This window comes from Sander lucioperca, chromosome 5, assembly GCF_008315115.2.
Source record: "Sander lucioperca isolate FBNREF2018 chromosome 5, SLUC_FBN_1.2, whole genome shotgun sequence".
NCBI classification, from domain to species: domain Eukaryota; kingdom Metazoa; phylum Chordata; class Actinopteri; order Perciformes; family Percidae; genus Sander; species Sander lucioperca.
In genome coordinates, this window is record NC_050177.1 from 16299279 (window position 1) to 16435425 (window position 136147).

Consider the following 136147-nt stretch of genomic DNA (forward strand, 5'->3'; position numbering starts at 1 on the left):
GCTAACTGTCTGGATTTACCCTGCAGAGATCTGAGGAGCAGTTAACCATAGTCCTCAGAAATCCACAAGAGTTTAGAACGTCAACACAAAGAAAGCCCAAGGCTTGGATATCCGGCCTAAATTAGTGAAATCCGGCAGAATTTCCGTCGGCAACGGAGCAATCCCGGAAGTGGAACGTCGATGATATAGACTAACTATTCATTTATACTATTTAACTATGCAAATGCATTGAAACAGCACTGTAACAAATCATGTAGGATAGTCTATGAAAAACAACAATATAAGGTTTACAGCAGGAATATAGAACCCCAAACATACAGAAACCAAAAAATGTAAACGCAATATGTTGTTGCTAGTCAGGGTCGTAGCAAGGATTTAGAGATGCTGAGGTCATAAATCCAACAAAGATTATTTTTTTGTCATTTAAAATCAGTTCTATGTTTCCAATAGTGTTCTCTTCTCTGCCAGGGACACATTCTGATGGGGAAATATGTTTGAAATTGTTGAATTTATTCATTTAGCATAGGTACTGTTAGGCCTTTATCTTATCTTTAATTTTAAATTTCAAATTTAAAGACACTAAGTCTAAATGACATTGGTATCCAGCTTTTAAAACACATTATCTATAACGTTAAATTATACACTGTAGTTTAGCTATCCTAATTATCGGACAAAAGAGGCAGAGGACATTAAAACCGTTACAGTACTGCAATCTGAACAGTATGAGCTTTTATTTTGAAAGACCGATGGCAGCGTTATCTTGTTTGTCACTACCTCCGCTGAGCAGTGAGCACGGGACGTGGTCGGATTGGAGGTGAAAGAAGATTGCAACATAGCAGTTAATAAGGGGAGGATCTGTGCACCGAGCGGCACAGTGAAAGCGCAACAACATTAGCAGTGGAAAGTTCACTGGGACTCAGTTCAGCGGAAGTGGAGCTCGAGCAAAGTCAGTTTGCACAACAGGTGTCAGTAGTTGTGTTGGCTCCCTGTTTCCACCCTCTGAAGTGGTTCAGAAAAGTGAGTAGAAAAGTTTTCGTCGGTTAGAAGGGTAACAACATGTCAAACCTCCGACCCAGACTGTGTGTGCTGGAGAAAGGATCCAGCGGCTACGGGTTCCACCTGCACGGGGAGAAGGGCAAGACCGGGCAGTTTATCAGGCTCGTGGAGCCCGACACTCCTGCCTCCGCGGCCGGGCTTCTGGCTGGCGACCGCCTGGTGTTCGTGAATGGAGAGAGCGTGGAGGGCGAGAGCCATCAGCAAGTGGTCGCCAGGATACGGTCCACAACGGGGGCTCTGGAGATTATCGTGGTGGACGACGAGACGGCTGAGCTGCTGAAGAAACACAACCTGCAGTGCCGGAAAGACTTCGTCACGGAGGGGATTCCCCTGCCCGGGGGGGACAGCGACTCTGACCGCGGGGACTCACAGAGCAACGGTACCCCGAGGGAGTCCAGCCCTGCCCCGCCTGAGAACGGGGATGCTTCCTCGGAGAGCTCGGACAGGTCGGGGAGGCTGAGTGTCAGCTCCAGCACCAAGGTACAGCAAAACACAGCTACTTACTACACACTTAACATAGTGAATCATGGACATATCATTCAATTCAATTACATTCTATTCTATTATTACATTGCTGACCAAACATACAAAGCACCAGACATTATGAGGCAAACGCCCATGCTGACAAAATGGGTGTCATCCTGAATTAGTTTCTGCTTTTAGACTTTGATGAATCGTTTCTAAGACCTTGAGAACAGTCAGTTGAAAGGTTGTCTGTTAACCAGCTGCTAACCCCTTGACCTGTGAATAGGAGTGGGCCTCATGGATAAAATCTTCTATCATGTAATCTTGTATCAGCACATCACTATGCAGTAGCCACGCAGTATCATAATGTTGTAACATTTCTGAAAATCAGACATTTTTGGCCTTTGGATTAGTGTGTGTTAGAGTACAAAACACCCTCGGCCTCAACTCAAGGTCCACTTACTTTTGTGTTGCATCACTTTCAAAATTAATCCACAATCAGTTTCTTAATTGTGGAACAGTTTGTTGAAAAACTATCCAGACAGAAATGTCCATTTTTGGCTAATAAAATAATTTCTCACATTCATGCAAAAATCCTAAAAAAAGAAAAAGAAATTGCCAAATCATCAGCCAAACTGCAAGTGCCCCTGATTTATATCTTCTTATCTGATCTGAGGCCAGCCCTGCCTCTGAGCTGCAAAGGTTATGTGAAATAGATTCCCTATCAAGTAGAGTTTTTCCGATTCCGATACAGCCTAAAACTCTGGATCAGGGATCGCAGAGTACGCGAGTCTATGCACCAATTCGATATTGCTTAATTTATTAGCCCCCATTGATTTCCGGTAATTTATCATGTGATGATACACGGGCAAACAAGTGTCAGAAATCAGAAATCAGAAAAGGGTTTATTGCCACAGTAAGATACACCTACGTGGAATCTGCCTGAATGGTGCATACACACACAAACAAACATTAAACATTAATATGACATAAACAATAGCTACAGAAATAGAAACAAATATATAAAATGTGTATGTGCGGTGCTAGCAGAGATCATTCCATTAGTCAGAGCTTTATTTCTAGATTTATTTCTTTTACATCATTACATTACATGTCATTTAGCTGACTCTTTTATCCAAAGCGACTTACAATTGCTATATATCAGAGGTCGCACGCCTCTGGAGCAACTATGGGTTAAGTGTCTTGCTCAGGGACACATTGGTTGATGTATCACAGTGGGAATCGAACCTGGATCTCCCACACCAAAGGTTATGTGTCACATCCACTGCGCCATCACCACCATTTCTTATTTTTTTTTTTGTTATTTTTTATATTTGTTTTTCTGTATGTATTTGTTCATGTTTTACAAAGGGTTTAACCTGAGCCAGGCCATACAACAATGATAGCAATCATGTCACATCCATACAGCGTTAGTCATATACAGCTGTATATCTTTTAACACGCTGGTATCAGATCAGTACTCGCTATCGGCCGATTCGCAAATTCAGGGATAGGAATCTGTATCAGAAAAGGAAAAAATGGAACATCTCTACTATTAAGTATTCACTCACTGTGCCAGTGAGGCTATAAGCTAAGACGGAGAGGTGACGCTGCACGGTGAAATGTGCCAGGCCTGTACTCATTCCTGTTGAACAGAGTCTTTGTCATATTAATGCCTGTCAGTCTCTCCGCTTCAGGTTTGGCTTGTCAGACCAGAGGCTTAGTCACATTGATGCCTGTCAGCCAGACGGGGCATACTTTTTTTACGCTCCTATTATTATTGGACAGGCTGTTGGGAGATAAGAATTGACATAATAGGATAAAAATAGTGCAGGTCTAGGTGCACCACAATTTCAGATTTTCTGAATGAGCTTTGTTGATGGTACTCACACAAAGAGCTCAATTAGCAACAATACTAGTCATCTGACGCCCTGACTGGGACTGAGACCTTCCACTACATCACCACTTGAATTACTTTGACATGTGTTTCTTTCCTTGGATTACCATAATCCCAACCCTTTGAAAGAACAGGCTCTTGTTGTCTGTTATAAAAAAATACTTTTGTAAGGGTTTTCATGGCAAAAAGCATGGCAAGATGTTGTAGGCTATGTAACTGTTTTAGCCAGTGCAAAGTCTGTGCCCTGATTTTAAAAATCGCCTAATTGTGGAGGTGTTTATGTGTGTGGAGCTCTGAGAATAGGAAGTGGTTTTTATTCGGGGCTTATAAAAATAATAGGATACTTGGTTATTTTTAGACTTGGCCCCCACAGTAAGTAAGAAACAAGGGTCAGCAACAAAACAACATGACTGGTAGTGATTTGGTGTTTTTCATGGATAAGCCTACATTGTAAAGTCATACTTAAATATATATATATGTAAATTGATACATCACTATAGGTTTAAAAGGGACATGGACAGTTAGGCCTGTCACGATAACAACTTTTGCGATAAATTGCCCCAGAAATGATTGCGATAAACGATAATATTGTCGTTCTGAGACCATTTTCATCTAAATATAATGATAATGGCATAATAATGCAGGGACACCTTTTCAAAGATCATTACACTTTTATTTCTAAAGAATATTTAAACACTGGAACTGGAAGACATTTTAAATATATGATAACAATAAATGAACAAAACAACCTCTCAGTCCCTGGAATAAAAACCAAACACAATCAAAAACAATAAATACAATGGAAATTTTTGAATTCTTGAAATGATCAAGCTCATTTTTATTTATCATGCGATTAATTGATTTATTGCATATTGCGACAGGCCTAGGGACAGTGTGTTCTTCTGTTACTACTGTACGATGCCAAATTAGAAACAGGCAGATGTGTTCAGACTCAGTGTTTCTCCTGTAATAGTACAGGCCTACCGGGCACCCAGGCCAACAGGAACCCCCGCCAGGCCAGAAAAAAATCTTTTTTTAATGCCAAAAACAAAGCCAAATATCTATTGTGTTTCCCCTATATTCATTCTGCAGCGACGCACCGCCTCGAGTCAATGAACAACGCAACCGTCTGTGGTTAGTTTACGCCTGTAACAGCAGGACAGTCGAGTGTGTTGAACAGGTGTGAAATATAAATAATGTTGTTGGTAGCTGAGCCGGTTACAAACTGGTAGTGTTACGGTTACACGCTGACGTGCTGACGGATATTGTTTTTAGCTGACCAGATAATATTCAGTTAAAACAGATTGGATGACGCTGTTTTGCCCTCATTGTTCTACGTCAGGTTTGCTGGAAGTGATGCACTGCACCTTTTTAAATGTTACATTGCTTGTAAGGAAATAACGGGTTCAACAGGCGAACCGGCTTTAAAACAGTCAACCTAGGGCATTCCCTGAGACTTGTGTGTTTGGCTTGTACAGTCTCATGGTGATAAATGCAGAGCCTCACAAAAATGGGCAGATGGCCAAATGCACGTCACACTATGTGGAAAGATTGTGAAGCAGCTCAAGTAGTTAAAAAACAGAAATTGAATAAATAGAAATTATGTGATTTAAAAGCTGTAACACCTGAAGACTACATGTCGCAATTATGTAAGAGTGTGTGCTAGAACAAATAAATGGTAGAAATAGATAGATAAAAGGAATGACTAATGACAAAGCGGATGGTAACCACTTCCTTAAGTTAGCAGCTAACACTAGCGCTACTACTGTACTGTACTGACTAACGACTATGGCTAAGGATATATGAAGCGACGTCATGATACAGAAACCTACGTCAGGTCACGTGGGAAAAAGTTTTAAGAAGGGCTTGGGAACTTGGGATTGGGTCCCGCCGGGTCCCGCGGGACCCAACGCAAATCTCGCGGGAGCGGGCGGTTTTAACTTTGCTGCGGGCGGCTAAAAAAAACACTGCGGGATCGGGATGTAGCCTGGAACCCCCCCACGCCAGCAGAAACCATAGATATACATATATACTGACTGAGTATATACTGTATAGGCCATCTATGAGTAGACACCAGCGTGTCTGAGCCTCCCAGGACGGGGGAGCTCCGAGCCAAGGCTCCGTCCACCCTCATCCTCGGCTCCTTCCTCCCCCTCTCTCCCTCTCCTTCTGCTCCTTCCTCCCCCTCTCTCCCTCTCCTTCTGCTCCTTCCTCCCCGTCTAACAGCAGCAAGCACCTGCCTTCTTTGCCTTCATCTTCTCCCTATTAACCTATAAAATGACGTGTTTTCTCATGCGGGACGGGAGAAGACATAACATCAATGCATCTCTATTATTGTGCGGGCATAAATTCTCAGAGTTTTGCGGGTGCGGGCGGGTGCGGGCGGGAGTGGACGTACACATTGCGGGTGCGGGCGGTAATGGTCAGAAATTCGCCGGGAGCGGGATGAAGAAAACAGTCCCGCGCAGGGCTCTACTGCATTTTGACGCTAAAACATACTTTGACCAAAATGGGAATATTTAGATTTGAATACACAAGGAACACTACTGGGAAGCTACAGAATGATATAAAAACCTCATTATCAAAAAAACAAACCAAAATTAATAAGGCCAGCTCTGAGTTAACATTAGGCTGAGCTAGCTAATGCTGCCTCAAATGTCGATGAAAGTTGGCAGTATATCTTACTCTGCCTATTCTGTACCCAGTGTATTTCAAGCCTGGTGGCCCACTGGGCATAAGTTGCCCCCCCACCCAGGCCTAAATCACTGGGAATTATTTTTGAATATATTTTAAGACGTTTTTCAAACGGTTGGAAACGTAGAAGTAATCATATTCTCAAATTTCCAGTCTGCTTTTAGCACTGACTTAATGTAGGGCCCTATGGAATCTGTCTAAATTCTCAATTTCACGATTCAGTCCATGATTCTGTGATCACAGAAACTGTTGCGCTCTACATTAATGTTGCAGTCAGTCTGTGACTGGCTCCAGCCTGGCCCTCGTAAAAAAAAAAAAAACTAAACAAAATACAAAATAACAAAATAACTTTTTTTTTTCTCCTACATTATGCCCCTTTTCCAGTGTTATACATTGGGATGTCTAGATCGCTGTCTCGTTCTGTGTAGGTGGCTCATGCCCCGTCACTAATACTCTGACCTCCAGTAAGTGAAAAAGCCAGGCTGGCTGACTGGGATGCTGCAACCCTCCAGCTACATTCCTCACTGATGGGAAACTTGGCAGAGCCTGACTGATGGTCTTGTACTGGCCTCTGATAGCTGCCTCTCAGTGGGATACACTTGTGGGCTGGCCAATGATGACATGAAAGTAGCCCTGCTGAGCACAACCATGGTTACGCTTCAAACAGTTAGGACTGGGTATCGTTTTTTTTTTTTATACAATTTTTATAAGACAAAAATAAATTACAGCATTACACATTATGGCAAAAATCTTTGTATTTATGTTCCAGCTCCTACTACGTGAGCCGTGAGTTTTTCCTGTGTCTCTACGACGTGTAACGTTAGACAGCCAATCACAGACATTATTAGAGCTTGGTAGAAGGGTGCTGCATGCTGATTGGCTCTCTGACGCTGATGCGATTTGCTCCTTAGGTATTGAAATTGGGTATTAAATGACGAGGCATTTTTCGATACTCGATACTTTAGAGGCAATTCGGTCGGTGCCTAAAAAGTATTGAATTCTGTATCTAACCCTACACACAATAGCTCCTTTCAAGCGATTGTTTTTGGTTAGACTTGGTATTGCTCTCCAGGGCTCAGTCACCAAACTTTTTCACACTAAATTAAACAAATAATAATAATAATAATAATAATAATAATAGTCTTGGCAAAAACTTGGATATCTAATACTTTAGAGATCGCTTTTTCCTGGAAGACGAAAGCATGAACTGAATGAGCATGTCATCATATTATGGTAACATCCTGGCCTCCGGCGACTCAGCGCTCCACCACACCGAGGGCCTTCTTTTGGTCACCATAGAGATCCCCAGCAGCAGAAAGAGGCTTTGTCCACAGTGTTTGCATGAGGAGAAAGGCTTGTGGGCCAGGGAGGAAAGGAGAGAGGACTCTCACGCCTCAACAAGGAGGCCATGCTGACCCTGAAATACCTACACCCTCACTTAACACACTGTCAGTAGGGCTGGGGGGGAGAGAGTGTGGGGGTGGGCCAGAGTGGGCTGGCCACAGGATGAAAAAGCAATTTGTTCTGTACAAAATGTCAAACACATGATGAAATAATAGGAGCCTAAATGAATGTGTGTTAAATAGCGCTGGGTACCGAATTCGATACTTTTTAGGCACCGACAGAATTGCCTCTGAAGTATCGAGTATCCAAAAATGCCTCGTCATTCAATACCCAATTTCAATCTCTCACGTAGTAGGAGCTGGAACATATAGAAAAAGATTTGTGCAGTAACGTGAAATGTTGTGTAAAATTAGTATCGTAAAAAGTTTAATTCAGGGACCGGTATCGAAGTCACGGTATTGGTATCGGTACCGGTACCGGTATCGGAAGTTTTTGAGCGATGCCCAGCCCTAGCGTTAAAAGTGGTGACGCAAGGTTTTAAGGAGGTTCTTGACCAAAATAAAAAAGGTTGATGCTAGGGCTGCACGATATTTTGTTTCGTCTACATCGCGATGTGCGCATGAGCGATAGTCACATCGACATCGCAGGACGTGCGATGTTAACGCTACAACTTTTTTGCTGCTTGATAGAAAAGTATACTGTCACCGTTCTCCTTTTACATGATTGTTACCGGCCGAGCCTTCCCCTTTAAGACCGGTGGCTATGTGGGCAACGTGTGGATGTGACGTAACGTTAGTCCGATGGCGTTTGTTATGGGAAGTAAGTGAGGCCCTCCCGTGTGTAGAAAAGTACCGTAAGCAGCAGCTGCCACGGACACAGTGACTTCTCCCGGCCATTTTTCCCCGCAGAGTTGCCAGAAAGCTGCTTCCAGCCAGGCTAAAGCTAATATAGTTAGCCTTCAGAATCAAGGCGTCTGTCCCAACCAAGGGACCTCCAGCATCCGGAAAGCGTACCTCCTATGGGGAGATTCTGAGGCTAACAAGCCTCAGAATCTCCCCACTGACTCCCATTCATTTTGGCGGCATTTTGACAGCGAATAACTTTACATCTGAAGCGTTTAAAGACTATTTGTCCACTGTTTATTTCTAAAGAAACACGACAATGTATAAAAGTCTCCATTACCTTGTATCTCACGTTATGGCCCCGTAGCAGATGTTTTTGTAAAAATAGGCTAACGATTGTGTCATAACCACGCGACGTTCTGTCGCACAGTAGAGGAATTACCGTATAGTACAGGAGAAGCTTGCAGGCAATCGGGGGGACGTGGAGGCATACAGTCAAGGGAGAAGCAGAGAGTCTGTGCTTATGTTATCTCCTTGCATATACCTATTGGGTATGAATTCATATCACAAGTTCTTGAATATTATTTTACATAACTTCTTAATATTATGCATTAACTTAATATGGCGTACTGGCGTTATATTTTTAAATAAATAAATATTATGCAAAATGACAAAATAATAAATTAGAATACTTGCTCCTACGCTCATGGACAGCTCCTACTCACGCTCTCCGTCTCTGCTAGATTGGGAATGATTGAGATTTCTCTTGGCACAGCTACCAGAAGACTTCCAACTTTCAGACAGGTTGCTGACATCACATCTACGTCGCTCAGCCGTCACCGGAAAAGTGCTTCTAATAGACTTCACTGGTCTCCGTCGAAGCCTATGGCGTCGCTGTGTCCACTTTTACTGTCTATGGTCCAAACTAACGTTACGGTTCGGAGCCGTGAAGCTGGAAACGTAACCCTAATCTACAACAGATGTCTGTGTCTGATATAACGTCATTTACACTGATTTAAGTCTTCTTGGATACACAGAGTTTGTTGCTAGTGCGTGACATGCAGACTCTGCATGCACAGCCAACCACCAATCACAATCTATGATGATGATCAATTTATCAAACAAACAAAGCTAGGCCCCCGCTAGTCGACCACAACCTTTAATTTAGCGGAAGCAACGTGCATACATTATTAATATCATTGACTTTATCCTGGATTGATAGTATTATATGAACACAATGGTGTCATGTCAGTCAACCAGTGTAATTAAATACCTCATTTCCCTCTCTAAAATCACTTCAGAAGAGTAGTCACTCTCACAGGCTTACTTGCGTTGGTGTTTGTTAAGCATTAAAGTTTTTTCTATGTAGATGCACTCCCCTACAAAATCACCGCAGTAGTCAAGAATGATTTATTATTTCCAAATAGAGCTATTTATGTCATCTTGTAAAAATGTCTTTTTTTTTATGTTGCAATAATATATCATGGTGGGAAAAAATGATCGCAATGTCAGCTTTTTCCAATGTCGTGCAGCCCTAGTTGATGCCATTTAAACTCCATTGGTTTCTCATTTGGCGAGGATACAGACTCTTTATGTTTGCCTTTTTCCACCCTGAATGCTTCGTGCTTCCACTCCCTGTTTGCAGGTACAGAACATCCCAAGACTTTGAACCTCCGACTCAAAATTACTTCTTCAGTGTTTTACAGCATCTCTTATCGCTCAGTTATAAGCCTGGGAAAGAACAATTATTCTGGCACTTTATTGATTTTAGAGAAGTGAACGCTATAAATCAAGATTACAGTCATGTTACCCAATATACCCGCAGTTACTAACATTTATTCCATTGGCAGAATGTCTGTAGGTTTAATATGACCGCAATAGATTCGAGACAGGTTTGGTTCTGCACCTGCATGACTTGTTTAGTTCAGTACAGAAGTTGCAACCAATCGGTATAATATTTTGTCTCAGTGTAATATTGAAGCATTTTGCAGTTTTTATAGTGCTGAAACGGCGTATGTGCACATAATACCCGATACAGATTGATGTGCAATAGCTAATATCAGCCTATATCAGCCCAGTCCACAGTTAATTGCCTGTTTTGATAATTGATTAACCGTTTAAGTGACGTTTCAAGCCAAAATGCCAAACATATGCTGGTTCCAGCCTTTATTATTATGGTGAATTGAAGATCTTGTTTTGGACTGTAAGTTGGACAACTCAAGACCATGCTTTTTTTAGGGTTAATGAAACCTTTATTACGGAATTATTAAGAGGGGCAGACATGCAGTAAATCGCCCGACTCCTATGGTGCGCACGCTCTAAAGGGTGAGCTAAGGTGAGCAGGTGGAATGAGGACTGCATGTGGTCAATGTTGATAAAATGGAGATGAAAAATGACGGATAAATACAGTATTTTAGCGGTGACGCACGCAACACGTTTAAGACCACTCTTCTTTTTTATTTTTAACTTCATCACTTGCACATCAATGCCGGTAAACACCGTGTAACGCTAAACGGCCAATCACAAACATTATTAGATCTTGGTAGAAGCATGCTGCATGCTGATTGGCTCACTGACGCTGATGAGATTTGCTCCTTTGGTATTGAAATTGGGCATTGAGTGACGAGGCATTTTTCAATACTCGATACAATGCGGTCGGTGCCTAAAAAGTATTAAATAGGGTACCCAGCCCTAAGGTGGACTATTGCAGTGTTTCTGTAAGTTATTGATAACTTGTGGGTTGAATTGTACATCACTACTGTGTAGCCCACCCCCCACCCCACCCCTGCCACTGATTCGCTTCTTCTACCCGTAAAAAAGTCTTTGTTAGTCCATAACTGACTGACAGCTATGTACTTATTATCCACTTGTATTTATTCATTTCTGTATTTAAGCAACCTTTGGGTGTCGTGCCTCTGGTGTTTCCTCACTTATGATGGCTGCTCAGTTCCTGTTTTTAACAAATACATTTTTGTCGATTTAGGGGTGGTGTGTGTGTGTGTGTGTGTGTGTGTGTGTGTGTGTGTGTACATTTAACTTACAGTAACTAACATTTGCAGTGTGTGTGTGTATATGTTATACGTAGTATATGTAGTAGTTTTTAACTGTGGAGTTTCTTATGAACAATAGTGAGAAAAACAATGTGTTTATTTTTCACTCAGACCAAATCTTGATGCCATTGCCTGCGGGAGCAACTTTCCATCAGATGGTTTTGTATTTGGGCTGCCATCCAAACCACACTGAAATCCTCACTGCTCCACTGTTTTCTTAGTGACATAGTCTAAATAAACACACACACACACACACACACACAGCTACAAAATAGCCTGTTGATTGCATAAGCTTCCCTTACAGTCCTTTTATGCTGAGTAATAGAGAACATGTATTAATTCATTCAGCTTTCAGCATTTTCCACTTAAAGTTAACCAAGGACAGGCTTGTGACACTGAGATGACAGGAGACTTTGACATCACTGCTGTGATCATGTTGACCGTGAAGTTAAGCTGTCCAATGACAGCCTGCAGATCCGTCAAGATTAAACGGGGATTATAATTACATTTGGTGCAGGCAAAGTCTCTCCTCCTCTCAAACTCCGAATGCATTTATGCTAAAGTTCCATATACGTCAAGCTTTGGGCTCAGCTTGCTTTCAGTCAGCAGTTGCTAAATTAAGAATGCAGCACAACCAAACAGATTGAGATGATTATGTGCATAGAGACGAGGGGGAGGTGCGTGGGGAAATAATAATAATACAGATAATCTTTGTCAAACATCTTGTCAAATTTCGTTAGTTTGGTGTCTGATTAAACCTTGTGAAGCTAAATAAATAAACATACTGTAAGTTAAAAGCAGATAAGTAAGACCCCTCTGAGGTCATCCTAGTCTGACTAAAGACGCACTGGATGTCGGGCAATCTCCTCCTGGTTGGGAGCCTTAGATATGTGAAAACTCTACCTATCCTAACCTTAACCATTCGAGGTCAATGCCTAACCTCAACCATCTCGCGAGACTTCCGCAAACCTTGGGTTCCCATCTACCCACAACACCCTTCCGCTGTCTCCGCTATCTATTTGGCAAGGGCACCGTCGCTGTGTCCGGAGCTCGGCGCCGCCCAAGACGACTGTGATTGGTTTCAAGAAATCCAAAACAGCCCTGAGTGTATTTCCTCTCCTATCCCAGAATGTTAACTTGTGCAGCCAGACCACTGAAATAGCGAGACTGAAGCCGCCTACACATCATAAGCGATTTACTTTCTCTGTAGGCGGCTTAAGGGCATCCTAATTCTTCCAAAACATTCCGGGTCTGCCCCCGGGGGTCTAACCCAGAAGAATGGGTCTGGAAAACTTGCAGAAAAACTGCTAGAGGTGTAAGAAAAAATCAATACACTTGAGTATTGCAATATTTTATTTAGCAATACTATATCTATTTTCAAAAACACTATCGGTTTTTTTTTATTTATTTTTTTTTAGTTTAGTTTACTAGATGGCTACGCTGAGACGCACCACTAGTGTCCCTGCCTAACAGTGCCTAGCAGTGCCTGACTTAAACTAACAATGTAGCTATGGCTGAACTTTGGCCTACTTTAGCATATAAACATTAGCTCACTAAAAACCTGTGAACCACAATCCCAAACTGGCAGTTTTCTGTGTACTGAATTGTTTACCTAAAGTAAACTCCTTAGACTTTTATGCACATCATGTCTTTTTTAATATATTAGTTTTTCTAAAATTACACTTTCAAAGATCCCAATATATCGCCTTATGCATGGTATCGAAATATATTGCAATATATTGAATGGTGACCCATGTATCGTGATACGTATCGTATCGCCAGATTCTTGCCAATACACAGCCCTAAATACTGCAGTATATTTCATAAAAGCGTTAAATGTGAACAATTCTTCACTATCTTTTATGAAGCTGGGTGCCTTTTTACCTCCGGCACTCCACTGAGCTTGATTTGACATCAATACATTCTGCTTTGTTTCTCTGTGGACAAGATCATTTCTGTGGTTTAGTGCTAACTCACATCTCTGTTGCACTCATTATAAATACATCCATGATCCGAGGCCTGAGTGGTAGATGGAACTCATTTCACAGATTGTGTTGGTAGAGGCCACTTCTACGCACACGCACACGCACACGCACACGCACACAGACACGCTGCAGCAGCAGCAGGTTCCTTTGTCAGCAGACGAGTTGTTAGCTGTTGGGGCGGAACCAATGAGAAAACCACTTCCTGTCCTTGTGGGAGTTGCTATAGTGCTGAAGCGACATTGTTTGTTTTTCTCTCAGCCAGTTAATGATAAGCATAATGCTACATGTTCTGTGTAGTTTGTGTTGATTATGTAAGCTAATAACTTCCTCCAGCAATAAATACAAAGATAAATGTTACCATGTTTACGAGGCGAGCACACAGTCAGTGTATGGTTCAACAGTATGAGCGTCACACATCAAAACACAACTGACTGCTTTACTCAGCATGATTTATTTACTACAGCAACTTCTAGCTGCAACACACAGGTAAAGACTATATATAAAATACTGTCATACAGTGTACTATACACAGGTTTTCCCCCAGTGTATTGTAAGCCTGGTGGCCCACCGGGCCTATCCACTGGGAATTAGTATTAAATGTATGTTTAAGACGTTTTTTTTAAACTACAGTTACAGTGGGACGGCTAGATTGGAAAGTTAGACGTAGTCATATTTTCAAATCTTTGGTTAGCTTTTCCCCCAGCACTGACTTAATGTGTAGGGCCCTGTGGAATCTGTCTTATAGCTTTTTTTTTTTTTTATTCTCAATTTCGCGATTCTGCCATCAGTCTGGGACTGGCCCCAGCCGGGCCCTCGTCGAAAATAAAGACACTTGCCACCGGGCTAAACTATTTTTCTGAGGGGAAACACTGATACATAATAAAAAGTTTATGAAGTAATCAATGATTTGGCTGCTCCTCCATAAAATGAGTTCATATCACTGCAGTACAGCACAGATCTGCTGATTTTGGCAGATCAGTCTTCTCCGTTAGAGCCACAAAGTATTGGAACTCCGTACCAAGCGAGATCAGAGAATGGAACAGCTTTGCTGTTTTTTTTTTACAGTATATTCAAGATGAAACATAATTAATGTGACTTGAAGTGTTGGTGTTTATTTGTTTTAGAAGACCATAATTCTTTGTAAAATCATACAAAAAAACGTATTAAAAAATATTAAATGATACAAATACTATTTCAGTTTAAATCCTATAATAGCATACAACTGTAGAGTGAAGAAAGCCCAAGAACCAGTTATTTTGCACAAACATCTGCAGTCAAGTGTGTTCTCTTGAGTGTGCGTACACTCTGTTCTTACCAAAGAACAAATCCTAAATAAAAAAACTGAGGAATGTGAAAACTGCACCAGTGGCCAATTTAGATGATAAATGTAGTACAAGGTCTTTGTCTTCACAAAATAAAGTGACAAATTGAAATCCCAAACCTAGTGATCAGAGAAAATGTAATGCCAACTTTCAGCACCTGGCAGCACTCAGCGCTACGAGCACACATCGCTCAGTACCCAGAAAACTAACTATGCTTCAATAACCAGCTCCAACTCTGTGATGTTAAAGTCAGCGACGAACCGTTCATCTCATGCAAGTTCATTGCACAACTTCTTGCCATTGAGGTGGACTGTAGCAACCCCCCGGACTCTTTTCGACTTGATGGTTTCAGGAGGCTGATGTGAGAGGTGCTGCAAGGTTCAAGAGTGTCACAGCACATGGCTCAATTTCATCCTCCCACACTATAAATGTACAACGTGTTTTGAGATATAGCTGTTTCTCTCTGTGGAATTATGCTCAGCGATGGCCATAAAGGTTTCACATCACACACTGTTTGGTGTTTCACCCTCGGTCCAAGGTCCCCCAGGTTAGAGCACAGGATCTGATGTTTAACTACAGCATGCTGTAAAGCCATTAACCTCTGATATTCAACAGGCTTAGGGAATGTTTACAATGGCTGCCTGCTGCCTCTTGTACCATCCCTCTTAAACTGGGCTAATCCTGCATTCACACCGTGGCACATCGTAAACAGATGTTATTTCTATGCTGGCCCAAAGCGCGGTCCACTGTGCCTGCAGCCAAAATGGCACTTTCTGGTTCGGTTGTGCTGAATCCCCACCAGGCTGCAGGTGCTACACTGTGGTTGACCTTTAACCTCTCTGCAGAGCAAGTCTTGAAAATTGCACATTATAAGGGAAAATGGCTCGATTTGTGTGGCACAAGGATGTTAATAACTAACCGTTAACCGACAATATGGAATTCTAAACGATTAATGCTATACGTTAAATAGTTAAAAAATATATTATTATAACAAAAATAAAAAGGTAATTAAAAGAGTTTTGCATCGTAAAACAAAAAGACTATACAATATCTATTTCTTAACTGCTAGATAAGTTAAGTTCGCACCAGCAAGTGTGTTTTAAGCTCTTTTTCCTGCTAAGTTCATGGCTCTCTGTTGCACCGTGTTCACAGCCAAGAGATACGTGACACATGCCACTAAATGGATGAGGACTGGAGGGTTAAATCGTTCGTCCTACACAACAGAGTGTGCCAAGCAGACACACAGCTGACAGCCTTGCAGGTGGATGCGCTGGAGACTGGCTCGGACAGCTGTGGACTGGCTCGGACAGCTGTGGACTGGCTCGGACAGCTGTGGACTTATGTCAGTCGCAAGGACACGTCAGAACAGTGGCTGCATGTGTGCACCACAATGCACGAAACTGATCTTTGTGGTAGTCAAGCTAGTTGGGCTAACTACAGTTAGGTATCAGCCCTGTACAGCTAGCGGAGTGAGCAGAGCCTGTTATTCCCGGGCAAAGGTTAAAGGAAAAGGCTGGTATTGTTCTAAAGTTTTCTTATTAACAAATGCCACAAAAGACCTAAACCAACAATGTGTTTCTCCATCTCTCAATACCTTTAGACTTCCCTGCCCTGTCTGTGGCACTCAGACCCAAGCTCATTGGTTCCTACTGAAGACTTAAATCTTGGGAAAGGATTCACAATAGTTTCTTTTTTCCAAAAAGGCTGATCCCTGTTGCTTTTAGCAACTGTTGCTCAAACAGGAAGAAATAGTGCATTTGCTGGGGAGTATTTTCAGATTAATCCCCATTTGGCGCACTTGTGTAGTGGTACCAAACTTTTTGTAGTACAGTGGCACTACGGCTGGGCAATATATCGATTTTAGATATTGTGATGACACAAGTGTTGTCTATTCCTGGTTTTGAAGGCTGCATTACAGTAAAGTGATGTCATTTTCTGAGCTTTCCAGACTGTCCTAGCTGTTCTATTATTTGCCTTTACCCACGTAGTCAATGTATCCACATTACTGATGACCATTTATCACAAATCTCATTGTGTTAATATTTTGAGAAAGCACCAATAGTCAACCCTACAATATCGCCACAATATCAACATCGAGGTATTTGGCCAAAATACTTTCTCCATATTACCCAGCTCTACACGGCACCCATTCAAAGGGATTTTATTGTCACGTTACCCCGAGGCCACCCAACCCCCAATATAACATGCATACTGTTCGTTCGCTAAAGGATGGACGGAAAGCTGGATGGATGGATAGTTAGTTTGGTATTGGTTGACACATAGATATGGTACGTTCCACTAGATAACACTTCCCAACAGTATGTGTTTGAGAAGGCACAGCATACCTCTAAGAATTGGTATGTGCGACTGCTACAACTGTCACTGCAGGGATCATTAGGGTATCATATTATTATAGTTGGCCTGCCTCCATACTGCACTGTTTTGCTGTGCGTGGCTCTGCTGACACTGTGGTTTTCCTGTTCATGCTTTGAAACGGACAGTGAAAATCAAATCAGAAAGTGATACTCAAATGTCACTTTGACTATGACAAGTGATGCTGGTGATGTGAAGAGGAGACTTATGGAGATAGTAAAAGATGTAGACGTGCCTTGTGCCTCTTTGCTACACACTCCGAGGATCTTCTTCTTAGTGCCACTGGTATTGCCAGAGATACAAAGCCAAAGTATGAGTGAAAGACCGAAAGGTGGCAGTCTATCTCTGGTCACCTCCTGTGTAGTCGATGACGTTTCATTTCCCGGATTGTTGTCGTTGATGTTCCTCATTTCGGCCAGATGTCCGTTACCTTCCTCTTTCTTTGTGTAGGTGTTCTAAACTCTGGTGGATTTCTGAGGACTATGGTTAACTGCTCCTCAGATCTCTGCAGGGTAAATCCAGACAGCTAGCTAGACTATCTGTCCAATCTGAGTTTTCTGTTGCACGACTAAAACAACCTTTGAACGTACACACGTTCCACCAAAACAAGTTCCTTCCAGAGGCTATTTTGCAGAGGCACCGTGGCTCCGTTCGGTGCTTAGACGATTGTGATTGGTTTAAAGAAATGCCATAAACCAGAGCACGTTTTTCTCCCATCCCAGAATGTTGTGTGGACTAGCCAGACTACCTCCTGTGCCACAGGCAGATTCCCGCCCCCCCTATGGTGCAGTAAATGGATTATACAAAGCTTGCTTACTTTACATGACTGGTTCACTTACCCATCAGTAGCCGAGCTTTAAACTGAACTCCTCTTTTCGATGTTGGAATTGGTGGAAGTACTGGCTTACGTGTTAAAAGAGCTTGAAATCAGGATAGATAGATAGATAGATAGATAGATAGAACAGTGGTCTAAGTGGCATTGACGACAAACACTTGTGAACCCATGCAGTGCTGCGGCAGCGAGTGTAAAGTTGTAAATAATGTTGCGTCCGTCTAATTGTCTCTTCCTGGAGATTCTTCTTTCTCTTTGCCAAGAAGACTCATTGGTGTCTTGTAATCACATTGTCAGATTTTTTGGGACACCGCAGGTAGTTGGTCAGCACACAGTTTGAGGACCTGCCCTCTGATACTGTCAGGTCCTGCTGCTTTCTTACTGTTAACATGCTTTAGGGCTTCCTGACCTCGTGCTCAGAAAGGGAGATGGGTCTGCTTGTTGGCTGCTGATGGACTCAGAGCGAGCATTAGAGCCCCAATAATAGCTCCGCTTCATATTTGAAGACCTACACTCTAGAGTCATTTAATTGACTTTTGATGTGAAAATATTGATTATTGCTGCTTCATTGGTTACATATCTGGGTGGAACCTGCCATAAAGGTCATGGAAAAACAAAAGTCTTCTGCACAGTAAATGCCACAGATTACATGAAAACATGATTGGCTGCAGCCTTGCCTTGCAAGACAATGCATACCCCTATCCCCTGGCCCAGAACTAGGTGTACGACTCTGCTTTCAGCATGAGATAATTGCGGTGTACAGCATTCCAGTATTCCAGTGTACTATGCACCTCACCTGTTCATCCATATCATCTTCATTAACAGCCGATGGTTATGTGGGCTGTGTCATAAATGTGATTACATCCAAAGGTTTGACTTGACTATCGCCTCACCTTACGTCCTTCCAACAGCACGCTGACTCACCCTGAATGTTTCAGCAATCATCAACCAGCCTGTCTTTGTACAAACCCCTTGGATCAATGCATAATCCACATCGTGAGTGGAGAAGAGGGTGCGTCTGTCTTAGGTGAATGCTGAGGTTGCAGTAATTGATTCCAAATGGTCACTTGGCAGAGAATAACTTACAGATAGCGGCTGATAGCTGATGATGTTGTAGATAGATGTGGTTTTATCAGACGATGGAAGTGCAACAGGTGGGTGGGGAACATTGAGTGTCAGATGTTCACGCCTGTTGCTGCATAATGCACATGCAAGCTGTAAAAGGGTTCGGCGGCTGTTTTTTCTTCACATGGATATGGAAGCCTATTTACACCAAGTAGAGAAGTAAAAATAAATGAAATGTTAGTGAGGACAAAAATTTAATCAAAATTGAGACTGAATCATGAGACAATTTTTACCTGGACCATATTTAAAATGTTCACAGTTAAATTAGGGACAGAATTGTGAAACTGACTAATTATCTTGATTGTGCATGTTCACAGTACAGTTGGCAGCAACAACACTAGGACAAGTCTTGATATTGACATATATATTGATATATTGGGAAATGACTATATCTTTTTATGGAGCTGACACCTTTTGTGTTCAACAATGATTTCCAGGAGTCCAGTAATAAAGACGTAGCCCATGATGACGTCCGTGCTCTAATGTTAAACGGTTAAATGAATACAGAGGTCCTTCCCCCCCGCACATGGGATTAGACACTTAACCAGGCATAGGCCACAGCAGGATTAGCCTCTGCAACAAAGCAGAGACCTGCTACTGTTTCAGTCCGTTAGGAGAGGAAGTCAGCTGTAGTATACTATATAATCTGTCTTATTAGCATCTGTCAGCATCTGTCCAAGGCAGTGATCTTCAACAAAAAAATGACAACATTATTTATAATAAGTTTATTTGATTCACAGCTGCTACATATAGTGTTCTGACCTCGACAACCCAACTGCATTTTATCGCAAACTTGCGACTAGTTAACTTTCTAAAGAAGGCGCAATCGCTTGTTTGCTAAGAGTCGGGTCGGGACTCCACCATTAACACACTGACAACATTGTGTTCAGAATATAAAATATTTTTTATTGCACTTTTTAATGTGTGATTGTGTAAAGGTGTTCACGAGATACCAACCTTTCGTGAACTTGTGAATGACTATTGTGTTGATTCTGTGGCGCACCGCCACGAATTAGTCTATTTGTGGGAAACACTGTGTTTGTAAAAAAACAGCCTCAACAACATTGATGATACGCTTACTGGCCTGTAAAGTAGCCACTACGGTGGCCATCAGATAAGCTTATTGTTATTTGCAGTCTTTTCTAAAAAGCATCATATCTTACAATTACATTCCAGGATATGTCCTTTCTCTCACAGAAAGTCTTTGGATCAGAATAAAATCAGTTTGACCACTGTGATTCTGTTCAGCTCTACATATATCATGCATACATAGATAATCAGATCACATGTGACTCACTATGACCACTACTGCTGTCATTACTAAACATTGTGCCAAAATATGAACATTATAACGTTGCCTGGAACAGGTTAACGTCAACCGCTCATTTTACACACAGCAACAAAACAAAATGCTGAGGGGACATCACTACACTTTTTCATGGTGGTTTTGAGCTCTATGCACAGGGGCGATTTGTATGTATATAGCGGAAACACGGCGCAATGTGCAACATAATCGTTTTTCTCGATTACTCTGTTTTTGTGATCGTTGGGAGCCGAAATTGCAATTAAAAATGTGATTCATTTCACAGCCCTATCCTGACGAAAGACTGTTCTGACTGCTTGTTTATGACCTCATTTAAGTGTCCTGCTGTAGGTCTGACTTAATGTTAATTTGGCCAAAGAAGCGCCATGGGTGCAGTATGTAAATAGGGAAGTTACATGACGTACATACCTTGTCATTCAGAACAAACGGGTAATGATTGTATTGATGTGGACTCTCAGATTGACGTAAGACGCATGGAAGTGGACTGCATTGGATTAATTGCACTGAAAGTGATTGTTTGCACTAGCTGAGCGCAGCCATTACGTGTCCCATCCTGACATGGTTATTGATCTCTCTCCCGGAGTATCTGAGATTTGCATATGACAGCTATCAGCTGTTATATTTATAAATGTCCAAGTCAGCGTTCATAGCATTATCAACCTTTTCTTCGTAATGTAATTTCCATATCAACTGATAAAGCCGAACTGAATGTTTATAAGATGTTAGAATGGGAAGATGTACACATGTGGCCAGCTAGAGTTTCCTGTAAGACTTAAAGGGAAATAACACCAGGAAAAGAGACAAATGGAATAAAGGTTAGGAATGATAAAAAATAAAAAAAAAAATAGTCATGGTAAATCAAAACACAATGTTATACAATTGTGAGACACTTTGTCCACACTTTGACTTGAAGTAAGTTATGAGACTGTAAATCCAAATTCTAACTTCTCAAGGCTCAAAGTTATAACATACTAAGTCTTATGACTTATGTATGATCTACTTACTATGTCTACTTACTATGTCCAAATTTGTAATATTTCATCACTCTGATTTAGTATGTCTAATATTGACTTGTGACTGTCTCATGACTATGCTCTCTTCTAAGCCACCAGACTCCTTTGACAAAAACAGCAATTTTAGCTCGCGGAGCACAGAAGACGGGAGATAATGTCACCTGCGCTGCGTTCCATAGTAACCAGCTTGTTATGTGCACCCAATAAGGGCCTATTTGATTGTGAATATGATTATTCATTAATAAAAATCGATTTTCGCTTCGCGTCGGGGGCCGAACAACGCTCCTTAGCTGTGATATAATCACGATAATTGGGGTTTTCTTTCATTCCTAACATTTCATATATATTTTTTTATTTCCCTGGTGGAGATGGGTTTCCAAAGATATCTCAGGGGCTCTTGGAGTGATGATTCATTCCCAGGAAATACACAGAGCCAGACCCACTAAAGGGCTTTTTGGAAAGTCAGAAATCTCAGCAGCCGTTGGGACACAGGTAGGACTGGGTATCGTTCAAAATTTTCGATAACAATAACAATACTGTGATTTCGATACCGGTTCCTAAACGATACTTCTTTTGATACCAATTTATGTATTTTCCAGCTCCTACTACGTGAGCCGTCCTGCGTGTCAATCACAGACATTATTAGATCTTGGTAGAAGCATGCTGCATGCTGATTGGCTCACTAACCCTGATGAGATCTACTCCTTAGGTATTGAAATTGGGTATTGAATGACGAGGCATTTTTCGATACTCGATACTTCAGGCAATTCGGTCCGTGCCTAAAAAGTATTGAATTATTGAATTCGAAGTCCAGATGATACTGTGTATTATTGACACATTGTATACGGAGAGAGACAGTAAAATATTACTGATTACACCTTTTGAATGACCCGTTGGTTTCCTCCCGTGTGTGTGTGTGTGTGTGTGTGTATGCAGGAGGAGAGAGGCGGGCTGCGGCCGCGGCTCTGCCACATGAAGAAGGGAACCAGCGGCTACGGCTTCAACCTGCACAGCGAGAAGTCCAAACCGGGCCAGTTCATCCGAGCTGTGGACGAAGACTCTCCGGCACAGAGAGCAGGCCTCCGACCACAGGACAAGATCATCCAGGTACACAACACCCTCGCTCACATTGTTCTGAAACTGAAATCCCAAAAGATTAGATTGTTATTGGATGGAGAATGTATGTAGCTCTGATGGGCACAATTGCATGTGAAGTGTGTTTATCTACAGGCTCGTGTGTGTGTGTGTGTGTTCTTGTTTAACTATATTTGTGGGGTCCAAACACCAGGAATACAGTATACTTGTAGGGCCAAAATGCTGGACCCCACAACTTTAAAGGGCTGTTTGAGGGTTAAGACTTGGTTGTAGGATTAGGGTTAGAATTAGGTTATGGTTAGGGTGAGGGTAAGGGTTAAGGTTAGGCATTTAGTGGTGATGGTTAAGGTTAGGGTAAGGGGCTAGGGAATGCATTATGTCAATGACAGGTCCCCACAAAGATAGTGCCACGCACTATGTGTGTGTGTGTGTGTGTGTGTGTGTGGTGTGTAAAGAGTGTTTAAAGAGTGCAGAAATCAGCCTCGCTGTGCGGGATGACCAGGCCTTCTGGCCATGCTGAACATGGCAAGGGGCAGAGTTAATCCACTTACTGCATCTGTGGGCCGAATTACAGCCTGCTCAAACCATCTGCAGGGCCTCTCACATGCAGGAGCAAAACGCAAACAAATTAGACATATCTTCCCCAAATGTAAAGGTCAGTGTAAAGAATTCCAGACACTTTCAGACGGGGACAAACTGAAATGTGTTTTAGGCGAAAATTTCAAACCGCTGCATCCTTGCGACAGATGATGACCTGACCACAGAAACGGCACACTGGAGGAAACCACCACCATCCTAACAGCCAAACACCCACCTGGACCAATAGCTTCCTGTAAATATGTAAATATGTTGAGAGTTAATTTGGTTGTAACAACAAGTTGTAACTAGGGGTGTCACGATAGCAAAAATTCAGTAGTCGATGCCAATACCAGTAAAATAACACGATTCCCGATGCCGATTTCGATACCACGGTAAAAAAAAAAAAAAAGATTCCATGTACTTTAACTTGAAACATGAACTTCTTTATTAAAATATTAGAAAAATATCAAAATGTCATAACAAGACATACAAAACCTGTGCAATAGAGCATAGAACAACATAATAAAGTGCAATGAATGGTCATAGTGCAACAACTAGTGTCTCCAGACACATTCCAGACTTCCAGGCATCTTTTCAAAAGGTACTGTGCAAAAACAACAACAGTGTTTCTAACAGTTGCGTGACCAGAGATGTTGGCTAATTTTCTCCTGAACAGGTAGCTAGCTAAGCATTAGCTTCAGGCTAATTTATCACGGCTACAAGGGACGGGCTTTTTATGTCATTTCAACATTTGTGTACTCACATTGAATTATATAGCTACCCGAGTAGGTTACTCGCAAAAACAATTGAGACACTGCCAGTAAAGTGATCCCGACGGGTCCTGGCTAACCGTGGCTAACGCAGCCATGCTAACCCTGCTAACGGTTAACCTTACCGGATGAGCAGGCAAGCGGGCCACGGCTGTTTACAACGTGTAGCCTGTATAGCGGCCGTAAAGGGGAGAAGGGGGGCTGTAAATTGGTAAGAGAGGACCACGGCCACTTCTTCGTGACCTCCTTCTTCTGAATGTATCGACTGGAACACTCTGAAACGTATACTGCCCCCATCAGTTCCGGAAGATGCGCAGCACCGATGTTGCTAACACTGGCTTCGTCGCTAACGGTGCCTACGGTGCTTCAGAAAAATGGGCATTGTCAGTGTTTTGTAATTTTAGAACTGGAAGGTATCGGTAGTAACGGTTCTCGTGACATCCCTAGTTGTAACAATGTGAGAAGTTGTGTAATGATTTTGCCTTTATACCTTTTATGTTTAAGTTATTGTTAATTTCCTTTTATTTATACATTATCTGCTTTAGCAATATAAGCAATGTCTTCTCATGATATAACGCTCTTCAAATTGAATTGAGTAGGTGTGGGGGGGGGGGGGGGGGGTCAGAGATGATGAAGTAATACCACAACTCTTCACAACCACATACAAGTTTTAAACAGGACAGGGTGGAGGTTTTGGAGGTGGATTTTTGTTCTGTGGAGGTCACATACCACCAGTTGATGCCTCTGTGGGAGTTGGTGAGACTGAGAGATTGCATTCCCCCCCCCTCGGATCTTCCTCCCACAGAAATTCCTCAGTGACTTATCTCCCTGGATGCTTGATTAGTTCCAACTGTGGGAGTGTGTTTGTACACCACGCCCTGTAATACCACCGTACCAAACAGCTTCCCTCACTGGTACCATCACTCTTGTCTGGACTCGTTCATGCCCTTATTCTACAGATCTGCTTCATCTCTCCTTACCTTACAGACACGTCATCATTCACTTTGTGTGAATAATCAGGGATACCTTAGACTAAAACCTGTTAAAAGAACCAAAATGTCAAACATTCTCTGGCTGTGAGGATTTGCTTTAGCCTGCTCCTACCAGACTCTGGTACATTTCATTTGTACAGAGTCTGGCCACTCTCCATTGACAAGTGTTAACTTCTGAAGGCGGGTACTCTGTTGAAGTTTAAAACTATTGGATCTGCCCAGAGCCACTCTGGATCTGCCATAACCAATCGCTAACGTTTGGTCGTGACGTCGGCTTAGCATCGCTAGTATTCGCCTTTAGCCGACTCCTTCACCACTAACGGAGCGAGCTGGAAAATCTAACTGTTGAACATCATGGCCACCAACACAACTCGGCAAAGATTGTTCTTGGTCGGGATTTAACTTCTGGATATTCGGCAGCGTTGCCACAACGGACCGAATGGCTTCGCTCGCATCTTTCTCCGCCGCCATTACGGAACTCACCGAAGGTTACCGAACCTCAACGCCATCGTTCTCAGCCACTCCCTCTGTACGCTGATTGGACTGCCAAACATTTGGCTGGAGAAGACCCGAGACTATACCCGCAAACCCAGACGGAGTACTGAAGGGAAATGAAAATTGAGCGGAAGTACGTAGGAGGGCGGAGCCAGGCTAGATTTGCTTCACTTCTCTGGTAAATCAGTGTGAATTGAATCTTTGGGTTTCGGACAAAACAAGACATTTAACGACGTCACTTCAAACTAGGGGAACATACAGTATACTCATTTTTGGCAAATCCTATGATGACAGACAGTGGTCCGACTCTGCTTTCCTTTCTGTGTAGTTTGGATCTACCATTTGTAAGGTCATGTGATGTGAGCATGTTGCTGCGGTCTTTAGAATCTAAGCTCAGATAAGACGATGGTTTGTTCTTTTAGCTCTATGGTTAACCATGTCGGCTGTCAGCTAACCATACTGTCAATGTCAAGTAAAGTCAATGTGTTCTGGTTAGAGGACCACGCTGCATGTTTGGCATGTGTTAAACCCATTTACTACAAATCACTCTCACTGACTACAACCTCTTCTCATTTCTCCTCTCCCCTCTTGTCTTCCCCCCCCCCCTCAGGTGAATGGCCTGTCAGTGATTGGCCTGCAGCACTCTGAGGTGGTCGCAGCCATCAAAGCAGGAGGAGACTCTACCTCGCTGCTGGTGGTGGATGCAGAGTCTGAGGAGTTCTTTAAGAGATGCGGAGTCCTGCCCACTGAGGCACACGTCACCGGTGGGACGGACACACACACACACACACACACACACACACACACACACACACACACACCTATACAATGTGAAAAGATCAAGACCAAAGATGTAGTTTGAACTGACTGTATGATAAATGGAGATGAAGTGAGGCCTTTGTGTCTTCTTTCCCCTGTAGGACCTCTTCCTGAGCCAGCATCAGAAAAGGAGGTGAGGACCCCTACACACACACACACACACACACACACGCACACACACACACGCACATGTGCACACACACTTAAAAACACAGACAACATGGGAAAAGTGGATTGGCCCCTCTGGTGACATTGTGGCTGACCCTTTACCACGGCAACAAGAGCGCAGCAGTGTGTTTCCCCCTCTCTGTCTCTCTCTCTTCGGTGTCCTGGAGGATCATGGGATTGAAGTGGCTTTGACTCTCAGGGCGAGTTGGGGATTATGCTAATGAGATGGCTAACGAGCGCTGCTCACACACTCACACATGCAGCAGATTCTACTCGGCCGCAGCGACACAATCACTCATTCACAGCAGTTACATAACACCTCTGACCTAAAATGTGTGTGTGTGCGTGCGTGCTTTATCAGTTGACCATATACAGTATTTACTTGATTTACTCACATTTACAGAGCAGAGAGTTTGGTGAGTTTGTACAGAGATCTAGAATAGCAGCTCAGGTCCAACCATTTACATAAAACACAAATCGGGTCAATATCTATAAGAGGTTTTTAAGTTACATTAGTGTAAATAATGGACATTTGTCTAGATGAAAATGCAGCTGTTGTGGTTTAGTATGTGCATGTGTTCAAAGGCTCTCAGAGCAGTGAGAAACTGTTGTTATGCAGCATATTGCAGCATCTGTCCAAAGCCACTTACAGAGCCTGAGTTTATTTTTAGAAGAGCAGCTGCTTAACAATTAGATGCCAATTTCATACATGCATGAAGTGAGTCAGACAGCATTAACGTGCTGCAGATCAGGTCACACAGTGCAGCTGAAGAATGTGGACGTGTTAATATTTCAACCAGCGTTGAGATCCGTGCTGACACTGAGCCTCGGCTTTAATAAGTGAGCGATGAGAATATGATGGAGGCATGCTGCATGTCAGCGAGGGGGGGTATTTCCCCCTGCTGGACAATCATCCACATCACAAAACCAGTTCTCTTACCTGCAGCCACGCACACTCGTAGTTTTGTCATTGCCTTCACCTAAATAGATTGATCTGATTAATCTAACTGCACAGTATTCTAAACATATAGCAGCCACAGCAGTATGATGCAGAGAGAGAGAGAGAGAGAGAGAGACTTGTCATGTGACCCAGATAATGTAATAACACAGGTACACAGTCTATGAAGTAAACCACGCCTCTTTATTATCATAAAACATTTTTTTTTTTTTTTTTTTTTGCAAAACTTTACAAACATGTAGTATAGTGTTGGAACAATTTGGCATCATACACAAAAATAATCATTTCCACCAGGGAACATTACAACCTTACTTAATAAAATATATATAATATGAATGAATAAGTTGACAATTCTATGTATTGTTTTGTTTTTGTTATGGTAATTAAGAATAACATCTTTTGCTTCCAATTTAATTTCATGGTTCTTTTGAATATTTCAATAATTTTCTATTTTTTTCCAGAACACCACAGAATACTGACACTCCCAGAATAGATGTATAATAGTTTCTTCTTCAATCTTACAAAATTCACATTTATTATCCACAGCCGCAAATCTTGAAGCGAATTTGTTAGTAGGATAAATTATCATAAAACCTTGTTTCTAACTGACCCGTTAATCTCAGTCGCTGTGATGCGTTTCCTGTGTGCAGGCGGCCGCCCAGGTGAAGCCCAAGGTGTCGGTGAGCTCGTCAGCCTCCAGTGCGTCCTCCACCGCCTCGCTGCCAGCAGAGGTACAGCAGCAGATACGTGGAAACATCTCAGACATGCACTGACACATGACAATATACCTTCATTTTTTAAGTTTCTTTATTTTTAGATCAAAAACCTGCAAAAGTATACAGAAATACAATCCACTGAATTTTGACAATTTTGCATTTTTTAAGGGTGCCCTGCCACACAAAACCGTTTTTACTTGCATTTTTTTTTAATGTTAGGTCCATATGTGTTTGTGTTATGTCGTGAATGTGAAAATGAACTGTTTCCTCTGTCAGCTCTAGCCACTGAAAAGAAATAAGCGGAGAAATCAGGCCAATTCCAAAAGATGGTCAGTCTGACGTGGGCCCTGAGCTCATTACTATTCATAAGCTCGCCCAGTTGCGCTGGGTAAAGGATGCTGATAGCCAGGCTCTCATTGGCTAGCTGTTAGCCAATCAGCGTCAAGCAGCTTAGCTCGTTGAATATTAATGAGAACTTGCACAAATCGAGCGGAGTCTTCCTGCAGGCTTTCTATACCACGCTCAAATGGCTTGAAACAAGGGAACCAAGGCATTTTTTCCACAAAAAAATGTTACAGAGTCCATGTGAGAACTTCAGACATTACCACAAAGTCATGAAATACGTGTGGCAGGGCACCTTTAAATCTTATTTTAAAGTGTTTAAATGGGCTGGCCCCGGGCACGGGGTGTAAACTCATTACACAGAGAAATAATGGTGACCACAGCTAACCAGAACGGTAGAGTAACAATGGGCACAACACATTTTGGTCCATCCTCCCAGTCAGGAAAAGGTGCACGCTTATGGAACTCTTTATCCACGGAACTTAAATCCCAAACAGAACTGAAAGTGTTTAACACAAGCCAAATTATGGCAAAAAAAAACGACTCACACTGATCGTTCACGTTAGTTAGCAAAGTGATGAACCTGAAAATCTCGAGAGGGTTGAATGAGGGAGGGTGGATTCTGTTGACGGATGATTAAAGTTGGCAAAGAAACTGTCTGAAAATCCTAAAAAATACGACATGCCTGGTTCTCTCCAAAGAGGGAATCTTAGAAACACTCACATCTAATTTCTGTCTGTCTGTCTGTGTCTGTCTGTCTGTCTGTCTCTCTGTGTGTGTGTCTGTCTGTCTGTGTCTCTCTCTCTCTCTCACTCACTCACTCACTCACTCACTCACTCAGGTGGAGCGGGCCCCGAGGACGGCCCCAGCAGCTGACAGCCTGGGTCTGAGCATGTCGCTGGCCGAGGCCAAAGAGAAAGCCCGGCAGAAACGAGCTGCCAAGAAAGCCCCGACCATGGACTGGAGCAAGAGGAACGAACTGTTCAGCAACCTATAATCATCATAATCATCATCATCATCATCATCATCTTCAGGTCCACCCTGACCGTCTTACCGCCCTGTGTTCGCTCGCTGGATTTGGTTTTAACTTTGACCAACACAATGTTCATTTAGAACATTTTGAACTCATCTTAAACAGTATTATTTGATGATTTTATTTGTTTTAATTTAGTTTTGCCACTTTTTCTTTCACGTTTTAATAATTGTTGACGTCACACACACAGGAATGAATTTTAATATATTAAGAATGTTTTAAAGAGTGAATAAATTGTAATGGACAGTTTGTCAAATGAAAAGGACCATTTAAGGAATAATGGGGCATAGGGAAAAATGTATTCTTGGCAGATTTTGAGTGTAAATGTTAAATCTACAGTTGGAACAAATGTCAGATTTTGATGTCTGCAATCAGCAACTAGAATGAAAGAATCTCCATTATCTCTGCTCAGTATCTGTGAGTGATCAACTCTGAATAACTCTCCCGAGCCCTTGTTGTCAGCAGTGTGTTAAAAGTCTTCAGATGGTTGAAGGGACTGTGTAGTTTGTAGAACCATTAAAGCTCCGGTAGCCTTAAGCCTGATTTATACTTCTATGTAAAATCTACGCCCCTACGCCGTAGCCTGACGCGCAGCTCTTGGAAAATGTAACTACACGTCGCGGCGACTCACGTCGTGGCTTGATAGCGTTGCATTTCCACCCGACTCATTTCCTGCTTCTCCTTCTCCATAAACAACATGAAATCAAGGAGAGGGTTAACTTTTCCTGCTCCAGATTTCCCACCGTGGTCAGAAAGAACAGGGGAGACACTTTGTTCCTCTCACTATGATGCTACTGCGCACCGTCTCTCTCTCCCTCGCTCTCACACACTCCCCACACACACGCCGGCCCTGCTATTCTCTTAAAGAGATCGACACACACACCAACGTACAAGTATAAACTTCAGGCCACTTACGTAGGCTACGGTGAAAGATCTGCGTGGAGCCTCCACACAACCATAAATCACGCTTTACTGCAAACAACTTGTCACGTCTGTCCAGTTATCTTTCTCTCTGTCATCTTATGACTCTTGGACATTACAGATTATTTTTTCATGTTGCTCTTGATAGATGAATGTACATACATAAATAAAAATGATTTAAGAGAACATGTTATGAGAGAAATTAAGCTTCTTACTAAGTGGTGTTGATTCTGCTGAAAGCTGCATCAGAATGGGAGACTGTGTGCAGGGGAACTGATGCTGCAGAATGAACTGATGAGCATTCACAATTATAACCTTTTGGATCAAATGGAAATGTAGTCTGGTTTGTAATGCAGTCAGTTCTTTCATTTGACAAAAAAAAAACATCTTAAAGCTGCATCAGTAGTTTCATATTAAAGTTCATAATATGCTCATTTTCAGGTTCATAGTTGTATTGAGGTTATATCAGAATATGTTTACATGGTTTAATTTTCAAAAAACATTTTTGTTGCACTGCACATTGCTGCAGCTCCTCTTTTCACCCTGTGTGTTGAGCTCTCTGTTTTAGCTACAGAGGGAGGATATCTCACTTCTATTCCATCTTTGTTGGGAGTCGCACATGCTCAGTAGCTAGGTAAGGACTACTAGCCAGTCAGAAGCAGAGTATGAGGGAGTGCCACGCTAGCAGCTAGGTGAGCATTATGACGTGTGTTACAAAGTGACGAGCGTTTGTCACCGAAGTAAAGGCTGGACTACAACAGAGCTGTTTGGAGCAGTTTGTGAACAGTGTTTTCTGTTGGAGATGGTAAGTCCCTTTGGGGTGGACTTTGGGCTTTTTCATTTTGTAAACCTATAAGAAACACCAAAAATGAATATATAACCCAATAAAGGAAAGGGAAAAAGCCAAAAAGCATAATATGAGCACTTTTAAAGCTGAGTGCAGATCTTTGGTCTCCCCCTCTGGCAGTCAGAGTAATTACACCAACACTGGACGTGCTGAAGAGAAGCAGTGGGATTCCTGTTTTCTCCCCACTTCCTGCCTGTCAAGGTATTGGATATGGATAATACAGGTAGACTTGACATACTGTGTAACCAATCAGAGCCAGGTTAGCAGCTATGCTGTGAACCAGTGAGCAGGTTGGTTGACTGCGCTTTGTGTACTGCTCATGTAGCAGCGTTGAGTTAATAAACTACTCGTTCTGAGTACAATCAGCTGTATCGACTTCCTCCCGTCTCCAGTCTCAGAGACAGGCTGAATCAGCACTGTGTGACATCCGTTCTGCACTCTAGCTTTAACAATTTGCGTCACCAAGGGTGAAATGGGAATGGGTATGGAATGATATGGGAAGCCAGAGAGGCCAAAAACTCTCACCCACTCCCGTCTGTCCATTTGGCTGCAGTAAAAAAAACACCTGGACAAACACTCTCTCAGTACAAATTCTCCTTTTAATGATTTCCAGGATGATACAGAATTTAAATGGAAATATAAAAAGTAACAGGCATCCATCAAAGTAGAACAGAGGAATCAATAGTGCTTGAACTTTATGCCTTGAACATCATAATGTACGATTTATTTTTTACAGTTGACCTAAATCTCGCTGCAAAGGTTTGGGAAGAACTTTCTAAAGGGCCGTTTAAAAACCCAAGAGTTTGTAAGGACAAATGTAGGATTAAAGATGGCTGGTCTTTACTGGCCTCATTGAAAGACGTTGGCTCACAGACAGACACAGTCAGCGTAGTTTGGCATTGGGTCAATGACTGACGGTGGATGAATTAATAAAGCATCTTTCTGTGCGGTAAATACTCTATAAAAGGTGCATAAAGAGAGAGGGATAGGTAAATGAAAGAAACATGTAACAAAGCATTAAGTTCAATTCATGATCTCTTTTGAGATATCTGGCTTCAATAAACTGGTGATCCTGAATAAGTTGTCTCACAAAGCTGGTTCTGTTAACTCTACGTTTATCAATCAACTGAGTGTGTGTGGCAGAGCAAACAGCCGATCATATGCACCAAACACATCCATAGTAACATGTTTGATGAGATGGGAAGAAATGATTGATTCCCACTTGGAAATGAATTCATTGCAGCAGTAAAAAAAAAAAAAGGAACAAATAAGACCATAAAGGCAGAGTTAAGCTGTGAGGGGTCGCTGCTCTTCAATGGAGTCTGGAGCGTGCTGGAATCATTTTAATGACTCATGAAAACCAGGGGTAAAACAAATAATCAAAAAGATTGCCAATAGTTCTATTTTCTCTTATTCTCTCTCCAAACTATCTGTAGCTTCCTGCTTTAACATTTACAGATTCCATTTTGGGATTTCTTCAATTTACTGTAAAGACGACTCTTTTATTTAAACCCAGAGTGGAATATCTGCCGCTACGGGTCTCTCTCAATCACAACAAAAGACGGAATCTGATGACATCGTGAAGTAGCGCGGCATCCTGGGAGTTAAACACCAACATTGCCAATGACGTGACTCAGGCAGAAATCATGTTCACGGACGAGTTAATGTGGTGCTTCGCAAACTATTTTTTAATAATGTCCCCCTTGTTGAAATGTGTTTTTCATCTAAGTACTCCCTAAACAGCACAAAACTATTTGGGTAGAAATGCATGCCTAGCTTTAAAGAAACATTTTAAATGTTTACAATCACTAAATTCATTCATAACTATGGTGTATAATTATTTTAGGACTTTTGCATGACTGATATTTTTTTAAAGGGAACATTAAAAAGAATCTCACGTACCCCCCTGCAGTACTCCAAAGCACCCCTAGGTACCGACACCGAAAGATATTCCTGGGCTGGGGTATGGAACAGCTGCTGGGGTAGGAGTACGCGGATTTGAGAAACCCCAAGTTAATCTATTAACGGTTTATTCACGTTACCTTCAGTCACGTTTATTCAGGTTATGTCATTTCAATCTAATAAAATAGCTGCAAGTAACATTAGCTAACGTAATGTTAACATGCTAGCTTAGCATTAGATGAGTCGACTACCCAAACAGCTACTGTAACATTAGCTAACGTAATGTTAACATGCTAGCTTAGCATTAGATGAGTCGACTACCCAAACAGCTACTGTAACGTTAGCTAACGTAATGTTAACATGCTAGCTTAGCATTTGATGAGTCGACTACCCAAACATCTACTGAAATATTAGCTAACATAATGTTAACATGCTAGCTTAGCATTAGATGAGTCGACTATACAAACAGCTACTGTGACGTTAGCTAACGCTGCGTGGTAAATTTAATCGTGGGCGCTGTTAACCGTAGTCAAAACAGTCATACTGAAAATAACTTTATGAGCATGCTGAACGTTATAATAACGTTATGGTTTAGCCACCAAGCATTAGCATGAGCCACGTAGCACATTGTAGTAAGCAGGATCGAAATATTGAGATTCGGTCTTACTACTCTGTTGCAAAGTGGCATGTAATCAATGAAAAAAGTATGTATTACTACTGCTACTGGGTATAATTTTGTGACAGTATGATTTACAATTACTCTTGAATGTATCATCTAGGCCACATTCGGCCCCGACAAAACGTAGCAACGCATTTTTTTAGGCCGAAACGGGGGTGCGTTGAACACCCTGCTGTGTGCGCAAGTGCTCTGCCTTTGTATTACCACGAGTTTACAGACACGTCTCTGCTGATTGGCTATCACCTGGGACACAGCCAATAAACGAGAGACACGCCCACCAAACCAGAGAAAACAGAACTCAAAGCCGCTTCACACCGTTCAGAGGAAACATGTCCTTCTACACGGAAACCGTAGCAACACGGTGCACACCGTTGAGAGATTGAACGTGTCCCTGGTGTTCCCCGTGTTTTGACGGACGCTAGAGCAACTAGAGAGGTCAAAGGTTAAATGACGCCATCGACAGGCAGCCAAATTTTACAGACCGTTGCCTTGAATAAAATGATTTCTCTGGATTTGAACATTGTTGGAAACATTTGGGATTCAACGACTCAACATATAGAACATGGGTCGAGTCATTTACATCTTATACTTTTGGAAGGTGTGTAAGCAGCAAGTCCAACCAAAAAGCAACGCATGGAGCTGACTAGTCCGCTGCTAGTATATACTGCCACAAGTCTGGCCAATCAGAGCTCCCGCTGCTGCCTCATGGGTTTCTGCTTACACATCTTTAAATCAAAGCAATCATGAAATGATAAGAAATTATAAAGCAGGAAACTACGGCTCCAGCGAGCTCCTCTGAGTGGACGATTTCTAAACATAATGCATAGTTTAAATTTACAATGGCGTTTTAAAAAATGCATCCATTTTTTATTTGGTGATTATGATATAGCATGTAAAAGTCTTTAATTATTCCACTCCGGACTCCCAATCTCTTAAGGCCCCGATATACTTGCTTTGAAACAATGCGTACACGTAGACAAGCGGCTGCGACACGAACAGCGTTGTTCACATACTGTCGTATGCTCACTGGCCGACACCGGAACATATTCCTGGGCTGGAGCGTGGAACAGCTGCTGACCTTCCTGTCAGATGATATGCCGCCCCCATGTTCATGTGCTCAATTGCATCTTTCGGACGCAAAGCGTTCATTTCTGAAGACGTGCACAACCTATGCTCTAAAGGAACGCAGGATAAGCGTAGTGGCTATCTTACATAGGCAAAACATGTAGTTAAAAGCAAAATATATCGGCGCCTTTACAGTGTTTGAATTACTGAACATATTCTGACTTGAAATGCTTTGGAACCGGCCGCTGTTGAAATGTTTAAAAGCCTCTCCCGTTCTTTGGAAGCAGCACACTTCCAGTGAATCCACGTCACAGCACCCTGAGGCCAGCTGTCACCCCTGATACACATCTTTGCACCGACGATAACGCTTTAGAGGGAGAACGTTTCCTCACTTTGTGTGCATAATAAAAGACTTTGGTAAAAACATGTCACATCATATCAGGAATATGCTGCTTTAAATACAACAAGCTATATTTTCCCCATGTTATAGACAATAAGCAGCAACGTGTATACATATATATATATATTATGTTATATATAACAGTTATGCTAGGATAGAATGATTTTAACAGTCAATAGGAAGTCCATTTGTTAAAAAAACAAACATATAGAAGTATAAATATACTCAGTATAAAGTTATCTGACTACACACATACACAGCGCCACCATAGACTCATCGATACATTTACAGGTAACATAAATAAAAATGGACCCTCATTCCCTTTGGTGATGATAATATACTGAACACACAGACGTTGTTGTTGTTGCTCCATTAACATTCCCAGGTGTGTGTCCTAAGGCGAAGCGCTCGCGTCGAAGACCTGGGCAATACTGAGGAAGAGCTGTGCAGGAAATCCTCAAATGTTTCCCCCCGGGCATGAATAAAGTATCTCTGTACCTTATCGCCCGATCCTGAGTCATGAAGACTGTCTCTGCTCTTAAGCCGCCTACACGCGATCCGCGGTAACACTGCTCTGTGCCGGCCGTTCCATTGTTTTCCTACGGGGGAGAGCGGTGCCGCTCAACTAGGCGCAGCACTACCCTTGGCGTCGCATTGCGGCAATTCCCAGCCGTTCGCAACGGCAAGGGTAGCGCTGCGCCTAGTTGGGCGGCACCGCTCTGGAAATTCACCCGGATGTCCCTTTTTTTCAACCGGATGTCAGGACTATCTGTCCAATCTGAGTTGTCTGTTACACGACTTAAACCTACTTTTGAATTTACACGTTCCACCAAAACAAGTTCCTTCCCGAGGCTATTTTGCAGAGGCACCGTGGCTCCGTCCGGCGCTTAGCACCGCCCATGATGATTGTGATTGGTTTTAAGAAATGGCAATAAACCAGAGCACGTTTTTCTCCCACCCTGGAATGCTGTGTGGACTAGCCAGACCTTCCTCCGCAGCGCTGTGGAGGAAGGTCTGGCAATGCGAGACTAGGCGCAGTGCTACCCTTGGCGTCGCGCACCGCTCGGAATTGCCGCTGTGCGCTGCGCTCAAAGTTCAAATTATTTCAACCTTGACCTAGTTGCCGCTGACCTTTCAAGGCGCAACCGATTCCAGAACGTTCCTGCGCTTTTGCTCTGCCCCTAACCCCGCGGTTTTGCCGCGTATCATGTGTAGGCGGCATTACAGCTTCACCGGTTGGTCTCCATCTCCCTCTGGCGGGATTCTAATTGCCCGTGTTTTGTCTCTTGCTCTCCTGAGAGAGGAGCGCTGTTAGGCAGAGTTCAGGATGTCACTCCAACATGGCGTCCAGCTGGTCAGCCAGGTCATCAAACATGTTGCCGATGTCATCTAGAATATTCCCTGCTGCCTTCACCGTGCTGCTGCCGCTGTGAAACAGACAGGAGTGTGTTACTACTGACGCAGTGTGTCGACTCAGGCTGTTCAAAGCAATGGTGCTGAAAAACAAGTGTAGTACTTTGTATACAAGTCAATGGTACTGACTAAAAACTTCATGAAGCCAGAAAAATGTCATTTCTTTTCGTCCAAAATAAAAACGTTCTTTCTTCTTTTGCCTGTGTCATGTTGTACGGCTGCCCCCAACCCCTCCCGCCCCAAACTGTCTGTGAGCATCTTTAATATCAAGGGTAACTTGTTTTTTTCCAACCAGGGGCCTGTTTCACAAAACCAAGATAAGGGATTAAGCCGGGATTTATCAGTTATCCTGGATGATTTAAGCCTTGACTCGGTTTCACGAAAGTGGAGGCACATAAATCACCATGGAGATTTATTCTGTGCAGCTAGCCTGCTCCCGACCAGGCTAACAGCCAGGATTTATTTAATCCTGGAGCATTTTCTGATCACCCAGCAGTAGTTTTACCCTATTGTTATCAGCCTGGATTAAAATACAACATGTGCATATTGCTGTTCATTTAAGTACTGTTATTATTTAAAGTTGTGACCATAATTGTTTTTAATAATTATTCATGTGACAGTCATTGTTACTGTTATATTGCTGTATGAAGACTGCTGTTCATATTGTTGTTAGAAGTTTGATGAATATATTATGACAGTTGTTGAGATAAGTAGAAAAGGCTGATAACATTTCAAATGTGTTTTAAATGAAGTCTGTTACTAGGGCAATACATACAATGCTGTACCAGTTGACCAATGCACCTTGAATTATTTTAGTTGATACATTTCTTTTAATTCTTTAACAATAAGGATCATGTTTGTTCCTCTTCCATGTGCATTTTATTTGGCATTCTTAGCACACAAATTGTGTTGTCCAGTAAACTGGGACTATAATTTGGTAGGATTGTACAATTTAAAGAACATATCCTAATTGTACAATCCTCCCAAATTATAGTCTTAGTTCACTGGACCAGTAACTATCTAGTGATGTAGGGTACTGTACATTCATGTAACAACAGGGAGAGGACACCCCAATGGTTTTTGACCTTATGTTTTGCTGGGGGGGGGGGAATAACTGATGAATATACTCTGTTCCATTCATGTTTACAGTGTGCATGGGATTTATCACTTAATTATCTTTATAGTTTCTAGATTTTAGAGTCCAATTTCTTCAGTGTCTTTATTTTCTATGTCCACAAGGGAGCAAGGCATATAATATGTAGAGAAGGAAACTCGTCCTCTATAAAAAATAAAAAAAACGCGAGAAAAAGCGTGGCAGATAATAGTGACTGAATGAAAATGAAAAAAATTAAAAAATGAAAAATATACATTGATGAACTACTGCTCTTAACTGAAACCATTCAATGAGTCCCTTGTCATTTGCAAAAGCAAACAGTTTTACACTTTGCATTAAAAGCGAGCAGTGGAAGTTAGTATGACTTAGGAAATTTATATTTTAGCCCATGAGAGAGAGGGAGGAACAGTGAAAGAGATATTTACGCATCATACTAGCATTGTAGAAAATTGATCTTCATGGTAAATTTCCTGAGTAATATCTTCTGCTTACTTTTAAGGCAAAGGGTACAACTGTTAATTTGTGCAAATGATTAGTAACCTAATCCTTGAATGGAATGATTATGACGGTTTCAGTTCAGAGCAGTGGTCAGTTAATGTATATATTTAGGCTACTTACGCATTCAGTCGGTCCGTGATCGTCTGCTACGCTTTCTCTCACTGTTTCATTACAGCGGCCGTGTTTCTTTTCTTTTTATACAAAAAATGTGTTTCACATCATCATACTTCCACAAGAAGCTGCTGCTCACTCTGTATAAAGTATGTACAATGCGTATTCTCCATTTTGGCATCAGTAAATCTGTGATCGACCTCGCGGTCTTTTGAGGAAAGCCGTGGACGCGCATCTATCTGAATTACTTCAGCCTGGCTCGACCTAGTCGCTCCTCCTCAGCCTGGCTCGACCTAGTCTCTCCTCCTCAGCCTGGCTTGGCCTTCGTGAAACGCACCAAGCCAGGATGCACAGATTAGACTAGGTCAAGCCTCGCTTTATCAGTTATCCTGGATTTATATATTCTGCTTCTGTGAAACAGGCCCCTGGACCCCATTTTTCTATGTTTTTTTTTGTTGATGGGAACAACGATCTTTGAAATTGGTCCAGTGTTGAGCATGAACACTGTAACCTGCAGCTGTGAACCGGGCTGCAATGTAACCCTACAAATACAAATACAAATGTACAGCGTCAGTTAGCGTCCACTAAAAGTTTAGTTTTTGCCGTTGACAGACTCAGATTATTATTCTAAGTGTCTGACAACATTATGGAAAGATCCCTACAGAGATGGAACGCTTTTAAATGAGTTATTTCTCCTGATACAAATATAAACTTATGATAACAATTCATTGTTGGTTATCTAAATTACAGTTAACCTTCCACACCCCCGCCACGTAGAGTAGTGCGTACCTGTCCACGCTGCTCCCCTGGGCCAGTTTGTTCTCCACCACTTTGAGAGCAGCTTCCAGTGACGTACTGGTCTGCTCCAGCCTCTGCTGAGCCAGCTCCTCCAGACCGGCGGCCCCGGCCAGAGGCGTCGCCATTCTCCCCGCCGGAGCCGGGGGGGCCGAGGTGGGGTACGAAGGGGCCGGCGCTGGGGAGGCCGGCGCTGGGAAGGACAGAGCAGCGAATGCAACGCTCTGGACCACGGTGACGTTCAGTCCTGAGGGACAACAAGTTCAATTCAATTTCATTTGTATTCATAGTGTCAAATCATAAGAGAAGTCTCATCTCAATAATCTTCCACACAGAGCAAGGTCAACACCACTCTCTCTAATTAGAGCCAACTCCAAAACAAATGAAACCATTTTGGCCAAAATATTATTCTTTAATGAGGCAAATTTAGATTTCTTTCTTGATTTTTCTAGATTTATTTAAAAGGGACAAAGCACATTAATCTACATGAGCCAGAGTCCAACATGTAAATGTGCCAGATTTAGCCATGCAGGCACATTTTCATCTGCAGTTCCTAAGCAGATGGATGGCCTTAAAAGAAAAAAATTAAATAAGCTACAGAAATACAACACATAAGCATAGACAAGTAAAATGACACAACCACTATTCCAGATCAGGACAGCTGGCAAGTTAGCATTTATTCACAGAACAAGTTTTGTAAGTTGATCGTATTAGAATGTGTACCACAACAGTGTTACCTGCTGTTGATGCTGAGACCACGCTGGGCTGACAGAGTCTCGGTCCAGACAAAGCACCAGCTTTCTGTGGACTCTCTGTCTGTGGATTCACGGCTTTGTGGCTGGCTACACATGTCTGTGTGTGAACGCTGCCGCCCAGCCTCGGGGAAACTGTGTGAATCTGTATGCTGGTCAGTTTAGGAATAGCTGTTTGTGCAGCTGGTACTGAAGAGACTGTTTTCTGGGGGGTTGTTGGTTTGCTGTTCGGCGGTTGTTTGAGAGGACTGGTAGGTTTCGAGGACACTGGTGGCTTGGGGCCTTTTCCCATGGAGCCTACTCTCTGGAACATATTCCCCGGCCTCTGAGAGTCATCATCGCTCAGCGCCCTGACGTCATCAGGTGTGTGGAGGCTGTTGGCCTGTGGGCGGTTGTAGTCTCTGTTGGGGGACGTGGCCTCCTCAGGTGTCGACGAGTCTTTGTCTTTGGGTTTGTGTCGTCTTTTCACCGTGTCAGACTCTTTCAGATTGAACTCTGGGAGCTCCAGGCTGTTGGGCGTCTGGCCTGGAGGCTCTGGAGGAGCCTTCACGTCAGCGTCTGCAAGGGTGTTAACTGCTGTCCTGGGCCGCTGCTTGATAGTAAGGTTGCCTTCTTCAGCGAAAGGGAGGTGCTCCCCGGAGCTGTGCTTTGGAGATGCAGTAGCACTCTTTGACATTCTTTCGCTTCTCCTTGCTTTCTCGAGGGTTTCCTCTGGGCCTCCACCTCTCTGTCTGCCAGTCTCCACTTCTGTCCTCTCACTTCCTGTCCTCCTCAGGCCCCCCAGGCCCAGAGCAGGGACCGGTTTGGAGTGCTGTAGGATGATGTGAGGAGTCATCCCATGTGGAATCGGGGAGGAAACAGGGATGAAAACCGGTGAAACTGCGATATGAGTTGGTGGTATATCTATCCTCCTGGACGGACTGCTGCTGCTCCCCTCCAGCCTGGCTGCGATGCTCCTCACACTGCCTGAGCCCTCCGTCTCCACCCCGCCCTTCACCTCTGGCTCCCCCACTTTCCCGTTTCCCGGTTGGCATGCCGGGCTGCCGCTCACCGAGCTCATCCTCTTGGGCGGTGGCGGGGGCGGGCCTTTGCGGCGGGATCGCACGGCGAACGAGTGGCTGCGGTTGATGTGGCGCTGGGTCCCTGTGGCGCTCGTGTGGCCACGTCCCGGCCGGCGGGACAGGGTGGCGTAGGAGGGCATGGCCTGGGAGGAGGCAGAGGTGCAGGGGGGAGCGAGGTCGTCGTCTTCGTCCGGCTCGCCGTCGGACAGGGCGTAGCGAGTCAGGCTTTGGGCTCGCTTTTTGTGCGGGCCCCTCCGGGCGTCATCAGCTGGGCCCTGCCCAGGCCGGGGGCCCAGCACAGGGACCGCTCCGGGCAGAGGTTTGGAGAGCACCCATGGACCCCCGTTGACGCCTCCTGCCTGCGCGTGGAGGTAACTGAAAGCCTTCTGTGTGGGGGAAGGCAGCGGCGACAGCGAGGAAGGGGAGGAGGGCGGATGGTGCTTGGGCTGATAGAGGCGGTGAGGGGACTGAAGGTGTTTGGCCTTGGGTGGGACAGCAGGGTAGGCGAAGCGAGGCATCTTGCTGGGGGTTAGCGGAGGTGTTAGGGGCAAGAAGGGTTTGTTGGGGGTGGCAGAGCGACTCTCCCACATCTCTGTGGGTCTCTGTTTACCTCTACCTGCAGGACTGCTTCCTCCACCCTTGGCCTCCTCCCCCGCACCGCCCCCCAGACTCTCCTCCGACCAGCTGGAGTTCTTGGCTGAACACGGTGCAGCTTGGTGATCTTGAGAATAACCTGAATTTGAATTTCCAGAATTCCCCGAATTCCCTGATCCCCGTGACCGCACACCGATGCTCTCCTGACTGAGCGACATGGCAGATACAGCTGCTGCGGAGGCCGCGCCCCTGATGGCGAACGCCTCGGCAGCGCCTCCCCCCGCCCTGCCCATCATGGCTCTCTGCAGCTCGGCGCTCAACTCGCTGTCCTGGAAGGAGAGGAGGGCCCTAGGGGTGCGAGGGGAGGGGCAGCAGTCGTCAGGAGGAGCGTGAGCGTGCACACTGTGTGTCGGCGTGTGTTCGATTGCCATCAGCTCCAGGGCGGCGGGGGGCTTCCGTCGGAGAGTCCCGCCTCCGGCTCCGTCGGCATGGTTACGAGAGCGCTGCAGGTCACAAAGCCTCTTCACCGCTAACATGAGCTTCTTCTGATGGCCTGAAACACAGAACACACTTTAAAGTAAATGTGACAGTTCCTTCTTCTTGACCTTTCAAAAGGAAGTCCACTTACTAGCTAGAGCTTTCAACTACATTTCAGGGTCTTCCTCATTGGATAGTTTACTCAGACTAATTTGTTAATTTGACAGTGTTATATGACACATCAGGATACACCCGTCTCGTTCCCCAGTCATCATCCCGCTTAGCGATACTGCTAATTTTCTTAGAAGTCCGGTCCGCTTCCTCACCCAGTTTGGTGATGCCTATCTCCTGCAGGTCCTCCCAGGTGATGTCTTTGACGATGGTGATGGAGTCGTAGCCGTTGTCACACAGTCTCTTTTGGTACTGAGGCAGTCCGATCACACTCAGCCACTCCCCCAGCTCCGACTGAGAGACACAGACAGAACAAAAGAGACGACGGAAGTCAGAATTATCCTGGATGTTGTGTTTTTGCTGGTTTTAAAGCTATAGTGCGTAGTTTGTCTCCCCCATGAGGAATTCTAAGTAATGACAACGACACTGTGTTGCATCCACTGGACACAAGCCTTCAGTGATCGCACACACCACAGCTTAGACCTGAAAGGGGAGAGAGAGGGGGGCAATGACATGGCAGCAAAAGGGCCGCGGGTCGGAGCCAAACCTGCGGCCACTGCGTCGAGGGTTGAGCCTCTGTATATGGGCGCACGCTCTACCAGGTGAGCTATCCAGGCACCCAGAGCCAAGAGTCTTAATAACTTTGTAGCAACTCATTTGGCAATGGCTTGAATGTAATGTCCATTATTATAAATAAGTTACGCACTAAAGCTTTAATTGCAGTCTGGACTGTGTGACCACGACCACACGGTTAGACACTACTGGTTCAAAAATACTACAACAAATCCAAGAGAAGTAGCTGCGTTTCATGACTGTTAGGACATCAACATGCGAGTGGGACTTCAGAGGGGTTTCCTCACAGGAATGTAATCAGGCAGCCACTCGGGGATGCTCAGCTTGCCAATCTCCATTGAGATCTTCTTTCTGTGGCCTGGTTTGGTCACTCCGATGGCGGTCAGGTCCTGAAAAACAGAACACACGTAGGCAGTCGGTGAATACTCAACTTCAACAAAACAAGAGATGACATTTCTGTCGCACCAAATGCTTGCTCTGGGGAGGAATTGTTGTGTGTCTCTAAATTATAAAGTGTGTTCTAGACCTACTTAATCTGTAAAGTGTTCTGAGATAACTTCTGTTGGATTTGACACTATCAAAACAATTGAATTTCATCATTCATATATTGCCGATTGACTGCTACAGTACAATTAACATTCATACGTATATATATTTCATTTTATTTAATTCAAGAACACAGTGATTTTCACTCCTCCTCCACTAACACATCACATAACACAGGAAGTTAATAAAGATGCCACATTTGTTCTTAGTTATGCATTGGTCTTGATTTACAATTTGGCACCATGCATAATGCAGTATCAATGTAGGAAACTACGTATGGAGATAGAAGTAAAGTGAAAGTGCATAGTAGACAAAAGTGTTGCAAATCAATAAAGAAGCAAATTAGGAAACACGATCAACAATAACAACAATGGATCTACATTTTAATAAATCATTAATGCTGAAATGCTTGTAATTGTTACACACACACACACACACACACACACACACACACACACCTCAGGGGTCATCCTGCTGATGGTGGGTACATCATATCCCGCGCTGATGAAGTTGGATGTGTACTGCTCCAGCTGGAAGTCACACAGCCACTGGTAGATGGCCTCCGAGTCCTAACAACAGAGAGCGAGGTGGTTTACAGGCGTCTCTCTCACACACAGCTACTCCGGCTGGAGTACTCTCACACACAGCTACTCCGGCTGGAGTACTCTCACACACAGCTACTCCGGCTGGAGTACTCTCACACACAGCTACTCCTGCTGGAGTACTCTCACACACAGCTACTCCTGCTGGAGTACTCTCACACACAGCTACTCCTGCTGGAGTACTCTCACACACAGCTACTCCGGCTGGAGTACTCTACACACAGCTACTCCTGCTGGAGTACTCTCACACACAGCTACTCCGGCTGGAGTACTCTCACACACAGCTACTCCTGCTGGAGTACTCTCACACACAGCTACTCCTGCTGGAGTACTCTCACACACAGCTACTCCTGCTGGAGTACTCTACACACAGCTACTCTCACACACAGCTACTTTGGCTAGAGTACTCTACACACAGCTACTCTGGCTGGAGTACTCTACTCACCTTGCCCTGCAGAAGCTCCTCTGGCCTCACAAAGCCTTTCAGTGGAGTGCCGTTGGCCTGCCGACGGGAACCACCTGGAAAACACACACGATCAATCCTACGACGACCCCCACCATACTTTACGGAGCATTCAGACCAAAAAAAGCGATCCGGTGATTTGCCTCAGGGTGGTGCGACGGGGACGGGGACGGAGGGGGGACGGCCTATTTGCGTGCCGTCCTGTTGTGTTCTTAAACCCCCCAACAGAGGACAAGTAGACTTTATATTTCACAATTACTGTCGTTTATGGAGTTCAATGTTTCCAACCTCACTTGAAGGCAGCTTTATTTCCCAGAAGAGAGAGAGAGAGAGAGAGAGAGACTAGCGAGATGGAGCGAGTGCTTTGTTGTTGCAGGAAAACATTCAGCTATTACACAAACTCCCGGGCAGATCAGAGCTTGTGTTTGGTGTTTTAAAACGTTGGTGTGGCAGCGATAGAGGCAGTGATGTGTCCTGTTCCTTGATTCTCACACCGCCTCAAACCATAGCTCAAAACACACCGACCAGTCTGATCTCCAGTTACATGATTGGCCACCGCAGCGTGACGTGGGGTTGTGTTTCTCCAAAAGTTGAGTCGGTCTCAAGTTTTCACCGCAGGCCCGCTGCATTTTTTGCGTGTCCCCCATGCGGCCCCCATTCAAAATGAATGGAAAGACCTGCGTTTTTGCCGGACCGTCAGACGGCCGACGCAGGCTGTCTGAACGCGTTTTGTCTGCAGGGTCAGCATGCCGACGGAAACAACAAGACCAGACAAAGACTCAACAGGAACAACTTTCTGGTAGGGGAGTCAAATCTGTATGTAAGCACATGGAAGTTCCTAATATAGTCTGCATTCAATTGACCCGCCAATCCGCCAAATGCGGGTAAAAATTAATTTTGGCGGGCAACATTGTAAAGTTAGTAGCCAATTTGGCTGATCATGAATGAAGCGGACAACACTGCATCTGTTTGAATCGGCCAGCTGCAGAAATGTTGCCAGATTGGTCTGTTTTCCGCCAAGAAATTTGGCTGGTTTTGTGCGTGTTTGCCTTGTAAACGTAATCTTTATCTGGCAACACTGCTTGTACTACTAATCCTACATTTCCCATGATCACTTTGTCGTGACGTGTCGTACAACCATTGGCTACGTGCCTAGCGTGCGTGGAACCGATTACGAGCTACGCTGAAACGGAGTAGACAAACGGAATGGCGCGAAGCAAACCAGAGGAGCTGAAAGGAAGCAGTAAAGTTAGTTAGGGAAAAAACAAACAGACAGACATTTGGCTAGTGGAGAATCTGATTGGCTGGTAACTTTAAAAATCTACTAGCCATGTTGGCTGGTGATTTTTAGTGATTTCAAGCCCTGTCTGCATTAGTCACGTCAACCTAAGTGTAATCATGTGGAATCAGTCGCAGCTGTAAGCGGTTCTTGTCGTTGGGTCACTGCAGGTGGGTGAAGGCGTGTTATCTACCTGATCTGAAACCCACTCATGACTCATCTCTCTCTCTCTCTGTCCTGACACATTAGCACAGACCTCTGAGGAATGCACCTTCCCTCCCATTCTCTCCGTCTTTGCCCGAAGCGAGCGCTTTCATCGTTTGTCTTTCTGCTCTTTAAGGCTAAATCACATCAAGTTACTAAATCAAAAATGTTCAAGTGGCAGTTCCCCAAAATCATACTTTCTGACTTTCATAGGTTTTATTTGTACAGGCAGAGATTTCTTAATACAAGGGACACTATCTTTCCATTTGTGTGCATCCTTGTCCCAGAAATGCTTGTTACTAACCTAGCTCTGGGGAGTTTACTCCCCGGAGTCCTTATGTTTTTTTTCGCCCGGCATATTTCCTTGGATTAGGATGGGACCAAGATCTTGGTTGCAGCTGTCGCAGTGGTCCTACTGCACTCCCTGCTATACCCTGCTACACTCTGCGGTGCCCTGCAATAGCCCGGCTCTGTCAAAGGTTTAGAAATACACCTAACATGTCTACAGCTCACTAAGTTAGGTGCTGGAACTATTTCTTGCCGAACAACAGCCGGGATCCGTGTCACCACCGCGAGGTTGCCAGGTTTGTACGGACACATTTCCTAAAACCTGTGCTCAGCGACCATCCAGCAGCCAGAGCTGCAGATACTGCACAGTTGTTTCTACATTTCTGTTTGTGTACAGGCAGATTCAGAACGCGGCTGCTCCAGTCCTCACTAAGTCCAAAAGAGTGGAACACTCAGTCCAGTTCTGAAGTCTTTCCACTGGCTTCCTGTCTCTCAGAGAATTGGTTTCTAAATAGTACTGTTGGTTTATAAAGCACTGAACGGTCTATTTCTGATCAGCTGCTCCATTCTGAACCCTCCAGACCTCTCAGGTGGTCTGGGTCAGCTCTGCTTTCTGTCAGAGTCAGAACTAAACATGGAGAAGCAGTGTTCACTTTCTATGCTCCACAGATCTGGAACTAACTCCCAGATAACTGCTGCACCTCTCACTTCTTTTACTTCAACACTGAAGACTGTTCTTTTTCTAAATAATTCTTCATTTCTTACACTGCACTGTAACTTTTATTCTCGTATTTTATTTTTAGCTCTTTGTAGCTGAAATGTGCTGTACAAATAAAGCTGCCTTGCCTAAACAAAGTGGGCATGTTTTAGAACTTTAAAACAGGCCAGGCTAGCTGTTTCCTCCTGCTTCCAGTCTTACTGCTAAGCTAGGCTAACAATGTCCTGACTCCAGTTCTGTACCGACACGGGTGATATTAATCTTCTCATCTAAACACAGGGAAGAAAGTGTATTTCCCAAACTTCTGAAGTACAGTATAACTTTAGGTTAATCCAAAAGTTTGGATGCCCCAAAGCCAAAGAACCTCAGGTTTTCTTTCCATCTAGACCTGACACATTCCTGTTTTCTGTCTTGCTTATCTTTCTGTATTTTATTTTCTGTTTTTTGAGTTCTGTTTTTCTCTACTTTGTGGTGAAGGTCAGGGGCCCTGGTGTCCAAAGAGAGTAAAACGCAGCACCTCATGGAGAGGTATTTGGCCTCAGGGAAAGAGACAAAACTATTGGCTCGAGAAAATAAAAAAGGCTGCTCTTTAGAAAGCCCAAATAAAATAACAGTGTGTACACTCCAACAAACACCTGAGTCAATATTATATATCAATATAAGTCTGGAAAGAGCTTGTCGTTTTACAGACATTTATAGCAGGGAAGGAACTGCTAAAAACTAGGTTGGATGTTAAATTGATGTCAATTCAAAACTAAAGAGTTTGAGTTCACCAGGAGCATTCTCTCTGGTCTCGCTGCCTCCACTGTCTCAAGAAACAAACATCCCCAGTCACATCTAACAACTAAATCTAGCCAAAGAGAGAACGTTAAATGTGAATGAAAGCTGGATCCCCCGCAGCCTGGACACAGCAACAATCCGTCCGTGACTTCTTACCCTTCAGGAGGGAGGAGAGCCGCGTGGCTCCCGACGTTTTCATCCTTCCTTCTGACTATCCTTCACGCAGACCAGACATTTCTTTTTCCAGTTCAGTCATCTGATCTCTTCTCTTCTCCTTCATTTAACAAATAGGTTTGGCTCTTTCTGCTTCTGTTCCTGTCTCCTCCCTCTGACCCCTCCCCTCCAACTCCTCATTCCTCTTCTCCTTCACTTAACCCTCCTTTCTATTCAGCCTGAGGTCAACACAGATCCTCCGCTTCGTCTTGCATGTCACTCCACAACAGGGCTGCACCACATGAGGAAAATATCTCATTGGGATTATTTTGACTGATATTGCAATTGTGATGTGATTCACGATATTGGAGGGAAAAATCATTGTTGTACCATTATTCTCATTTTCATTGAAAAATATTAAAATTATAAAAAATATAGTGTGTGGATCTGTACCAAACAAAGTTTGTTTTCTTTAGTCTGTAGGACAGATTTGTAGGCCGGGACGTCTCAGCAGCACCACAATACTTAATTCTGAATGGTTTGATGCACATTTTGCCTTTAATAAATGTTGCGCCCCCCCCTCCCCCCCTCCCCCCCCTGCGATTTGTATATTGCACTAGTCCAGGGGTCTTCAACGTTTTTAGACCAAGGACCCCTCAGCTGAAAGAGAGACGGATCAGGGACCCCTTACAACATATATTGTATAAAATAGAGTTGCATATTAAACTGGGCCTACAATAAGGTCTAGGGCGGCCTAGAGCCTTTAGATCCACCTTTTTTTGGCACATTCAATAATAAGCTATTACAATAATTGTTGACATATATGTATACGTCATGTTTTAATGTTAAAATGTGGAACAGTGAATCCTTAAGCTTAACTGTATCAGTGGACCTACCTTACCTATAGGCCAGTAAGCCTATCATCAATGTTGTTTAAATTAAAAAAAAAGATTTATCTTTACAGATAATATGTTGGATTCATGTTAATGTATATTTTCAGACACACACACATATATATATATATATATATATATATATATATATATATATATATATATAAACTATCAAACAATAATTTGGTGGCCCCCCTGGAGTAACTCGGAGGACCCCATAGGGGTCCCGGACCCCCTGTTGAAGATCTCTGCACTAATCCATATTGCGATTTCGATAACATTGGGATTTATTGTGCAGCCCTACTCCCTAACATTTTCAAAGTCACATTCTCACAGAATAGCTGCAACATTGTCAGCTTTTCTATGACTTTCTGCACCTGCCGTTAAGATCTATCAGCATGCACGCACAAAGACCCATTCTGCCAGGCTGCAGTGCTTCCTCAGTGCTGTAATGGCTGGTGTGGTGGAGAGAAGCCTGTGGTTTTATTGGTTTCTGTGGTGAGGCGAGTTAAACCTTTCCCTCTCCTCCCATCTCATTTCCTTTGAGACCTAGAGCAATAACAGCTCAATCTGCAGAACTAAAGCAATACTGCTACATGGGTCTTTCATCACATTCCTCAGGTATAAGTAGCTACAGTGATGTTCAACATGTTACAATCATAGTATGCAGGGTTTTGATGCTGTTTACCTTTATGTATTTCTTGCTTATGAGTCCTAAAAACAGATCTAAATCTTAAGAAAAAGATATTTAAGTTAAGTAATCTTCTAACTTGGTTTTCTTGCACTGACATACATGTATTTTGCCTTCATAAAACCAATTATTAGGACAGAGATTTTAAGAATAAAGTCATAATGTTATGAGAAATAAGTCATCATTTCTAGACAAAGTCATAATATTAAGAGGAAGAAAACTGCAATACATAGAAAATATAGTATCAATAGTTAAACATTTTCAAGAAAAAGTCATAATATTTCAAGAAAAACGTTATATTGTGAGATTTGAATACTTACGAGGTGAGAGCAGTCTGTCACCTTTTATGTGTTAAATGAGGAATGACCAGACATTTTCACCAATAAGCATCATTATCATAGAGTTTAGAACATTTAAAGGAAGTGAAATCAACGACATGATGTACAGTATGAGTCCATAACTGGACTGAGTCAGAGAGTGCAGAATTCCTGGCATCAGAAAAGGATTAAGGCTCAGGCGTCAGGACTCTGGAAACGATATGAAAGGGAGACAGAATCTATCTGGATGAGAAGACTGTGCACTGCTTTATCTGAGGAGGTGGGAAAGTAAACGTGCGCGCTTTTGTGAAACCAACCGATGACTTCATCCAGCCTTCCCCACCTCTGACAGTGTACAGCCTCTTTCCTAAGCTTCTTAGTGGATGCAGTGGATAAGGATCCCAGGACTAGGGCTACATTTACATTGCTGCGTTTTGGTATAAAAAGGAATATCTTTTGCTACGTTTCTTCCTCTCATTCCCCCTGCTCTGGTGTTTCCTCCTCTCATTCCCCCTGCTCTGGTGTTTCTTCCTCTCATTCCCCCTGCTCTGGTGTTTCTGAGCCCCTAAACCAGAGACATTTGGAAGCTCTTCTGACCTGTTTTGGTTTGGAATCTGCGGGGTTGTGTTGCACTCTCAACCTCCGCAAACGGAGACCTTTCTCCTCCTGATTGGGTCTTATCGGTCACGACGTCTCGTTCTCTGAGACTTGAAGCTACTAACGTTACCATGGCAACTACCAGCAGTGGGCGGAGTCTCCACACTGCCTCCTGTTTATGCCCAGTATACCAGAATGTTGATGAGATATGAGGTTTGGGTGTGTTAGTTTAAACAGAGATTAGTTATTCTAAGATCGCTTTTGGCTCAAAACTACGTTTAAAAACCAAGACGTAGCGGTGGAGATGTAGCCCAATGGCACCTGCCGCAGAGTTGGAGCTTAGCGAAGGTAGCCAGAGGTGACATAGGCTGCAGACGCAGACCAGAGCTGTTTATCGCTCATAGGAAAGAACACTTTTCCAAGACTTAAGAGTAACTGTAGGGTATATAGAGCGTCAGGAAATTATACTAGACTACCTAATCTAATCATACCATACAAACATCACATCATTTGTTCTTGAAGCAACCTTTTCATTGTAATTCTATGAATTTATTCTCATAATATGACTTTTTTTCTGTAATTACAACTTTTTACTGGAATGTCAGATTTTGTTTGTAGAAAGAAGCCGAGACAAAGAGAAGTTTTATCATTGGAATTGATAGTATATCTATAAATATAATATATATTATTGTTGTTAAACGCAGGAAGAAGGCAGAAGACCGACCTGTGGATCCGTATGCCTGTTTGCTGTGCTCTGCTCCCGTAATGTGGAGATGGTCTCCTGACTCGCCAGCAGAGGGAGCCAGCTGCACACAAACACCATGAAAGAAGATGCAATTAATACTGAGGTGCACTGCACACCATATCCAACACGGGAAGTCAGATCATCTTGTATTAAAATGTTCATTAGTACAGAAAAATACAACGTGAGACAGGTTATACGGAGGGGGCCAAGCAGGTCAAAACTTGCAAAGAAACTCCCGCACACTGTCTAACTTGCAAAAAATATAAAGATTAATAGTAGGCAACGTTTCGGTACTAGACCATCTTCAGGCAAATGGTGTTACATCCTGAGAAGCCCTCAGAAGGGAGAAGAACAGCTTCTCAAGATGTAACACCATTTGCCTGAAGTTAGACAGTGTGCGGGAGTTTCTTTCCAATTAAAATGTTCATTAAAATGTTCAAACAAGTGAATATTAATGACAATGTGTATGTGATAGTGGAGACATCTGAGCACATCTGACCTTGGTGTAGTCAGCGTTGTGGCGATTTGGAATCCCGTTGTGTTTGTGGCCGCTCTCTGAGCTCTGGCCGCTCCCGGCGCTGCGGCTGCTGCCCACGCTGCCCGCACTCCCAACACTGTTCCTGTCACCTGGCAGAAAACACACAAACACACACACACACACACACACACAGATCACAGTGTACAATCAGACTCGCATAGAATTTGATCCTGAAATGAGGAGAGAACGCAAGATTGTAGGTGTTCATTTGTAGGTTAAGGTATGTGGTCTGAGTGCACTGTAAAAAAAACTATTTTAGCAAGTCAATAGAAATTCCCAGTCACCCTTAAAGGATTAGTTTACCACGTTGGCAAATGCACTTATTTTCTTTCTTTCCAAGAGTTAAATTAGTTAAAATATTACAACTTTTTTGTGTTTCAGCTTTATTGTATTATTCTCCTTTGTTATTCGCTGTGTAAGGAAGACTGGCAAAGCAAGCTTGCATTGCATTGCATGGTGCAAGTTGTCTTTACTGTGCTTATGACAACCTCTTGAATCTTGAAGAACGATACGTATCTCATGTCTGTGGGCAGGTATGGAGGCTGGGAGGGGCTTAGCTTAGCTTAGCATACAGACTGGAAGCTAGGAGAAACAGCTGGCCTGGCTCTGTCCAAAGTTTTAAAAAATAGGCCTATCAACAAGTATAAAGTTCACTAATTGTAAATCATTTCTTTAACCCATATATTAACAGAAATGTAAAAATGACAATGTGTGGGGGAGTTGAATGGTAGGGGTGTAAATCACAGGTTTTATCCTGATATGATAGTATTGTGTATGTATAGTATATAGTAGTGATTGTTTGGACACCAATACAATGTTTGCTGAAAGCAACTAAATATGATTTGACAATTTAAATACTGAGCTCTATCACCCATTTAAATGAAAAACAAATTATTTTTTTAATAAAAAATAATAAATATAAAGTGTAAATTTCAAAATAAAGGCGGATCCTAAAGATGACGATAGGTATTGATATTTTAATGTATCGTTGACATTGAATTGTTAATCATTGAACTGATATATGGATCCAGATCAATGTATCGTTACATTCTTACTGCATGATGTAACCAACAACAGTTTCTCCATTTCAGCAAGAAAGCATTTCTCCTAGAATCGCAAATTCAGATTTACATTTCTGTTTTTGTATGAATTACACAAACGAGATACAACATGTTAGTTAGTAAGCTTTTATGCTAAGCTAAGCTAGTCATATCTCGGCTCTAGATAGTAATCCTCTCATCTAACTCTCAAACTCTTTAAAATGTTGCCAATTTCAGGAATTATAGATGACATTATCTCTTTGCTTATAAACAAAAAGTACAATTTTCATAACTCCCTAGATGAAATGACTTGAGATAATTGTTTTTAATGTTTTTTTCTGTGCAGGATTTCAGCGGGGGGGCAAGCTGCAAAAAAAGCAGTAACACAGGGTCAGGAGTAACACAGGGGTTAAAGAAAAGGCTTTAAAGGAGTGCTGCTCACTTACCGTTATGTCCTGCTGCAAGACAATATATACACAATGGTTATGGGTACTGGATTATTGGGGGGAGGGGGCATGGTAAGGTGAAGACTTTGGGATATAAAGGGATAAAGATGGGAATAAGCTTCCTTAAAGAGGAATGGCTGGGATGGGATCACACAGGGCTGGCCGGTTGGGAGCACACACCCTTACCAGTGGGAGAGCTCCGGAGGACCCAAATGTCCTGAGTGGGGCTAGCACGACTAGCTGGGGCTGAGGGCTGACTGTCAGGTGGAGCACCTAACAAACACACACACACTTTAGACAGACTCACTGTATGCTGGGAGTGGACTGACGCTGAGCACCAGAGGAGACGGGGATCAGGGTGCTGTTTGGGAGGGAAAGGTGAACCCTGGGAGCAGGGACGGATTATGAGACGATGTATTTGTTTGATTGACTTTCCAACAAGCAATGTTAACAGTCACTTCAAACAGAGAGAGGGGTGTTGAGCTTTTGGGGCCCTTGGCCTGTGCCCGGTAGGTCTGTTCAATAATCCATCACTGCTTGGGATGACATGAATGTGTTACAGGTGGTGAACCCATGGGAAGAAGGTGGTGGGGTGTGTGTGTGTGTGTGTGTGTGTGTGTGTGTGTACCTGTGGGATCATTGCCCAGGGTGTATGAGTCATCAGTCTGAGGGGCAGGACCGTGGCTTGAGGGTGGCGCTCTGGACACATATTGTTGGCGTTGGCAGGGCACTGAGGCTTGGCGGGAGAGAGTGCCCCCTATGGTCAGGGAGACAGGATGGATTGAGGCTGGCATGCATGAGTGAGGGAAGGAAGTTCATGTACATGCGGGTGTGTGTGTGTGTGTGTGTGTGTGTGTGTGTGTGTGTGTGTGTGTGTGCGTGTGTGTGTGTGTGTGTGTGTGTGAGTGTGTGTCAGTTTGAACTGCATGCACTGGTGTGGGAACAGGCTGTAAGACGGCAACAACACCACCCTTTTGAAGTGTGGTGAGCACATTATGATCCTTACGTATTGTTGTTCATTCAGTATTTGGAACAACAGCTAAAAAAGGGTGTTACATAAGAGGCTGCTGAAAGAGAGTGGAAGATCACCAGTGATGCTCAGAGAGCTTATTTTTCCTTTGTGTGTTGTTGGTCCACGGTTGCTGACACCATTGACATTATCACAGAGCTCAGGCGCACACACACACACACACACACACACACACACACACACACACACACACACACTACTGAGAGTGCCTAATAAGCAAAGGGCCTGTCAACGACTTAAAGTCAAACTCTCTTTCTCTTGTCTGTTCAACCTCAAAACACACACATATACACACACACACACACACACAGAGTGAGGGTTTTAGTACTGAGCTGACACTTTGCAATCTGGCCATAGTAATCCTATTAATGTGTGTCTCTGTGTGTGAGTATCTATGTGCGCACGCATGCGTGTGTGTGTGTGTGTGTGTGTGTGTGTGTGTGTGTGTGTGTGTGTTATTGGACCCCTCACTGTGCTTGCCTCGCTGTTCGAATGTCAATGGCTTTTCAGCTGCAAAACAAGCATGGGGATCATATTCACAGGGATTAAATCAGATGATATACAAGCATGCTGAACCCTCCAGTGATCATGTATGCCAACATGATAGATCCTGCCTGTGTACAAGTGTGGAGATACATTCTTAGCTAAGATATAACCCTTGGGTTATGTTAGCCCCTTTAACACCGCTGTGCAGCTCCAGCACCCAGTGTGTGAGGTCCGTTCTGGCTCTGGGACTAAGTCATAGTCAGAGTATGATATAGTATAGTATTGTATGATATAAACACTTATCCTCGCTTGGCTCTCAGTGGTCTTCCACTAAAGAAATAGGTGACAGTACATCCTTTTTCCGATTAATCGGATAATTATTTTCTGGATGAATGGATTAGTTGTTTGGTCTCTAAAATGTCAGAAAATGGAGATGACGTCCTCAAATGTCAAATATATTCAGTTTACTGTCACAGAGGAGAGAAGAAACTAGAAAAAACTCACATTTAACAAGCTGACCACACAAAAATGACTCAAACCGATTATCAAAATAGTTGGCGATTAATTTAATAGTTGACAACTAATCGATTAATCTGTGCAGGTCTAATGAGGCCCCGTCGGCCTGGTTGACATCCAGTCCTTACTGAGCCCAGGGAGAGTACAGTTAAAAACAACAAAGCAGGTAGAAAAGGCAACATTAAGACACAAGTTGCATTAATGCAGCGGTGGAAGAAGTATTCAGATCCTAATACCACACTGTAAAAATACTCTGTTACAACTAAAAGTCCTGCATTGAAAATGTTACTTAAGTAAAAGTCTGTAAGTATCATCAGGAAAATGTACTTAAAAGTATTAAAAGTAAAGAATGCTCCTCCCATTGTAGAAAGTGTAAAGGGTCCAAACAGTTGTGCGTTTAATGGTCTGATCATTTCAGCTGGACTTGGAGGTTATATTGTCGGCTAGTTTCATTTATAATAAAACATCAGATTTTATAAACTACATGTGTTCTGTGTGCAGAAATCTTAATGTGTAAAGTAACTAGTAACTAAAGCTGTCAGATGAAAGTAGTGGAGTAAAAAGTACAATATTTCTCTCTGAAATGTAGCAGAGTAGAAGTAGAAAGTGACCCGAAAAATGTCTACTTATGGACAGTACTTGAGTAAATATACTTAGTTACATTCCACTGCCTTGTTAATGTATACACAGCATTTTCTGTTTTAGCTTATTCAAGGTCAGACAAAGGGGAACAAAAACTCAACTCAAGGTCCACTCACTAGCTACAGTACTTAAGTAAATGTACTTCCTTTCCCCCACTGAGTGTCTCTGAGTGGATGCAGATGTGTGTGAGCTGCCGTTTGTCTACCTGCTCGTCTGCTGAGGACCTCCACCACGGAGGGGGGGAAGAAGCCCACGCGGTCCGTCCCCCGCTGGGTGTCATGGATGTGACCCTTCCAGCGGCCGTCTGAGTGCTGCTCCACCACCTGCCGCCGACAAATCAGGAGCACGCTTCAGTCACTGCACACAGCGTTAGCCTCGCAGCCACTCACCATCACGTTAGACAGGACTATGGGACATTACTCAATCACTAACACATTATTTCATCTTGAAATCTAAGGCGCCATCTGATTGGAACACCTTGCCCGGCTCACTTAGATCTATTACTTCATTTGGTTTTTAAAGGCATCGGTCTTTATTTATCTACAATCAACCTGCTCTGGCTTCTAATTTGACATGACACATGGTTCTTGTTGACTTGGTTGTGATTCTATTGTTGTTTTCTTAGAGAGCTTTGATTAGAAAGGGGGGAAAAGTGAATTTGGAACTTTGAGGGGTTTGCTTTCCAAACTTTTTCTCTTGTCAACTGTACATCAACTCTAAGGCCGGTTACACGCTGCGTACGTGGCGTGGGCGTGGCGTTTCTGTTGCGTGGATTTTTCTATGTCTTTACACACCAGAAACATGTATGATGCGGCGCTGCTGCTGCTAGCCTTGTCTGGACACATGTATGTTTCCCATTGATAAAATGAAATACCATGTTAAACATAAATATAGACTGATTTGATTACAGCAAAGACAACGTCGGCAGTATTGACTGCAAAATAGGCTACAGATTATTATTTTTTTTTTTTAAATTACATTCATATCTGCATTTATATCAAAACCTAGAGACTTTCAAACATCAACATGTCATTTATTAATATGTATTAGTGTCAAAATGACACATAAACATCTTTTCCTATTCTATTTTGCCTGGAAACGCTTCCAACACACTTGCGTGTTGCGTGAAAAATAGGCGTCGGTTCCATTTCTAGCATGCGTGCATTTTCGGCGCGGCTCGAGCCGCGCCTGAGACGTGCGTGTCACACAGGCAGTGTGCAAGCTCTAACCTGTTACCATGGGAGCCAAAATATAAACGGACACGCCACGCAGCGGACACGCTCACGCGACGCAACCAGTGTGTAGCCGGCCTAAGTATGCATGCCACGTGCGTGACTCCCCCAGGCATGCTTTTAGAAGCATAATGAGAGAGCCAATGAGCTGCACAGTCTATTCGTTGTGAGTGTTAACTAAATGCCTGGGGAGGACAAACACAAACACCTCTGCCTTCTGACAGGAGACCGCACAACAACATACAAGTTCATACAGGAGTCTGGGATGTCACAATGATGACTCGTATAAAGATATCAAAATACACAGCCGTGAGCAGGGTGCAATTTGTGGAAAAAAAAAGCAGTTTTTGATCATGCACAACAAAACCTGCAAGAATTAAATCCCCTTCCAATACCAATGGATATAGTGCCACTCAGCCAGCCGTGGCAAAGCACTTCTTAATGAACTTCAATATTCAATGGAAAATAATCTCAGAATGAAATAGCACAACGTGGTGTCAACATGAAACACAGCGCTTTCAAGCTGGAGATACATTTTGTCCCCACAGGGGATATGTAGACCAGAAAGGGGGAAATCTCACACATCCCCCCCCCCGGAAAATAGCACCCTGGCCGTGAGCAAACAAACACACAGATGTGCACACGCATGAATTAGTGCAAACAGTGTGTTATTGAGAGAGTGACGGCAGCAGGTTTGTGCCTGTTTCTCTGCTGTGGTCTCCTGCTCAGAGAACACTCAATTACTCGCAACAGCCCACACAAACACTGTGTGTGTGTGTGTGTGTGTGTGTGTGTGTGTGTGTGTGTGTGTGTGTGTGAGAACTGGATTCCACTGATTATTGACAGTGATCTGTAATATGCTTCATTTTGATTATTTACATTGCTTTTACATTTCAGTGTGTTTCTGATATTTTAAGTTGATCTTTTATCATTTTTCAAAGTCTCCTTCAATATGAGCACTACTAACAAATGCATTACCCCTCTGGCATCTTTAAGGCGACATATAAATACACAACTGCTTTACAAACAAAGCTAACAAAGGCTATAAATAGAAATTAAGTTCTTATTGGAGCCCCTGACAATTTAGCTGGAAGACATGTAGCAGGAAAGAGTCTGCTGAGTGAACCCAGGGCTTACTGTAGTAGACAGCCATTAAAAAGAGAAGTTTCTTTCTCAACAAACAGCCAACATTTTTTACCATAATAAGATCTCCAGCCCTGAGGTTTAGAGCAGTGGGGTCGTGGAGGTTCCAGTAGTCCTTCAGCGCTCGGACCTGTAGAGAGCTGGATGCCTCTGCACAGAGACAGGAAGATACAGACACAGCACTGAATTTCAAATTGGCCCTCGCCCACTGTTTCCCCTGCCTCGGTCTCAAGCCAAAATCCACATTTCATAACAGCATCACTGAACTATCAGAAAGTGTTGTGGAGAGCTATACACACCTCTCAGCAGCTGTTTGATTTCCCTGCTGGCTGTGGAGGTGGTGAACTGGTTGACGATGTCCAAAGCTGTCTGATTGTATGTGTTGCGCATGTTCACATTGATGCCCGCCTAGAAGAAAAAAAACAAAAACACACAGACACACACGCACGCAAACACACACACACACACACACACACACACACACACACACACACACATGCACACACGCACGCACCGTGGGATTAGTGTGGGTGAGGTGCAATTTAAAAACAAACCCTCCCTCAAACGCCTCCCTCCTTTATTAAAGAATAACAGTGGAATTGTGGTGTGGTTGTGTTAGTTTAAGACACGGACTTCCCATCTACTCCTTCAATACAAAAATATCAGTGTCAGCCTCCATAATCCCACATTAGATGGACAGAAACTAGATGCCACGTCTTTTCTTACATCCAGCAGCAGCCGCACTACTTCAGTCTTGCCGTAGAGGGCAGCCTCGTGCAGAGACGTCCCCGCTTTGGTGGCTCTGTTGATGTCAATGCCAGCTTTCAGCAGCAACCTGTTCAGTTTGTTCAATGAAACAAAAGTTAGAAATGATTTCCTTGTATTTGTTTTAAATTCAACAAGCAGTTTGTTGTGTTTCAGAAGAATAGTGAAAGCAGCAGAGATGCAGAACTGAGTACACATTAAAATCTGTTTATTTATTGCATGTAATATTGTTATCACGATATTCTGCGTTGAGCACCATAACACTTTAACACACTGCCCTGCTAACGACATACTACAGCACTTTAAAACACTGTACCCTCGACCGTTTTAACGGTTTTTAAATGTTTCTTTTCTGGTTTTATATATTTTAGTCTATGTATTCTTACATACTTCTGTATGATTGTTGTCTTTCCCTGTTGCCCTGCAAGTGGCTGGTGGAGAACAGTCTTTTCATTTTCTTTATGTATGTAAGTACACAAGGAACTATGACAAATAAATTAATCTGACCTGAATCTGAACTGTCAAACTAGTTATGGTTAGCCAAAATAAAACAGAAATGTAATCATCATCAACAATGTGAGGACAACAGTGTGTGACTTGTGTAAATGACTGAGGCTGCTGAAAGCTTGTCCGCTCATCTCAGACTGTATGAGCGAGTATTAGAGCCACTGTTAGGAAAACAAAACCGATATTGAGAATAAAGTTGTGGTAGAACATAATATTTTGAGAATGTCAATTTAAATTACAAATGTCAATTTAAATTACAAATAAAGTTGAAAAAAATCCATCCTTCATTTGACACATACAGTACAAGTTGACACATAGCTAGTATTAAAGTAAACATCTGGTAATAATGCAACTTTATTCTCAGAATATTGCCACTTTTATCATGACTTTCAACTTTTATCCTGAGAAAAGTAAATGTTACAAATTAAGTCGTACTTTAAAAAAAGAAAAAAGGTCCTTAAACAAACATCTTATAATATTACATTATTCTCATTGATTTCTAATTATGACTTTACTCTCATATCAGACTTTTTGTTGTAAAATTATTTGACAAGAAAAATCACTTCCCTTATTTCACACATCAAAGCTGAGGGACTGTGCTCACCCATTTATTACAACAGGGTATTAAAATAAACAGAAATAAAAACAACTTCATATGACTTACAACTTATTCTTGAAGTATTACAATTATATTGTAAAAAAAATTCATTTTTATGAGAAAAGAGCCATCATGTAATAAGAATACAAATGTAAACAACAAACCATAGAAAATCACTTCCTTCCATTAACCCGTACTGCTCTCACCTGTTTACTATGACGAGTATTAAAATAAACTTCTTGTAACCTAACAACTGGAACTATTCTGGACATATTACTTTTTCTTGTGAAATTACAACAACAAAAAAGTCTGGAAAAAGTCAATATTACAAAAAAAAATGTCGTAAAGGGAAATGGAGTATAAAAATAAACACCTTGTAAGATTACAAGTTTGATCTAAATATTGTGACTTTTTTATTGTAATGTTTTCTAAAATTCCAACTTTGTTCATAAACAAATGTCTTTTTTCACTAACAGTGGCCCTGACAGTCTGTTATGAGAATGAATGATTTCCCGGACTACCACAGAAATATGTTTACATTAGTTTGAGCTTAATGGTGACGTGTGAAACGTGATTTCTGCTGACAAACTAACTTGACGTGACAAGATCACACAAGACAGGAGAAATAACACCGAAGTTTGATGAAAAAAGCAGCCTGAAGCCAACCTATTGTAGCTCCACCTTCCTTTCCTCAGCAGCCAACACTTTCATCTTGCTATGAAACCTTGAGAAGGCTGCAGTGTTTCCCCCAGTGTATTGTGAGCCTAGTGGCCCACCGGGCCTAAATTGCCCCCTAACTACTCTCGCTTTGCCAGACCTTCCTCTACAGCACAGCGGAAGAGGGTCTGACAAGTCCACACAGCATTCTGGGATGGGAGAAAAAATGTGCTCTGGTTTATTGGCATTTCTTTAAACCAATCACAATCGTCTTGGGCGGTGCTAAGCGCCGGACGGAGCCACGGTGCCTCTGCAAAATAGTCTCAGGAAGGAACTTGTTTTGGTGGAACGTGTAGCTTCGAAAGTAGTTTTAGTCGTGCAACAGAAAACTCAGATTGGACAGATAGTCTAGCTAGCTGTCTGGATTTACCCTGCAGAGATCTGAGGAGCAGTTAACCATAGTCCTCAGAAATCCACCGGAGTTTAGAACGCCAACACAAAGGACGAGGAAGATGAGTAACCGAAAAGAGTGAAATCCGGCAAAATTTCCAGTGGCATCGGAACAATCCCGGAAGTGGACCGTCGTGGATATAGACTACCCTCCAAAAGGCCTTAGCCACTGTGAATAATGTTTGTATGTATGTTTAAGATGTTTATTAAACTACAGTTATAGTGGGGCGGCTCGGTTGGAAACTTAGACGTAATCATATTTTCAAATCTCCAGTCAGCTTTTAGCACTGACTTAATGTGTAGGGCCCTGTGGAATCTGTCTTGTAGCTTTTTTTATTCTCAATTTTGCAATTCCGTCCATGATTCTGCTATCACAGAAACTATTGGGCTCTACATTAATGCTGCCATCAGGCTGGGACTGGCCCCAGCTGGACCCTCGGCTATAAAAAGACACTTGCCACCGGGCTAAACAACTTTTTTGGGGGAAACCCTGAGCTGAATGTCTGCTATAAAGCTCAACTTCTCCATCTCTGTCCTGCAGATAAGCAGTCCATTTGTAAACATTAAATATGAAATATGCTATGGCAAAGGTCCTCCGCATGGGGTCTCCTCCGGATCAAATTTCATTATGAATTTTCACAATCAGAGACCTCTTTTTTTAATCTCAATTCATACTTATTACAGTTATTTTCCTACATAACTAGAGTGTATACATAATTTAGTTATTGTATATAATGTATAAAAAAGTCTTTCCATCTTCCCTGGAATAAACGTTTCTCCTGGTTGTCTGGGTGCAAATGTTTGCAGCTTTAGTTCTCACCAGAGCCAGAAAGCTTCTCCAGCTATACAAAGAGTAGGTACTATAAGACGTCTGCTGTAGTGTGGCAGTCTTTGAAGAGACATAAATCCCTTAGTGGGAGATCACAGCCAAATTCTGCTGAGTAAACTCTGAATAAACTTGTGTGCTAATGCAGTCACTTTTCTTATTCCTGTTTGTGTTGAAAGCTCGTCTTTTCTCCTCCATGTCGACTGTTCTACTTTCCAGTTCAGGAGGAGGAGGAGAGAGGAGGATGGTGAGGGTATTGCAAAAGAGATCTGATAATCGCTAGCAGCATGTCTGAGAGGCAGGGTGGAGTTACTTGGCTAAACACATACATACAGTATCTCACAAAAGTGAGTACACCCCTCACATTTTAGTAAATATTTCATTATATCTTTTAATGGGACAACACTGAAGAAATTACACTTTGCTACAACATAAAGTATTAAGTGTACAGCTTGTATAACTGTAAATGTGCTGTCCCCTCAAAATAACTCAACACACAGCCATTAATGTCTAAACTGCTGGCAACAAAAGTGAGTACACCCCTATGTTAAATTCCCATAGAGGCAGGCAGATTTTTATTTTTAAAGGCCAGTTATTTCATGGATCCAGGATACTATGCATCCTGATAAAGTTCCCTTGGCCTTTGGAATTAAAATCGCCCCACATCATCACATACCCTTCACCATACCTAGAGATTGGCATGGTTTTATTTCAGTTAGCCTAATAGCTGGTTTGATTGCATTGAGAGATGATTTTATGGAAAGTACCCCATGCCAATCTCTAGGTATGGTGAAGGGTATGTGATGATGTGGGGCGATTTTAATACCAAAGGCCAAGGGAACTTTATCAGGATGCATAGTATCCTGGATCCATGAAATAACTGGCCTTTAAAAATAAAAATCTGCCTGCCTCTATGGGAATTTAACATAGGGGTGTACTCACTTTTGTTGCCAGCAGTTTAGACATTAATGGCTGTGTGTTGAGTTATTTTGAGGGGACAGCACATTTACACTGTTATACAAGCTGTACACTTAATACTTGGGATGTCCCGATCAGGTTTTTTTGCCCTCGAGTCCGAGTCACTTGATTTTGAGTATCTACCGATACAGAGTCCCGATCCGATACTTCTATAATAATTCAACTTTATAATACCTCCAGACCGCAGACATACTCGCGCTTTCTGCTTCAAGCTGCTTCTGTGTTCTACTTTGCCGGCATTTAACCAATAGCGTCTCTGCAACAAAGTGATGTCATGCCGCACGCGTTGCTGTTTCTGTGTGGAGTCAAAAGGGTCTAACTCTGTGCCACCGCATAACTATAGATGTGTTAAAAAATAATGAGAATATATATACATATATATCCGAGTCCTGATCGGGAGGTAACGTCCGATTCCGATCAAGTCTGAAACCACGTGATCGGGCCCGATTTCCGATATTAATTGTAATTTCTTCAGTGTTGTCCCATTAAAAGATATAATGAAATATTTACTAAAATGTGAGGGGTGTACTCACTTTTGTGAGATACTGTATATACACAGATATGCTGGCAGAAAAAGCACACTTTTGGGTATGGGGAAAGTGTGTCACTGGGATTAAATATCACTACAGTGGAGTGTGTTGTTTCTGATGTGGAGAGTGTTACTAGTTTTGCTTTCTGGAGCTACCTGAGGGGAAATGTTTGGCCCCTGCAGCTGTGAGTTAAAGCCTGACACATGTATGTTATTCTGTGTAGTATCAGTGGAGTATAACAGTAGCAGTGCTAATGGTAACAGCAGTGCTAGTAATTGTCCCAGTAGTAGCACAAGTAGAAATGTTCCGATACTGATATTGCCTAAAATGCTGGTATCGGTAAGTACTGGAGTTTATGCGCTGATCCGATACCACATAATTTAGCCCCGAAGAAAATCTACTTTCAAGTAGTTATTTTCTTTTGACTCGCTGTCCAACTGGATAATAAAAGAAAGTTCGATGACGTTTATTCTCTGCGTTTGTTCAAATTTCACAAATTGTTTAACCCGAGCCATAGCTAAACATAATACAATCTTTGTATTTTTTTTAACAAGCTGGTTTCAGATCGATACTCGGTATCGGCCGATTCGCAAGTTCAGGTATCGGAATCAGTATTGAGAGAGAAAGAAATGGTATCGGACCATGTCCAAGCACAAGCTGTACTGTTAGGGTAGTAGTAGCAGTAGTAGTGGTGATAGTGATAGCAGTAGTGAAATAAAAAGAGCTGTAGTAGTAGAACTAGTGGTTGTAGTTGTTGTTGTTTCAGCTGCAGCAGTGAATACAGAGGCACCAACAGTAACAGTGGTTGCAAGAGCAGAAGATGTAGGAGCAGTAGTAGTAGTAGTGGTGGTGGTAGTAGTAGTAGAAGATGTAGGAGCAGTAGTAGTAGTAGTGGTGGTGGTAGTAGTAGTAGTAGTAGTAGTAGAAGATGTAGGAGCAGTAATAGTAGTAGTAGTGGTGGTAGTAATAGTAGTAGAAGATGTAGGAGCAGTAATAGTAGTAGTAGTGGTGGTGGTGGTAGTAGTAGTAGTAGTAGTAGAAGATGTAGAAGCAGTAATAGTAGTAGTAGTGGTGGTAGTAGTGGTGGTAATAGAAGATGTAGGAGCAGTAATAGTAGTAGTGGTAGTAGAAGATGTAGGAGTAGTATTAGTAGTAGTGGTGGTGGTAGTAATAGTAGTAGAAGATGTAGGAGCAGTAATAGTAGTAGTAGTGGTGGTAGTAATAGTAGTAGAAGATGTAGGAGCAGTAATAGTAGTAGTAGTAGTGGTAGTAGAAGATGTAGGAGCAGTAATAGTAGTAGTGGTAGTAGTAGTAGAAGATGTAGGAGTAGTATTAGTAGTAGTGGTAGTAGTAGTAGAAGATGTAGGAGTAGTATTAGTAGTAGTGGTGGTAGTAATAGTAGTAGAAGATGTAGGAGCAGTAATAGTAGTAGTGGTAGTAGTAGTAGAAGATGTAGGAGTAGTATTAGTAGTAGTGGTGGTAGTAATAGTAGTAGAAGATGTAGGAGCAGTAATATTAGTAGTAGTGGTGGTGGTAGAAGATGTAGGAGCAGTAATAGTAGTAGTGGTAGTAGTAGAAGATGTAGGAGTAGTATTAGTAGTAGTGGTGGTAGTAATAGTAGTAGAAGATGTAGGAGCAGTAATAGTAGTAGTAGTGGTGGTAGTAGTAGTAGAAGATGTAGGAGCAGTAATAGTAGTAGTGGTAGTAGTAGTAGAAGATGTAAGAGTAGTATTAGTAGTAGTGGTGGTAGTAATAGTAGTAGAAGATGTAGGAGCAGTAATAGTAGTAGTAGTGGTGGTAGTAGTAGTGGTAGTAGAAGATGTAGGAGCAGTAATAGTAGTAGTGGTAGTAGTAGTAGTAGAAGATGTAGGAGTAGTATTAGTAGTAGTGGTGGTAGTAATAGTAGTAGAAGATGTAGGAGCAGTAATAGTAGTAGTAGTGGTAGTAGAAGATGTAGGAGCAGTAATAGTAGTAGTGGTAGTAGTAGTAGTAGAAGATGTAGGAGTAGTATTAGTAGTAGTGGTGGTGGTGGTAGTAATAGTAGTAGAAGATGTAGGAACAGTAATAGTAGTAGTAGTGGTGGTAGTAGTAGTGGTAGTAGAAGATGTAGGAGCAGTAATAGTAGTAGTGGTAGTAGTAGTAGAAGATGTAGGAGTAGTATTAGTAGTAGTGGTGGTGGTGGTAGTAATAGTAGTAGAAGATGTAGGAGCAGTAATAGTAGTAGTAGTGGTGGTAGAAGTAGTAGTAGAAGATGTAGGAGCAGTAACAGCAGTAGTAGTGGTTTGGTTGTGACCAGTGATTGGTTTAAAGAAATGCCAATAAACCAGAGCAGGTTTTTCTCCCATCCAGGAATGCTGGGTGGACTAGCCAGACCCTCCTCCGCAGCGCTGTGGAGGAAGGTCTGGCAAAGCGAGACTAGGTTAAAGTAGACAGTAGCAGAAGCAGTGGGTAAAGTAGACAGATGCTGCTGTAGAGATGAGAGGGAAGAAATAGACATGTGATAGAATGACAGCACATATCAAACACTGCTCCTCGCTTGTGGTCTTACTTGATGATGTCTTTGTGTCCGTTCCTGGCAGCCAGGTGGAGGGGGGTGGTGGATGGAGGGTCCAGGCTGTCGTGCCCCCCCTCCCCTTCTAACAGCGCCGCCACCATGTTACTGCTCAGCAGTAACTGAGCCACCTGAGGAGACAATCAAAGACTTGATGCAGATGAAGTATGAGCTGTGACAACCGAGGAGTGGCAGAATCAGGGCAAGAGTTACAGCATTAGCAATACTTAAATAAGCATGCAAAGCCCTGCTAGCTGAGGTTGTGTGGTAAAAATATATGGATTGAAATAATATATATGGTACCTTACAGTATATATAGGGTCAAGCTAGTACAGAGGCTTATCCACTACTCAGCAGCTGTCTAAAGATACCATAGCCTCCGCACACACACAAACACACACACACAAAGTCTGTGTGTCACAAAAACAGCCCAAAGCCTTCTATTCTCTCACAGTTAAACTGCAAAGTCAGACCAGACGAGAGAACATTTAACAGGAATGTGAATAGGAAGAGAGAGAGAGAGTGTGTGTGTGTGTGTGTGTGTGTGTGTGTGTGTGTGTGTGTGTGCGCGTCTAATTCTGAATTACAGGGCCAGCTATACATCACAGCCAGGCTAATCCACTGATGTGACAGAGAAACAGTAAAACACACTGCAGTGTGCAATCCCTTTAACGTTACAGTGTGCGTGTGTCCAAAAAGAGCCACTGAAGCCTATTTTCCTTTCGCTCAAACAGGCTTAATTTAGCTGGGTCACTTCATCTAAGCCATGGTTCATGTTTGACATAGGCCCCATCCCCATCCAAAAAGGACAAAACGGGCCAAATAGGCTGTTTTTTGACATGCAAAAAATTTAAATAAAATGACTACATGAATAAAGCAAATAACTACAGGGAGATTTAGTCTCTCAGTGCAAAGATCCACCAATGAATTCCCCAAATGGCCATACCAGAGCCTCCAACAGCACCGAGCAGTGATCCTTTATGTGTGCGTGGTATATGCCGGCCGATAAGTAACAAGGAATTGCAGCACCCAAATACCAAAGATACGTTTGAGGTCATTTAGAAACGCCGTCACATTGTGTAGTTTTCCCACCAGAGAGCTTCAATGTCCTGCTCAGTCACTGCTGGCTGCAAGTCTTTAATAAACACATTTGAGGGCTCCTTAACAAAAAATGTTTGTCAAATATGTAATGTATTTATGTAAAAAAAAAAAAAAAAAAAATCAGCCAATATATTGTTACCATATCTTTGGTATCGCCAGCTGTGTGGCTCTATGTTGGTCAGTTGGTGCACAACTATTGACAAACAGAAAAATACATTGTTCATTTACTACTACGAGACAACTTGACTGCTAATTTCTGTAAGTAATATGTGGGAAATAGTGCATGCAAGGTTTTTATACATATGCACGTCCCTTGGTTTTGAAGACTAGTCCTGATATTTTTGCACGGATGATGCTAATGATGGAGTGAGGAAGGTACAATCATGTCATATTCAGGGCTACAGTTAAACAGATTGTGCCAAGTACATAATGCAGAAGGTGGATGTAACTCAATGGTCAAAAATAATAAAAGATAATTATTCATAGATATATTGGTTACACACACACACACAAAAACTACACACTAATATCCTGATACCTTCAGTCTGCCAAACTCGCAGGTCAGATCTAGAGGAGTCTTCTTGGCCTTGTTCATCAGGCAGGGATTAGACTGGTGCTGCAGCAACATCTCAGACTGAGAGACAGGGAGAAAGGATAAGGTAAGTGATATCGCCTCATGTTTTATGCACATGCACTCACATGCCACTCATCCCAACACATTCTGTGTGTGTGTGTTGACGTTTTGTCTTTGAACAGAAGAGATGAACACATGATAGCTCGACTGCGGCAATACTGTGTTTAGGACTGTCAGTACTCTGTTGCATGGTGTAGTACTAAAGAGGTCAGGCCTGCATACGGGTTATATGACAGGCCGATGTGTGTGTGTGTGTGTGTGTGTGTCTGTGTGTGTGTGTGTGTGTGTGTGTGTGTGTGTGTGTGTGTGTGTGTGTGTGTGTGTATGATATGTGTATCTATCCATAAAGAGCCAAGCAGATGAGGCTGGAGGAAAGGAATGTGTGCGTTCACTGCTTTTAGACTCTTGTGTCATGGCATTAATGGTATGACTGGTTTCGTTGGGGGACAATACAGACTGAGAGACAAAGGGGGTCGATTTCACTGGGAGGACTGGTAATGCCTTGGAGCTTTGCCTTTGTCGGCTGAGGTGTCTGTGTGTGTGTGTGTGTGTGTGTGTGTGTGTGTGTGTGTGTGTGTATGTGTGTGTGTGTGTGTGTGTGTTTGTGATCCCATTACAAACTGCAGCCTTAGATAAGAATTTCTTTGTGTTTTATGAGTGTGTATCCCCATTCACCAATCAATACTTCAGACTGAGAAGACGTGTGTGTGTGTGTGTGTGTGTGTGTGTGTGTGTGTGTGTGTGTTTGTGTGTGTGTGTGTGTGTGTGTGTGCGTGCGTGTCTACTCACCACCTCGTAGTGTCCATACTGAGCAGAGAGATGTAAGGGCACCTGTCCATCATGGGAAGTAGAGTTGACTGAAGCTCCGGCTCTCAGCAGCAACAAGACGGAGTCCGCTTTCCCCTGCCAGGCTGCGTAGTGGAGCGGACGCATGCCTAGAGACGGAGACATGAGGGACGGATGGCACCCATGAGACGGGAAGGTAAATCCAGTGAGGTGTGCATTAAAGAACCACTACTGAGAATATAACCTTCATGATATCAGGGGGTGATGTCATCAGGGGGGCCTGCCAGGGTTAACCAAGCAGGAGGAGTCTTTCAAAAGAAATGATCAAGTTGCGTTATGGGAAGCGTTGACACATTACCACCTCTAATATGTTAGCAAACTATTCAAAGAATCCAGTCCAATATTCACTCTGTGAAGTTGTGGTTCATAAAACCAAAACAAACTAAAAGACGCTAAAACACTTTGCGGAGCTGAGTAACACCTTTTTACATTACACAAGTGACAAGCTGGCAGGAAGTGCCATGAGGTGAACTCAACCTGCAAAACAGTCCTTCAGAAATCTAGCGGACCTCAGAGACACACGGGTGTGAGAACACTCTCGGCTGCCCCGTCGCATGGATTCTACTCCATTTGTTCCGCCCTGAGGCTGAAGATCTTTGCTGCAGCACTGCTGTCACTGCATGGCAGACAAACTTCAAAGTGAATCCTATTTATTCATATGGGTCAAAACTTATTTTCAGCCGAGAGTGTCGGGGAAAGCTGTTGAGGAAGTTTTCAGGCTCAATTTGACCCCAAACGCCTTCCCAAACGTGGACATGTGTGTTGCTCAGCTCTAGGTTTGTCTGATGGCATTGGTTCAGCTGGTAAAGCTGTTGTGCTATCATGTTACCGTTGATGTCCTTGATATCCACCGTGGCCTGGGCCTCCAGCAGCAGAGACAGCAACTCTGGGGTGCCGGTCAGAGCGGCATGGTGCAGCGCCGAGAAGCTGGGGGGAGAGACAAGGAGATGAGAGGGGTTATAAATCATACTGATGACTTTACAGCAGGTGAGCCCTTTTCAAAACTCCAGACTGAGGTAGGTGTGTGTGTGTGTGTGTGTGTGTGTGTGTGTGTGTGTATGTGTGTGTGTGTGTGTGTGTGTGTGTGTGTGTCTCAGAGAGATGAAATGTGTGTGTTTGTCTCTGGGTGTAGGAGAAATCAAAAGCATTAATTCTTGGCGACGAGCTTGTGCTCAGGGCGATACAGTGAGGAGGAGGAGGAGGAGGAGGTGGTGACACTCGAGCCGAGCCGCAGCACACTCCCCACATGTGGGGATGAAACAACAACTACGGTGCAGAGGGCTATAGGTGATCTCACACAGCCTCGGGTAGTCCTATTGCCGATAAACAGCCTGGATACATTTGGAAAGAGAACGTGAGGCTTTTACACACTGGGGGAGTGACGGATAAAAGACACAAATTAAAACTATTCACACTGGCAGTGAAGCAAATTTGCGACACTTGGTCACTAAAAGGTTCAAACTGTGCGCAGACAGAGGACCAACGACCGGGATCCTCCTGACCCAGAGCAGCTTGCTGTCGGTCTGAGGTCGTAGTAGTAGTAGTAGTAGTAGTGTTTATGTCTAGGGCTTTTGTTGTGAAAGGTATGAACAGAAGGAGTGGATCTGATATGCGCTGCGTTTGTCAAGGTTGAAAGGAGTAATAAAGTTTGCCGTCTTGGTTCGGACTATGAAGCCTCTGTGTTGTCTTATAATCGTCATAAGTATACAGCGTGACTTCATTGGAGGTGCGAAAGCTCAGAAAAATCAACCTTTATCCGGAAAAAAAAATGTGATCGCTTTTTCGTATGAAAGTACGGACAAAAACTTTGGTTTGAGAAAACACATTGATATGCAAATGTATTGCACAAACGAAAAAGGTACACTGTGAAGTTTTCATGGTAAACAAATGTAGTTTATTCACATTTAGTTTTAAGCAGAACACACCAAGGCCTAACAAGGAGGCAGCTTCAATTCAGAGGATCCAAATGATATGCCTACTGACTAAGGCTGGGACGATTCATCGACGCAATCAACGTCATCGATTACAAAAATACATCGATTTGCATGACATGCGTCGATGTGTCGGACTAGAGGAAGATGGCACCGCCTGTAAGGATTCGTCTGAAGAAGCTGCAGCTAAAAAACATCGCTAACGGTCATAGCATGATTTATGGTTGTGCGGAGGCTCCACGTAGATCTTTCGCCGTAGCCTACGCAAGTGGTTTGAAGTTTATACTTGTGCGTTGGTGTGTTTAGGGCCGGCGTGCAGGTGCGTGTGTGTGTGTGTGTGTGTGTGTGTGTGTGTGTGTGTGTGTGTGGTAGAGCGAGTGAGAGAGTGACTGTGATTATCTTCAGAGTGAGTAGTGACTCTGGAGTCATAGTGAGAGAAACAAAGTGTCTCCCGTGTTTTCTCACCACGGTGGGAAATCTGGAGCCGCGACGTGTAGTTAAACTTTTTGAGAGGTGCACGGAGGTCGCCTCGGCCGTGGCCTAGTAGCGTTGCATTCTCTCCCTCTCTCGCTCATTTCCTGGTCCTCCTTCTCCATAAACAACATGAGCTCAAGGAGAGGGTTAACTTTTCCTGCTACACATTTCCCATAGCCATTTTAAGTTTTACGTCAAGCACTTAAGTAAAAATACTGATTCTCCAAAGTTCTGTTCAAAAATCTTTAGAATAATATGCTAATTAATCGTTAGATTAATCAATGACAAAAATAATTGTTAGGGACAGCCCTACTACTGACTAATCATCTCTCTGGAAAAATTGAGGTATCATCATACAGTGCCTACAAAGTGACAAGTAAAATCAGCACAAAGTGAACAGATCAGTAGAAACAATCTTACTTACTTCTTACTTTTCACTTAGTAGTGCCAATATATTGGCCTGTAACAATTATTACATAATTGTTTAATTGCTATTTTTTTACGTAATCGTGGTTTCTTTGTTAATTGCTAACATTAGCTAAGGTCTCAAGGGGCAGGCTGTTGATAGTAATTGTTGATTTTATTTAGATATTCCAAATTGTAAAAAAAAAAGTGATTATTGGTCAGACTGTTGAGCTATGCTAGCGGCAGCTGTCACTTGTTGCCATAGCAACTCCAAACATCCTGGGCTGTAGCTGACTCAAGCCAGAGAAATTGAACATGCTTGTGTTTCTGGTCTGAGATCTGACAGACCCGCTGATTAAATAAAAAAATGTCTTCACTTTGGACAGAGCCAGGCTACCTTTTACCCCTATTTCCAGTCTTTATGCTAAGCTAAGCTAACCACATCCCGTCTGCATAGAATGTGTATTTAAATCAGTTAAGGCACTCTGTGACACTGTGTGAGGCTTGACAAGCTAGACGTTATGACGTTCAGACGTCAGTCTCTGCTGATAAGAAATCTGAGGGATCTCCAGACTGTGAAGTGGCTTATCTTGTCAGTGTCATGCACGCACACAAACGTTTGTTTATCAAGCCATCTACTCTTCTACCAGACCATACCTTGTCCATATCCTGAGTCACTTACAGCCACTTTCTACAGAGACACACACACAGTCTCAATCTCTCTGTTGACTCAGTGACAAGCGACTGTTTGCTTACCTTCCCCTCCCCTTTTCACAGGTAACCCCTTCCTCTGTAACACACACACACACACACACATTTAATTTTAACTGACTGAATGACCTCCCACGCACTTTGTTGACCATGCATGTAGACACATGAGCAGGCCTCAGTCATCACACACACTGCGTGTAGGCCAACGCATAAACACACACACTGCGGCTTGCAGAAGTTAAAGCTGTCATCAAAATACTTGAAGTGCAAAATGATCTACTAAAAAAATATTTAAAAAGTGAGTAAAAACAGAGATAAAAAAAAAAAAAATCTTAGAGAAAACACTGGCATAGATTGAATCAGCTCAACCCATTGTTTTTCTTAATTTATTCCATTGAGACAAACAGCTAAACTGGGTATCTTATAAGAAGCAATGGCTGAATCAAAGAATCTTTGTCTAATAGTGACTTGAACACGAGGTGACAGTCTGAAACCTTAGCGGATGCTGTGCTGGAGAAGCAACGTGGTTCCCTTAAATCACGATTCAATGAACTTCAACAGATAGGAAAGGGAACGGAGGAGAAATTAGGAGCTAATCAAACACTTGGTGGCACTAACAGAGTACAGGCACCGTAAACGTGGAAATGGGCAAGATACGGTCTGATGTTGAGAACACCTCTGCAGCTAAAGCTTGCGGATATGGAAACAGGAGCAGAAGATGCATCATCCGTGTTACTGGCCTATCAGAAAGACTTTAAGGGTCCAACGCTCAAATTCCTCACACAGTCACAACCGAAGTGGTTCCCCTGCCTAGGCAATCTCCAGGGCGAGATCATGCCTGTCCGTGGTATCTACAATGACGACAATAAGAAGCGAGTGAGCACTCGTCCTCTGGATTACAGTGTTTCTCCCAGAAAAGTTGTTTCTGGGAGCCCCAGACTGATGGCAGCATTAACGTAGAGCCCAATAGTTTCTGTGATAACAGAATCATGGACGGAATCGCAAAATTGAGAATTTAAAAAAGCTATAAGACAGATTCCACAGGGCCCAGCGCAAAAATATGACTAAGTCTAAGTTTCCAACCGAGTCGCCCCACTGTAACTAGTTTAAGAAATGTCTTAAAAATACATAAAAAATGTTTTCCCCAGTGGCTTATGCCCGGTGGGCCACCAGACTTATAATACACTGGGGGAAACACTGGATGTAAATGTTCTCCGTTATACCACCCGCCAAAACATCCTTCCGGTTTTAAAGAAGGCCCCTCTCACCATCGATGATCACAGCAGCTATACTGTTAAAAGCGCCAGGCTCTCCCTCAAGCTATGGGCCCGAGCCAAAGGTGTGGAAATGATCCTTCTTAACCCCGCTACGCTGAAAATCAAGGGAGCTTGCCAGGTAAAGACATTTCAGTCCCCGGGAGAGGCCGAAGAATTCTTCATCTCCCTACCAGCAGTGCAGGCTACACAGACGGTAGCGATGGGGATCCAGAGCCGGAGCCTGGGCGTGTGTCTGAATAATTTTTGTATTACATTTACACTGCTTTACAGTGATGGGGATCTCTAGCCTCGTGAGACAGAGACCGTCCTGATTTCGCGAGCTCCAGTTTTCCACTCGCCGATCAGTCTGGCATCTTGAGACAGAGAAAATTTGGAGCCGTTCGCTAAACGATCGACCAATCAACGTTGGTTTTGAGGCGGGTTTAGGTGTGACGCTACGAGAAGCGACTGTTCAGTCTAAACAACATGGCGGCTTCCACGGATGAGATGAGCGTAGCTATTGCGCAAGTTTTATCCAAATTAGAAAGTATTCTTTCATTGAAAGAAGAGCAAAAAACGGCACTGGAGGCTTTTCTCGGAGGAAAAGATGTTTTTGCTCTTCTCCCGACTGGTTTCGGCAAGAGTTTGATATATTGTTGATCTGATTGGTTGATTTGGCCCGTCTATCACCAACATCTATCACCAACATAGGTGGTGATAGACAGATGGTTTATCCAATCAGCTAACCAGTATTTTCGCCCCTTCCCAAAAGTTCTCCAACGGAAAGTTCCCCGATGGATCTATCTATCTATCTATCTATCTATCTATCTATCTATCTACCTACCTACCTACCTAGGCTATTTGTATTTGGCCTGAAGTCGTTTTCAAGTTTAATCTACCGGGTGCCTCGTTTATGTTTAATTAGCAGCTCAGATCAGCTCTCGGGCATATGGCGTCCCCTGGCAACAGCTTTTGCCCATTCAGCCACTTTATAAATTGTTGGGAAAAAACAGGGCTATGGTGTCCACACTGTTATCAGCTCTTCAGTATGGAGACGTGACTGCCCAGATCTAGACCTGATTTCAACTGGCAGGGTGTTTGTCAAGCATAAAGGAGGCCTCTGGCAACCCTGATCACAAACAGATTCACTTTAACTATGCCCATAGAACATCTCTAAACTCTAAACTGAATGCAGATGATAACAGATGCCTTGTATAGTTCATGCACTATGAAGGATGGTGGCACTTTTCTTCACATGATGTGGGCCTGCCCACCAGTTATAAGGTTCTGCATCTAACGGTCTATCAGTCTTTAATTTGACTGAAAATAGACGTTTGATTCAGAAGTCACAGATTTTTCAGTAGCAGTAGCTAAACCCCCACCTCTAAAAGCGATGGTCTAAATCATGGCTTAGCAACCGTTACTAGGTACGGCAGGTCTGTCAAGCTGTGGATTTCTCCACATGCTGATGTGTGTGTGTGCACGAGGATCTTGGAAGAGTTATGAGCTGTATCTAAAGACTTTTGGAGGGGGATTTTTTTTTTGGCCTTTTCAAACCAAAAACACATGGCCAAGGAGCATTTCATGCTACATTATTGTGTGAGGTCACAGGTTAAGATAAAAAAGAAAAAGCCCTGTCCACGACTTACACATCCACAGTGTAGCATTTCACCAGAAGAAGACGGTCTTAGGCTAACGTTAGCAGCTCTGTCCTGCTCTTTGTGTAAGAATGAGATAATAACTCTGGAGGGCACTATATGTCAGAACATGTGTGGGGGGTGTGGTTATGAGTCACAATGGTGAAGACCAAGACAAATAGGAGGCAGATAAAGGTAGGGCATTTTTTCCAATATGCATGTCAATCAACACACAGTGACTCCTCTATTGCTTTCTTTAGACTTAACTTCACGCTTATCTCACAGGCTGACACACACACACACACACACACACACACACACACACACACACACACACACCTCTTACCCATCTGAGTCTTGGTAGTTGATGTTGAGTCTCTTGGTGGAGCCCAGCAACTCTGGAACGAGACAGATGGAGGGAGAGGGGAGGGAGGGAATGGAAAAAGACAAGTATTTGGTGACATATTGGTCTTTTTACAGAGCTCTCCAGAAGTCCCTCCATCCCCAATGTGTACATTCACTCAAGTACTGTACTTAAGTACAAATGTTGAGGTACTTGTACTTTACTTGAGTCTTTTCTTTTCATGCCACTTTCTACTTCTACTCCGCCACATTTCAGAGAGAAATATTGTACTTTTTACTCCATACACTCATCTGACAGCTTTAATTACTAGTTACTTTACACATTAAGGTTTTTGCACACAAAACAGTATATCATATATTATAGTGCTGTCAGTTAAACGCGTTAATAATGGCGTTAACGCAAACCCATTTTAACGGCGTAAATTTTTTTAGAGCGAGATTAACGTTATTTTTGGCCTAGCAAACTTTGTAGTTTTTTTCACATGCTGTTGCAACAACTAGTAACATTAGAAAAACTACAACACCACACCGGATCTAGCTAGACCGGAAACTAAACAACAGGCATGCCGCACACAATGGTTTGGTCTTGCGAGCAGGCCAAAGAGTAGTAGGCTAACGTTACGTTTTGAGTGGATGGCGAGCGCAAGACACCGAAATGGATGCCAATAAGATTCGGAATGGAAAGTTACCAAATGGTTCCATTGACAAGACCAAAGTGATCTGTGTGTTTTGTCGTCGTGAACTGAGCTATCATCGCAGCACGTCCAGTCTGAAATACCACTTGATGGCACCAAGCACACAGCTGATGCCAATTCTCCACCCCCTCGTCAAAGCCGTTACATTGTGTGAGAGATTATTTGCTCCAAGTGAGAATGTTAGTGTGAAATTGAACACTATAGTATGCCAATGTTGTTTTCAATAAAAAACATTTGCACAAAGCAATCCACTTCGGAGGCCATGGTTCTCAGCAGGAAACCGATGGAGTGCCTTCTCCAGGTAGGGAATGAGTCCTTACCCCAAGTGTAGGAGTTCAGGTACCTGGGGGTCTTGTTTGCGAGTGAGGGGACAATGGAGCGGGAGATTGGTCGGAGAATCGGCGCAGCGGGTGCGGTATTACATTCAATTTATCGCACCGTTGTGACGAAAAGAGAGCTGAGCCAGAAGGCAAAGCTCTCGATCTACCGGTCAGTTTTCGTTCCTACCCTAACCTATGGTCATGAAGGCTGGGTCATGACCGAAAGAACGAGATCCAGGGTACAAGCGGCCGAAATGGGTTTCCTCAGGAGGGTGGCTGGTGTCTCCCTTAGAGATAGGGTGAGAAGCTCAGTCATCCGTGAGGAGCTCGGAGTAGAGCCGCTGCTCCTTCGCGTCGAAAGGAGCCAGTTGAGGTGGTTCGGGCATCTGGTAAGGATGCCCCCTGGGCGCCTCCCTAGGGAGGTGTTCCAGGCACGTCCAGCTGGGAGGAGGCCTCGGGGAAGACCCAGGACTAGGTGGAGGGATTATATCTCCAACCTGGCCTGGGAACGCCTCGGGATCCCCCAGTCGGAGCTGGTTAATGTGGCTCGGGAAAGGGAAGTTTGGGGTCCCCTGCTGGAGCTGCTACCCCCGCGACCCGATACCGGATAAGCGGACGAAGATGGATGGATGAAGCCGATCCACTTTTCCATGTTGATAAGACCATTAAAATGAGAAGAAAAAAAAAAATAATGGGACAAAAAGAAATCAAGGGGCTAAGGGATTAATTGCGAGTTGACTATGACATTAGCACTTATATATTATATAGGGTAGTCAGACGATTCATTTTTAATAATTAATATCAAAATAGTAGCCTGTTAGGCACGACGCAAAGCCGAGTGAAGTGTAAAATAAATTAATAAATGCCGGCATGCGATTAAAAAAAAATGAATCGCACCGCGTCGGTCCTTAATCGCACTGCGATTAACGCGTTAACGCTGACAGCCCTAATATTATATTATGTGGTTTATAAAATCTGATGTTTTATTATAAATTAAACTAGCCAACAACATAACGGCCTACAAGTCCAGCTGAAATGACATTAAACACACAACAGTTTGGATCCAATAGGAGGATTTTTCTGCATCTAGTCCTTTTACACTTTAAGTACATTTTCCTGACGATACTTGCGTACTTTTACTTAACATTTTCAATGCAGGACTTTTACTTGTAACAGAGTATTTTTACAGTGTTTTGGATTAGTACATTTACTTAAGTAAAGGATCTGAATAATTCTTCCACCGCTGTGGATCCCTGCCAGACCCCGTGTGTGTTTTCAGTGGGGTTTTTTTTTTTGTTTTTTTTTTCCTGCACGTCTCCCCATCCCATCATCACTCCTTCCTTCAAACAACCTGGCAGCCCCGACAGGATGGGGCCCTTCCCTCTCTCAGCGCCTCTGACACCCTCACGGCAGCCAAATGATTCATAAACAAATGATTTGGCCTCGCGGAAATGTACCATTCCACCTCATTTACACTGCTATCTTATCACAGCTCTTTGGAATTGAGAGTGACAACCATAGAACCCAAGCATGCTAGGATAATATATATATTGTTTTTTTCATAGCAGCACTGCTTGGCGCAAAAATAGCATAAGTCAGTTCGTAAGACTGTACAAGTTGTTTTTCCGACTCACCTTGGAACAGACAGACTGCTACTTGCCCCATGTCTCACTCATTCATTCTGTACTCCAGGCGGGAATGTACTCGAGTCCATCATATAGTCGCTTTCATTAGTCCTGCTTCCACAGGTGTTGCCACAACAACCAAAATCACAAAAAAAAAAAAAAATGTGACGGAGATTCAAATTCAATATTTTCTATTCATTCAAAAACACTGTTCACAATGTCTAAAATTGAGAGCCAGTTCCTTAAACTGGTTGACAAACTGGTCCCAGCATTTACATAATGAAAACAACGGCTACAAAGCTTTCCGATGTTTGCAATGGAAGCATATACAGTACATTTTTTTATTAAAAAGGTATAAAGTCTGAACTTTTATTGTGACAACACTAACTTTTTCTACATGCCCAATCCCCTTTTTTTCCATCTTCCGTCCATCATCCCAATGTTCGACTCAACCCTTAAAGCCTCATTCCAAATGATATCAAATCAAACTTCCAGACTTCAAATATCTTACATCCATCCTGAAATGAGGGCAGGGAAGTCTCCTCACACAGCTAAATATGATTGGACGTCCTACAACACAGATCTACTGTAAAGGCCCTACTGTCCACCCAGACCCACACAGGAGCCAGACAATACAGAGCCATTCATCCTTTTCTCCCACTCAGGTGTGGAAAATCACGTGTGTGTGTGTGTGTGTGTGTGTGTGTGTGTGTGTGTGTGTGTGTGTGTGTGTGTGTCTGCGTGCTGCACAGGAAGAGAAGGAAAAGTAGAGTTAGCGAGAGGTTTCAAATATAACGCGTCTTTGATACCAGCAGTAGAGAGGAGTGTTGAAACTGCTGCTCAATGAATCCATTAATCATCACCCTCTGTAATGGATGGACATGGTTTATTCATTCATTCTTCCAGTTCTGACATGTGAACATTTGATGCTTTTCTGACATTTTGTAGACTAAACCAACAATAAGTTCATTAAAAATATAAGCAACAGATACAGCCAGTCAGTTTCAGCCCCATTAAGATATATTCTAATAAAAACCAACATTGTTAAGCAAAACCATCAGCACACTAAATAAACAAAAAAAACAAGTTATTTTTAATACTGCCATTCGGCATCCACTACACACTTGCTGCACTTTAAATACTTTTATATTTATTTATCGCATTTTTGTGCCACTGGATGGCCTTTGTCTTGTGTTTTTTATATTTTTATGTTGGAATGGATCACTTGAGCGTCACAACTAATTTCGTTGTATTCCTATGCAATGACAATGAAGCCTTTCTTATTCGGATTCTGAAACACTAATTAGACATCACATATAAGCCAAAGGGTTGAACAGCATCTGAACACCCCTTTCTCCACACCTTCCTGACGTTGGAATGGGGGGGGGGGTCAATCCAACAAGCTTATCCACCTAATGTAGCAGCTGGCCAGATGTGCAGCGGTGCAAAGTAAGCTCCATTTTGTCATTCTTCACACAACTACTTCCATCTTTTGGTGTGTACTAATGAGAGCAACCACATGAATGCCTTCGAGGAGAGACTGTAATACACGCGTCAAACTCAAGGCCCGCTGGCCGAAATCGGCCCCTCACAAATTCAGATCTGGCCTGTACTGTATATCAATTTAGGTTCACAATACATTTTGGCCCCCCTACTGTATCTGTGCATCAAAACAGAAAACTGTTTTTCAGACTGCAATTAAGCAAAACTCAAAGCAAAAATTTGGCAGATTTGCCGACTTTGAGACTAAGAAATTCCCCAAAGAACAGTGAGTTTGCATATTCACACCTGTGAAACAAGTTGTTGTATGGTAGCCTACTTTTAAAAATGTAATCAGAATGATAGTTTTGCTAAATTCTATGATGGCTAAGGAACTTTTTTGCAGACTTTTTTAGAGCTTTATGTCCACTAAATAGGCTATATGAGACATACAATATACTTTACCTTCTTCGAACATTCACTTTTTTTGTCCTGCACAAGCAACTACATGGATGTGCACAATATCGTCTTTTTGACATACAATAAAACAGTCAAAAATACTTGACTTTTTGGGTTAAATAAAAGCATGTCAAACTATACATGTCTGGCCCTTGATGGGATTCTCATTTTTCAGTGTGGCCCCCTAATGAAATTGAGTTTGACACCTCTGCTGTAATACATGTAGCCATAATGTAAAATACAACGTATAGTCTCGCAGAGCCAGACCTTCCTCCACACGCTGCTGAGGATGGTCTTGCTAGTCCACACAGCATTCTGGGATGAGAGATGAACGTGCTCTGGTTTATTGGCATTTCTTTAAGCCAATCACAATCGTCATGGGCGGGGCTAAGCGCCGCACGGAGCCGCTGCAAAATAGCCTCGCGAAGGAACTTGTTTTGGTAGAACATGTGTACGTTCAAAAGTCGTTTTAGTCGTGCAACAGAAAACTCAGATTGGACAGATAGTCTAGCTAGCTGTCTGGATTTACCCTGCAGAGATCTGAGGAGCAGTTAACCATAGTCCTCAGAAATCCACCGGAGTTTAGAACGCCAACACAAAGACGGAAGGGGATGGACATCTGCGAAAAGACATGCATCCGGCGGAATTTCATGCCGCACCGGAGCAATCCCGGAAGTGGAACTTCGTGGATATAGACTATACAACATATAATATAATATGGATGCAGAGCAAAAGGAATACATTTGGAGCAAATATGATTGATAGCAACAGTCAAAGTACTTGAAACATGTTAAAGGATAACTGCAGTTCATTGCAACTTTTGGCCATTATTTCTATCAACTGAACACAGTCATTGAATATGCCAACATTGCTGCAACAAACACAAGCAGTCAGACAAAACTTCTTTTCACAGAAGACATTTTGACACGTCACTGTAGGGAAAAACTTCATGTGTGAACAATGAAATGAAGACGAGGTAGCTGAATTTACTTCAGGGTCCTGCTATTGTTAGTTTGGGTAATTATTTCACACTCCCTCTTTGTTTTCTCTTCCAAATATGTGTGACTAACCTGGGGGTTTGTCTACGTATCTGACAGCTCATGTTTGTCTGTGACTTCTTTCCAGTGATGTTACTGCTGCCCTGATCTCAGATCAGCAATGTTCTTTATTATCCAGCGGTATGACAGCCAAAACTATGAAAGTGAGACCCAATTTGAAAGAAATGGCAATGATCCTTCGAATAGAAATGGAGGAAGAAAATGTGTGGAAAAGAAAAATGGATTACATGATCAAAAGGAAATGCTTAAAAAAAAAAAAAAACCTTGCTCTGAAAAAGCTGTCAGAATAAATGTCCCACATAAACATAAAATGAATAAGAGACTACGAAGCAATTTGTGGCATATAAAACGGGTTCCCACTGGAGCCTGATTAAATATTCAATTCTTTCTCTCTGGTTTATTGATGTTATTTTTCAGCTCAATAAAACATTCGGATTTCCAGTGCAGCTGGGTTTTCTGTTAAATGTTAAAGCACAAAGCTAGTTAGAAAAAACAATGTGCTGCAATGCTGCAGTGTAACCAATCTGGAAAATCCATTGATATTCCTGACTATCCCAAAATATACAGTACAGACTTTCTACGATATTTGGGGAGCTTCACACAGAATGTCTACTATTCTTCTGGAGCTTAGGAGGATAAAGGAGGCATTCTCACTTCCATGGTTAGGAGATCATTTCCTGGGGCAGAAATGCACACATACGCAGCCATGCACGGGGGGTTGGAGGAAATGCTCTACACTGAGAAATAAATCCGTAAAATAACAGAAAAAGTTTGTCCCGTAATTAAAAACTTAACATTTTGTGTGTAGCTATAGTCAAAACACAGACCATGTTCTCTTATTTAAAATTCCTCATACAAAGCTACTCAGTTAGTAAACTTCTGAAATAAAATCTGTTCTTACGCATCTGTACGCATTCTTTTGGCGCTTGCTAATCCAAGTGCTGGTTAATAATTTATAATAATGGTGTGAAATGTAAATAAACATAAATGCAACCGTAAACCAAGTTCTACAGGCACTTTCTGTTATAAATATACAGTTATCAGTCATTTCTTAGAGTGTACCAAGTGGTTACATTAATGTGCACAGGCTTGCTTTATGTTTCATCGGACAGCGGTCCAGTGAAGTTTACATGCAGGCCTATAGTGGAGCTGTTGCTGCTGGAGACTCACATGAATACAAACAAGAGCCCAAAGGCACAAAAAAGGCCCACTGATAATGAGACAGAGGGGTTGGGCGTTGGGCTGCTTGCCAAGACGGGGTCTAAACTGTCCCGACGGTATGGAAAGAACAGGGCCTTTCACGAGTTCTAGTTACAACATGAGCCGGCATTCCTCACATAGCACACCCACCGTGCCTTCCTACTCGCTCGCTGTCTCTCTAACTCCATCTACTAAACTGTCAACTCCCTTTTTCTCCCTTCTGCTTTCTCTCCCCTCCCTCCTTCCATCTTCGCACAAAAAAGTAGCAGGGGGCTTTTTCCTGACAGCACGATCAATTAAAGTATCCGTGTGCGTTTGCGTGTTTGTGTGTTTGTGTGTGTGTGTGTGTGTGTGTGTGTGTGTGTGTGTGTGTGTGTGTGTGTGCGCACAACCCTTACACCTAGGAGTTGGTGTAAACAGATGTGTAGTAAATCTCAAGCATTGTGTTTTCGCGCAGAGACGGGGAAATTACAGACTCCGCTGCCTGCTGACGTCCACGGAAACAGAAATTATTGAAGGCAAAAGGAGCCGAGGAGCTGTCAGTGTTGCAGCCCTCTATTGTCTTCTATGGTCACAACAAACAAAGCAAAAAGAGCACGTGATGCAGCGTTTTGATAATCTTATCAGATGCATGAGCAATGCCGTGAACTACTGTTGCTTTGCTCCCTGCACAGAAGGAAGGGATCTCTGTGCTTTGATGTGGGAAAATGTAGTTCACCGAGAACGCTTAAAAGTGGAAGGGGAGAAGACAGGGGGAGGGAAAGATGAATTCATACCTCCATTCAGGTGAGATGAGAGAATGTTTTTTGTGTCAACAAGAAAAACATGCAAGCGCTTTACTAAAACACTCGCTGGAAGATCAGATGAGTGTGCAAATGGCTCTGAACCTCTTCAGAGTAAGAACACAGAGGAGGAAAATGCTGGAAAATGTAAAAATAAATAAAAAAAGACAAGAAAAAAAGCTGGCTTGCTCGTGTTAAGTCTCCTTCAACAGGACTGCAGGTGGCAGAGGCGTCTGTTGCTTTGCTTTGCACGGCTGCAAATCTCATTTTAAAATGCCTTTAATCATGTTCCACGCATTTGAAAGAACTGCAGGAAAAATGCATCAAAATGAAATCACATTGCATTAGTCTGTTAAGTCAGACTACACTGTGGCCCTTAGAGAAATTGAGTTAGCCACCCCTGATATAATCTGACCCAGAACTTCACCACAAGATGAAAATCACACATTTTACATGAAATGGCCTTGTAAAGTCGATATGTCTAACGTGTAAGCAGAGAAAGAAAGAGAAATCTCCGTCTCTCTAGCTGCTGAACGCTCCACTGTGTTCCCCAGCTGATCTCTGACTGGGTCTGACTGCTGTTTGCTGCTGTGGAGTACAGTGGGTTCATCTGAGGCTTCGCCCTGAAAAACAGCTGGCTGCTGCAGCTGGAAACCAGGTGGATGAGAGCCGTGAGACTGAACCAGAACAGTGACGTTGCCGTAAAATGAAAACGACGAGCTGAAAAACGATCAAACACGAGGTAGAGCTGAGGGAGCTGCAGAGATGTAGGCCTGTTGGTTGTTGGCACTTGAGCCCATACACCAGGAGTGTAAAACTGGGCAGTGGTGGCCTAAAGGTTAAAGAAGCGAGCTTGTAAAATCTGGGTGGGGAAAGTCAAAGAGCAGCGCTTGTCCCTCCCTCATTACCACCACTGAGGTGCCCTTGAGCAAGGCCCTTAACCCCAACCGCTCCAGTGGAGCTGCTCAGTTGCCAGCAGATCAGACTGTGGTTGTGAATGAACTGTGTGAATGTGACAGGTCGTCGTTGCAAATGAGAATTTGTTCTCAATCAACTTACCTGGATAAATAAAGGTTTTTTAAAAAAGGGCCACACTGGAAAATGAGAATCCCATCAAGGGCCAGACATGTAGAGTTTATTGACATGCTTTTATTGAGAAAAGTCAAATATCTAGGACTGTATTACTGCTGTGCTTTTCTTGACGTTGGTCGGCTTTTTCGTCATTTTTGTAGCTTTCTCAGACACTTTTGTCGCATTTTTGTTGACAAAGCCCTACAAAAGTCAGCAAAAAAGAAAAGAAAAAAAAGGTTCTTATCCACCATAGAGTTTAGCAAGTCAAAAATGATTACATTTTTAAAAGCAGGCTCACAGCAACCATGTTTCACAGCTGTAATATGAAAACTCTCTGCTTCTGGGGGGATTTTTGAGTCTCAAAGTCGGAAAATCTGCTTTAAGTGTCGCGCAATTGAAGTTTGAAAAACAGTCTCCTGTCTTTTTGGGTTTGGTGCAGAGCTAAATTAAATTTATTGTGAACCTAAACCGATATACGGGCCGGATTAAAACCTGCGAGGGGCCGGGTTTGGCCCGCTGGCCCTGAGTTTGACACATGTGCTATCAGTGTTGGGAAGGATACTTTCAAAACGTATTCCGTTACAGAATACAGAATACATGCCCAAAAATGTAATTTGTAACGTATTCCGTTACGTTACTCAATCTGAGTAACGTATTCTGAATACTTGGATTATTTCCACATTGAATTGCATTTTATAAGTGTAGAAATGCAGCCATCAAATACAGCTTACTAAACATGCCTATTCTGGTGTGTTCTTCTGTTCCAACTGGCTGAATGTGTACCTAAACAAGCAGATAGATTTTTGTATTTGTAGCCCCGAACTGCATACTACAAAAATCTAACCGCAGTCTAATGGTGTTTTTCCATTACATGGTACCTGCTCGACTCGCCTCGACTCTACTCGCCGCACTGTGCGTCTGTTTTCCGTTGCAGATTTTAGTACCGCCTCAGCGTGGCTGGTCGTCATAGCGGCGCCGCAGTAAACTGCCGTGAGCTAACGCGACACACACTCACAGAACGTGGAAGGTGTGTTGTTGTTGCCACAGCCAGAAGACACATTTTGTTTCAAACGAAGCTGGAAGCAGCAAAAAAAAAAAAACACAGCTGGCTAAACTATTTAAAAATGGCGGGTTTGTTCAGGACACCCCTCGTCTGTCGCTTTCACGTCACCTTTTGGTATCGGCTCAGCTCGCTGGAACCTCGACTGAGGTGGTACTAAAAAAAGTACCTGTTAGCAGGTACCAGGTACTTTTTTTCATAATGGAAAACCAAAAAAGGCGAGTAGAGTCGAGGCGAGTCGAGCAGGTACCATGTAATGGAAAAGCGCCATAAGCTACCACAAGCTAATTTTAGCTAACGTTAGCTAGCATGTCAAACGGGGCTAGTCAGTCTTTCAACGGCTCTGGAGCTAGTAAATCAGCACGTAGGAGAATGTGAAGTCGCACGTCAACTATAAAATAGCAAGGTGACCACCAGTAAAACTACAGCAGATGACTACCCTTGGCTAATTACAAAAAAATAAAACTTTAAGATGCTTCTTCAGGTTGGAGGTGGAGTAATTTGGACGCTGAAAGGAGGTTGGTTGCTGGCAAGTAGAGGTTGCACTCCACAGTTATATTTCATTCTCCCTGTTCTTTCTTTAATGTGAAATTCTGTTTGAATTTCCAAGATAGAAACGTATTCCTGCCCTGGCTCTGTTGGGCCGGTTCCCGCTCCATCTCTACCTCTATCAGTGATCACGCAAATAGCTCATTTTTTCGTTTTCATATTGGGGCTTCTGGGAAATGCATGGAGTTGCCTTAATTCATTCAGAGAGTGAATAAACTCATGAAACAGAGAAGTATTGTCATGTAATCCACTGATTTCAACAATGTAACTGTATTCTAAATACCAACTATTTAAATTTGGGTCACATGACAGTGATGTAACCAAAAGATGTATCCTGGAATTCATTCAAAACTTTAAATTTGTTTAAAAAAAGTAATACATTTATAAATAACTTTTAAATTTGCCTGAAAGAGACAATTATATTGTTAATCATAATTATTTCTGAGACGATTAATAGTACAGCAACATTTGGAATTGTTACAGCTCTACGGAGATGCTTTTTTCTTTTACATTACAAAGTCATTTGACCCATTGTTAATATAAACATATTGATTAGTGCAACTTTGAAGATCTTTTAAAGACGTAATGTTTACACTACTATTACCTCTCTTTCACAAATTTGGCATTCTTAACATTTATTAAATCAACGATCTTGAACTTGCCCAATTTGTTCACAGATCATTAAACAAAACGCTACCTCATATTTCTTTGCAATCTTTTTACCTCTAATAATCAATTTCACAATTATCCCACTCGAAAAAGTTCTTTTTTCGATTACTTTTCCCACTTTCTTCATTCTTTATTTTCTCTACTCATTTACAGTAATGTGAACAAATTAGGACACCCATGCTTAAGTTGACTAAAAAGAGGAATAAAAAAATTATCTTTTGGAAATTGATCTTAATGCCTTAATTAAAAAATGAGGAAAAATCCAATCTTTAAGGACACCAATTTTCTTTGTGAATGAATAATGTATCATAAATAAATACATGTTCTTACGTAAAATACAGGGGGCATAAGTAAGTACACCCCTATGTTAAATTCCCATAGAGGCAGGCAGATTTTTATTTTTATTTTAATTGGCATGATTTTATTTCAGTTAGGCTAATAGCTGGTTTGATTTGCATTGAGAGATGATTTTATGGAAAGTACCCCATGCCAATCTCTAGGTATGGTGAAGGGTATGTGATGATGTGGGGCTATTTTAATTCCAAAGGCCAAGGGAACTTTATCAGGATGCATAGTATCCTGGATCTATGAAATAACTGGCCTTTAAAAATAAAAATCTGCCTTCCTCTATGGGAATTTAACATAGGGGTGTACTTACTTATGCCCCCTGTATTTTAAGGAAGAACATTTATATATTGACGATACATTATTTATTCACAAAGAAAATTGGTGTCCTTAAAGATTGGATTTTTCCTCATTTTTTAATTAAGGCATTAAGATCAATTTCCAAAACATGATTTTTTTATTCCTCTTTTTAGTCAACTTTAGCATGGGTGAGCCTATTTTTTTCACATGACTGTAACTGTTCCTTTCTTCTGTCCCTTTTTATAGACTATATGTTTTTTTTTGTTTTTATTTTCTATATGCTACCTTTAGTTGGATTATTTTATGGAGCCCAACATGCCGAGCCCCCTTGAGGGTTTTCTGAGTTTCCTTTGCATGTCTTTTTTTACTTATGTTGTCGTATATGTAACACTGTTGGTTATTTTACATGTGCTAAATAAATCAAATCAGATGTTGGTGAGTCCAGCTGTCTCAGTTAACGGAGGTGGGATCTTTTCTCTCTTGCAGAACACTGTGACTTAAAGAGTGTATTTCAACACAAAAGTCTGGTCTGGTGCATCTTAAATATTGCTCGGTACAAAATGCTTCTCACATTGTCCTGATGGTAAATCTAGTCCATTTGTTGAGTGCAGCATTCTGACATTTGCCCTTTTCTTTTAATATCGGTTATCTCTGAAATGCCTTACTCCACCTCCATATTTTTGCTGCATTTTGACACCATGTGTCACCTAGGGAATAAAAGTCATTCTTAAAAAGACTATGCAAGACTGACTTCTCCATTTCAAATCTTTAAAAAAAAAAAAAAAAAAAAAAAAAAAACAGAAAAGCCTTTTCACTGCAGTCTTGACAAAATAAAAGGGTAAAAAAAAACCTCAGAAATCAGTTCCTTGCAGGCTTGGCTCTTTGGAATTGCGTTAAAGTTTTCCCTCTATGCTGCCTCTATACCACAGGGAATTCAAACCCACTTCTACCCACACCGACTTCTCATTAACAAAAGCAGAAAAGGAGTCAAGTTGTGGGTTGAGAGAAACCCCCGCGCCGCGACAAGCAGAAGGTAGCCCGCATTATAACAGTTACAGCCACAGCGGCCCGGGGCGACACCAAAATACAGGGAGCGAGAAAAAAGGGGGGTAATTTAAGGTCATCATCTCTCTCTCTGGTGATAGATGGTTTGTGGTCAGGCAAGGCCCTCATCAAGGGAAACACTTATCTGAGGAACACATCCATCTAACTGCACCGATTACTGAGCGGGTAAACACAGTCCCTCAAACCAAACCACCGAGGCAGAGCGGGGACTTGGCTTCACTCCAACTGTCCCACACAATTCCCAATAAGGCTCCAAAAACATCATTAGGAATGTACTTGTTTCTGCAATGCCGGTCCATAGTAACACACCTTTAATATTGCATGATTTTAAACAGGACTGCACGATAAATCGTTATAAAATGGCGATCTCGATTCATCCCTGTTCGCAATTTAATTTTTAAATGACTTTGATCCTTATTTAATTTTACGAGCCGACTGTTTTAAAAGCGTTTCGAAGCGCCCCCAAGCGCTGCAATACTCTCCGTTCTAGGTTCTCACAAAGTTCAGGGCTTCACCTTCAGCCAATGACAAAGCGCCTTTTAGTGACGTGTTTCACTCGTCGAGCGAGCGCGGTAGTTCGGAAAGCCTTCGAGGCTGCAGCATCGTCTAACTAGTGCGACAGGAAATAAACAAAATGGATATAGTAGGAGGTACTAGTAACGAGAATCAGCCAACCACTCAGTCTCAAACCGAACTCGTTCTGAAAAACGGCTCGCATTCGGTGGTGTGGAAGTATTTTTAATTCAAGCAAGACGACAAGTCTGATGGGATTTGCAAGGCAGGGTTTCCCGCAGCACTTTGCAGCTCGGGCGGCCGCCTAAGCTGGGGAACCCTACCGCCTTAACTAGGTCGTCAAAAAAAAAAAAAATCTGCTGCACAAAAGGCCGTCAAGTGCATCTCGGACAATAGCGCGGACGCTCTAAACACCGCGAGCGGGCACGCGCGCCACACGGGCGAAATGAGAGAAAGAAAAAGAGACGTGGTCCGTCGCTGTCTGGAGGAGAACTAGCCAGTTGATATCGAGGGTGTGTCCGTGAGAACAATCGCCATTTCACTGTCGCGTGTGCGTCGGAGTTTGTCAACAAATGTGCGGCAGCTGGGGCATGCCCGGACGGAGACGGGGTGATGGACTTAACAGAGTGTTGGCATACAGTGGGCAGAGAACATTTATATATGTTTCTCTGTCCTGTTCTTCACATCAGTGAGGCTTTCTTCTCTTGTTTCAACAAAGTGAATACATGACGAAGTGACTAGAACTATCCATCACCTCTCGCGCGTGGATTCTCAACGTCCCGGCTGTTGCCCGGTCTTTGACAGACAGCTGTTGTCCGTTTTTTTTTTAATCACTACACACGGTTCACAACACACGGTTAGTTAGCGTAGTTACACACAGTGAAATGACGTGTCCTGTCTTTATTTCATACTATCTGCTGGAGTGAGTGAAGCTATGGGCTGATCTCTGTTATCTCACAGCTGTTTGTTTTGGAGAAGAGTTGTCGGGCAAAGTGGAAGAGAGCGTGTCACGGAGGATAATGGGAGCAATGCCAGTAAAATTGTTATAGCACTTTTTTGAAAATAGTTTAATGAGCTTAAAATTGCACATTGCAACTGTTATTTTGAAAAGCTGGTTATTTATTTATTATTATTTAAATTTAATAGTTAAAGATGGCTAACCTACCACCTTAACTAACACATTTTCTGCAGGAAACCCTGCAAGGCATGCTTTGCCCTCGTTGCAGCACCGCAAGGTTAACACCACAAATCTTTACCAGCACCTCAAACGTCACCACAAAGTGCAATATGGCAAGAGGTCTGAAAGTCGTCCAACAACGCAGACATCTATTACAGACACCTTGCACAATGCGACGCCATACCCACATAACTCCAGTAGGAGTAAGGAAATAACAGAAGAAATTGCTTAACATCTAGCAACAGACATGGTTCCAATAAACACCGTAGAACGTGACGGATTTCGAAAGATGATCCATACATTGGACAAACGCTACTCAATACCCTCCCGCAAATATTTTTCATACGTTGCACTGACAGCTACATACAAGAAAGTGCTTTTCTTTAGACACTGAAGCCTCAGAATGTTGAATGACGTTTCAATTAGCCTATTTAGAGCCATGTTCAGGGCCATATTCATACGCAGTGCGTTTAACTTGTGTTTTTGGTAACCTACTTGAATGGCCAGTTAAATATCTATATCAGTTCTATAAAAGGCAAGCAGTTAAAGAGTGTGCTAAGAAAGCATTCTGTTTTTGATACTGTACTTAAATTGGCAATTGAAAAACTCCATTTCTCTAGAGACTGAAGGTGCCAAAAAAAGATCTATGTTCGGCACTGCCAATTTGTTTTGTTTCGTCATGGTTCATGTGTGCAATAAACATTACACTTTGTGAGAAAAAAATCGTGATTCATATTTTTCCCTGAATCGTGCAGGCCTAATTTTAAATGTAGGGAAACAAAACAGAAATACAGGTTCATAATCCATGAAGCTACTGAAAACATCCAGCTAACCGTGTCTCCACTCTTGGCTTCAGCAGTGCCAGAGACCTTGGCAGGTGGTGAGGTGGTGACCCAAGCCCTGTAGGAGTGTGTGTGTGTGTGTGTGTGTGTGTGTGTGTGTGTGTGTGTGTAAAAACAATGTGATTACACTAGGATGTTAAGTCTCACCAAGTGGGAGCCATCATCCAGCTGTCTGTGGTGGTCAGAGGCCAGAGACAACTTTCGCCAAAAGAACTACAGCAAAGTTGTGAGACGTTTAGCAAAGAATGTGATATGGTGGTATCTGGTGAAGGTTGCGTACAAGAATTGAGTAAATGGCAGGAAAGATTTCACTTTTTAAACCCTGGTTGGGTCTATGCCTAAACACCCGGTCCATTACCTTACATGGATTTGTCAAGTCTGTATGGCAAGGTCATCACTGGCTAAAGCTTGAGAATATCAACGCTCGAGGGCTGAACATGAACCAGCGAAGAGCCAATCAGGGGTTATTTGCAGCAACACAGTATTTTAGTACTTTAGCATTGCACTCCTATAACACTGTCACAATCACAACAAGTGATGTGATTCACGATATTGGAGGGCATGGTCATTTTTGTATCTTTATTCTCATTTTCATTGGAAAAAATTAAAATTAAAAGTAAATTAAAAATGATTATAGCGTGATTTATGTGAGGATTTGTACCTGTAGGATGAGATTTGTCTCAGCAGCACCACAATACTTCATTCTGAATGGTTTGACACATATTTATCCTTTCACAAATATTGCACATGGTCCACACGCATATATTGTGTGTGTGTGTGTGTGTGTGTGTGTGTGTGTGTGTGTGTGTGTGTGTGTGACTGTGTTCAAGTAAACATTGTCATTAAATAGTGGCGTAGGCTGTGTGCATGTACTGTTAATGCAGCTGGAGTTTACTGCCACAGTTTCCAGACACTCTGGAGGAAAGAAAGGACAGTATAAACAGTGCACACCACACACCCAGGGGCATACACATACACCAAATGTGTAAAGTGACACAGTTTAGGTTAATCAATTCTTCATCAGTTGCTCCGTCACAGCGTCATTTGCTGGAACTAGGTCTTAAAAAAAACAACAACCTCAACATCAGAACAGACCTGGGCCGTATTACCCAATACATTTGCTCCACTGTTAAAAATGTAGAGAGTAATCTTCTGTGGTGTGCCAGGCAACTAGGTCAGACTCATTCAACATTCGCTGACAATGAGCCAGTGTGGAAATAAAACAGCTGTTGCTGTTGTTGTGTAGCATTGTGTACATGAGTGTGTGTACGTGGACCAGCGTTGTATACGTCCTCCTAAACAACAGGAGATTAGAACAGGTGGAAAACATACCTGCAGCTTTCATATTACATAACATGTCTCAACCCTGCACCTTAGGGACAAAACACTTTACATACCATTCAAATCATCTGTTTACTCACTGCAGAGCTCCTTCCTTATTTCCATGCTTTGGGTTAGACCAGTTTACTATCTTCAAATTAAAGTATTGGTCTTGAGGAAAACTAGTTTGGTATTAATATTTCTCATATACCAGAGGTTCTCAAACGTATCATTCGAGGTTCCGCATCTCAAATGTTTTTTATGTCAGGGTTCCGGAACAATTAGCAATAACAAAAAAACGTTATTCAACTGACTTATTACTTTTAAGCAACATACATTCAAGTTGAGTTCTCAGTTTTCCTGCTCAACTTTTGTACCACTACCTGGAATTCGGTACCGGTACCTTTATTCAGTAGCATACTTTCTCTCTAATATTTTTTTTTTTATTTCAGTTGTAAAAATTAGTCCAAACCCATTTACGTTTTTGGGGGGAGGGAGATCAACAACGGTCCGTTACACCACTACTGTATACTTTACTAACAATGTATTGACCAGTATGAAATGTATTTGAAAATAGAAAATGTTAACTTCAAAAAGGTTTATACGAGGTACGGGCCGGGTCCAGACTGACTTGTCTCTCGGTCCGGGTGTGACTTTGAGAAGACATGGTATAAACTGGACAGTAAGGCAATGTGAATTTGACAGCCATAATTATAGCAATCAGGGTTTTCCCCGCCACGTTTTGGGCAGCAACTAAGCCAAATGAATGTAACTAAAAGACTTTTCTCAGATCTAATGATTGTAGCTGGACTTTTTTAGCAAGGTGTGTCTTTAAGCTTTTTGAGTGTTAGTTTCTTTATTATCTCCTTTAGCTTTTCCATCATTTTAGACAGATTTGGTCCAAAACGATGTGGAAAAAGAGACGCAAAACTACCTCAAAGAGACACACACCGACTACAAAGAGACGCCACATGACCACAGAGACCCAAAACAACCCCAAAGAAAACTAAAATGACCAAAAAGAGCCACAACACAACTACAAAGAGACGCAAAAACCAACAAAGAGACGCAAAATGTATGGAGGAAATTGCTTTTGTCTTATTGAAAAACGTAACATTTTCTTGAGTAAGGATGCCTAAACCCCCCCGCCAAATACTCACACCTAAGTCTTCCACAAAGATAGGGAAAACACTGGCAATATTGGATTTTAGTATGACTTTTGCACAGCAATATTAAATTCCATATTCTGTGATTGATATTATCAATCCAGAAGAGTGGGATTCCCTCTGAATGGCAAAAAGGTTCAACTGGACCACTGCACCAAAAACCATGCTCATTCCACAGACCCAGGTGTGTCCCCGGCAGGACACAGGACACCCAATATTGAATCTGTAAAACACATTCCCATTCACTGGAGAGCAGTACATGAGTACACATTAGCATGGTTAGTAATATGTTTGGCTATGTGCTTGGGAGGATAACAAAAAAAAATTCTTATAAAAAGGACAATGGTGCAAAGTTCTTTTAAATAGGCTACAAATGTCCTACAAATGACTCGACAGCTGCTCAGATCTGTGTAACCACAGAGGTGCACACTGGGTGTTGAACGTCAAAAACTACGGGCTTATCTGCTAATGTTAGCTACCGACCGTTACCATGAAACCATCCAGCAAATAGACGGTACCGTAGGGTGATATAACGTCATTTTACACACAGTTTGACAACAAAACGCTGAGTGAACGTTGCTAGCTACATTTATCATGTTGGTTTTGAGCGGTATGCACCCCCACTAACCTGGAAAACGTTTTTTAAACAGTAACATTAATAAAGCATGTCGGAGGAATACACACAGTCTCCTGCAGCGGGGAGTCAGAGGTAGAGGGAGCGTCACCGCAGCGTTAGCTAACGTTAGCTAATGTTAGCTAACGTTAGCTTCTTGTCTCATCTGGGGTCTGATAAACAGTAAATTCATCAAAGTCAGTGTCCACAATGCCATTTTCCAATAAACTGTAGCTGTCATATTTCACGGGACCTGCGTGAGTGCAGATTTCATGTCACGGCTTTCGTCGCCGTTTGTCACTTTGCCTAAGACTGAGTGACAAGTACTCGCCCTGTTTATTTGGTTGCCATGACTTCGCGAGTGATGACGTCCTGTCACTGTTCCGAGAGAGCAGATGACTGTTCGCTTGAGTTCAGTAGAGCAGACGGCTCTGCAGAGTCGTGTAATTACGACTTTATGGCTTTTCATAAACAGCTGAAGGAGCGGCAGAGCGGAAACCCTGTTGTGCGTCTGCCCTATTTCTGATACCGTGGCGGCAGAAATTTTACCGTGGCGGGCCGCTCACAAAGAAAAAAAACTCCATCCCTTTCATTTTAGTCTAACGGAATATTCCTTACCTCTTCTTTTTCTTAGCTGTGGGTCTCTTAGCGAGGCGGCCGAGGAATGACAGAAACCAATCCCTGACCCAGAACCACGGCTATTACTGAAGAGGACTGTGGAGTAATGAGAGAAGTATGACACAGGTTCACAAAGAGTTCACTGCCTGGAAGTGAAAACGTCTGTGTATTTGTTGCACAGCTTATGCTGGCTCATCACCGTCTCCCGTTTGATGCTGAGGAGTTGTCTCCAGTCGTCTCTGGGCAGAACTTCACCACCGTCACTGTCTTTTTTTAATAAATGCTTTTACAAAGCCAAGACTTTCCGTCTCACTAATAGTGGGTTCCTTGCCAAGTGACTTGATTTATACTTAACTACGTGTTACAATTGGGCTGCACGATATGAGGAAAATATGCGAGACTGTTGTTGAATATCGGTATTGTTGTGGATGTTCTTAGGCCAATTTGTCGAATCAAAGAATCAGATCTTTATTCAATCAAAAGACCCTGAGTACTTTCTACAGAAAATAACTGACCTTCCTTCAGCATTCGTTCCTTTTACACATAGGCACAAAACAGGCACACGCTTCTCATTGGACATCCCAGGAACCAACATCCCCATATAAGGTCACTATAACGATATTACTTGCGATAAATAACCCGATACGCTTTCATAATTCTGTTAAAATACAACACACTGTTTGTTGACGCAGCCTTTCATGATATTGATATCGCAATGGTGATAAAAAATAAAAAATAAAAAATAAAAAAAACTATATATTGTGCAGCCCTAGTTACAATCTCTAAAATGAAGTCCCGGAATCATGGTGAACTAGAATGTGAAGACTTGACCTGGTTCCAGTCAAGTCCTGTCCCACCAACTCTTCGCTCATTTCCATTTTGAAATAGAGAGAGTGCAGTAGCAAAGCCTTGAGGCCATTTGTGATTATGCTGCTGAGGTCGAAAAACGATAAAATCTACTTCACAGAGGCTACTTTGCTCAGTGACCTCTCCAACTAGTTAGTTAACTGTCGTGATTATTGGACTTCTGCCAAACCCCAGCATGAGGTCATACACATGGATGGAAAAGTCATTACAAGGATCAATATGCTTGTCTCCACATAATGTGGATATTTGGGTGAATGAGATGCCAAAACATGTTACTTAAATGTTTGTTTAGGACGAGGATTAAATATAATACACGCTCATGGACTAGTCTGATCAAACACTAAAACCTATACCAAACTATATCGACACAACACAAACCCCACAGAATGATGCCACTTCCTCAGCCCCTCTCAAACTCAAGGCTGGGAACTGACCCTCAGTTAGTCTCCCATTACCCAGTCTATATCGATGCCGTTCCATTTTGTTCAGGTGCCGCCGGAAATTACGCCGGCTGTCCGTTACCGTCCTCCGTCTTTGTGTTGGCGTTCTAAACTCTGGTGGATTTCTGAGGACTATGGTTAACTGCTCCTGGTTTAAGAAATTCCATTAAACCAGAGCACGTTTTTCTCCCATCCAGGAATGCGGACTAGACAGCCATAGCTCCTCCGCAGCGCTAAGGAGGAAGGTCTGGCAATGGGAGACTATTGTCATTATAATAATAATAATAATAATAATAATAATAATAATAATAATAATAATAATAATAATATGGGACCGATTCCACCCCCCCAAATAACAGCACCAGAGCATATAAGTGAGAGCAATAAAAAATAATGCAATGGGGGAAGTTTTGATCATTTGAAAGTTTGAGATTTACAGCTTTGCAGTCGATACATGTTATTACATTTTAAAAAATCTGCTTTGGTCTGCAGGGAAGCCAGATCTTTAAAAACCAATTGCAATAAGGTTGCACTGAAATCTTGAATACATCAGTGAAGCAATCTGATTCCACTTGATCCTCCAACATAAACACACACACTGATGCATTCATCTAAATAACATGCAAGACACTCTTATCCTGCTACTTCTCATTACAATGAATAGTATTTTATTCTAAGGTACAACTATAAAGCTGGAAGACATGAACAGCCACCACGGACGGTGATTTCTATTTGCTTCCAATTCGTGGTAAGAGACGGGAAGAATCAAAACAGTGTGATAATGGAGAAGATCAAAGCCACAACAGCAACCTCTCCTGCTGATTCTCATTACCGCTACCAGATACTGATACAGCCTATTTCCCATTCAGGAGACACGTTCCTTACCCACATACATACAGTATACACATTCATATAAATAAACACACAACGAGACCTCCTTGTCAGCCCACTACATTGTCCTTGTCCGTACAAGCCGAAACGCAATTCCACAAACTCTGAATACTCCGCCAACAGGTATGCACTTTTTCATCTTATCACAGATTGAAATGAAAACAGTCGCAGGGCATGTAGAGGCAGAGCAGAAACCAGTGACAGCATCACACCTCGCACTCTGAATGCTACATCCATGCATCTGCCTGAATGACGGCTTGTTTTTTAGTAACGGGAGAAAAGAATGGAGCTCAATGAGGATGAGTGCCAGACTCAACAAAGTGCAGCCTGGAGCTAGTAATAAAAGGCTAGTTATGCTAGATTAAATGACACTGTCTGCTGCAACCACACACACACACACACACACACACACACACACACACAACATAATTCCTTTGGTAAATTCCGAGGCAATCCTAGACAAGCTACCCCATCTGTCAGGGGAGGAAAGGGGTCAGGATTAATTGTGTGTGTGTGTGTGTGTGTGTGTGTGTGTGTGTGTGTGTGTGTGTGTGTGTGTTACAGTATGTAAGAGTAGGTGAACTCAAAAGCAGTTCACACACTAATTGGCTGCTATCTAACTGTCTGGCTAATAAAGTACAAGGGTGATTAGCCCAGTTAGCCGGTAAGCTAATGAGCCAACTACCACACCCTGTTGCTATAATAAGACAAAAGTTGAAGAGTTGAAAGAAAATCAACTATTCATGTTGGGGCACATGCTGTATACAAGCACACATACTTATACACGTATGCGCAAATACACCTCTTCCTACAGACTCTTAAATCTAAGACTTCTAATCTGACACTAGTCCAGATGGGTAATCTCTAATTCAAGGTACAGGGATGAAGGAAGGAGGAAGCCAAGATAAAGGATGGGGGTGGAGGTGGAGGTGGGGGTGGAGGTTGTTAAAGAAAAGGCAGTTGTGGATGCACAAAAGGAAAAACCAGAACGTAATATCTTAAAGTAGTAGTAATAGTTCAGTATTTTGAAAACTATGCTAATTCTCCTCACCAATCAACACATTGTACGTTGTGCGTTTAATCTGTACACAAAGAGAAATGCAACAACACATACCGTGTATGGACAATGTGCTAAATTGTGGCTAAATTGTTACAGGGACAGTGAGCGGTGTCTATAACGTGTATTCCTGGATATAAAATGTCCATCTGCACATTTCTGTAGTGGTCCCAGTAACATGTGTTCTTAAAGTGTAGGGAATTACTGGAATTGTTGGGTCTTATAGAGTGTGGTCTAGACCTACTCTATCTGTAAGAGTTATAATAAGTTAGAGAGATAACTCTTGTTATGATTTGATACTATAAATACAATTGAATTGAAATTGAATTGAAGCAGCACATCACATCACATGATTATGATACATTTGAGTCAAATAATTTAGGAATTTGATAAATTCAACATAGATATAGCTGCGAAACTAAGATGTGAATGGAGAAGTGCTTACAGTGAACAGGCCTAAGTTTGCTGAAGAAACTTAAAGAATAACTTATTGTAGAAAGGCCATTAATGATTAATCAATAAGAAAACACTGCCAGTGTGGATTGGGAATTTCTGCTTTTTAAGTATTAACAGAATTATTGATTAAGCTCCCAATGGGAACTTTACCAATTTACAGCAGTGAGTTTCACTTATTCTTTATTTTATAAGGGACTGGTGTTGATGCTGATGTGAGGGTTTATGAGTTGTCTCATGACAAACCATTATCATAATAAATCTCAGCAGAGTCTCTCTGCACATGGCAATGAAACATTATTCTATACTAACCATGACGCTCCATAAATTGATTAGTTGATAAACTAAGTGACAACCCTTATGTCAATTGGTTATGTGGTTATTTTTGAATTATTTTCAAGCATGAATGTCAAACATTCTCTGGTTCCAGCTTCTTAAATGTGAGGAATAACTACTTTTCTCTGTTTTGTATCATTGTGAATTTAATATCTTTGGGTTCTTGTAAAGGTCGGTCAGACAAAACAAGAAATGTGAATGTTGTTTGGTTGGTCCACCACTTTGCTCCCCAGAGGATGAATCCTTTTTACCTCTATGATCCCCTGACTTTTCTAGTAGCGCCATCGTCAGGTGAAAATATCAACTTGTCCATACATAGGTTTATGACCAAATACCTGCTAAACTAACAATATTGCCCTCAGTGCCTCCTAAGTGAGTCATAAAGGCTCAATGCTGTTCATCCACTTTAGGAAGCCAATACTTTTAGTTGAAGTTCAGTACAGCAGGTGGTTCCAATTCGAATTGCTTGACTGATACTTGGAAAATAACGGCCATAATTAAATAAACAACTCAAACCAGATTGTATTAGTACTATACCTTACATGTTTATCAATTGTAGGCCTCACAAATCTGTTTCATTTAGTTGATCTAAAAGCTTGCAGTCCATTGTGCCTCACATGGTCGGTGTTCAATATCTAACACATCATTATGACAGATTATTCACTTGCATTCACCTAGGACTCAGCTGATAATATCCTAACAGTGATGTGATTATGATGTGCTAATCACAACTACTTTATGAATCCGCCCGGAGACTTTGGCTCAGCTTACTGCCGTTACCTGTGCGTGTGGTGAAAGAAGAGCCCAGGACTTGTGAAGGTCTGAGTCATCAACATATTATGTGCGGATCAAATAGCTGACACAATAAATGTTCAAATATGATCTTTGGCCTTTTGTCTTCGCTGTTTGTCCATCTGTCCGTTGAGAATTACCTTTAGGCCTTGTATTTACCATGACAGAGGAGAGGGTTGGGCTGTGGCTCAAGATGAAAGCAAGCATGTGCTGCAACAAAAGACATTGTAATCATAAAGGCCTTTGAAGAACCTCTGGTCTCTCTCATGGTCCCCATTCAGGGAGGGGCAGACTACACCCACTCCAGTTCACCCCAAGTCAAGAGTATGTGAGAGGCGTTCACTTTGGGCAAGATGTCTTTACATGTCAAGCTGTCACTCTAAATGCAACACAATGCGAGTAGCTGGACAGAGGCTGAGGAACACACTGCTGTATATCCATCTACAATGAGCCCATCGATTTGTCTGTTTGCAACAGCTAAGCAAAAAGAGGGCGGCTGTGGTAAGTCCACTTAAATTGACTGAGCAGCCAACCTGGTGTCAGCAGATGGCTGATCGGAGAAGAAACCTCCTATCTCAGCTCCCTGTCCATCAGCCGGCCTCAGTTCCTCTGCTAATCCCCTCGGGACGCTGCAGGTCTGCTCTGCCAGCTCCCAGCCAGCTTTACCCTTCGCTGGGAAGAAACGACAGTTGTCTGAGGTTATTTGAGGGTGTCAGACTGGTCAGAAAAGTTTGATTTAAACAAACTATCCGTTTGTGACCAATTAGTGCTAGAAACTAAGAAACCCCAGGAACTAAACTGAGGAACTTAAAGGCCCTTTTGCACATTCAATTAAATTCAATTTTATTTATAATGTCAAATCCTAACAGAAGTTATCTCAGGACACTTTACAGATAGAGTGGGTCTAGACCACACTATAACTTACAAAGACCCAACAATTCCCCCCAAGAGCAAGTATTTGGTGCGACAGTGGCGAGGAAAAACTTCCTTTTAGGCAGAAACCTCGGACAGACCTCGGCTCTAGGTGGGCGGCCATCTGCCGCTGCCGGTTGGGACACATAGACACTGAAATATGATTTCATAATAATTATAGCAGTTGGCATGATGTGCAGTGGCAATTATAGTAAGAGTAAAGATAATAGAATGACTAGATATAATAGTAGTAGCAGTGCAGGGCGTAGCAGGGCGTAGCAGGGAGTAGCAGGGCGTTGGCTAGGACCACGGCTGCAGCTGCAAAATTCCTTTTGCATAACCACTTCATTTGTAGAATGGTAAAGATCAGGTCATTTACCGATAATAGATTGTAATGTATTGGCTTTGTATGGCAATTTTTCGAGAGCACACAGCTACATCTTCAAATTATCAACTTACTTTGTTCAACCGTCCAAAAGCCAAAGATATATATTTTTACCACAATATGAAAGCGAGAAAATCAGCAAATCCTCACACAGGAGAACCTGGAATTAGAGATCTTTAGGTAGGTTTGTTAGAAAACTGACTTAAATGAATCTATCAAAATAATTAATCAACTAGGCACTAGTTTCAAAACTAAATCTTTACAATTTGCTGTTGCACGACTGGGATATTTCAATGGATGTTGGCAAGGAGTCATGCAGGCGCTGAAAGGAACACTGAATCACCTGAAAGACGATACTGTGTCAGGAGGCTTGATATACAGTGGTAGGAAACACTGTTTTTGAGAGTTAATGTCACAGGGCTCTAGCTCCAGAAAGGGAACACAGTCATGGTCACAGATATAGTGATGGAAAAAATGTTTAGCATTGGCCTCCCAAAGTAGCCTGGTCCTACCAGACTCTCGTGAATTTAATTTGTACAGAGTCTGGCCACTCTCCGTTGACAAGTGTTAACTTCCTTGAAGGCGGGTACTCTGTCGAAGTTTAAAACTATTGGATCTGCCCAGAGCCACTCTGGATCTGCCATAACCAATCGCTAACGTTTGGTCGTGACGTCGGCTTAGCATCGCTAGCGTTAGCCTTGGCCAACTCCTTCGCCACTAACGGAGCGAGCTGGAAAATCAATCTTTTCCGGAACCCCGTGGGGAGGAGGGCCACAACATCATGGCCCCCAACACAACTCAGCAAAGATTGTTCTTGCTCGGGCTTTAACTTTTGGATATTCGGCAGCGTTGCCAGCTTCGTTCGCATTTTTCTCCGCCGCCATTACGGAACTACAACTCTAGCGCACGGCCTCAACGTCATCGTTCTCAGCCACTCCCTCTGTTCGCTGATTGGACCGCCAAAAATTTACCGCATACCGCAAACCCAGACGTAGTACTGAAGGGAAATGAAAACTGAGCGTAAGCACGTAGGAGGGCGGAGTCATGCTACTCCCAAAGTGCATATCTGTGCAAAAACATATACCAATAAATGTGGGGGGAAATTATGTCCATGTACAAAAGAATAGTTTGTAGTTTGTGTAGTAACAGTTGAATTTCTTTAACACTCAAGTGTAAATCAGTAGATGATAACCTTTTCTGTAACCCAACCGAGACTGTCTCTTTCGCAAACAATACTTACTGATCTGCCGTAAAATGTAGTTTTACCCCGAAATATATATATTTTTAATCATTACAGCATCTTAATGTGGTTACCATAGCTGATTGGACTTTTCCTGTTTGGATCGGGGAAGCCCAGGAACACACAGAAAGAGAGGAGAATAGAATGGGTAATTATACTTAGCTATGCTGTTATAGTTTTAGACTGCCAGTGGACTTCCTTTGACACACTGACCTTCTCTCTCCTCTCTCTTTCAATTTGTGTGCATCCTTGCCCCAGAAATGCTTGTTACTAACTTAGCTCTGGGGAGCTTATTCCTTATGTTTTTTTTTCACCCAGCATGTTTCCTTGGATTAGGGTGGCACCTAAATCATGGTTGCAGCTGTCGCCGTGGTCCTGCTGCACTCCCTGCTACACCCTGCTACGCTCTGCGGTGCCCTGCAGTGCCATGCTACATCCTGCAGTGCCCTGCTGTGCCCTGCTATGCCATGAACTACTACAACTACTATTTCTAGTCACTGTTCCATTATCTCACACCACCAACCGGCACCGTCACACTGCCTACCAAGAGCCTGGGTCTGTCCCAGGTTTCTTCGTAAAAGGGAGTTTTTCCTCACCACTGTCGCAATAAATGCTTGCTCTTGGGGGAATTACTGGAATTGTTGGGTCTTTGTAAATTATAGAGTGTGGTCTAGACCTACTCTATCTGTAAAGTGTCCTGAGATAACTCTTGTTATGATTTGATACTATAAATAAAATTGAACTGAAAATAAACGTGTGGTAAGAGTAAGGCACACCCTTGGCGATCTACTACACTTTCAAGATGAATATTGTGGATTACCAACAAATATAGTGGGATGGAGAATGAGTGAATGTGTGTGCCGCGCATGTGTCATGTGTGTCATTTGTGCATTTGTGTGTGTCATCAGTGAGGGGACTGCATTCCAGTTAATTTACAAAAAGTACTGCTACCTCTGCCACACCACACTGTGATCAATCTTTCCAATCAGCCATCTGAAATATAGTTTTTTTTGGTCCAGTTTGTTACAAACTGGACATACTATATTAGCTGTTGGACCATTTCTTTGTCTCTGCATACTTACAGTCTATCCATTTGCTTTAATGTTGTAGTTGTACTGCACTATATATGAGGTGTTGTTATGTAATCCAACACACAGTGTGTCAGGGTTGTATTACGTCACTGTCACACACCCCAGAACAACCCACAACATGAGCGCACACACACACACACACACACACACACACAGTCAGTTCTGTCCTTCCAGCTAGACCAGCTGACCAGACGCACCTTTGGGTCTGTCCACCACGTGCTTGGTCACTCCCTGACCCCCAAGTCCCGCCTCCACTCCCTTCAGTACCCATGTGCAGGTGCCTCCCTGCTCCATCTGCACCCGGGCCCGGCCCAAGGCTTAGCCTGGTGGTCTCGGCAATGTCCAGCATGTCGGCCTGACACCACCCATAACAGCTTAAAAAGCACCTGACCTCTCCAGAAGCTTGGCACTTGTGTATACGTGTTTGTGATCAGAATGTCACTTAAGCTCGCAGGGAGGTCACAGCACACTTTGAATATAATCATTAGCATTGTGTCATTACTGTGGTCTTTAACATATAAATCCCAAATAATGACCACTAGAGAGAGACTTTAGCCTCCGTTCTACCTCACAATACAAATGTGTTGGAACAAACAACATACTGCACACCGTTTCTCCTGGAAGCGTGAAAGTCTTCAGTAAGCCTTGTGGCTGCCTGAGATTATCAAATATCTTGGGCCCTATTTTAACAATCTAAGCACATGGCGTGAAGCGCATGGCGCAGGTGCGTTTAAGGAATGTCCAATGCCATGTCTGACGGTGGAAAAAAGGGTCTGTGCGCGTGCCGGGCGCATGGTTCAAAAGGGTTGTACTTAGTGTCTTCATTAATCATAGGTGTGTTTTGGGCATAACATGCAATAAACCAATCAGAGTGTCATCTCCCATTCCCTTTAAAAGCCAGCCTTGTGTTTAAAGTTGATATTTTGTTCGGAGAGTGGGTGCGAGAGGAATGCTCAATGGGTTCACCCTCTGTTGAGCATGAATGTGTTCAGTACATTTCGTCATTTTGAAATTTTGATGTATGCCATTGGAAGTTTTGGTCTGATAGTTGGGAAAGACTTCTGAAAGCTAAGCACGCTGTACACTGTCCTATTCACCTACCTTGTGTATATAAAGAAATAAGCTGTTGCATTAATCTGCCTATATTTATTCCAGCTGCCTTTGAAACCTGCACCATTGCACAATTGACCTACTGTTTACAAATGTCATTGTGCTGTTTTATACATACTGTACTTTTTTAAAACATATTTATGTCTGCACATAGCAATTTCATGTTAATGTTCAACTTGTTCAGCTTCAAAAAATTCCTTGTTTGTGTTCACATACTTGGTCAACAAAACTGATTCTGATATATTTGAGAATGCCAAATGAAATAGACAGTTCTTTGGGTTTTAGCCACACACCGAAATATCTCAGCAGCTACTGATGGATGAAATGTCGTACAGACATTCATGGTCGCCAAAGCACGACTCCTGATGACTTTCCATTTAGCGCCACCAGCAGGCTACACCTCATGCAATACTTTTTGCTTTACAACCACACACCTGTAAAAATAATGACATTTTCACACAACTATTCATTCAGCCTCAGAATGACCCTTTTTGCATCAGTAAACACAGTGTCAAAATGATTTGTATTCAATTGTGATTTTAAGTCAATCAGAACACTTCAAGGGTCAGAGTTTAAATAAGTGTGTGAGTAAAAACAAATAATCAACAGGTAGTACGTTACATACGCAACCCTATTTTGGCTGGTTTTAAACAGCTTTCAAAGCAGGTCACTACTGACCAATCAATCCGCCCGTATTGACGGGCCGCTGGGTGAATGTGTGTGACAGCAGAGGTCATGTGCGGAGCCCTCGGTGCCAGCTGCAGCCCCTGCTGTGCTGCTGGCACACACTGCAGCCTCCGACTCCAGAGACAAAGGGCTAGGTACCGAATTCAATACTTTTATGCCCAGACTGAATTAAGGAGTAAGGACTGAGGAGTAAATCTCATCAGAGTCAGTGATGTGATGAGAGTTGTGCCGTAATGTGTAATGTTGTAATGTTGTCATTTATTGGTATCGAAAAAAAGTATTGTTTAGGAACCGGTATCAAAGTCACAGTATTGGTTTCGGTATCGAAGATTTTTGAACGATTCCCAGCCCTAGAGACAAACATTGACATATATAAACTGGACCAACAGATCCCGTTGCTCTGGACGGAGACCAGTGGAGGATATTAGAAGCACTTTTCCAGTGAGCGCTGAGCGTTACTGCGCAGCCTCCAACTGAGAGAGACGACGTAGATGTGACGTGAGCAACCTGTTTGAAAGTTGGAAGTCTTCTGGTAGCTGTGCCAAGAGAAATCTCAATCATTCCCAATCTTGCAGAGACGGAGAGCGTAGGTATATGTAAGGAGATAACATGGACACAGGCTAATTATTGCTAACTAAAATGATAGTTAACATTAGTACTTAAACAGCTAATGTAAGTCCAAACTGCCTGCGAGCTTCTCCTGTACTATACGGTAATTTGTCTACTATGCGACAGTAAGTCGCGTGGTTATGATACAATCGTTAGCCTATTTTTACAAAAACGTCTGCTACGGAGCCATAACGTGAGATACAAGGTAATGGAGCATTTTATACATTGTTGTGTTTCTTTAGAAATAAACAATGGCCAAAAAAAATCTCTAAACGCTTCAGATGTAAAGTTATTCGCTGTCAAAGTGGCGCCAAAATGAATGGCAGTCAATGGAATGCTAACGGGGGGTGAGTGCTTATTAGCATCAAAATGGCGCCATAGGAGGTTCGCGGTCCGAGGAGAAGCTGACCCCCTTGGAGACAAACAACCAAGCCATCGACAGAGTTCTGCGTGTGGGAGTCAGTATGGCGGAGGGAGATTAAACAATACACCATACACGGGCATTTGTGCAACAATTAGACACTTTGTAGCACAAATGTTGTCAATATCTTTGTCTAATGCTCTTGGTGTGCAGGTGATAAAAAGCTGAGCAGTAAAAAGGCAAAACGTGTACAGCTCCACTTTTATCATATTTGATTTGTTTTGCTTTTATTTATGTATTTGTATTTATTTCTGTATGAATGTATTTATTAAAATGTCTATATATTTATTTTGTGTAGAATTATGAATTTCTTTATTTTATTTACAGCTGGGTATAACTACTGAGCTGCTCTTCCAAAAGCAGATGGAGTGCCTTGCTTAAGGGCACCTTGATGGTAGTTTAAAACAAAAACAAAAGAGCAGAGAACATTACTCATTCACTTTCCCCAGCCAGTTTGGTCCGGTTGTTCACAAACAGAAGCACACGGCAGTACAAAAACAGACAAAATTACTTTGAAATATTCTCTGCCAAGCAGCGCGCACTGTCTGTGTAGTGTGTAAAGTGTGTAACAGGCTTTTTCCTGACAGCCGCAGCTTTGTTCCCAGCGCTTGTCACCGAGCAGCCAGCCATACTGATGAAAGCCCAGAACAGATAACGCCACAGAGAGGCTTCCACTTCACAGCCTGCTCGGCCTCAACTTTTCCCTCGGGCTTCGGATAAGGAGAACCCTGTCATTTGCAACAATGTCGCTGTAAAGAGCTCGCTTGTCGCATGACTTGGAATCTACGCAGATAAGGACATCTGAAAGCAGAAGAAAGACCACTACGACCCACACAGCAAGACGCAGCAGCCGCAGGGGTCTGCGTTTAGGAGATTAGCTCGTGTTGAGCCGCAGCTTGAATCCACTTAGTTCCATATTGTGCCTGGCCTGACTGCTGCGTCTTGCGGTCGGCAGCTGAACTTGATCTTGTGGTTATCGCAAAAGAAACTGCACTTTGTAAATAAGTGGCATCCCCCACAGCAATAGCTCTGGCTCCGCTATCTAACTTCTATTTCATCGTGGAAACAATTACACTCCCAGGCCCAGAGCACAGAACAAACACAGAATCACTTAGTAATAACACCAAACCATGTGTCCCCCCCCTGCCTCTGTTAGCTGCATACTCACTGGTTTTGTTGCACTTGACTTTGGTGAGAAGTTTATGCGCCAGCAGAAGATCCCCAGTCTTTACCGCCACCAGCAGATCCTGTTCTTTCCCCATGATTACAGACCAAACAAACGCAAACCGCTCGCGGTCGACAGCCAAGATCGCTTCTTTCAATGCACCTTCAGGCAAACGGCTTCAGCAAACATTTGTCAGCAAGCTAACGGGTAGCTGCCGAATCCCAGCCATGAGATGAGGTTGGTGAAGAAGCCCCAGGTAAACTGGTCCGGGAGATCTTTTGCCTCTCGGTGTTGGAGTTTGGGTCCATTGTCTCTGATGGGTGCCGGCTGTTTGGTGCTGATCTTGGCTCTGGAGTTAGAGCAGGACGAGTAGAGATTTAGTTGCCTGCAGGGCTGAGTGTGCGCTCATAGTCTTTGTCGACCTGGAGGCCGCAGCAGCCTAACCTGCCATCACGCTGCAAAGACAGAGAGAAATCACTTTAGCTCTACAATCATTTTCATTCCATGAAAAGAGTGCCACCTTTGTAGCACTACCATAACTATGACACTGCTGTTTTTTTTATATGACCGTGTAGGGCTGGGTTTCAAACCCAAATACTTTTTTACCGACAGCAGTTTGTAGCATTGAACCCCTCCTCAAAGTTGGACTTTTGTTTACTTATTCTTTGATCACATAGTTTTGATTTTAAATCACAATTTTGCCAATTTTAAATTCTTGTACGGCTGCTTTTGTTAATATATTTATTGGCTCTATCTATATAGTTGGCTATATAATATTCCTTTTTTTTTTTTTTTTTACAGCAGACATTTTGGTTGCATCCGGAATTCCATACATGTTATTTAATAGCTAAAACAGTAAGTGAGATTGTTTTGTAAGTACGAAACCTTAGTAAGAATCAAATAGTACAAAAATTGCATACTATTTTATGTAAAATATTTCTGTCTGTAATACTGGACACTACTCCGGCATACATATCCCACAATGCAATGTGGTAGTAACGACAACATTCATAACAGACACACAGAAACCATGGAGCTCTATAACGTCGATAACGCTCTAATTTACATCTCTACATATCTAAATGACTGTTGGTCTAGTTATTTACCTCTTTCAGTAATTTAAGCATGAACTAGGGATGCCGCTAGAGCAGAGGTCGGCAGGGGTCACCATGGTTACGCGTCTTCAACGGCAAGGAGGCTCTCAGGAAGGGACGTTGGAAATTAAAGCTTAGTGCGTCCGAAAAGATACACACTTCTGTTTATTTACACACGAGTATGTTGAATGATAGTATCATATTGAGTATGCAGGGCAGAGTATGAGCCATGACAGTGCGACAGTGAGCCAGCAACGCACAATACCGGGACCCTGAAACTGCAGCAGCTATAAGGAACTCAGCCATCATTCATTGTATTATACACCTGGACTTTGTCTGCTCTGACATGACAAACTGTCTCCTGTGAAAATGGCCTATAGAGCCTGACGAATGACAAATATGAGCTTATTGCAGAGATGTCATATTGGCATACATTGCCCAATAAAGAACAATTGCTGCACATACATAAAAGATAGGTTGGAAACTGTTTATCCATTTTATAGTTTGGCCATCTAAAAGCACTCACAAGTTCATGTTTCAGAACAATTCTTTAACAGAAAACTCATTTTAGGTAACCTGTGGAGTTTATGACCAATAGCAGTGTGGTTAGAGCTGGGCAATATATCAATATTATATTGATATCGTGATACGAGACTAGATATCGTCTTGGATTTTGGATATCGTAATATCGTAATATGGCAGAAAGTGTTCCTGGTTTTAGAGGCTGCATTACAGTAAAGTGATGTCATTTTCTGAAATTCCAGACTGTTGTAACTGTTCTATTATTTGCCTTTACACACTTAGTCATTATATCCACATTACTGATTATTATCAAAACTCTCATTGTGTAAATACTTTGTGAAAGCACCAACTGTCAACCCTACAATGTCGTCGCAGTATCGATATCGAGGAAAAATATCGTGATATTTGGTTTTCTCCATATCGCCCAGCCCTAAGTGTGGTGGAGCCCAGCTGGGTTCCCATTTTGTTTACTCTACGTTTTGTTGCTAGGGCTACGGTATCGATTCATCCGTCAGCTGTTTTTTTGTGATTAATCAACGGACCGTTTAGTGTAAAAAATGTCATGGAAAATGTCCATCAGTTTCAAATAGCCTATGATGACCCATTCAAAAGTATTTTGTCTGACCCTCAGTCTAAATCAATACATTTATTTGTCACGTGAAATCATATCAAAAAAATAGTTTCAGTGAGGATGTAATCCTTTCATTTACAATGATTTTTTTTAATATACAACAAAGTCTTCACATCTGAGAAACTGGAACCAGCAAATGTTTGTGATTTGTATTAAATGAAAAACAAATAATTGATTAATTTTATGTCAATCGACTAATCGCTGCAGCACTACTTGTGCCAGTTGCCTCATTCAAGTGTCAAGGTAAAGTGTTGTGCCTAACAGCAATCAACAAAACAGTTGGTGATGAACGCTATATGCAGGATTGGGCAAAAAGAAAAAAAGGATGTGACTTAAACTTGACCCAACTTTCGTTTGTTTTCTCAGATCCAGGAAGCCTGCTCCCCCCTCAGGAGCGTGCAGCTAATCTCTTCCCGTGCAGGAATAAGGTCTCCGACCATCCATAACATTCCCTGCGCTTTAAGGAAGCATCATTTCAGCCAAAGTGGCTCTGGCGTTTCTGCCAGCTTACTTCTTTGGAAAAAGGTCGGTATTTTTCTCTCCAAGAAGGAAGGTGGGGGGCAGAGCTGACCGCTGCTTCAAAAACTAAACCAATTTGCCAGAAATCTCAACCACATGGGACAGCAAGTGAATGAACAACACTAAGGGGACACAAAATAACAAGGAGAAATGTAGAATAAAGTCTAACAGTGCCCCGTGCTTCTACTACTGAGGCTATAGCCTATTCCAAACAGGCCGTTTCAGGGAACCACACATTGGAACATTAGACTCAATTCTATGTGCAAAATAAAACCCACAGTCAAGCTGAGGCAATCTCGGAGGAGATAGTACAGCATCCAGAAGTTTTGAGATTTAAAAGTCAGCTGAATTTGTTTAGCAGACCTCAAAAGCATCTGTATTCTCCTTGACATCCCTCCATGACAACCCCACCTCCAGTAAATAATCAGTTTCAGCAGCAGGCTTTTGGTTGAGTTTGATTTCACAGTTCTGTGCCCGGGAAAGACTTTGCAAGTCAAAAACACAGGCAGACTATCTTGTTAGACGGATTGTTCAGTTATTCCTCCGGACTACTGGGTGATCGTGCAGCAGTGTAGCCCAACAGCAGATGCCAATGCATGTCTTTGCACTGACACATGATCTAAAACTAGCCAGGCACCTTGCCAGGCAGTAAACACTGCATAGCACTTCACTGACAGGAGCCAGAATGTAAACAAGGAGTACAAAATGGGCTTAAATAGAGCACTAGTTAAATGGGGTTCAGTGACACTGGCTGACTTTCTCATGGAATCCTGGGTGACAGGTGTCACACATGTAAGAAAGTCCATAATGATCCCAAAGTAGCAAAAATATTTACTATAATCAAGTGAAAACTACTGTATAAGGAAGCAAGTGAAAGAATCTAAAAAGCTCAATATTATGTCTTTCTTCGTAACAATTTTAGACCAAAGCCCATTCTCAAATTGACAATTTAATCCTACCTTTTCTTGGCAGCAAACGTATACAACAATAATGACAAGTGTTAAGACCTTTCAGAAATGATTACTGTTGCTTGTAAATTAGGCATACATTGAATCCATAAATCAGTAGTAGCATCCCAGTAGCACCTCAGTGTTTCTAACTGGTTCTTCTACAATCTTCTATTAAAAATGGCTTGTTACTAAAAGTTAGGTTTTTTTAAATAAAGTCCTGTTTGGTGGATTGCGTAGCTACATGCCAGATTTAGACTCACATTAGCCTAGCAGAAACCACTAACGGTTCGTTAAAAGTTATCACACATTAACGTTATTTTCTCCTGTTTGCTTATGGCGTTAATTAATGTTAGATGTGTGACAGCGCTGAAATAGCTAGTTTCCCCTGAAGTATTTCAAACAACGTTAACTACGGAATCAACAGTGAAATTCAGCCGCCGCTGTTTCCAGTTAAAGAGAGACCGTTTCGAAATGCGGGTAGCCAGGCTGTCTTTTCGGACACATTGGTCCGATGCTAACGCTACTCATCGCAGATATCCACTCAACTGTCAAGGTGTTCCGACTCCCGGTGTTCCGGAACACTGGCAAAGTCCAAAAACACATGTCTTTCCATCTATAACACGTATTATTTGTACAAATTGAAGTCGTCTCAGTTAACTTTTCACCGAATAAATAAGTTTAAGTGTTCTCACCTGTTGTAGACATTAGACAATGACCTGCAGGTGGTGAGAGACAACACATATCCACTGTAGAGTTACCGAGGGCTGGACAGGCAGCACGAGACGGAGGAGCCAGCGTCAAGTGAATAGCATAATGTGCACAACTTCCGACAGTAACTTTCAAAGTAAAGCTCTTATGAATTAAGGTGCCACAAATATTGAAACTTTGGTTGTCAAATTAAATATACTTGTTAGGAATAGTCTTTGCCACTGAGTATTGTACATACAATAAGTTTTACGGTACGTTTCCTGAAACTACTGGGCAGCAACCTTTGTGTAGCTCTGCCCGCCACTTATTTATGTTTTTATTTTGAAGGCACATTACATAACTTCTGCTATTATAGCATATATTATCCCTCTTAACTCCAAGTAACTTTACACCGTTGTGTGGCTGTTTAATCTATGAATACGGATCACACAGACAGAGTACAACACAAATTCAGTAATCCCAAGAAAACGTTATTGATAAATAAACTCAAACAGGGCATGCATAGTGCTTGTGCTAGTGAGATTGGCTGAGTGTATTTATCACATGGAATGAATAGTGTTAATATTTGTCAGAGAGAGAGTGAAAAGTTAATATTGGTGAGTGAATGTGTGTATGTGCATGTGCAGAGTGTGTTGTGTGTGCATGCGTGTGTTCTGCTGTTGAATTGAATGTACCTGCCTGGGTGATAGCAGTGACTGTGAAACTGTCTCATGCGTTATTTCTAATTTCAGACCACTTCTAGCAGTAGCGGTTTTTGAGCACCTAAAAGTGATTTAATAGTGATAAATGGATGTTGCACTCCCAGGCCGGTTGGCAGTTGTATCCGCGGCGCTACCGGACACCCTGCGATGCCATTCTAGCCAATATTATAAGGAACAATTAACTGTTGCTTGTTTCCCTGCATGGCACCTGTAATATAATACATCCATGCATGGGACCCCCTGGAGCCCAATCAAGGACCCCTGGAGATATTGGTGAAGACCCCGGACATAGTGTGGTTGTGTGGTGGCGACATCTGCTGGGTGAACACTGCTATTGACATTAGTCATTCAATTCAAGACAATTCAATTCAAGCCTCTCTCTCTTCATGTTGTTTTTGCATTTTATGTATTAACCACCAAATATCAAATCAACGCCATCCCCAGGGTGCAATGATTCTAAACTTTTCTTTGGGATTAGAATTAGGGAGATTTTCTAATCTTCTTTATAATGATCCAGGCTCAGAGGGATTTTTGCTAATTCTGACTCTTGTCATGTTTTGGTACCATAATATAAAGACTTATAGTCTATAAATACCCCTCTATCTCAACATGTTGTCAAGCCAAAAGGCATACATGAAAATGAATAAAGATTCAAAAGAGAATGATAATGATAATGTGTGTACATTGTATTCACCCATCTCAGAATGGACTGAAAGTCAAAACCTCCTATTTATTTGCAGTTGTTATTTATGACACTTCTCTTGTTTGCTCATTTCATATAACGCGTGCAATCACAAACTTCTGCTCTCCAATGTGATAAGATTAAAAATATTTTTTCACCTCGCAAAGATCAGCTTTTAAGGATGTACATTTTTGAAGGAAGGTTGTTTTTGAGACAGAAAGGCTCAACAAAGAAAGACACAATATAGTTTTATTATTCTATCTTTCTAAAGCCCAGAATACATCCCTTTGGAGGATATTAGTTTTTAAAACGCAAATCTCCTAGACTAAAAAAGTTAACAGGTTCATGGAGGAACTTTTTAACAGCTCTTTCTATCGTGTCCTTGTTTATGATGAGGCGCTCAGTATTCTCTTCTGAAACCCCGCAAGAGCAAAATATGAGCAGGAAATATTGTATTCACAAGGTCAGCTATGAAGAGTTACAGTACATCCAGCAAAACATGAAAATCAGCTAAGACAAATCAGCATGCCTGGAAGGAAACATAACCACAATTCTCGAGCAGTATGTCAATATAAAAACATGTTGGATGGCTTGAGATGATCAAAATAACAGCAAATGTGCCATTATTAGCTCAGCAGTTCATTTGGACCCAAAGTCCCAACCACACGCTGGAGATAAGGTAAATAACTAAAACACAGATAATAAGGCCATCGTACATCATTCTTCATAATACCTAATTTCTTATATCTTCTAGTTTCAAATTATGCAAAATGTCCAAAGAACATAGTTGATATGCAGGCTATTGCAGCTTGTATTGTTTTTTAAGGTGTTCATGCTATTGTGTCCACTCCTTGCAGCAGGATTTGGGCTATGTTACACACAATGATTTTCCAGTTTTTGAGATCCTTTGAACATCCTTGTACTTTGTCTTTATTTTGTTTTGTAAGAGTATAGGGCAGTGCTAGGCACCTCAGGTTTATATACTATGGTGTACGTCCACATTCATGTACAGTATATCATCTACATATTAAAAGTTGCTGTGCTATATCAACCCATTTCACATCCCTGTTCTTCTCTAACATTCTATTTTATGTCAAACAAATCTGCACAATTAGAAAGAGAAGCTTAACATATACAATAGATGCAACATCGGAGATAGTTACAATTCAGCGTGATACTCCTCAACGGCGTTAATGATTGTCTTCCATTCTCCCAAGTCCTGTTCAAGTTTCACTATATTTGCATCTATCGCCTCAGCCTGCGCATCTTGAGTCTTGGACTGCTCCATGATGCCCTCCATTATTCCCTTTAGTGTCAGGAAGTCATCAGGTGATTCTTCTGAGCATTTCTTTATTAATGCCACAGATGGCTCAATGAAGCACTTCAATGCACTTGTGCGCTTGAAAAGGGTGTTCCATTCTGCCTAATGGGAAAAAGGGAAACAACTTCAGGACATGGCAATAACTTTGTTTGCTATGTTACAAATGATGGATTGAAATGGATTCTATCACTGAAGGTACTCCAGAACAATTTGTGTGAGCATGAACAACATGGAGACTGACTGACAGACTCACCTTCAGTTTGGCGAGGTCTTGTTGTGTGTTATGAATGGCTTCCTTGTCATTTTTCTGCAAATCCAGAATGAGAATCAACATGCAGTTACATTTGGGGACATAAGAGCATGACAGCAGCTCTAATACTAATGTATATTAGCTCATACGACTGCAGATATAAGAAATTAACTCTTACGTTGTCTTCCCATCGTCCCAGCGACTTTTTGTATTATTTTTTTTTGGTCGTCTTTTTCGACAATTTTGTCGCTTTTCCTGATGTTTTTGTCGTTTTTTTCAACGTACATTTCGAATCTTTCTGCGATTTTTTGACATTTTTGTCACTTTTTTTCAACGTTTTTTTATTACTTTTTTTTTTTAAATGTTATCAAATTTAATAAAACACCCAAGTTCAATGAAAGTTGAAACTGATAATTTATTTTGTACTTGTAAAGAGCATTATAGGGAACCATCCACATTATTTTGTACAGTAAAAGAAACCCAAATTTCCGATATAGAAACTTGTTTAAAATGGGTCAAATCTGACCCGAGGACAACAGGAGGGTTAAGAAAACGTTAGTCTGACTTTGCCAGACCCTCCTCCAAAACGTGCTGGAGGAGGGTCTGGCTACTCCATTTAGCATTCGGGGATGGGCGGAAAACGTGCTTTGGTTTAATGGCATTTCTTTAAACCAATCAGAATCATCTTGGACGGCGCTAAACTACGCACAGAGCCACTGTAAAATAGTTCTGCGAGAGAAAACTCAGATTGGACAGATGGTCTAGCTAGCTGTCTGGATTTACCCTGCAGAGATCTGAGGAGCAGTTAACCATAGTCGTCAGAAATCCACCTGAGTTTAGAACGCCAACACAAAGAAAGAGGAAGGAAACGGAAAAGACATGCATCCGGCGGAATTTCCTGCAGCACCGGAGCAATCCCGGAAGTGGAACACAAAGGATATAGACATATAGACATATAAGAAAATTTCAGCAAGAAGTTTCATGTGGAATTGTTTTCTATATCAAAGACAACAGTTATTTTACCAGTTGGTCGTTGCTTATCAGTGAACTTGCGAAACAGAGCAGACACAGCAGAGTGAAGAGGAAGTACAGGCCTCCAGCCACTGCTCTGCTTCTGGACAAAGATGCTGCTGCCATGGCTGTTAGAAATAAGAATTAAAAAGCATACAGGTATAGAAAACATTTTTATATTGTAATGTTTTTAAGTCTACAGTACAATCCATATTATAGTAAGTTCAAGTTTCTGGTCTTACCTGTGATGTAAATGAAAGAAGAGCTGCTGTACAGGTGATGAATGAAAAGAAATGATGAGATGGCACACAACAAAAATGATTTATATACTCCTGGTGTCACCTCACCCACATAGCTCACGTCCACTCCTTAGTGTCCTTAAAGTTTCACTTCCACGGAAATAGTATTTGATTGATTCACTTCACAGGAATATACCGGTGACGGACTGGCCATCTGGAATTTGGGCAAACGTCGGAAGGGCTAGGTTTCTCTTCATGAGAAATAGTCAATGGACCCCTATGGGCCACTACTGATAATATGTCAATGGTTAATTTTGATATGTTATTTTATGCATGCAGCCACAGATATTCAAGATTGTATTGCGGTGAGGTGCGTGGAAAGATTCACTCGGAAGGCAGAGTTACTAATTTCCACAAAAAAAAAATAGGGCCGGTGTGTTGCAAATGCCAGGGCCATTTTTTTTATCCCAATCCATCACTGGTTAGTGTATTCATAATGTACTGTGAGAAAAAAACACAACTGCTAGATGACAAACCAGAATAAAACTGTAATGGAAACAAATGTGAAACTGAAATTGATGGAGCCCTTAAAGCCCTTAAAGCCCTTAAAGCCCTTAAATTCTGAAATATTTGAAAATATCTGTGCTACTGTGACAGACAATTATGTAAATGCTTTTTGGATATTACCCAACATGTATACAGGAGTCAAAGAAAGGCCCAACTCTGTTGGTTTTTCTCGAAAACTGGCTAGGTTTCTTTTCATGAGAAATAGTAAGTTCAGGAATTTCATTCACTTGGCCTTGGCTCACCTGCCTCACGGCACACCTCAACTGTTCATGCATGTGTATCTGTAAGGGGGGCCGGGTGTTTTCCACATGTAGGACAGGTTATTCTTTTGTACCTACCTCTTACTGTAAGTTGTACTTTCACAGAAATATGTTTCTCTTCAGGAAAATGCAAACTCCCAGACAACAAACCAAAGCAAAACTGTACAAACAAATGTAACACAAACAGTATTATTTTGTGCAACAACACTGAATATAGAAACTTACAAACATGAATAATGACACTAAATTCTGGTGGAAAAAGGTTGATGGGACAGAAAAGTGAAAGCCATAACTGAGGTGTGTGTGTGTGTGTGTGTGTGTGTGTGTGTGTGTGTGTGTGTGTGTGTCTGCGTGTGTGTGCGTATTTGCGGGTACGTGTATGTGTGTGTGCGTGGGTGTGGGTGTGTGTATGTATGTGTGTGCAGGTGTGTGTGTGTGTGTGTGTGTGTGTGTGTGTGTGTACATTGGTCAGTTTTAAAAGCACATAACATTTACTTCAGCATTTCAGTATTGAAGTATCCCCGCTCATCCTCTGCCTTTTTCTTCTTCCACTTCATAAGAAACTGTCCCTCGTCAGTTTCTCTTTCGTTTAAACAAGTGCGAACAATTGTGCAATCACAAACTTCTGCTCTCCAATGTGATAAGATTATAAATATTTTTTCACCTCGCAAAGATCAACTTTTAAGGATGTACATTTTTGAAGGAAGGTTGTTTTTGAGACAGAAAGGCTCAACAAAGAAAGACACAATATAGTTTTATTATTCTATCTTTCTAAAGCCCAGAATACATCCCTTTGGAGGATATTAGTTTTTAAAACGCAAATCTCCTAGACTAAAAAAGTTAACAGTTAAGTTCATGGAGGAACTTTTTAACAGCTCTTTCTATCGTGTCCTTGTTTATGATGAGGCGCTCAGTATTCTCTTCTGAAAATCTGCAAGAGCAAAATATGAGCAGGAAATATTGTATTCACAAGGTCAGCTATGAAGAGTTACAGTACATCCAGCAAAACATGAAAATCAGCTAACACAAATCAGCATGCCTGGAAGGAAACATAACCACAATTCTCGAGCAGTATGTCAATATAAAAACATGTTGGATGGCTTGAGATGATCAAAATAACAGCAAATGTGCCATTATTAGCTCAGCAGTTCATTTGGACCCAAAGTCCCAACCACACGCTGGAGATAAGGTAAATAACTAAAACACAGATAATAAGGCCATCGTACATCATTCTTCATAATACCTGATTTCTTATATCTTCTAGTTTCAAATTATGCAAAATGTCCAAAGAACATAGTTGATATGTCAGACAACTGCAGGGCTATTGCAGCTTGTATTGGTTTTTAAGGTGTTCATGCTATTGTGTCCACTCCTTGCAGCAGAACTTGTCCTTGTACTTCGTCTTTATCTTGTTTTGTACGAGTAGGGCAGTGCTAGGCACCTCAGGTTTATATACTGGCAGGTATAGAACCAGCATGCACCTAGCCAGGTCCAGGAATATTACTTAGAACTACAAAATGCATTTCCTGCAGAAAATGTGTGAGAATGCTAAAGCTAAACTGGATAGCTTAAATCCTTAAGAAGTTGAAGTAGTGAGAATAGTTGGAAAAGTGGGAATAGTTTTAATTAGTATGAATATCATTGACAAGTTGAATAACACCACTAATGTAAAAAAAGATGTGGAATAATAAAAAAAAAAAATGTTAGGTCTAAAGCTAAACTGGATTGCTGGTTAAAATGTGTAAGAAGAAGGTGAAGTTGTAGGAAATGTGGTTGGTCTGGAGGAGGTCTGCGTGTCCAGCGCAGAACAGGTCATCGAGATGATCCAGCAGGGCAGTGTATGCAGGTACTCATGTCTTAAGAATGTTTATGTTGCGATATCATGGTACATATTTCTTCAAACTTAGGTTTCATTCCTCTTTCTAAACTCCTGGTGAACTGTTTGCCTAGCTGTTACAAAGAAAGGGACTCTAAGCGATGTTGGGTGACGGCACTTCTTGTTGACGTTCGGAGTATTGTCAAACAAAACGAGGCTAGCTCGCCCCTCCCTCCTCCTCATCCCCTCCCCTCTCCCTCCCTTCCGCGCACTATCACTCTCAAGGTAGACTGCGGCTGCTGTGGCGTGCACACACCAGATACATATTTAGGTGTGGATGAAAAGTGAGAAGGGCCCGCTTTCTCTCTTGCACCTCAGCTAGATGCCATGTAACCATGGCTCTCTCAAATTGAGACCGTAAAGAAGATTAAAATGCTTAACTCCTGGCATTCTCAGAGCTCTGTCCAAATATTAAATATGCATGCAAAGCACCTGAAAAGATATAGAAAATTACACCTACATGTCTGTGTCCACTCCTGTGTCCTGTAGGCGTGCATTTGCTCACTGGGAATGAACAGCGATCACATTCCTTTCTGACTGAGCACTTTGACCAGAGTCCTCAGGGACTCCTTCATTGGAGAAAAGTCCAAGACCTGCATGATATGTTAAAACACCATACATGTGGGTGCACGGATAGCTCAGTTGGTAGAGCAGGCGCCCATATATAGAGGTTTACTCAGCGGGCCCAGGTTCGACTCCGACCTGCGGCCCTCTCCTGCATGTCATTCCCTGCTCTCTCTCTACTTTCATGTCTTCAGCTGTCCTGTCAAAATAAAAGAAAAACACCATACTTGACTTACTTTAAGTTTGGCATACAGCATATTATGGTCTGTATACATTGTAATTGTTGATGCAGATTTACACCAAACAAGCACAAACTCTGTTGTGAATAAGTATGTGTGGGTTTAAGTACAGAACGTACAGTATGTACACATATTTTCCCTTCTCTTATTTCATAGATTGCTATGGTGTCTCCAGGCATGACTTCATGTGAATACACGATGAACACACTACGTTATGCTGACGGGTACATATTGATCCTATGGAGTTTGACTTAATTCCATTTGTGTTTTGGTGTGAGAGAAACTCCTACATTTTAATATGAAAAGAATATCATGCCTGGGAAGATAAAACTTTTAAAAACATTTTTCCGATCTTTGGCAGAGTGAAGGAACTGACTGGCAAGTCCAAGGTCAACAGAGAAGCTACGGCACAAGATCAGTCCTAAATCATAATTAATTAATAATTAATATGTATATCGTATGTATAATTTGCTGGAGTTTTTGCCGTTTGTTTTTGTGTGTTGTAGGAATCTGGTGTGGATGCCAGTGTATATGCCATATCGCAAGCGGCAGAGCTGGAGGAGGTTTATGTACAGTTGCAGGTAGTTTTTCTTAAGTCGGCTCTTCTTTACAGCATACAGGAATAGTGATAATACTTTTTTATTTTTTATTTTTTTAAATCTGCTTTTTAACTCCTCAAACGTTTGTTTCTCAGACGGCCAAGGAACTCTTGAATGCATTGAGTGAAACCTATTACAATATTGAGGAAGTACTCCCCGACCTGGTGGATCATGCAAATAAATTAATGGGTTTGTACAAACCACAGCTTGATCTTGTTTGTTTTTTGTCTGGTTAGCAATTTACTACAAAATAAATCAAATATAACCTTATTGGACTGCTATTGAATATAACACAGCAAACTGTACCATTATTCTCACAGAGACTTGAACTTTAAGTCTGCAGACCAGACGAGAGCGCCTTTATTGGGAAAAAAAAAAAACTAAGTTAAATGTTTGGGTATGAGCGTTTCCTGGATTCAAATGGAGTCTATGTAGTAGTTTGGGGGCAATGGTAGTCCGTATGGTCTTTTTCAAATAGTTCATGTAGCAAACCTGTGATTACTGCATGCTGAACAGGGGAGACCCAGGAGACACCTTGTGCTGACTAGATCAAATGTCATGAGATCAAGTGCCAGGACACAACTGCATTAGGCACTGTTCGTTATTTAATTAAGGGGCCACCGGAGGAGTTCTGTGGCCTCTAACCTAAAAAGACGTGACCCTCCCCTCGTCAGTAATAATTTTCCTATGACCCTCCAAAGTGATTTGAAAAAGAGGCATGACCCTCCCCTCGCGGGCAAGTTTGCACTTAGCAAAGAAGTACAGACACTATTTGATTTTTACAGCCATGACGTACAGGAGTTAACCTCTGCATTCTCATCTTACACATCACACTCCTCTGTTATGGTGTGGTGGCCATTTCAGTAGATTTACTTACTAACATTGTTGTGGAAACACAATAAGCACGGAAAACTAAATGCACACTTCATGCATTACTGCATTACTTCAAATACTAAGTTACTCCTCTAGTAAACTAGTATTCATATGAAATAACAAAAAAAAAACAATAAACATTGAGACCATTCAGCAAAGGACACTGGGATATAGGCTAACCAATTCAACACTGGTTGCTATGGACTTGTCACTAGGCTTCGTCATTGTATATTTTAGCACATAGGTAAAGCTGCCGAAGCTGAACATTATATTCCAAAACACATATGTTTATTTTTAAAGCAGATTTTAAGTTACATTGTAACAATTTAACAATTTGCCCTTATGAAATCCAATCGCGGCACGTCTGTTTTGGAACGCAACAGACAGACGCTTAAATTCAACTAAAATGTAACGGTGAACAATCAGTGTTGGACCTACAGTCTGTTGAGATGCCTCTCCAAACTCACCATAAAACGTTAACACACGTTGAGAAAAAAGATCCGCATTTTGCCGTAATCCAACGACACGAAAAAAAAGTAATCTACAGCGATCAGTAGATCCACAAAAAGGTAAATGACACGGTGTATCCAGCAAGGCATCACCTTCACCAGCCAGCTCCAAACAGGTGAACGAGGCCTCTCCACTTCGCCGTTTAAACAAAGTGGAATAAACGTATAAAGACGTGACCCTCCCCAATTAGTAAGCTGACATCACATTCATATACATGGCATTTAGGAAACCTTTATTGCAAGGTTGGCACGACAAGATGTCCAGACTAGTGCAACAGTAACTTTGGTTTTTTTGCGTCCTGCTGCTCCCATCGTCAGCCAGGTAATATTTTTTTTACTAAAGCAGTATATGAAATCAGATGTATTACCTATCACCATTTAGTTGTTTTGTGTTATTTAAGATATTTATAAAATATCTGGTCATGCCAGATGTAATTATTCCACTCATTTTTTAAACAATGCAATTACCTGTTTGAGCCACCAGGGGGCAGTGCTCCTCCTGCCCCCCCCCCCTAGTTACTTTACATGTTTACATACAAATAAATGATGTAATAATATAGATTATGATTAAATATACGTATCTGGTCCCTGGGGGAAATGTTTACGCTACCCAGCAGATATAGTAGTTAAATTAATCTCTACCTTTATCAGCTTGAACATAAAGTGATGTATAAATTATGCATAAATTGTTAAAATCTAAATAATATAGAAAATCTGCTTGAGTACTTTAAGTGTATTATATACTGTGTATATATACATGCATACATAATTTAAAAAATAAACAGTTTGGTCCGAGTACATGCCCAGGGCTTAACATTAACATGTCAGATACAGAATAGACATTTACAGAAATTAGTATTCTGTTATATGGAGTAGGAGTAAGGCCATGGCCTTCAGTGGCGCAATGGGTGATTGCATCTCCCGAAGGTTAAGTTATTTGAACTAAAAATAAAATGTTGATTTGTCATGTGATATAGTTTAGTTAGTTATAGTACTTCATAGGCTTTGTAAATAATACACCCAGGGAAGTATACTCAGGTTTCTGTCTCTGATGAGTTCAGTGTCACTTGGCCACTAGCTAGTTGTTTTGGTTGTACTTTACCATTCAATATTGGTTCTGTGGGTGCTTGATATGTATTTATTAAAACTTTATTTTAGGTTTGTTTGAGAGGAAATAACTTCATGCTGAACTAAAGCAATGTTTTGTATTCATTATTATATACTATTATAACGCTAGTTATTGTTAGCATTAACTTGTCGTTATTAAATACAAGTACTTTCGGGACGTGGATAGAGTAAGAGCACGGAGACAGCTTCGACTGTAGAACTTGGTCCATTCTTTAATGACACTCTTCAAGCGTAGGACAACTCAAGACTCATAACAAAACATGCTTCATCGTCTCAACACCACATCCCTCCGCCAACCTAACTGTTCCTAAATTACAGGCAGGGTACAACATGTTAGATAGCTCCCTTGTTAACTCAAGGAACAGAATACACTATGAAGCTCCAATTAATGGAAATATGTGACTTATTTCAGTAACCCTAAAAAGATCATCTGTTAACTAAATATTCACAAAATAAATCTCATCTTACACTATAATAGCACGCAAAACACCGAAACAGCACTTGATCTGACTTTTGCATCCAGTGCAATAGCGGGTATATGTACCTGGGATGTGGTAAGGCATACGACAGTGGGTAGCGATCACTATCCTGTAAGGACTGAAGATGGTCCTAAGATTCTTTTTGAAAAGGTCAAGAATATTCCTAGGTGGAAATTAGGAGATGTTAATTGAGAAGCTTTCCAAGATTAAAGTACAAACCATTTTAAAATACTTCAAGAGGAGAATCAGGTGGATGTAAACAAATGTAATGAGGATATAGTTAAGGTAATAATACAATCGGCTAAAGGAAACATTCCAGAAAATGCAGGAGCTAAACGGAACAAGAATGTACCCTGGTGGAATAATGAATGTAGTAAAGCCATAAAAAGCAGAAATAAAGCCTTTAAGTGACTCAAAACACTCCCATTCTCTGGAAGCTTTGGTTCAATATAAAAGGGCCCTGGCTATAGTAAGGAGAACAATTAGGACTCAAAAATGCACATTTTGGAGGCAGTACTGTCTGCAATAGTATTGGAAAAGAAGTTGTCAGATGTCTGCGGAATGATTAGGAGTATGGGTGGGGATCCGTGGGAATTATGAAATTCCAGTGTTGATTAGTGGGGACAAAAGGGTCAACAATTTAGAGAAGGCTGAGCTTCTAGCTCAAACATTTAGGACAGTGCATAGTTCAGATAATCTTTCAGAGGAGGCCAGGCAGTGTAGAAACAGAACCCTAATGGAGAATCCCAGAATAGTGGATAAAGCAGAAGAGTCAGGAGATCCATTAGATTTGCCTTTTAGTATGTTTGAGTTGAGAAGAGCAGTTTTTGGTGCTCGTCAAACCACTCGTGGAGAAGATGGTGTGTGCCATAAAATGTTTGAACATATGACAGAGAACTCACTAGCCAAAGTGTTAAAACTTTTTAACAGTGTTTGGGATGCCGGTCAACTTCCATCAGTTTTCTCCATAATCAAAGTGGGTTCCATAAAGGTCGAAATACAATGGATTCAGTGTTGTGCTTGGAATCAGAAATTAGGAAAGCACAGACCAATAAGGAAGTAGTGACGGCTGTATTCTTTGATGTGGAAAAGGCATATGATATGATCTGGAAAGAAGGACTACTAATTAAGTTGAAATCTATGGGAATTGGTGGTAGAGCATATAATTGGGTTTTGCATTTTTACTTGAGAGAAACAGTTAAGTAGGTGCAGAACACTCCAGTGTTTATGCGGTGGAGAACGGTACCCCGCAAGGAAGCGCTTGTAGTCCATTGCTTTTCAACATTATGATAAATGATATATTTTGTCATGTTGATCAAGGTGTGGGAAGCTCTTTGATGACGGGGCTTTGTGGATAAGAGGCCGCAATGTGGCGTTTGTGAATAGAAAAGTACAGGCTGCAGTGGCTCAGGTGGAGGGATGGACAAATAGATGGGGATTCAAACTGTCTGTGGTAAAAACGCAGGTGATCTGTTCTTCAAGATGGCAAAAAATTGCACCCATGGCGTTAAAACTGTATGATCAAACTCTTGAACAAGTAAAAGTAATTAGATTTCTGTGTGTGTGTTGGGGGTTTTGTGTTATGTCTCGTCAAGTTTGTTAAGTGTAGTCACTCATGTCTTGTCTTGTGGTGCACTTCCTGTTTTATTTTGTATTCATTTTCCCTCTCGTTTCAGACCCTGACTTCCTCCCTTTGTGTGATTTTCCCGCCAGTGTGATTGTCTCCCCGCTCCTGATTGTTTTCACCTGGTTCCCCCTACCTCTTGTATAAATAGTCCTTGTCTCCCTTTGTCTTGTGCCAGTTCGTCTTGTCTTGTCTCCATGTCAGTCTAATCATCGGTCCAGCCAGGTTAATTACGTCAATAAGTTTGTTTGATTCTTATCCTCCTTGTGAGCACTTTTTGTTAAAACCTTTTTCTAGTAAAGACTTTATTTTGTTTAAAATTTCAACCGTGTCTCTGGGTCGTGCATTTGAGTCCTCCAGTGTCTTGAGTCTGAGTCTTGACAGAACGAACTGGCCAAAAGTATGGACTCAGCCGACCCGAAGGTACTTCAAACTGCCCTCTCTGCACAGGGTACTAAGATCCATCAGCATGAGACACAGCTCAGCACAATCAGCCGGGGCGTTAAGGACCTCACAGAGCGGCAGCAGGAGAACCAAGCCTCAGTTACCACTCAAGTAAATCACCTGGCGAACTGGGAACTACACCTTCGGTGACTCTGCCTGCGGCTACCTCTGCTGTCCCTACAACCATGAATCAGGCTGCTCCATTGACTCTGCGTTTGGCCTCCCCGAAAAAATTCTCAGGGGACTCAGGTGACTGTAGATCTTTTTTAGTACAGTGTGACCTGCATTTTAGGCACAACCCAGCAGCTTTTGTTTCAGACCAAGCTAAAGTGGCATTCATTGTGTCCCATTTAATTGGCAGAGCTGCTGCTTGGGCCACTGCGGAATGGTCCAGAGACTCTGAAATTTGTCAGTCACTCTCAGTTTTCCAAGAGACCATGAGAAAAATATTTGATCACACTTCACCTGCCTGTGTAGCATCTCGGGCCCTTATGCAGATCAAACAGCGCCACCGCCAAGTAGTTGATTATGCCATTGAGTTCCGCACAGTAGCCGCAGATAGCGGGTGGAACACACCAGCGTTAATAGATGCGTTTGTGACTGGACTGTCAGAGCCCATTAAGGACCAGTTAGCGCCCTTAGAGCTTCCTCAGGATTTAGAAGCCATTATAGCCATGGCAGTTCATGTGGACAACAGGCTCCGTGAGAGGGATAGAGAGCGGCGTCGGACTGCAGTTTCTCCTCCCAGTCACCGGGGGCACCCTCCAGGGATTCAACCGTTGAGGACTTCTTCGTCTCCTACGGCAGCAGCTCCTGTGGCGATCCCGCCACCACACGCATTGGAGGAGCCCATGCAGCTGGGGAGGACCAAGATTTCGCCAGAGGAGAGACAGCGCCGTCTGTTGGAGGGGTGCTGTTTCTACTGCAGTCAACCGGGCCATCAACTCGCCACCTGTCCGGGAAAAGATCGAGCTCACCAGCCAAGAGGAGGGCGCTGGTGAGCAGGATTACCTCGGATTTTCCTCCTCGATCACTGACCCAAGTAAGGCTTTCCATTAATGACCAAACTGTTTTTCAGGAGGTGTTAATCGACTCTGGTGCAGATGAATGTCTTATGGACTGGAATTTAGCCCGACAGAACCAGATTAAGACTATTCCACTTAACCACCCCGTTAAGGCTACTGCATTGGATGGAGGGTTGTTGTTTAGAGTGACTCATTGTACTGAACCGATTCAGGTAACATTAAATGACACCCACACTGAGACCATGCAATTTCATTTATTTGACTCTGCACTGCATCCGCTGATTTTGGGGTTGCCATGGCTTAAAAAACATAACCCCCACATTGATTGGCGCTCAGGAAAGATTAAGGGGTGGGGTGAAGAATGTGTAAACTCTTGTACAGTTAATCATGTGACTCTGACTGACGAATATGAAGAACCAGTGGCTAAACTACGCTCAGACAGTGATCCTGACTACCCAGACTTATCTAACGTACCTCCATGTTATATGGATTTGAAAGAGGTCTTTAATAAGACAAAAGCTCTGTCTCTTCCTCCTCATCGACCTTTTGACTGTGCCATTGATCTGCTACCTGGCGCGCCCATTCCGAAGGGGCGTCTCTACTCCATTTCTGGGCCGGAGAGAGCTGCCATGGATGAGTACATTACCTCCTCTTTAAAGGCTGGAATCATCCGTCCGTCCTCCTCTCTTGCTGGTGCAGGGTTTTTCTTTGTGGATAAGAAGGATGGCTCCCTCAGGCCATGCATTGACTATAGTTCTCTAAATGACATTACAGTAAAGAACCGTTACCCACTCCCACTGATCTCCTCTGCTTTTGAACTGCTCCAAACAGCCATGGTCTTCACTAAGCTAGATCTCAGGAATGCTTATCACCTCATCAGAATCAGAGAAGGAGACAAATGGAAGACCGGTTTTAACACTCCTAGTGGACATAATGAGTACCTTGTCATGCCTTTTGGACTTTGCAATGCTCCTGCTGTGTATCAGACTTTTGTCAATGATGTATTGATAGAGAACTTGAATATTTTTGTATTTGTGTACCTCGATGATATTCTGATTTTCTCTCCAGATACTGATTCTCATGTCATTCATGTACGCCAGGTCCTTCAGAAGCGTTTGGAGAATAACCTTTATGTCAAAGCTGAAAAGTGTGACTTCCATGCAGCTACCATCTCGTTCCTGGGTTACATCGTCTCTGCCAACCAGATGCAAATAGACCCGGCAAAGGTCAGTGCAGTGGCGGATTGGCCTACTCCACTCAACCGGAAAAAGGTACAGCAGTTTCTGGGGTTTGCTAATTTCTACAGAAAGTTTATTCGAAACTTCAGTTCTGTTGCAGCGCCCCTGCATTCACTCACCTCTTCCAAGATACCTTTTCAGTGGACGCCCCAGGCCGAGAAAGCCTTCCAGCGTCTGAAGGAACTTTTTACCACGGCACCTGTACTTCTGTTCCTTGTGGTCGAGGTTGATGCATCCAACGAGGGGATAGGAGCGGTGTTGTCCCAGAGGTCCGCCAAGGATAACCGGATGCATCCCTGCGCCTATTTGTCACGTAAGTTGACTCCTGCAGAAAGGAATTATGATGTGGGGAACAAGGAACTGTTAGCTGTCAAAACGGCTATGGAAGAGTGGAGGCACTGGTTGGAGGGGGCGGAGCAACCTTTTCTTGTGTGGACAGACCATAAAAAACTTGGAGTACATCAGGAAAGCCAAAAGACTTAATTCACGTCAGGCCAGATGGACTCTGTTCTTTTCCAGGTTTAACTGTCTTTTCGACCAGGCTCACAAAATGTTAAACCGGATGCTCTGTCTCGTCTTTATGACCGAGAACCTATTGCCAAAGAACCCGAATCTGTTCTTCCACGAAACTGTGTGGTTGGAGCGGTGTCGTGGCAAATAGAAACAGATGTTAAGCAGGCTAATGCTATGACTCCGGCACTCAGTGGGTGTCCTGATAACTGTTTGTTTGTCCCTGTATCACTTCGCTCCAAGGTGATCCACTGGGCTCACACCTCCATGCTTAAGTGCCATCCAGGGGTCAAGCGGACTATGTATGTGATTAAGCAGAGGTTCTGGTGGCCGGCTATGGAAAAAGCGGTTGCAGAGTACGTGGCGGCCTGTTCAGTGTGTGCCCGGAATAAGTCCATGCCTCGGGCCGAGATGGGCTTGCTGCACCCGCTGCCTGTTCCTCAACGGCCATGGTCCCACATCTCCATGGACTTTGTGACTGGGTTGCCACCTTCTGAAGGCAACACTACCATCCTGACGGTGGTGGACCGCTTCTCAAAGATGGCACACTTCATTCCCCTGGCCAAGTTACCCTCTGCCAAGCAAACAGCAGAGGTCATGATGAATGATGTTTTCAGGATCCATGGTTTCCCCAGTGATATCGTTTCAGACAGAGGACCGCAGTTTGTCTCACGTTTCTGGAGGGAGTTCTGCCAGCTCCTCGGCGCCACCGTCAGCATGTCCTCCGGCTACCACCCGCAGTCCAATGGGCAGACGGAACGCGTCAATCAGGAGCTTGAGACCTGTCTCCGATGCCTGGTTTCCCAGAACCAGGTCACTTGGAGTAAACATCTCACCTGGGTGGAATACGCACACAATACCCTCCCCTCAGCTGCCACGGGCCTCTCGCCATTCCAGTGTGCCAATGGCTACCAACCTCCCTTGTTCCCAGCCAATGAGAAGGAGGTCACGGTCCCCCCGGTTCACGCCATGCTTGGACGTTGTCGCCGGGTTTGGGCTGGTGCACGGCGGATGCTCCTGCGGAGCTCGGCCCGGATGAAAGCAGCGGCGGACCGTCACCGCCGACCGGCTCCTCCCTATAGGCCTGGTCAGAGGGTGTGGCTTGCCACTAAGGATTTACCACTTCACGTCCATTCCAGGAAGTTGGCTCCGAGGTTTGTGGGTCCTTTTCCTGTATCTAAAGTAATTAACCCGGTTTCTGTGCGTCTACGCCTTCCCAGGTCACTGAAGGTCCACTCCACGTTCCATGTCAGCAAGATCAAGCCGGTCAAGGAAAGCGCTCTGGTCCCCGCCTCCGCTCCCCGCCTCCGCTCCCCCTCCGCCCCCCCCCCGGGTCGTCGATGGCGGTCTAGTTTATACCGTCAGGAAGCTCTTGGCTGTCCGTCACCGTGGCCGCGGGACTCAGTTCTTGGTGGACTGGGAGGGTTACGGTCCTGAGGAGCGTTCATGGATCCCTTCCCGTTTCGTCGTGGACAAGGATCTCATCCGGGACTTTTATGCACGCCATCCGGAGGCTCCTGGGCCGTCGGGAGTCGGCCCTAGAGGGGGGGGTACTGTTATGTCTCGTCAAGTTTGTTAAGTGTAGTCACTCATGTCTTGTCTTGTGGTGCACTTCCTGTTTTATTTTGTATTCATTTTCCCTCTCGTTTCAGACCCTGACTTCCTCCCTTTGTGTGATTTTCCCGCCAGTGTGATTGTCTCCCCGCTCCTGATTGTTTTCACCTGGTTCCCCCTACCTCTTGTATAAATAGTCTGTTACGGTTTAGGGATATTTCTGTTACCAGTTTGTTCATTTCTGTCGTCTTTATTGTTTATTTGTGCATGTTCCCTGTGTTTGTATATTCTGTATATTTCTGTTTAGTTATCTCTTGGTTTATTGTGTATTTTTTGGTTAATTTCTGTGTTGTCAAGTTTCTGTGTTTAGCTGATTTCAGATTTTGGTCGGTGGTTCCTGTTTCGTGTTTTATTTTGATAGTCTGTTTTCTGTTCTGTCATGTCTAGTTTTACTTTTTGTGTTCCCGCCTTTGTTGATTGTCCTGCCCCGCCCTGATGTGTTTCACCTTTCGTGTCACCTGTCCCTCATTTGTTCATTACCTCATGTATTTAACCCCTGTGTTCCCTTTGTCTCTTGTCAGATTGTTTTGTATCCCCTTGTGTCAGTTTGTGTGTGTCCGCGTCAGTCAGTTTCCCGAGTCTCCTTTTTCTCCCCGGTATTGGTTTTTGCCTGCAGCTCACAGGACTCCATAGATTTGTTTTTTGGAGGAAATAAATCTTTGAGTTTCAACGCTGCTCCTGCCTCTCTCTCTCTGCGTTTGGGTCCTTTTTCCCCTGCTGATTGCAACATAGTCCTTGTCTCCCTTTGTCTTGTGCCAGTTCGTCTTGTCTTGTCTCCATGTCAGTCTAATCAACGTTCCAGTCAGGTTATTTACGTCAATAAGTTTGTTTGATTCTTATCCTCCTTGTGAGCGCTTTTTGTTAAAACCTTTTTCTAGTAAAGACTTTATTTTGTTTAAAATTTCAACCATGTCTCTGGGTCGTGCATTTGAGTCCTCCAGTGTCTTGAGTCTGAGTCTTGACATTTTGGGGGCTGTGGGCGGCTGTGTACGGGACTTTTGAGGTCTATATCATGTTTTGTTTTTTGCATCTGATTAAAATACTACAATTTGATAATAACAAATGAGACAACATTACGAAAGCCCAGTGCATTTACTCAAAGAAAAAAAACCTTATCTTGTAATATGTGAAAAGATCTTGTAATACATGAGAAAAGTTAAAGGTGCACTATGAGTTCCTGCATGGTTTCAGCGCGATTTCATTTTTGTCTCAAATCGTAGGCATCTCTCCTTGATCCGCTAGCTGCCTGCCCCCTGAACACACTGTGAAAAAGCCCGGTCTCAGGAGACAACACAGGGGTCGTAAACCTCAAACAAACACTAGGGGCACAGGCTGTGCACCTAAATACAACAAACCACCCCAGCCAATCACCGACAAGATGGTTGGGGGAGGGGTGGGGGTTAGTGCTTCTTTTTAACTGAAATTAAGGCTGCGGCTCTAAAATGCCTTCTGAACACTAAATCCACTGGGTCTGGAATGTCTTTGTCTCCATGGACCTCAGAGGACCAGTTCTGAGGCTGCGGCACAGTGATTCCACACACATTTGACTCGTGTCTCTTCAGGTCCTACTGGAACTGAAAGCGCTTCTCACACTGCGAACATTGGAAAGGCCGCTCTCCTGTGTGCCTCCTCTGATGGCGTCTCATATCTGACGCACGGCTGTATGTCTTACCACATTTGGAAAACGTCTTGCTGGTTGACGGGACTCGAGGACCCCTGTTTGACTGCTCCCCCTTTGGACGTTGGTGTTGTCTGACTGGTGATGGCACTACATTAGATGTATTGATGTCTTTCACTTGTTGGTTGACCGTTGTGCTGGAACTGAACCCCTGGCTTTCTTCTTTCGTGCAGTTTTCAGTCTCAGTCGGGCTCACGGCATTGTACTCCCTTGTCATCTATAGTTCTGACTAATGCCTGAACTTTCTCATCCTCTCTAATATCTGTCACGGAGTCTTCAACAGAGGGTTTATTTTCTGTAGTAACATTCTCCTCAGCAAGAATTTCGACATCAACATGATTCAATATCAGCCCCAGCATACATCCAGGATATGGTCAAACCCTATACCCCAACCCGCCCACTCCGCTCTGCATCAGCCAACCTGCTTGCTGCCCCCTCACAACGAGGGACAACTAATCACTCAACAAAATCCTGACTGTTTGCTGTCCTGGCTCCTAAATGGTGGAATGAGCTCCCTATTGACATCAGGATGGCCGAAAGCCTACGCATCTTCGGCCGAAGGCTAAAAACACATCTCTTCCGACTACACCTAGGATAACAAAAAGCATATATATTTCTCGAAGCTGCACTTTCATGTGGCTCTTTGTAGTTTTGCTTATTTAAAGCTAATGTACTTGCACTTACTTGTTGTCTGGAGTTTGCACCTTCAGGGTTGAAAGCACTTAATTGGAAGTCGCTTTGGATAGAAGCGTCAGCTAAACGACATGTAATGTAATTGTAAGCTACTTGGACCCCAACAGCGCAAGAGTCAACACTCATCTTCCCCCCCATCCAAAGACTACACATGTTGAATGAGATCTCATCCTCTACTCCCTCCCTGCTACACTCCCGTCTTTACTTCATCTGATCTTTTGCTCAGTGCAGCACTCTCCACTGTCAGTTCTTTGTTGAATGCGTCAATGTAATGAGTTAACGCGTCTGCTTGTAGTGGCGTTTCTTCTTGTTCTGTCAAGGCTGTTGTCAAAGATGGCACTAAGAGAGCTGAACAAATGCTGGTGCCAACTGATTGATTTTCTGCAAAATTTGTAATACATACGGTTAATTTTGGGATAAACAGCCGAGGGCCTTCAATGAAATAATAGCTCTGCCGTGGTCAGTTTTCCATCCAAATTGTACTGCATGCTTACCATTTTCATTTTCACCCTACTTGTTTTCTGTCTGAGAATGAGATGTAATTTACAATTTACAGTGTGTTAATTAGTGAGCTCTAAAAGGGGTTGGTAAGTGTATTTCTGAGCTTTGGACAGAGCCAGGCTAGCTTCTAGGGCTGGGTATCGTTTAAAAAATGTCGATACCAGTACCATGACTTTGATACTGGTTCCTAAACGATTCAATACCATTTTTATAAAACAAAAAAAATAACATTACTGCACAAATCTTTATCTTCCAGCTCCTACTACGTGAGCCGTCTCTCTGTAACGTAGTTTTTCCGTTCTGGTGGTCCTTTGATAATAATAGTAACCACACAGTGCAAGGTTTCCCCCAAAAAGGTTGTTTAGCCCGGTGGCAAGTGTCTTTTTTTTATTGAGGGCCCGACTGGGGCCAGGCACAGACTGACTCAATGAGAAATTAAGAATTTAAAAAAGCTATAAGACAGATTCCATAGGACCCTACATTAAGTCAGTGCTAAAAGCTAACTGGAGATTTGAAAATATGACTACGCCTAAAGCCTGATTTATGCTTCTGCGTAAAATCTACGGCATGGCTACATATTAAGGGTGTACGATTCAGAAAATGTCACGATTCGATTCCGATTTTTAGGCTCACGATTCGATTCAATATCGATTTTCGATTCAAAAACGATTCTCGATTCAAAAAAACGATTCGCAGTATGTAAATGTAGTTACTTTTCCCATGTGATGGCAGTAGACACACAATTTAAAAGAAAAGAAACAACAAATTAAATGTAGTTTGATATTACTTTATGTCTTCATACAAAAATAAAAACTTTTGCAACTAAAAACTGCAAAAGTGCCAAGCTTTGGCCAGCTTTCAAATACATTTAATTCAAGTATAAAACTATTAAATGTGAACTCGACTGGGCACATTGAACTTCCTAAAATGAAAAACTTTCTTTTTAGAACTGTGGCAACTACAGTCCATTCAACAGAACTTTTGTGATGTGTCAGAATCACATAATGGATACACATTTAGGTGTGTGTGTGTGTGTGTGTGTGTGTGTGTGTGTGTGTGTGTGTGTGTGTGTGTGTGTGTGTGTGTGTGTGTGTAACCAGTTCACAGTCCACCACTGGCTGGAATGTGTAAATTCTTTTGCGTCTTTAATGTTAATCTCGGGTGATGGCGTACCATGTGAGTTCTCAAGTTTGTGGTGTTTCCAAAATACTTAACTTTCGCTTTGCAAAGCCTGCATACAGCATGATTCCTATCAAGTTCCGTCTTCCCCTCGAGGTTATAAAAGCTGAAATGTCTCCAAACTCTCGCCTTCAATGAGGATGGAGAGTTCTCTTAATACATCCATGGGATGGAGCAGGTTGAATAATTCTTTCTGTGAGGTTTGCCATTGTTTGCGCCAGCTAAACTACCTCCGCTGCACTCGTTCTTCTTCTGATTATGACGAGTGCCCAGGTGTCAGTGTGAATTCGACGCAGGGCCATCTATGGGAATGGCGAGGTAATGTCATTTCAGAACAATAGTGTCAAAACGAAAAAAAATATGAATCGATTTTGAATCTGTAGAGCTTGAATCTCGATTCGAATCGATTTTTTTTGCACACCCCTACTACGTATATGTAGGTACGTGGAGACACGAACCTATGCCGTAGCCTGACGTGCAGGTCTCGAAAAATGTAACTTGTAAATGTAAAAATGTCGCTCGGTCGTGGCTTGGTAGCGTTGCATTTCCCCCCGACTCATTTCCTGGTTCTCCTTCTCCATAAACAACATGAAATCAAGGAGAGGGTTAACTTTTCCTGCTCCAGATTTCCCACCGTGGTCAGAAAGACCAGGGGAGACACTTTGTTTCTCTCACTATGACTCTAGAGTCGCTACTCGCTCCGAAGATAATCACCGTCTCTCTCTCCCTCGCTCTACCGAGGACGCACACACCAACGGCAAGTATAAACTTCAGGCCACTTACGTAGGCTACGCCGAAAGATCTGCGTGGAGCCTCCGCAGAACCATAAATCAAACTTAGGTTTACAGCCAATCCACCCAAGTGTAACTGTAGATTAAAAAATGTCCTAAAAATACATAAAAAAATAGGCTTAGGCCTGGTGAGGGGACAACTTAGGCCCAGTGGGCCACCAGGCTAGCAATACACTGGGGGAAACTCTGCAGTGCTTGAAATCAAGATAACTGTACCTCTGTGTTCCATAGTGAAGTGATTATATCCAGGTGTGGCTTAATGGTCTCAATGTTGATCGTCTGCTCTGGGCGACACAACTCCAGTGTCAGCTAAAACCGAGAAACTTTTTAAAACCGTGGCAATTTAGTTGAATGTTGGCTTCACATGAAAGAGCCAAAACTTTGAGTTGTCTATTTCATCATTCAGTATCTAACCCCTGAGGCCAAGGCTCAACAAACACCTCTGTCTGGGATTAAGAAGCTCTGGGACAATCCTGGTGACTGCTTTCACAAAGTCATCCAGCAGCCCATAATTAGCCACAACGTTTTTCTGGACGGTTTCCCAGATTTATGAACAGAGCAGTCGAAGGGGAGAGACCAGGAGGGGCAGACAGGACAGGGGCAGAGGGGCATCTAGATAATGAGAGATTCATGATCAAGTTCTTTTTTTTTTTTTAGGTATATGCTAGTCTCACATTGCCAGACCTTCCTCCACAGCGCTGTGGAGGAGTGGCTGGCAAGTCCACACAGTATTCTGGGATGGGAGAAAAACGTGCTCTGGTTTATTGGCAATTCTTTAAACCAATCACAATCGTCTTGGCCAGAGCTAAACGCTGAGCGGAGCCACGGTGCCTCTACCAAATAGCCTCAGGAAGGAACTTATTTTGGTGGAACGTGTAAGTTCAAAAGTAGTTTTAGTCGTGCACAGAACAGAACAGAAAACTCAGATAGGACAGAATGGCCCAATCCCAAAGTGAGCCCTGAGGACTAAGGACTAAAGACTCAAAGACTTCATTGATCTCAGGTGCTAAGTGCGTGAGTGTGTGAGGCCACATGGCCTCAGATAGGTATAAATGGGATTGGGACAGCACTTCACGAGATCACGTTACCTTGGCGACGTTTAATAACAAAGATGTTGCTGACACGCTCTCCACACAACCAAGGCACAGGAGACAGCTGCCTGATTCCACATTTTTTCAAACTCTTGTTTTACAAGCTGGACAACAGGTTGGTCTGTGGTCCGTGGTCGTATGGATTTCCCTATGGTCTCCGCAGTAAACGTCACAACGCTTTGAACTGTGGGTAATTCCCTTTGGTGAAGTCTGCATCGATGCAGACTCACGGAAAGGGCTCGGTAAGTGTGTACTCAAACCCTCACGCCCTTTGAAATTCGACATTGGGACAACCTTAAGCCCTTACGAATTTCGTGAGAACGCGCACCAAGGTCTGTGAGTCTGTGAGTCCAGACTTTGGGATTGGGTCATAGTCTAGCTAGCTGTCTGGATTAACCCTGCAGAGATCTGAGGAGCAGTTAACCATAGTCCTCATAAATCCACCAGAGTTTAGAACGCCAACACAAAGAAAGAGGAAGGGCACGGACATCCAGAAAGAGTGACATCCGGCAGTATTTCTGGCACAACGAGAGCAATCCCGGAAGTGGAACGTTGTGGATATAGACTAGGTATATGTAGGTAATCAGGGGTGTTGGACTGAGGGTGGAAATGCGACTGAGTACCAAAAAGATGCTAGAACAAATAGCTGTGGATGCGGGGAGGGGCCCATTTTTGCTACGCTCCTGCAGGTAATACAGAAAAATAAATGTGCTGCGATTGGGCAAACAGCAGAATAGACTGATATATAATGCTCATTTACAGGTTCGTACTTGTATTTGGGGTTGTTACTAGAACATGTTAACATGCTTAAACACATTATTTTCTCACACTGTCTGTCTGAATATATACCTGTATTCACCCACGCGTTACATGACAGACACAAAAGAAACAAACATTTCAAACCCTGTGTAACTCAGCGGCCATGATGTAACACGGTAAAAAAAAATCTAATGAAACTGTAAAGCATAACTTTTTTTTATTTATTTTTTTATTTTTTATTTGCAAAACTTTACAAACATTTATACAGTGTTTGAACAATTCGGCATCATACATAAAGATATTCATTTCCATCCAGGGAACATTACAACCTTACTTTATAAAGAAAAAATAACAATAAAAATTATATATATATATATATATATATATATATAAAATTTAAAAAGGACACTTAATACATCACATTTCCTTGAAAAAATCTTGCAGTAGATCAGCTATTATTAATAATTTGGACTCAAAAAAGTTCAGAAATTCAGTTCTGAAGTGAGTAAAAGCTGGCCGAGATTTAGAAAATTTCACTTTATGGATATGAAATTTCTCTTGTAGAATTAATAAGTTGACAATTCTATGTATTGTTTTGTTTTTGTTATGGTAATTAAGAATAACATCTTTTGCTTCCAATTTAATTTCATGGTTCTTTTGAATAT

The 136147-nt window shown here is 42.5% G+C and overlaps 2 protein-coding genes and 4 long non-coding RNA genes across 13 annotated transcripts; 5 read left to right on the forward strand and 1 right to left on the reverse strand.

Annotated features, from left to right (window-relative positions):
* The first annotated feature begins 714 nt into the window (after window positions 1–714).
* LOC116067460 (Na(+)/H(+) exchange regulatory cofactor NHE-RF1-like) lies at window positions 715–30538 on the forward strand. 3 transcript variants are annotated; one of them, XM_031323907.2, is made up of 6 exons: window positions 715–1536; window positions 22262–22429; window positions 25864–26017; window positions 26174–26205; window positions 27849–27929; window positions 29098–30538. In XM_031323907.2, exons 1-6 carry the CDS (start codon window positions 1057–1059, stop codon window positions 29251–29253), a joined length of 1071 nt encoding a protein of 356 aa, XP_031179767.1. In that variant the 5' UTR covers window positions 715–1056; the 3' UTR covers window positions 29254–30538. The 3 variants fall into 3 exon arrangements, with proteins under 3 accessions (XP_031179767.1, XP_031179766.1, XP_031179769.1); XM_031323906.2 differs by having other exon boundaries at window positions 728–1536; window positions 22259–22429; XM_031323909.2 differs by having other exon boundaries at window positions 732–1536; window positions 22259–22429; window positions 27861–27929.
* On the forward strand, window positions 2866–19887 carry LOC116067461. Its single transcript, XR_004109214.2, has 3 exons — window positions 2866–2967; window positions 5256–5260; window positions 19876–19887. It is a non-coding gene; the product is annotated as an uncharacterized LOC116067461 (long non-coding RNA).
* Window positions 30539–31231: 693 nt separating the features above from the next.
* Window positions 31232–32056, forward strand: LOC116067462. The gene is made up of 2 exons (XR_004109215.2): window positions 31232–31296; window positions 31462–32056. It is a non-coding gene; the product is annotated as an uncharacterized LOC116067462 (long non-coding RNA).
* A 4004-nt stretch (window positions 32057–36060) lies between these two features.
* Window positions 36061–111135, reverse strand: LOC116067474 (caskin-2-like). 6 transcript variants are annotated; one of them, XM_036001343.1, is made up of 23 exons: window positions 111022–111135; window positions 106617–107068; window positions 75215–75266; window positions 69284–69381; window positions 68398–68543; window positions 67513–67608; window positions 65871–66004; window positions 58738–58846; window positions 58311–58419; window positions 58067–58161; window positions 55842–55959; window positions 53591–53719; window positions 53149–53235; window positions 51438–51565; window positions 50918–50999; window positions 44256–44329; window positions 43667–43777; window positions 42950–43051; window positions 42245–42383; window positions 39772–41994; window positions 39029–39281; window positions 36422–36530; window positions 36061–36382 (listed from the first exon to the last, which is right to left on the reverse strand). In XM_036001343.1, the coding sequence occupies exons 2-22, from the start codon at window positions 106708–106710 to the stop codon at window positions 36434–36436; spliced, it is 4476 nt and encodes a 1491-aa protein (XP_035857236.1). In that variant the 5' UTR covers window positions 106711–107068; window positions 111022–111135; the 3' UTR covers window positions 36061–36382; window positions 36422–36433. The 6 variants fall into 6 exon arrangements, with proteins under 6 accessions (XP_035857236.1, XP_035857237.1, XP_031179777.1 ...); XM_036001344.1 differs by having other exon boundaries at window positions 36061–36530; window positions 39029–39142; window positions 39188–39281; window positions 111022–111134; XM_031323917.2 differs by having other exon boundaries at window positions 36061–36530.
* On the forward strand, window positions 71470–92856 carry LOC118495059. The gene is made up of 3 exons (XR_004897367.1): window positions 71470–71550; window positions 78224–78230; window positions 92844–92856. It is a non-coding gene; the product is annotated as an uncharacterized LOC118495059 (long non-coding RNA).
* An 8116-nt stretch (window positions 111136–119251) lies between the features above and the next one.
* LOC116067420 lies at window positions 119252–119551 on the forward strand. Its single transcript, XR_004109203.1, has 2 exons — window positions 119252–119328; window positions 119442–119551. It is a non-coding gene; the product is annotated as an uncharacterized LOC116067420 (long non-coding RNA).
* The last annotated feature ends 16596 nt before the right edge of the window (window positions 119552–136147 follow it).

What these genes read in the sequence shown, in the direction of transcription:
- LOC116067460 (XM_031323906.2), top strand. Translation starts at nt 1,057, where the DNA reads ATGTCAAACCTCCGACCCAGACTGTGTGTGCTGGAGAAAGGATCCAGC. An exon ending in GTGTCAGCTCCAGCACCAAG is followed by an intron (nt 1,537 to 22,258) that starts GTACAGCAAAAC and finishes GTGTGTATGCAG; the next exon opens with GAGGAGAGAGGCGGGCTGCG. An exon ending in AGCCAGCATCAGAAAAGGAG is followed by an intron (nt 26,206 to 27,848) that starts GTGAGGACCCCT and finishes TCCTGTGTGCAG; the next exon opens with GCGGCCGCCCAGGTGAAGCC.
- LOC116067474 (XM_036001343.1), bottom strand. Translation starts at nt 106,710, where the DNA reads ATGGGGAAAGAACAGGATCTGCTGGTGGCGGTAAAGACTGGGGATCTT. An exon ending in GCGAGTTTGGCAGACTGAAG is followed by an intron (nt 66,005 to 67,512) that starts GTATCAGGATAT and finishes TTGTCTCCTCAG; the next exon opens with GTGGCTCAGTTACTGCTGAG. An exon ending in GGTCCTCAGCAGACGAGCAG is followed by an intron (nt 53,720 to 55,841) that starts GTAGACAAACGG and finishes CCCTGACCATAG; the next exon opens with GGGGCACTCTCTCCCGCCAA.